This window comes from Rattus norvegicus, chromosome 17 (assembly GCF_021556685.1).
Source record: "Rattus norvegicus strain SHRSP/BbbUtx chromosome 17, alternate assembly SHRSP_T2T, whole genome shotgun sequence".
Taxonomy (NCBI): Eukaryota; Metazoa; Chordata; class Mammalia; order Rodentia; family Muridae; genus Rattus; species Rattus norvegicus.
The window spans coordinates 15,175,032-15,277,500 of NC_141550.1; the positions used below are offsets into that span (position 1 = coordinate 15,175,032).

The 102,469-nt window shown below is 48.6% G+C and overlaps 2 protein-coding genes, 2 long non-coding RNA genes and 1 pseudogene across 9 annotated transcripts in view; 2 read left to right on the plus strand and 3 right to left on the minus strand.

The window, feature by feature from the left end:
- Positions 1-500: 500 nt before the first annotated feature.
- Positions 501-9,819, minus strand: LOC148000027 (uncharacterized). Of its 2 annotated transcripts, none has more exons than XR_015641506.1 (3): positions 9,721-9,819; positions 4,633-4,800; positions 501-3,207 (listed from the first exon to the last, which is right to left on the minus strand). It is a non-coding gene; the product is annotated as an uncharacterized LOC148000027 (long non-coding RNA). The 2 variants fall into 2 exon arrangements; XR_015641505.1 differs by lacking the exon at positions 9,721-9,819 and adding an exon at positions 6,264-6,752 and having other exon boundaries at positions 1,496-3,207.
- A 2,853-nt stretch (positions 9,820-12,672) lies between these two features.
- On the plus strand, positions 12,673-13,193 carry Rps12l8 (ribosomal protein S12 like 8; annotated as a pseudogene). Its single transcript, XR_015641503.1, has one exon. The product of XR_015641503.1 is annotated as a ribosomal protein S12 like 8 (transcript).
- A 16,619-nt stretch (positions 13,194-29,812) lies between these two features.
- Bicd2 (BICD cargo adaptor 2) lies at positions 29,813-74,667 on the minus strand. Of its 4 annotated transcripts, XM_087590425.1 has the most exons (9): positions 74,591-74,667; positions 74,322-74,486; positions 48,458-48,670; positions 42,701-42,853; positions 38,434-38,895; positions 36,777-37,802; positions 35,995-36,146; positions 33,590-33,800; positions 29,813-31,854 (listed from the first exon to the last, which is right to left on the minus strand). In XM_087590425.1, exons 2-9 carry the CDS (start codon positions 74,337-74,339, stop codon positions 31,849-31,851), a joined length of 2,241 nt encoding a protein of 746 aa, XP_087446551.1. In that variant the 5' UTR covers positions 74,340-74,486; positions 74,591-74,667; the 3' UTR covers positions 29,813-31,848.
- Positions 74,668-93,720: 19,053 nt separating this feature from the next.
- LOC148000028 (uncharacterized) lies at positions 93,721-97,476 on the minus strand. Its single transcript, XR_015641511.1, has 2 exons — positions 97,094-97,476; positions 93,721-94,010 (listed from the first exon to the last, which is right to left on the minus strand). It is a non-coding gene; the product is annotated as an uncharacterized LOC148000028 (long non-coding RNA).
- Fgd3 (FYVE, RhoGEF and PH domain containing 3) overlaps positions 94,680-102,469 on the plus strand; it is a 62,621-nt gene continuing 54,831 nt past the window's right edge. The window contains exon 1 of the mRNA XM_087590992.1: positions 94,680-94,969. The gene's annotated coding sequence lies outside the window, so the exon portion shown is untranslated. The remainder of the gene's footprint in view (positions 94,970-102,469) is intronic.

Sequence of the window (102,469 nt, forward strand, 5' to 3'; positions counted from 1 at the left end):
TATGGGTGGTGTTCACACCGGGAAACGTGGCGAGGTCACCTCACCTGGGAGTTTTTGCCCCGAGACGTCTAGGAATGCTGATGGGGCAATAAACTCCCCCACAGAAAGCAATGGCCTCAGTTTATCCTTTTATGTGGGGAGAATGGCACTGCCTGATAGATCTTCCTTAAGGATTATATGAGGATCTTTTTGCTCTTAAAACTTTAGGTGAACATGATGATGCTCACCTCTAATCCCTGGATTCTGGATGTGAAAGCAAGAGATTTCTATGAGTTCGAGACCAGCCAGGGTTACTTAGTGAGATCCCATCTCAAACATAATTTTCATATTTGTGTTAAACTGGCTACATCACTGAATATTGCGTTAACTGGTGTATGTGAAGAAAATCCAGCTTAATGCAGGTATTATGGGTTTTGTGTTAATTCTTCCACTGGGCAAAAAACTGTTCACTCTAAATAGGACACCAACAACAGACCACAGAAATTAATATACCCAATTATAGCTTGGTGAACCAATGAATTTACAGGTCATGCTTAGGGGAGCATGGGTGAAGAGTTATTTATATTAGTGTGGAGGACCTCAAACCAGCTGCACTGCAAAAAGAAAAAGAAAAAAAAAAGTCACATCCTAGCACAGATCTATTCCTCTTCTAAAAGCTGAATGGCTTTCTCCGTCAGCTAGTCTGCCTTAGGTACCCCTGAACACCCATGCAGCTGAGGAGGCTGCTTTGATTAAGATGATAAAGGCTGTATTTTGCTCTGAAGATGGACACGCGGCACTCTGGTCTTTCTCAGGCTTGCTTTCCACCACCGCCCCTTCTGCTGCTGTACTCTCTGAGCACTGAAGGAAGTGATAAGAGATGTTTGGTTATTGTCTTTCCTTTTGGCTGAGCAGTGGCCCGCTATGCCATAGCAACGGCCACTTTATTCTCTGCAACTTGATGTGACGTCCACTCACGGGCAGTTAAAGGATTCTCTGGACAGGTGACACTAACAGCACAAGTCACCTGTGGGCATTCACATACATGTTCAGCAGAAAACCTGACAGGCGCATATCCACTTGACTACATTAGAAGTTCCACACAAGGGCCCTATGAGCTCCCCAGGTACAAGCTTTTAGCTTACAATACCAACATGAGACCCTTTCCTATGGAGGAATACTTGACGACAATCAGAAGACGAGTCGTATAGTTGTACATTAACACTGGTGTCCATAGATTAGCAGGACCATTTGTGATTATTCTCCCTGAGCGGCCTACACAGCACCTTCTGGAACTTCCAAACACCGGTCTGCAAGAAGGACACTTTCAGGTCAGTCCGTTTGAGGTCTGTGTGTCCTGGAGTCAGCATGTGAGGTCCTCAATAACAGCATTTTACCATCTAGTTCCTATGTGCAACCAGCAGCGCTGACCATAGCCTGCGTTGTTTTAGGGTGTTAGGGATCTCCCTGGCTAACAATCAAAGAAAAGTAGTTCACCCCTGTGACTTTTTTTTTTCAAATCCTATTTTTAATGGTGGTTCTTGGATGCTTTATCCTCCCTTGCAGCCCACCACCCACCAGAAGTAGTGAAAAAGAAAGGATACAGGGAGTGGATCTGGTTAGAAAGGTTCTTTGGAGCAACTCCCATCCCTGTTGCCTGGAAATCGGCAGTTCAGCAGCGGTTTGATCCAATCGCAAACACTTTGCACCTACACTAGCAGTCCAGTTCGGTAGAGTCGGGATAGCAAACACAAATGAGCAGCGGTGGCATGGCCTAGTAGAGACAGCCAGGCCTCAGCCTCAGCACAAGTCAGTAGGAGGGACCTGCTATTCCTCTCTCAGCAAATAGAAGATCAGCAAAGACAGGATACCAACAAGTGTTCAGCTATGGAAGCAAGCCACGCTCCCAGCCTCCGTCACCATCTGTTGAGTTCTGTTTATATTCCCTCTAAACATCACATGTCCTCTGTGTGTGCATCTGTCTCAGCTGACATTGCTCTGCATGTCGGTCTTGGAAGTCCTTGGAAGTGGCAGGAAGCCGCAGCACACCTCTTTATGGAGTCCTGACAAATGGAGCCAACTATGCAATGGAAGGCAGACCAACCAATACATGTGTGTCATTGACGAAGAATCCTTCATCGTGCACGTGCTTGCTTTAGCAGAACATCCTTTCACCTGTGTCTGCTTCAGGAAAACATTCCTTCGTTTGCCCCAGCAAAACACCATCCAACACAACTGACTTTCCAAAGAACCTTTAAGTTTCCACTTCACACCCCTGACACTGAGATTTTCATTCAGTAGCTTTATGGATTCTGGGAGTGTCTTTTTTCCATCCATACTGGCTAAAGAGGGGATAATTGTCAGCCGCTGAGCTGACTGGTTTTCAGGGATTACTGGTTTCATTTAGTCCTTCCTTTACCCCTTTGTGAACTATTACTCAGACTTAAAAGCCTCTGGAGACCACAAGCACTGAATTTAGCTATTTTTTTTCCCTCTAGAAACTCCCCTCATAAAGATCATGACCCATCATGGGGACTTACCCGTCCCAAGGCCGCTACTGAATTACCTCCCTTTCCTCACAAATCTGTTTTAAAGTTTACAGGTGCAGGCAGTTGTAGGATTTTCTTAATCACCATGCGGTGTATCTGCACGCCATTTGACCATAAAACTCAGAACTTCACAGCTGTAAATGGTCTTGCACCCTGTGCAGGTTGACGTCCCACTCTTGGTCCTTAAGTGCATGTGCGCACCCCTCCAGATGCTTTTCTAACCGTAAGGTAGTCAGAGGTGAGAGTTATCTAGTAAAAACCTTCTCATAGATGGCGGGTAGACCTCCGAAGAACCACTAAGAAAGTGCCAGCTGCCTTAGAACACAGCAGCTAAAGGAATACTTAGGAAAAGGGGGGCAGAGGAGGTAGTTCAGTAGGTGGAGTCCTAGTCTGGCATGCACAATCAGTAGCACCGTATAAGCCAGACGTGGTGGTACACTCCTGTATTTCCAGCACTCAGAAGCAGGAGGCAGAATGATCAAAGCTTCAAGGTCATCCTTGGCTAGTTAGAGGCCAGACTGGGATACATGGGGTCATGTCTCAAAACCAAAAATGTGCCGAGCAATTGGTGGAGCACTGCTTTAATCCCAGCACTCAGGAGGTAGAGGCAGATCTCTGTGAGCTCAAAGCCAGTCTGGTCTACAGGAAAGCTAGGAATGTTAAAACAGAGAAACCCTGCCTGGAGAAACCAAAAAGAAAAAAACAAAGGTTAGCAAGCAAGGTCCAACACGGAATGAGAGATCCCAACCATCTCTAGCCACTGTTTTCTTTTCTTTTTTTCGGAGCTGGGGACCAAGCCCAGGGCCTTGCGCTTCCTAGGCAAGCGCTCTACCACTGAGCTAAATCCCCAACCCCTAGCCACTGTTTTCAAAAGAACAGGTTGGACACAATGATGTGACTGCAAGGCACTACCTGTTTAGCTCTCTGTAATCCAGTTTTTATCTATGAGCCACCCTGTTTCCTCATCCTGGGGTGCTGCCAAAGGCCACTGTACTTCTTCTCACACCTAAGAGCTCAAAGGAGCCAGCTCACACTAATTGCCTTGGTCTGGCACCAAGGAGGAGTGGGCTATGCCTCATTTACTATGTCCACCAGCTCCCTGGGTCTGACAGGCTCTGGGCAGGCTGCTGCCTCTCCATTATCCATCCCTGGCTGCTGGAAGGGCATGGCTGGGCAAACAATCTCCACCCACACAACACCTTCAGGAAAGAAATGTGCACCAAGAGGGGATAATTGTCAGCCGCTGGGCTAACTGGTTTTCAGGGAAACTGCTTTCATTTAGTCCTTCCTTTACGCCTTTGTGAACTACTACTCAGACTTAAAAGCCTTTGAAGACCACAAGCAACAAATTTAGCTATTTTTTCCCCCTAGAAACTCCCCTCATAAAGATCATGACCCATCATGGGGCGCAAGGCCGCTGCTGAATTACCTCCCTTAAGCTCTCTGGTGAACATGGTCCTATCTGGTCTGGTGAACTGGGTAGGGGTCACCCGTCTCTGTCCTGTCCAGTTCCCTTGATATCCTTTCTACCACACCTCTCCCCATACCGATCACTACTCAACTCTTCCCACTGGGCTCCAACTGTGGGGTTCCTTCCAGAAGGAGCTAATTAGCAGATTTGGCTTACAGTCTCCTTTCCTTACATTCCCCCAGCTGTAAGAAACACATCCTCTCCTTTAGCCAATCTACCTACAAAAACAGAGGCTAACATGATGTCTTTTTGTCAGCGTCCGTTCTTCGTGCAGACACGTTTTCTGGGCATAGACTGAGCCTCAGTCACATGCCTTATCGCCTGTAGCCAGGGGAGCATAGCTTTGCCGTGGTTTCCTTAGAAAACATCCCATACACGCCACTCTGAAGATCTGAAACATGTTTCCTGTTTGCTAGTCACTTCTGAGATCTTGGAGACCCCTAATGGCCAACATGTCAAGAACATGTCAAGGACATAAGGCATTCAGGAAGGTGGCGCCACCAAGATTTGCCCCGTGAGCTGACTTTCCATCCTGGCTTTCCCTCTCGAAAGCCAGCCCAGCCTCCTTTGCTTGTCTTATTACCACAGTGGGAACAATGCAAATGCAACTGCACCAAGGAAACTATTCCTCACCTCATGGAGGGCAGCCACTGCGGCGACTTGCCCTGGGCAGGCAATGTGCCACTTCACACAGCTTCTCTTCAGTTGTCACCCTGCAGCAAGGCCTGTGTAACTGCTCCCCAAAGCTCACCCTTGGTTCTGTCCTATCTCTGTCTGTTGACCAAATGCTTCGGACTTTTTCTGAGGAAGACAAGAACAAACGTCCATTCATCCCAGATAGACCAGCAGCAACTGACCAAAGGATCCCTTTGGTGCTAAACATCTAGTACCGTGATTACTGGACTTGCAAGAGCCTGGGTGACTCTCACACAGATGCACCACTATAAAAGTTCCACCCCTGACATGGCTAGTGGCTTCCTAAAAGCTGCACGGATGGAGTCCAGCTCCCATTAACCTGTCCATATTCTCCCCAGACTATTTACAGCTAGAATTATAACGGAGTGGTATGCAGGAAGGAGTGGCTATAATCTCAGGGGAGGGTCTAATGGCCCTCCCCCATACCCTACTCCTATGAGTAAATGTCCACTGGCCCGGTCTTCTTACAGTCTCATGCAGGTAGTCAAACTGTTCTGATGAAGGTGTGAGCACCCACGTCATGCCAGGAGGGCTGTGTGCCACACATCGATTCATAAAAGAAAAAAGAACCCCAAGAATGGCTGGCCCGGGGGCTGGGGATTTAGCTCAGTGGTAGAGCGCTTGCCTAGGAAGCGCAAGGCCCTGGGTTCGGTCCCCAGCTCTGGAAAAAAAAAAAAAAAAAAAAAAAAGAATGGCTGGCCCAAAGACCCCTTTGCTACTGGCTGTTCTGAGGACAGCAGTGAGTCAGGAAACTGATTCTGAGCATCTCGTTCCAGAATACTAGGACCCCAGCCCACCCCCACCCCAGGGAAGGTGGCAGAAGGTTGCTCTGAAGAGTTGGGAAATGAAGGTAGAAAGACCCACTCCTACAAGTGAGCATTCCCCTAAAAGAGAAGAGGCATTCACAGGACATCGAGAAAATGGTTCACGGAGTCAAGGCTGCCCCATGACTGAGACTGAGTTCCCAGCTCCATGTAAAAGGAGCATGGTGTGTGTCAGAAGCAGTATTTTCTGTGTGCTGCCCTGAGACATTTCCCTGAAGAAACCTCACAGCTGAGAACACTGTCTTGATCCCTCCCCCCAGTGAGAATTATGACCAATAGGACTTAAAATTGCAGTGTATGCTTATGATAAAATCGGATTCTGTTTTCGTTGTGATAGCTTTTAAGGTCTCCATAGACAAAGCGTCTAGAGAAACCTTCTCCTCACCTTGATACATTACTGGATACAGGGCTAGAGACTCATGGAGAGAAATGTGGCGGGGTATGAGAGGGCCTCACAGAGTAGAACTGTCCTGAAGGGGCTGCGAGAAGGGCAGGCAAGGCTGAAGAGCAGCATATCAGCAAAGGCACAGAGTACAAAGTCATTTCCCATGGCCTGGCCATACCTTCTCCTCTCCCTCCCCTTCTCACTCCTCCTCTCCCTCCCCCTCCCACTCCTCCTCTCCCTCCCCCCTACTCCTCCTGACACTGACAATTTTGTATAGAGAAAGCACCCTTCCTCTCCTCAGCCTCTGGAGTCTGAATAGACCCCAGCCCTACTCTCGAGATGGATCTTATGATACTGACCAGAATAATCGAGAATTACATTCCTTGAGAGTAAACACAGCTGCCTCCCCCAACCCATTTGATTCAGGAGGCACTGGGCGGGGTGGAGGTGGTGGTCCAGGCTCATCTCCTGAAGCTCACTGCTGTAGCTTGCACTGAAGAAAGAAGCATTCAGTGAGGCAATAAGACACCGTGGGTCACAGGAGCAAAGGGGAAGCAGCTGTGGAATTGCAAGGATTCGTAGGCCATCACCAAGTTACTTACAGCTTCCTAGTGGGTGAGCACAGCGGTATAATCTATATAACCCCTGCATTTGAGAAGTGGAGGCAGGAAGATCCAGAGTTCAAGGCCAGCCTCGGCTATCCAGTGAGACCCTGTCTTGAACTGAGTTCTGCCTACTCACAAAAGACAAACTTCCTGAGTTCCAGTCACTGGCAGAGCATGTTGGGATGGGCTGGACCACCTCTCTCGGTGTGCTTGGTAGTGTCGGAGTTAAAAGTGTCCGTCATCAGAGGGGAGTAGCACAGACTGTTTTGCACCCCCACAATTCACATGTTGGGGCCCTTATATGTGATACTATTTGGCAAAGGGTCCTTTGGAAGTCATGAGGGTAGAGCCCTACAAGATGAGATTGTGTTCTTAAGAACATCCATCTCACTCTAGTACGTGAGGACACAGCAAGAAGGCAGCTGGCTCCGTAGAGCCCAGCCATTCAACGCCCTGATTACAGAATCAGCTGGAGGAAACACCCGGATAAGCCAGCAGGCCTGAGGTGCGGTATAGGCTGACTATATATGGTAGTATACACTGAGTATTGCACCACAAATAGCCATGTGGCTGGATTTGTTGACCTCTTCCCAATAAGCCCTGCTTGTATCCATAACACTGTTTAGCAGTATTCTCCATTTTTACCTTAAAAGAAATGGCAGAGGAGAGGGAGAAGGGAAGAGAAAAGTTAACAAGCACTGAGATCTTCCCAGGCACCCTGAAACACCATGAGGGGCAGGGCACAATGAATAGCAGAACTTCTGTGTACAAGTGAAAGGCCCCCGGGGTTGGATCCCAGCACTGCAAAACCAGAAGGGGCAGGAGGAGAAGAAAGAAGACACTGATAGGAAAAAAGAAAGATCTAGAGTTCAGCTAGCAGCAATGCACTAATGGAAGTTTTTAGTTTTGGCAACGTGGACCGTGGTTTTGAAATATTCTCTTTGGGGAAGCTGTGCGAGCATTTAGGAACTGCACGCGGTCTTTCTATTCATTTTTTCCCTGTATTTTTTACTTTTGGGAGAGGGGAGTACATAGATGCTGCAGTACATGTGTGCAAGTCAGAGGATTGGCTGTGAGTTTGTTCTCTCTCTGTACCCTGCAGGGCCCAGGGAGTCGGTCTCAGGCTTTGCCAGCAAATGCCTTCACCTGCTGAGCTGAGCCTCCTTGACAGCCCTACATTTTGGTAAATCTAAAATAATCCCAAAATAAAATTTTCATTTACAAAAACAAAGCATGAATTGTTCAGCTTCTTTCAGAGTCAATATTTTAACATTTAAAGTGGGGGCCACAGAGACGTCTCGGGGTCAATGAGCACTCACTGCTCCACAACAAGGAGGGCCACCCGCAGTTTCGCTTCCAACACCCAGGTAACAAGCCGGATGCTCTTGCAAATACCCATAACCGCGGCTGTAAGATGGTGGATCACTGGGGTTTTCCTGCTTTCTCAGAAGCTTAAATACGAGCCCCGGGGTTCAGAGAGAGCCTGCCTCAGAAAAACAGGCAGAGGGCGGAAGAACAGGGTGCAGGACACACGTACTTAGCTGGCACGTGCAAACATGATCCCCACAGACACGCGGGCACACACTTGACACAGAGTGAAGCATCTTTTCTAATATGTCAAGGTGGCAAAATAAAAACTTCTTTTCTTGCAGTGCTGACTGAGCCCAGGGCTTCACTCAGGATAGACAAGTACCCCTGTCATCAGCTCACAGCCCAGCCCATGAGAACAATCTTCCAAGGCTTTTTTGCCATACGTGGTAGACAGACACAGATAGCACACGTTCACATGCTCTGAATGAGGGAGGAGAATGGTACCCCTGGAGGCCATTTGGGAACTAAGACTGGAGAAGCTGGGGGTGGGGAGATGGCTCAGTGGTTAAGGACACTTCTTGCTCTTACAGAGGACCTGGGACCTGTTCCCAGCACCCCCGTCAGAAACACTCACAACCATTTGTAACTCTGGCTTTAATGCTGTGGCTCTCAACCTTCCTAATATGTCGAACCTTTAGTACAGTTCCTCATGTTGTGGTGACCCCCAGTCATAAAATTATTTTTGCTGCTACTTCCTGACTGTCATAACTATAACCACAAGGGGGTTGCTGCCCATAGGTTGAGAACCCTTATTCTAATGGATCTGCTGCCCCTTCTGGCCTCTGAGGGCACCTTGCACATAGGTGGTGCACAGACATGTACATATTACACTTTAAAATAGTGTGTTAACAAACTGATAACACTTAACAGACTTATCACTTCCTCGCCTAGAAATACAGCCTATGAAATTCTCAAATGCTCAGATATGAAATGAGTATTCAAACAAAAGCTGAGATGCTGCTGAGAGGACATGGCTCTCAGTCTGGGACACTTCCGTGCAGCATCAGGATGTCATTAGTTCACCCTAGTGTGAGACCTAGGGCAGGGACTGGCACTTAGTGTTCTTTCAAATTCACAGTGAGCATCACAGTCGCTCTTAAGAAAACCAAGTGAGGGTCTTAGGGTTACTATTGCTATGATGAAATACCATGACCAAAGACACTTGGGAGAGGGAGACTATTTGGATCGAATTCCACATCACAGTTCATCATCAAAGGAAGTCAGGACAGGAACTCAAGCAGGGAAGAAACCTGGAGGCAGGAGGGGATGAAGACGCCAGAGGGCAATGCTGCTTACCGGCTCCTCCTTACTTACTTACTGGCTTTCTTATGGAATCCAGGACCACCAAACCAGGGGTAACACACCCACAATGGGCTGAGTCCTCCCCCATTAATCACAGATGAATAAAAAATACCCTACAGGCTTGTAGGGTCTATGGAGACATTTTAATTGCGGATCCCTCCATACCAATGCGTCTAGCTGTGTCAAGGTGACATAAAACAAGCCAACACAGAGAGTGTTAAGCATTCTATTTGACCTGAAAAGTGCCAGACTCTATGGTTAAGTGAAACAAATATTTGAGAGAAAGTGTGACTTCAGGTATGTGTGCATGAGTGCACACAGCTAGAACTAGATAGGAAATTCAGTTTCCCTTATAGGCCCTCCTTCACAGAACACATGCGTGTACCTCCCCTTTCCATGTCCAGTGTTGAGGATCCACTCCAGTGCCTAACGTGGACTAGGCAGATGTTCTACCACTGAGTTATACCCACAGCCCTATGTACCATACCTGTAATAAAGCTTCATAGGTTGGGTGTGGTGGCCCGCATCTGTAACGTACCTTGGAGAAAGGAAGTAGGAGGATCCCGGATTCAGCGTCATTCTCAGTTTCCTGGTAACTTCGAGGTCAGTCTGGGCTGCAAGAGATATTTTCTCAAAACTGGGGGAAAAGAGGTAGAGAGAAGAGGGGTCTGCAGATGAAAGTTCTATGGCTATAATGTTTACTCCCTCCAAACTCATGTTCAAGTTTAGTAGCCATTGTAACTGGACCTTTAAGAAGTTATTAGGTACTGGGTGCTCTGAGGCCATTACAAAGAATAGAAAGATGGATGGGTCAGAAAGGGGAACTATCAGAAGTTCAAGTTCACTTTAACTATATAGCGAATTCAAAGCCAGCCTGAGACACATGAGCCCCTACTCCCACAAGAGAGAGAGAGAGAGAGAGAGAGAGAGAGAGAGAGAGAGAGAGAGAGAGAATGTGAACACTAGTCTAGGGTACTAACTGAATGCAACTACTTATATCAAAAATTATACCATAACACAAATAACCAAATATTTCTATATACTGTTATATTTCTGGAAAGGCCCCCAGTAAGTTGGGACAGTTTTACATCCTAGTAGTAAATGAGGTGTGTGATGGTTTGAATAGCTATGGCCCCCACAGACTTGTCGGAGTAGATGTGGCCTTGTTGGAGAAAGTGTATCACTGTGGAGGTGGGGCCTTGAGGTCTCCCATGCTTAAGCTATGCCCAGTGTGGCTCACAGTCTCTCCTGCTGCTGTCTGTGGATCAGGATGTAAAAGTCTTGGCTCCATCTCCAGCATTATGTCCGCCTGGATGCCGCCATGCTTCTTGTGGGGCAGGTGGACCACGCCATGAGCCAAAACAACTGGTAAGGTTGAAACAGTTTCAAATCCCCAGTAAATCTCGTAATGGAGAATGGTAGGTGTTAGAATCAGCTCCCGGCTACACTCTACCTGTGTTGAAGCATGTGACCCTGATACCCTGCTAAGAGGACCATGACAACTGGTCGCATAGCAAGAAAACCTAGAGTCCTCCATGCTAATGAGGTATCTAGATGGGCCCGAGTGAGCTTCCCTTCCTGAACATCTCGTCCTGCGAAAGGTATTTAATCCTTAATTCCCCCTGAGTAAGACGTTTACATTCACGACACATGAACAACACAGTTTGGACAAACAATAACTGTTTCCTTCATCAAGGATGGTTGGGAGAGGGGAGTGGGGAAGGGAAAGACTTCGACATAAAGAGCTGAGCCTGAATCTGCTGTAGAAGGCCTCTCTTCCAGTCCCTCCACACTTTTGGCACTCATTGGGAGCCAAGTCAGATTCTGCCCCGTCCCAGGCTCAATGGGGGCCCTCAAAGCCCCATTCTCAACTCCTCGCTGTCCCCAGTGGCATCTGGCTGCCCCTGGGATGTAGAAAGAAATCAGCACAGAGAACTATGCCAAGCCAGGACTAACACAGAGGTAGTGGGTGGGAAAGTCACCGAGCTGTAATCGACAGACTGTATGTCAGTGTGGATGCTGGCCGCTGAAAGACCTGGGGTTGGGCCAGGGGGTGACAGACGGACTGCTCCCCTTCTGTGGCTCACCTACTAGAGAAAGACTCCTGGCCCTGGACGGGGTGGAGAAGGAGCCATTATGAAAAGGGAAGCTGTGTTCTTCTGGAAGCCTTGCCTTCCAGGGGCTTCTTCAGAGCAACCCATCTGACTGGGAGGAGGCAAACTGCCTGGGTCCACTCTGTCTGAGTGGGGGGAGAACTGAAAAGTACAGCGAGAAGCTGGGAAGATAGCTCAGCAGTGTGAGTTCAACACTCACACCAAAGGGGGGCCGGGGAGAGACACTGGCCAGACTGGACGGTGTCTGGACAAAGACTCCAGAGCCCTGGGGGTACAGGAAAGACAGCTGCTAACTCCAGAACTCCAGAAGACCTCCCCTCCGAGACCCTTCGCACCCATAAGGGCCCCATCACTGAAATCCCGTTTACCTACTGTCATGACTGGATTTTAACAACAAATTATATATCGTGATAAAAGGCCAAACCCAGCTTTAAATCTTTTTTTTTCTTTTTTTCAGAGCTGGGAACCGAACCCAGGGCCTTGCGCTCACTAGGCAAGAGCTCTACCGCTGAGCTAAATCCCCAACCCCAGAGCTAAATCCCCAACCCCCAAACCCAGCTTTAAAGAAATAGCAAACATCAGACTCAAATATGGTCAGGATGTTGGACTTCCCAGACCAGGAGCTTGAACTATGAACAATCTTCTGGAGGTGTCGAAAGTTCTGGGCAGTGTAAGCAGAGAGAGGCACAAGTCCTTTGTGTCTTTGGTTGGTGTGGTTTGAGGTATAGTCTTCCTCTGTAGCCCAGGCTGGCCTGGAATCCAGTGATCCTCCTGCCTTACTCTCCTGCTTATAGAAATTACAGATATGAAGGACCAGGTCCAATGGACAAACCTCAGAAATTCTCCTTTATTTGTTAACACTTATTTATTCACCTTGTAGGGGAGAAGGGCACACACCACAGCCCATGGGTGGAGGTCAGGGGACAGTTTATGGGAGTTGGTCCTCTCCTTCTACCCCGTAGATTCTGAGGCTCGAACTGAAGTCGTCAGACTTGGTAACCAAATACCTTTACCTGATGAGCCTTCTCACTGCGCCAGCCTTTGTCCACACCCACCTTGCCTTTTTTAATTTCTTTGAAACAAAGTCTTACCATGTGTATCTCTGCTTGGCCTGGAGCTCTATCTGCAGACTCCAAGATCTGCCTGTCTCTGTGTCCTGAGTGCTGAGATCAAAGGTGTACACCACCACACCCAGCCCACAAATAACTTTTTTTTTAGTCTTTTTTTTTTTTTTTCGGAGCTGGGGACCGAACCCAGGGCCTTGCGCTTCCTAGGCAAGCGCTCTACCACTGAGCTAAATCCCCAACCCCCAAATAACTTTTTAAATAAGGCATCGATGGTACAATCTATGGAAGAGATCATTAGAAAGCTAGAGTTTTTCCCCTGCCGCCGCCAAGTTCCGCGGAGGCGGAAGCTCGGGTGCGTTCAAGATTCGGCGTCACCCGTAATCCACCGCCATGGCCGAGGAAGGCATAGCTGCTGGAGGTGTAATGGACGTCAACACTGCTCTACAAGAGGTGCTGAAGACCGCCCTCATCCACGATGGCCTAGCACGTGGCATACGCGAAGCTGCCAAAGCCTTAGACAAGCGCCAAGCCCATCTCTGCGTGCTTGCATCCAACTGTGATGAGCCCATATATGTCAAGCTGGTGGAGGCGCTCTGTGCCGAGCACCAGATCAACCTGATAAAGGTTGATGACAACAAGAAACTAGGGGAATGGGTAGGCCTCTGTAAAATCGATCGAGAGGGGAAGCCACGGAAAGTGGTTGGTTGCAGTTGCGTTGTAGTTAAGGACTATGGCAAAGAATCTCAGGCCAAGGATGTTATCGAGGAGTACTTCAAATGCAAGAAATGAATAAATAAAATTTTGGCTCAAAAAAAAAAAAAAGAAAGAAAGCTAGAGTTTAAATAGTTTGTCTTGCAGTGGACACTGTCAAAAGAACAAGAAAAACCACAGGAGGGGGGGGGGGACTCTATTTGTAAAAGACACATCTGATTCAGCTGCTATCTGAATTATACAAAGAACTCTTAAAACTTAGCAGTAAAACCACCAGAGACACAGAGAAGTTTCTTACAAAAGTATATGTGATCTCGCTACTTGACCAGTTACTATGCTTCTTGGTATTTAAAAAAATGACAGTGGTTCTCAACTTTCCTAACACAGTTAACACCCTTGAACACAGTTCCTCATGTTGTGGGACCCTCAACCATGATACTATTTTTGCTGCTAGTTCATAACTGGAATTTTGCCACAGTCATGAATTATAATGTAAATATGTTTTCTGGTGGTCTTAGGTGACTCATGTGAAAGGGTCCAGCAGAGGAGTCATGACCCACAGGTTGAGAACCACTGCTTTATGTCCTCAACTGGACATGTTGAGAGTATTCCTCTAGTCCCAGCATTTGGAGGGCAGAGACAGGTGGATTTCTGTGAGTTTGAGGCCGGCCTGGTCTACAGCGTGAGTTCCAGGATAGACTTTTACACAAAGAAACCCTGTCTCAAAAAACCAAGAACAAAACTCTGTCCTTTCAAAAACCTGCATATAGATATTAGTATCAGCTTCATCCATAACTGTCCCGAATTTGGAGGACATCAGTGTCCTTCAGTAGGGGAGCTCAGTATCAGATCTGGACACATCCATACAGAGCTGTCAGCTGGTGTGAAAAGAGTCAAGTGTCCCAAAGCCCAAGAAGACACAAAGGGGATGAGTTCAGAAACCAGCCTGAGAAGACAGTAAGTACATTGTGAGCTCAGTTCCACTACATGGGAAAAGGTAAAATTATGGACCCAATACAGAGATCAGGGACTAGGAGGGTGGAGGCAGGGCCTGCTGCATATTACAACAACAGACACATTGCACGATGCATTTTTTCCAAACCTATACACTATAAAATTTGACCTGGGGCTTTTGCCTCTACACTGTGTCCCTCCCACACCCGCTGACTCCCTCCAAACCCTTTGTCCTAACCCACACCTTTCTTTTGTGACTAGTTTAACCAGGGTTGTTTGTGTGACTGGAGCTTGGTGGAGTCACAAGTGGGCGTGAAATTTAAACAATGAGTCTCTCTGACCCCACCTGCAGGTGACAACAACGGTGGTCCTCCCTGACCCCACCAGCCTCCAACGGTCCTGTAGGACCACATGAGCCCCTTCCCTACCCGTGATTGACTCATGAGAACTGTCGTGGTTAGCTTGTCAACTTGACACAGCCTAATGGAAAGGAAATCTAAAAGAATGGCTGCCTAGATCAGGTTGGCTGGTTGTCAGGGATTGTCTTGCTAACTGATGTGGAAAGGTCCAGCCCACTGTGGGCCACTGTTCCCTGGGGTTGGCCCTGGACTGTGAATGGGAAAAGCTGAACACATACACCTATGTGTTCATTCTTTGTTCTGCTAAGACTACAATGTGACCAGCCCACCTCAACTTCCCCTCAGTGATTGACTACATCTGGAATTGTGAGCTAAACCAATCCATTTCTCTCCTAAGGCGCTTTTCATGAGGTTGTCAACTGGGAAGGAAAACTAGGGCAAAAAATGATCTGTCCTTTCTGTTGATAGTTGATACAACCCTAAAGCTTCCTTCCCCATCTGTCCCTTTGTATGTCTGTCCGTGTATGTGTATGGAGGCCAGAGATAGGTATCAAATGATTTCCTCTATCGGTTTCTACCTTTTATTTTTTGGGACAAGGTCTTTAACTGAACTTCTTTCACTTCATTATTCTGGCTAGATGGTGGGCAGAGATAGGAGAGTCCAAAGGCTGGCTAGCCTGGTGAACACAGCAGGCAACAAGAGATCCTGTCTCAAACCAGAAAGAAGGCAAACGCTGACATTTGAGGTGGTCCTCTGACCTCCCCACACAATCTGCGGCATTCGTATGCCCTGCTCACATACATGAACATACATGCACACATGCACAAGAGTGCTCGAAGATTAAAATAAATTAAATATTAATCAAGACAAGCAGAAGAATGCATTGCAATGGTGTCACCAGTTTTAACACTGAAAGGACAAACCCCATTTGTCTCTTGAGGACCAGGCCTGATTTCAAAAATGGTCCTAAGGCACCGGCTTTGGGAACAGACCATAAGTCCCAGAAGTAGGTCACAAGGCACCAGCTCCCAGAATAGACGATAAAATGCAGAACAAGATCATAAACCCCCCTCCCAAAGAAAAGCCTGGGGATATATCTCAGAACGGACCGTCTGCCCCGGACGGCCCTATTTCATCATATGAATGAATGTTCGTGACATAGGAATGTAGAACACTGATCACCTATGACCCCCCCCCCCCAGCACACACCAATGAAATTTTAGATTACCTAATCCTTCTAGAGAGTCCCCCTGGTTCCCTGTGAGAAGGCCTGAGTGAAATAAACACTCGTTTTTGTTTTTTTTTTTTTCATAATATCAGAGTCTGTGGTCTTCCGTGAGTTTTGGACCCTTATAACACATGTGCTTGATACTTTAGATGAAGAATCACAGAACGTAAGCTGACAGCAGAAAAGCTAACAAAACACTGGAGAACATTTCCACACTGGGATGGCCCCACTCACACTGGACTAACCCTGCAAACATCACATGTGATGTCCGTGGACATGAAGTCAGGGGAACTACACGGGGCCACTGATAAATTCACGACAGGGGAACAGATACACAGGGAACTTGGTTTCTATGGTTCCACATCTCAATATTAAAAACAAAAAATGACATCTAGGATGCCGCTCAGTGATAGGGTGCGTCCATCAAGCCCTGGGTCCCACATCCAGAACCACTACAAAACATAAACTACAAAAAACTGCAAAATGAATGGGGCGGGCGGCTGGGTGGATGGTAAACAGAAGAATGGATGGAGGAAGCTGAACTCTCACCTTGGGGCATGAATGCCTACACACATGCTTTGCTGGTGTCCAGAGGAGGATGGTCGTGTCCACATGGTCCTTCAGTCCTGGCTACAGCTGCTAACAGGACATTTAAGAGTGCTTATGTCTCAGCAAACAAAAAAGTGACACCTGACAGGAGGAATTCAGGAAGCAGGAACCCTGTCAGGGAAGACCAGTAGGGGACTGGGAGGTAGATGTCTACCAAGAATAGGACTCTGAAAGTCAGAAACAGAGGCCATTTTTAAAATACTTTATTTTTCTTTGTGTAATGCACATGCCCATAGAAACCAAAAACCAGAATGTCTGATTCTTGGTTTCTAATGTTTTACTTCTTACATATCAAAAGTTAAAAGCAGTTGTGAGCTACCCCACTTAGGTGCTGGGAAATCAAATTCTGGTCCTCTGGAGGAGCTGCAAGATACAGCGGCATCATGGGCTGGGGTGGGGTCGAGCCTTGAAGAGGATCCTGAGACACCGGGCAAATCCTTTCACTTGACTAAAAGGACCTTGTACCTCTCTTCCCCAGGGAACAGGAAGAGAGGGGAGGAAGCACAAGACTCCTGTTCAGGGAGGAACTTATGAAAGGCAGGTAGGTGTAGTCCAGCCACCTACACATGTGGATGAGGGAGGGGCCCAGTCTTTGGGACAATCGATGGGAACAGTGGCAACGAATCTCAACAGACCGGAAGTTCCCTGCGTCACTCAGTTATGCAAGTGCTGTGGGCAGAGTGACAAAGAGCAGGAGTATGCGGCAGGGCAGGCTTGGCCAGCACCAACCACACCCCTTTATACTTCAGAGAGGACCCAGGCATTTGTGAGAGTATCTGTGTTTGTGAGAGGATCCGCGTTTGTGAGAGGATCTGCGTGTGCAGAGGAATGGTGGCACCTACAACCCCCAGGCCACCGAGAAGTGGTTTTCAAACCCTAAAAACAGCTGCCCAAAGGTGGGCAGATAAGCAGGAGCCACTTTACAGCAAAGAACACAGGGCTACGAGATGCCTTCAGGCTGGGACTAAGGGGGACAAGGAGGCAAAAATATCTAGAGACTAGAATTGAGCCAACTGCCCCCAGGCACGTCTGGCTCCAGAAAGAGGATCCTTCTGCAGGACCAAACTAAGTCCCTCAGCACGGAAGATAAAGGCTGTGCAGAGGGAAGTTAGGAGGTGGCCAGGTTTAGGGCTGCTCAGGAGGGGGCCTCGCTATCCAGACTTTGAGGATGTCTAGGATCTGAGGAGATCCCATTCCCCATGGACAACTCAGGCCAGACACTAACCTCTGCCTCTCCCAGTGTGTTCACCTCAGGTTAGCAACACGTAGAGCCAGCAAAGCCACTTACAATGAACACTGATGACTCAGGGGCTTCAAGTTGACAGTCAGCAAACTATCAGAAAACTAATTAGGAAGCAATTAACCCATCTGGCATGGGGTTGCATCTGGCATGCTTGCAATCTCAGCTCTTGGGAGGTGTAGGCAGGCCAGCCTCAGCTGATAGCAAATTAAGGCTCCCTGGCCTACAGGACAGTCAGACTCAAGAAAAGGAAATGAGTATCAGTCCACTGTAGAGGGCGACATAGTTTTGGCTGATTGAAGACTCGATTATGTATCGCTTTGATAAGAAAAAAGCAAAGCATAAATAGTTCGCAATGAGTTTTAGTTATTTCTCCCAGCAAGCTGGGAGGAAGGTTTATTTAGCTCACAGTCTGAGGGACTACACTGCAGCACACAGGCGCTTGAGGCCAGATTGCATTTGTCGTCAGGAAGCAATGAGCAATGAATGCTGGCACTGGGCATGTTTGTGCTTTTTGTTCAGTTCTAGACCTTACCTCAGGGAATGGTGCCGTCCACGGTGGGTGGATCCTCCTCCCTCAACCTAGTCTAGACAATTCCTCACAGGCATGCTGAGAGAGTTGTCTCCAATGTTATTCTAGGTCATGTCAACTTGCAATCAACACAAAGCCATCCCGTGGTGAGAAAATACATTCTCTCACTGTTACTTTGTTTTACATTGTCTGAGACAGGATCCTGCTGAGTAGCCCTTGGCTAGCCTGGAACTGTCAGCAATCCTCCTGCCTCTGCTTCCCAAGAGTTGGGTTAACAGTCGTGGGCCACCATGGCCAGATCCCTCAGATACTGTAAAGAGGCAGTTCAATAGGGTAATCTTTCTGGGAGACAACATGGTAATATCTATTAAAGAGGGTGTGTGAGGAGTTTTGGGGTGTAGTTCAATAGTGGGGCTCTTGACCTATCTTGCTTACCATGTTCAAGGCACTGGGTTTGATCCCTACTATGATAAAAAATAAACCAATCAAGCAAGCAAATGCCTTTTCACACAATCTGTCCTGGACACACCTTTGAATTGAGATAAATCTTACCCCAACCTTAGGCCAGAGCTTCTCTGTCTCAATACTCCTGACGTTTGGACTAGAGACTTGTGGTTTCGTAGGATGGGGTGAGGGTTATTTTAATGTGTCACTTGACTAGGTTAGGAGGTGTCTATGAGGTACTTCTGGATGAGCTGGTGTCTAAACAGGCAATGACTTGTACTGTCTGTCCAGGCTGCTGTAACAAACAGTGCAGATTAGGGGCGGGGCTCATAAACAAAGTTGATTTCTCATAATTCAGGGGGCTGACGTCCAAGATTGAGGAAGATCTGCTGGACAGGGCTCCCCATAGACTGCACCTACTGTGTGCTCACACATGACCCAAAGGGTGAGTAGGATCCCTTATGTTTTCTTAAGGACGCTGGTTTGGTTGGGAGGCTCTCAGCCGACTACCTGATCCCTTCTCCACAGGTTCCCATTGTGGGGCAGGGCTTGACCACATACACATAGGAGGTACCAACATTCAGACTATAGATTCATAAAGCCACATGGAGGGGCTTCGACCATCAGTCAGTCTAAAGGCTGGAAAGGGACCTAAGTCTGAGAAAACGATTAGCACTGCCTTCTCAAAGCTTTCCTGCCCTAGGGCTTAAACGGAAATACCTCTCAGGAGCTCACAGCCTTTGGACTGGACACACCTTCAGGTTTCTCGCTGCTGTCGCCTCTGACCTGTCAGCCCCCACAGACACAACGAGCCACTTCCTGACAAGAAGCCTTATCCCCTATATACAGTACAAAGAACAGATGAGTGACAGATGTCCCTGGCATTCACCCACTAGATACCAGCAGCCACCCCCGTTCCAGTTGTGACAACTGAAATTGTATACCTCCTCTTCCAGCAAGGGAAATTCAATTCCCAGGGCACGTAGCAAAGAGCAGGGGCACAGTGCCCAGAGCAGGGAAGCCAAGGAGCTACAATGACAGTGAGGGTCAGAAGGACAGAGGCCAATGAGAAGAGATGAAGAAAAAGACTTTTGGTGAGGAGCAAACACAAAGGCCCTGAGGTAGGGATATTCTTGACCCCTAGAGCTGCACACAGGGCCATGGAAGGTCGGGAGGAGAGATGGGCACTTCAATGGGAAATGGTTGATGGGTTCTACAGAAGAATGTTTGTTCGTGAACATAGGGTGTGGGGCAGTGGGCCGTGCCAGGAAACTTGGTAAGGCCGAGTGGGTTCAGAAACCCTGGTACCCTCATACCTGAGGTACAGTAGGTGTGTCACATACTCCTGACCAGGTTCCTGTCCTGGAACACGTGAAGAACACTGGACAATCAGTCACATAGGGGGAGATGTCCCTCCACATGCAGATGAGGCATCCCTAACATCTCAGACCAAGCCGATAGGAAGCATCTGCTTTTAGACCCCTACCCACCCCAAAATGTGTGTAAGACCTTGTCCACGAGGAATAAAGCATGAGAGTGGCTTTATCAAAGATTGACAGGGAGCATCTGTCATGGAAGGACGGAAGAAAATCCTCTCCAGAAGCTGTCACCTGCATGGAGAGGTGTTTTGCCTGTGTGGATAGATGTACACCACCTGCAAGCCTCGGGAGGCCAGAGAGGACACTGGATCCCCAGATCTGGAATCACAGACTCGGTACTATGAACTGACCGACCTAGGCTCTGCTGGAGCTGCAGACGCTCTGAGCCACTGAGCCACCTCTTCTCCTTTCTCCTATTTGGCCTTTGTGGGCGTTTGCATGCTTGTGGAAGCTAAGCGTGTAGCATACACCCTTAATCCCAGCACTCAGGAAGCAGGGACAGGTGGATCTCCATGTGTTCAAGGCCAGCTTGGTCTACATAGTGAATTCCAGATCAGCCAAGGTTAGTGAAACTTTGTTTAAAAAAAAAAAGAATAAATAGGTGGGAAACGATTGAGAAAGCTAACCAATGTCTAACACACACACACACACACACACACACACACACACACACGCACACGCACAAACGCACACACTCCTGCCTCAGCCTCTTATTGTTGGGACAGTTTTGCACAGTTACCCTTCTTCAGAGCAGTCAGAAAGCCAGCTACGGCCTCACAGCCCCTCCTATTAGGAGACAGCACGCTGCCTTTCCTTTTTTAAGGCGTCTGAAAAACCAGAGAGGTGACTAACAGAGGCTTTCAGTGCTGTGTCATCTGGCGCCACTGGTCCTGAGTCAGACGCATGTCTCTATCTAGGAACAGAGCCCTCACCTCTGTGCTGGTCAGCTTCCCCTGCTGTGACGGGATCCCTGAGGCAGTCCCGTTTCTAGAGAGGAAAGGTTTTGCATCAGTTCGGTTCCTGCTCACTTGTTCTTGCTGCTCTGAGCCTGCAGACACAGCACATGCTGGTCGTACGAGGTGGTAAACTGTTTGCCTTGTGGCACCTAGAAGCAGAAGAGTCCGAACTCTACCGTCGCCCCAGAGAGATACCCTCAATGACCTCACTTCCTCTTACTAGGCCCTATGTATTTTATTTGAAAGTTTCCTACATCCAGGCTAGACTCAAACTCCCTGTATAGTTGAGGATTGCCCTGAATTTCTGATCCTCTTCCAACCCTTCCCCGGAGTGTGCACCACAGCATCCAGTTACTGTGGGCTGGAGATTGGACCCAGCTAGGCACACTAGGCATAGGAGTGTCATTTCTTGGCTGCAGCTACCACCCGTTAAAGGTTCCATCTCCCAATAAAGGCTATCTTATCAAACCTTTAATGTGGGCTTTGAGGGACATTCCAAATAGAAATGAGAAAGTTCAGACTTTTCAGTTAGGTCTCAGGGTACATAAAGCAGACCAGGCCTGCAGAGTGCCCTCTAGTCACAGTGAGGCAAAAGAATGATGTCTGACTTCAGGCCATCCCCCTGGCATCTCCACTGGCTCTCAATTCTGTGTCTTTTGTTTGAGTTATGATGAGCCTGAGAAAATTCACAATCTCCAGCCCCAGTAGGAATCCCTCACAAGGGGGAATACTTCTGTATGGGGCTGGGCAGTGGGGAGTCTTAGATTTTTTGGCCTCTTGGGACTTGAAACAGTCCACGTGCTGACACCTGCACGACTGGGGCACCTGGAGGAAATGGTGGGCTGGGAGCCCCTTCCACACGGGCTGCTGAAAACCCTAAGGAAGAAGCAGCATGGGCTTGTGCCGTTGTCTAAGACCAGCAGGTTAGTGGGGCCTTTCAAGCCTGGGGTCTATGATCCCAGGAGACCTGCAGGTTACAATCCTGCACATGGTGCTCGTACGAATGTGGTGCTCACAAACAATTCCGACGCTTCCCTGGGAGCCCACAAGACAGCACTCATCGTATCCCCCTGGATGTCATACCAGCTCATTAGCCTTAGCCAAACCAGAGTCTTTCTCCCCTGGCCATAACCCACACCACCGTGGCATTTTCTGAGAAGCTGACAAGGGATTGACAAAGTCCCTGGATGAGAGCAGCATTTTGTTTTATGGGTGGAGAGAAAGAGGCTTTCTGTCTTTGTGGATGGTGCGATGGGTCAAGGAGAGCCAGCGAGAGCTCCTGAAGCCAGGTCACAACCTCGGCTCTGAGGATGGAGCTACACGGAGAGGAGACAGAGGACAGAAGAGTAGGCTTGGTGGTGCTTATCTGTGCACGTAGCAGGTTGAGACGGGAGGACTGAGTTCCAGGCCAGCCTCGACTACCTAGCAAGATCCTATCTAAAAATGAAAAGTCATGTGATAGTGAGCTTTTGGTTAAAGTTACAAAATGTCTCAGGTAATTAAAAAGGGTTCAAGATTTTACAAGTTTTAGCTCATGTCTTGTGTCTTCTGCTTTTCTGTCTGCCGTGAGGTGGAACATCATGGCCAGAGCAGAGAGTGAGGTAAAACTGCTTACCTCATCAGTCAGGGAACAAAAAGCCAAGATGAAAGGACAGTGTTGTCATGGTCCCCTGCTTGTCGCCACAGTCACCGGTGGGGACATATCAGATGACTCAAAATCCACTCACAAGACCCCAGTTCACAAAGGCTCTACACCCTGTGACTTTGGGACACACACACACACACACACACACACACACACACACACACACAGCAGCCAAAGCCTGACCAAGCTCTTCTCGGTGCCTAGGTGCCTTCCCACAGTTCAGAAGCAACAGGAGTCATCATAGAAACCAGCTTCCAGCTGTTTACAAAAGCACTATAACCACCACAGAGGAACCCTCGTGCCTCCCCCTAATGTAAAACTAGCATTATCTGAATCAAGCTGTGGAAACCACTCAGTACTCCAGGTCAGAAGAAGACCAAGGAGGAAGCCAGATCCCAGGCAGCCCCCAGTGAGAAAGGCCAATAACCTGGACTTCTGAGGGGCCGGGGGAGGGGGGGCTTAGCACAGGAGGAAGACGTCCATTGTGATACTTTCTCAAAGCCCCCACTGTGGAGGGTCTGATCTGAGGGCCAGGATGTAGCGTTGGCCTGCAGTTGGAGCTGAAGGAGACTTCTAGCCTGTCTCCAGTTTCACAAGTTCCGACAAGCAAGCTTTGGGCTTCAGTAAGAAGCTCGTGGAACCAATGGGAACAGCTTGTTCTAGGGTCATTTTAAACTTCTAGCATTTCATCACAGAAGCGCACCCCAGTGAGCTTGCATGGTCACCGGCGAGCTCATAAGCAAGTAGATTTTCTTGTTAGAATAAATAATGGTCTAAGTCTTTGAGTAGATTTTCTCTTTTATTGCTTTTGAGTGGAATTCTGGGGGTAAGCTGGATTTGGAATGCACATCTTGTTTGTTATTCAAGACACAGAGGTAGATGGATTACTAAGAGTCCTAGGCCAGCCTGAGCTACATAAATAGCAGATTTGTATGTATCTCAAAGAAAGGAAGGAAGAAAGAAAAGAAGGAAGGAAGGAAAGGAGGGAGGGAGGGAGGGAGGGAGGGAGGGAGGGAGGAAAAGCCTAGCTGGTTGTGATGGTACATGCCTGTAATTTCAGCGCTGGGAAGACAGAAGCAGGAGAATCAGAAGTCCAAAGTCACCTTGGCTACATACTGAGCCCGAAGCCAGCCCGGGCTACTTTAGAACCTGTTTCAAAAAAAAAAAAAAATTATAGACATAGAAACTTCTGGGTCTTTTTTTTACTGTGTATGCATGACACATGCACTTGATGTGTTGGTGGACAGGTACTTTTCGGCAGTGCACCTAGGGGTCTAAAGACAACTTTGAGAGTGCATGCATGTGTCTGGCGTTTATATGTTTGGTATGTGTATATGTGTACCTGGTGACGGTGTGTGATGTGTGTATGCGGTGCACATGTGTGTGGTGGGTGTCTGTTTTGCTTTGATAATGTCATTTAGGTACTTATGTTTTGAATTGCATTTTCTTCCTGACAGATTTACTCAAGAATCTCACCCAACTTTAAATCGGGTTGTTTGTGAGATCCTGATCAACCAAATGGACAAGGTCCAGAAAGACCATCTATAAAAATGGAACTTTGACCCCACCCACAGCGACCTGAACAGGAAGGCAACCCTTATCTGTAGAAACCAGCCAAGGAGGGCAGCTGTGTGGGCAGCCTACAGGAAGCAGGACGCTATCTCTAGGGACTCCTGGGAAGCTAAATATTAACCTCTAGAACAATCAGTCCCAAACACCAGGACCTGATCAATAGCCTGCTTCCAACTTAGGACCAACCAGAAAGCCAAATACACTCCCGTCTCTAATCCAACCTCCCTAACCACAGCCTCCAAGCCATTGCCCTCCCACCAGCAAGCCTCCTCCTCTCCTTTGCCTTCCAGTCTTTGTTCAGTGCAAGGGCCCTCCCCCTGAGGGGAGGTTCTGAGCGGCAGTCTCTGCTCTTCACAGTCTGCAGTCTTCAACACCTTCATCTTACTGTTGACCTAGAGAGTCAAGATGGCTCTGCGGGGAAAGGCACTTGGTATCAAACCTGATGACCTGAGTTCAATTCCCAGGACCCCCAAAAGTTGTCCTCTGACCTCCACGTGCACACCGTGGGGGACTCACCCACTGTTTAGAAGTTCTGGGACTAGGCTGTGTATCTCAGTTGGTAGAATGCTTACGGTCCCCATCACTGCATAGAACACATGTGGTGGAGCATGCCTGTATTCCAGGACTTGGAAGGTGTAGCATGGGGATCAGGAGTTCTAGTTCCGGGACACACTGGGCTACGTGAGACTGTCTCAAAAAAAAAAAAAAAAAAAAAAAAAGGCGAAATAGAGAAATAATGCTTTATATATCTGGTTACTACTCATCTACGCACCTATCAGATATACAAAAAACAAACAAAACAAACAAAAAAAAACCTTTTTTCTCCTAGCAATTGCTTTGTCTTCAGCAATTGAGAGCACTGACTGCTCTTCCAGAGGTCCTGAGTTCAATTCCCAGTAACCACATGGCGGCTCACAACTTCTGCAATGGGATCTGGAGCCCTCTTCTGGTGTGTCTGAAGACAGCTATGGTGTAGTCATACAAATAAAACAAATAAATATATAAAAATAAATAAAGAACTCATTAAAAACTTTTAAACTTTTGAATTGTTCTTTTGTTTCCTGAGTGTCTGCCTGTGTGTGCGTCTGTGTGCCGTGTACATGCTTAGTGTCCCCAGAGGTCAGATCAGGCCATTGGATCCCCTGGATCTGGAGCTACTGATGGTTGTGAGCCACCGTGTGGGTGCTGGGAATCCTATCAGGTCCTCTGCAAGAGCAACAAGTGCTCGTGACCACAAAGCCATCTCTCCAGGCCTAGATTCCTTTTAAAAGATTTAATTATGGGGGTTGGGGATTTAGCTCAGTGGTAGAGCGCTTGCCTAGGAAGCGCAAGGCCCTGGGTTCGGTCCCCAGCTCCGAAAAAAAAAAAAAACAACAAAAAAAAAGATTTAATTATGTGCATATGTATATCTCTGTGTGGACACACATGTGCACGCACGCGCGCGCGCACACACACACACACACACACACACACACACACACACACACACACACCTGTGCAGTGACCATGGAGTCCAAGAGAGGGCAACAGATGCCCTGGAGCTGGAATTAGAGGTTACTGCACTGTAAGTTACCTGATGAGACTGCTGGGAATTGAACTGCAATTCTCTGGGAGGCTGCAAATGTTCTCAAGTGCTGAGCCATCTCCAGAGCCCTGAAGTGTCTGCCGAATCACATTCTTTAATTCTCATGAAGCTAGGTTGGTACCTTCTTTTATAGCTCATCATTTTAGAATGCTATCTAAAACAATGTAGACACCTGCTCCAGAGTTTTCTTTCTTTTTTTTTTTTTCTTTTTTCTTTTTCTTTTTTTTTTTTCAGAGCTGGGGACCGAACCCAGGGCCTTGCGCTTGCTAGGCAAGCACTCTACCACTGAGCTAAATCCCCAACCCCGCTCCAGAGTTTTCAATATACACTGACAACTAATCCAAGACCATTTTCTTGGATAACACTCTATTACATCACAGGCAGGGCCAAATACCCCACCTAAGTGATCCCAACACTTCAGAGGCTAAGGCAGGATGGCGAGTTTTAGGGAAGACTGTAAGATCCTGTCTGAAGCATTCTCAAACAATATAGCGTACTAAGTCCCCTTTCTCACCCTCAGTCCTTACTACATCCCCGTCCAATGGATGAGCTATAGTAATTAAGTGGGCCATTACTCTCATTTTGAGCATATTTCAATCCATTAAGAAAGGATGTTTGTTTGCTTGTTTTCAGGAGAGGGTCTATGTAGATCTGGCTCTCCTGGAACTTGCTCTGCAGACTAGCCTGGCCTTGAATGCATGGCACAGAGATCCACCTGCCTCTGTCTCAGTGCTGCCAAGGGCCACCACTGCCCACCAGGATTTTTTTTTTTTTTTTAACCATCATTTAAGGACTGGTAAGATGGCTCTGCAAGTAAGGCGCTTTACTGTAGACAAGCCCGACGAAATAGCTGAGCTTGACCCTTGGAACCCACATGGCAGAAGGGGAGTTATCCTCTGAGCTCACTGACACGTTCACACAACACAAATGTAAAAATTAACATAAAGCAAAAAATATAACCCCTTTCCTCATACAGTGCTTCCCTTTAACCATGTCTCAAATAAATATCTTTTAGCAATAAGATACTTTTTTAAAAAAGATTTTAAAAGGGGCCTGAGAGATGGCTCAGTGGATAACAACACAGATTGCTCTTACAGAAGGCCCAGGTTCATTTCTCAATAGCTATAAGACAGCTCATGACTGGAACTCCAGTTCCAGGGGATCTGGTGCCCTCTTCTGGCCTCAGTGGGAACTGCATGCACATGAGGCACAGACTTACATGCAAACAAAACGCCCACCATCGATGTAAAATGAAAGTGTTAGCAATATATTAAAGTAAAAAATGATTTCATAGAGGCTTAACTTGCATTACCTTTTCTTCTCGGTAGACTGTATTCCAAGGAATGGGTCCATTTCACCCATTACTGAACTTACAAAAATCTTTTCAAAGAACCAGCTTTTTTGGTCATTTCCTGTACCGATTTTCTATTTCCTATCTCGCTGACCTTTGGCTAATTTTTTCTCCTTTATGAATCCTTCAGCTACATTAACACAAAATGTGCTCACGTTGACCACCTTAATTCAGTTCAGTGCAATTCTGCATCTCTGTGGAGACTTGTTCTGTCCTTGTGCTCTGTAGAAGGCTGCTGTTTTTGTTTTTGTTTTCTTTTTTTTAAGATTTATTTGTTCATTACACTGTACACCGTAGCTGTCTTCAGACACACCAGAAGAGGGCATCAGATCTCATTACAGATGGTTGTGAGCCACCATGTGGTTGCTGGGAATTGAACTCAGGACCTCTGGAAGAGCAGTCAGTGCTCTTAACCACTGAGCCATCCCTCCAGCCCCCAGAAGGCTGCTGTTTTAATCTCCAAATATTTGGGTACTTTCCAGCTTTCCTTCTGTTAATGATTTCTAGCTGAACTCCATCGTGGGGTCAGAGTACCCATCATATAATTCTGTTCTTGCAGTTTACGGTGTGCCTTGGAGCTGGAACTGGGTGTCTTGAATGTACACTCTACATGATCTTCTGAAAAGTTTGAATGTAGTCGACTACCTCAGGTTGACTGGCAGTGCTGACTTTTTGCTCCTTTCCTGTGCACACCCCATCCACACCCCCCAGTGAGTCAAATTCAGAGCCCTACTAGTGCATGCTAGACAAGTACTCTTTTGCCTCAAAGCTTCATCCCTGGGTTTTCTGAGACAAGGTCTTGATACTGGCCTGAAACTCACTGTGTAGCTCAGAGGCCTAGAACTCAGAATCCTCCTGCCTCTGCCTTCTCTGTGCTGGGATTACCCTCTGGGTCTAGGATGCCCACATCTGGCCATTTCCTGCTCAGCAGTATAGAAGTGTCTGTGTGTGATAGTGGGTTCATCTACTTTTCCTTCAAAGGTCTAGGTTTGTGTTAGGTGTTCTATTGTGAAGTAGATGCATGCCAAGGATTGCTATCTTCTTACAGGAAGAGAACACCTGCTGTTTCTGAGACAGTCTCTACTTCAGTTGGTCAACTTCATCAAAGGGCTGTGGCCACGCCTTGGCCCCCTACCCCCCCCCCCCGCAGGCTTTCTCAGTTGTTCCAATGACAGTAGCTGAGGTTTCCCCAGATTTTAAAATTCCACCTCCCTTCTGACCTGTTCTTCCTGAATCTTCTCTCTCTTGTAGTACTGAATTTTTACAAGCACTTCGAAGAAACCTGCCCCATTAACACTTTACTTAAAATATGGGTCAAAGAGCGGCTTTTTGTTCAGTGTTTCGTTTCACCTTGTTGGACTGCGATGATGTCCTCCAAACTGCTTCTGTATCCAACTCCTGCTGGGATATTTCCATTACCAATTTAATTTCTTCTCAAATGCCTACTGCTTGTTTCTTAAAACAGGCTAACATGTGTCCATTTATCTTTTTTCTTGACCGCCCCCTTAAGGGAATTTTTGAGTCTGTTTTTGTATTTGTGTACTAGTCCATGCATGCACTCATCGAAGTGTATCTATGTATGTGTCTGTGGGTATCTGTGTGTGTATGTATCTGTGTGTGTCTGTGTGTCTATCTGTGTGTGTGTGTGTGTGTGTGTGTGTATCTGTGTGTGTCTGTGTGTATTTGTGTCTGTGTGTGTGTCTATGTGTGTGTGTGTGTCTGTGTGTGTGTATCTGTGTCTGTGTGTCTATCTCTCTGTGTGTGTTTGTCTGTGTGTATCTGTGTGTGTCTGTGTGTCTCTCTGTGTGTGTCTGTGTGTATTTGTGTCTGTGTGTTTGTGTCTGTGTGTGTGTGTTTGTCTGTGTGTGTGTGTGTGTGTGTGTTTGTCTGTGTGTACCTATGAATATGAATGCAAGTGTTCATAGAGACCATAGAGGATGTCAGATCTCTGGAGCTGGAGTCATAGAAGATTGTGAGCTTCCTGAGGTGGGTGCTGGGAACTGAACTAGGTCCTTTGTAAGCACAGCACATCCTCAAGTTCTTAGTCCTATCTCCAGCCTCGTCTCATTCTAACTTTTAAACAGTTCTTATTTTGGACTCAGAGAGTCAATATTTTTGGTGCATAATGGTCCACTATACATATGTATATATACACAGACAGACAGACAGATACACACACACACACACACGTATGTATGTATGTATGTATGTATGTATGTTATATATCCTTAATATTTCTGTAAAACCAGTAGTATATCTGCCTTCATTTCTTATTTTAGTAATTTGAGTCCCACCTCTGTCTTGGTTACCTACAGTACTGCCAGAGGAAGATGACTGCAGAGGGCCAGGGAAGGCTTCTGGAGAGACAGCCTGGGTAGACGAGGCTGCAAGAAGAGGAGATGGCCAGAGAATGAATGCCCTGGCATCTGCTGTCTAAGGAGTTAGACACTGCCCCAAGTTCTCACACCTACAAGCAGTTATTCCAAAGCACTGTGTATCTCTGTCCGTATTCCTACATTAAATACAGCCTGAGGTTGGCAAGTAAGGATCACCCCGTCCCCAAGATTTGTTCATCCCCAGGTCTGAAGCAAGACCTTGCCCAGCACAGGTGTCTATCCCTCTGAACTGCTGCTTCCTAGACAGGAGTTTGTGTCATGAATCCTGCAAACTGCAATGAGTTCTGACCTCCTTTCTGCCAGTCTTCATACTGAACAATGTGGGCAACTCTGGAGGCACATCTTGCCTCCCAAGAATAAATCCAGGTTGTTTCCGGCCCCCACCCTCAGTGACCAATAGGATTGGCTGTTTGGGGGCCCAGACTTACTGTACACACTGGAAGCAGTCACCTGGTACAGGAGTAAAAGCAATCACAGAGGGCAAGCATGTGCTTCAGTTGTTTTTATTATTCTTTATTGGTCCTACCAATGTGACTCTTTACCCAGGCCCACTTTTCCTATGTGTGCTGGCTGTGGAGACGGTCCGCCATCAACCGCCACCTAAGTCTCGGTTAGTCTCACCTTCCTATGCCTTCTCCTCACTTGGCCTCATTGTCTCAGAAACCGAAGGCATCTGTTCGTTACTGTTTCGGGTCTGTGTAAAGGTACCTTGGCAGGAGAACATGCATATGACTTTTAAAATAAAGACCAACATTCTGACACTAAGGTAACACACAGAAAAAATACAGTACTTAGACATCGTTGCAAATAAATACCCCGTACAGATGATGTTATCTTAAATGTAACAATGTTTTATGTGAATCAACACTGTAACAGAAGGCAAAGAGTCCCAACAAGTAGGAATAAGAAATGCTCATTCCAGGAAACAGAATTCTTCAATTTCTAACAATTTATATTATTGTAATTTGTCCCTTTTTAGGCCGGAGGACAACTTCTTTTCCTCCACTAGTACCAATTTGACCACACCCTGAACCTCACTTAGCAAGGGCTTACTAAGGAGTTTTACTGACTTCTGTTTCCTGAAATTAACAGTGATTAGTTACACCAAGCAAGAGAAGATATAATGTCTGACTTTCACATTTGCAAAGAATACTATGGCTAACCCTCTTCCCCTACTCACATGCCGACTGTGCCGGCTCTCCTGACGCCCTCAGCTCTTCACAAACGCCATGTCTGTATAGCTTGCTTAGCCTGTCCCAGGAAGTCCATTTGGTTCCCAAAGCACAGTCCAGGTTTGTGTTTGTTTTTGTTTCTAAGCCCCTGAATTTGCATGTGAAGTATCACTGACTAACAGAATTTTGCACAATCACTGTTCTCGCTCCCTCAATGAAGATGCCCAAGTACGAAGTGAGGCAGGTACCTCCTGGTCCACACTGGCCTTCAGCATTCCCAACTAGCTCTCCGCTGCCCATCCTAGAGACCTTACTTGGCTGGGACACCTCCCTGAACTGATGAAGGCACTACTGGCAATGGTTACTAACAAAAAGGTGTTGAAATAGAACACCTAAAAATCGACGGCTGTAGAATTTTCTAAGTGTACCACAATTTGGCACGACAACCAGAATAACAAAACAATTCCAATTTGGAATTTCACTGGTGCAGTTGTATAAAATTCTGTTAGTCAGTCATGCTTCACAATGTCCTAAAACCCAGAAAACTCTGGAATTTGTAGGTAATACTACTCATTCAATAATTTATGCTTTCAAGTGCCTATTACTGTTTTAACCAGAGCAAAGGTCAAGTTTTCTTCTTGTTACATTGAACTATTCCTAAGAATAATAATAATAATAATACAATATGAAAAAACCCCAGAATTGGAATACCCTGGATTTCTTAATGAACATGGCATTTAAAATCTGTAATTTCAAACATGAACCACAATGCCCTGTCCTCTAAAGGCTGCTGAACCACAGCGTGGACACACTAGCCGGCTCCTTGCCGGGTCGGAGCCTCACCCGCAGTCTAGCTACACACCATGGAGCTCAGCTCTACCTTGTGCTGACGCAGGTCAACACACCAGAGCTAGGACGGACAGCTACAGGACCACGCGCACAGACCACGGCACTGGAGACCGTCTCTATGCAAGGAATTAAGGAAGCAAATATAATATCAAAATATCAAAAGTGCACAGGTTGATCGGATTAAAAGGAGCATGTGTAATAAGGACCCCCAGCAGGCATTCCAGCTCCTAGAGCCTGGCCAAGGCTGCGGAAGGAAGGAAGCAGGTTCTTCGGCCAGAGACCTTTCCAAGCAGCAGCTTGCAGCATTCTCAAGAGTAAAGCTTTTTTTTTCCTCCCATTAAAAACTTGGGGGATGCTATTTTGAAAGAATTACAGTGGCATATCCAAACATTTCTAAGTGGACTTTAGGCTGCCCTTCCTTCCTCTGCATGGGCCACAGGAGGGGAGGGGGAGGGGCTGCAGTGTGACAGGGCCTGGTGGCCACGTCCTCCGGGCAGCTACTCTACAGCTGAAAACAGGAGAAAACAAGACAGCATTAGAAATGAGTCGAGTGCCACTCCCTGCTCACTTGACTGCTAAAGCTCCTGTTCTGGGTGTGAGTGAGCGATCACGTTAGTTGGCAGAAGGCCTGCTGCAAGTATGTTAGGGGTGGGGCTCCAAGTGCCCACAAAGCCCCATACGGTGTAAGAGAAGCTGCGTTCTGGCCCGAAGAGAAAGAAAGGCAGAAGGTGGGTGGGCATGCGGGCAGCCATTCCCAGGACGGACATGCAAGGGACACATGTGGTCTGTTCTATCCCCAGTGTAGACCCTGTGGTTGGTGCCTAGACTCTGGGCACACTGGGACACCCCAGGCACCAGAGGGAAGAAAGAGAAAACTGTCTCAGAGACTACAGGGCCCCATATTGGGTAGCGATTGTTCCACACCATGAAAGATGCCTTTCCGCAGGGAGGCAGCCAAGCAGCTGTCATGGGAGATGGGAGTCTTAGGACTGGATGCCCAGTGGGGGCTGGGAGAGAAATACTGAGCAGAGTCCTGCTTTACAGCTCACTAACGCAAACGCCTGGTGCCACAGCTCTGCACTGCCACAGCATCTGAAGAGGAGAGCCTCGGTGGCCTTTCTTCCTTCTGCAGCATCCCCATACTACACTGAACTGCAAAACTCTTACCTGCCGGTGCTGAACACCGCTCCAGGCCACAGAAAGCCGCCGCACACAGCTGGGCTCTACTGTGCCGTACAGTCTGACAGAGCACTAACAGTTCTCAGAACATTGCTTCTTTGGGTCTGACAACTTCTGGGTAAGGACCCAAGCACAAGCTGAGGATCTCAAAGGACCAAAGAGCAGGTTCTGTACCAAGGGCCAGGGTCTGACCAGGCACTTGGAACACTTTCTCATCAAAAAGGAAACCTAGGACCTCAGGCCCTGCCAATCTGTCTCCTCTCAGGGCAGAGCAGCATGCAGAGCTCAGAGATGAGACCCTAGAGCAGCCCAGCTCTGTCTTCCTGGGCTACGGTTATTGTGTCTGAGGTGTGGGGCTCACTGCAGAAGGCAGGCTTTCAGGGTCCATGCCCTCTGGGTCTGGGGAAGAAGTTCTGCATTTCTGTCCTGAATGTGGTTTGCAGTGAGATGCTGCACAAACTACAAGGAAGTCTTCATGAAACTACGCCAACCACAGAGAGCTAACCTAGGCTAGTCCTGTGATGCAGGCCAGAGCCTCACAGAACTGCTTTCAAGTGCTGACAGCAGACACATGCGAAGAACATGCAAGTTTCAACTCAGGTTCTGCCCCTGTGAGTGCCCAGGGAAGAACTCACCCTTGGGTTCGCCTAACAGTGCCTGGAGGCCCTGGAAAACATTTTCACCCCACTGTCTTCCACAAAGCTGTGCAGATCCACCCCTACCTTTGATACCAGCATCCCAAGACAGCAACTGACATGGGATATCCCGGGGGGTGCTGTGGAGTGAAAAGCAGCACAAAGCTCAAAGTGTCCTGGTGACAGACGTACCCCAATGCTGCCGCTCGCCCAGAATGCCGCCCTCTGTGCGTTAGTCACGTTAAGACTGGCCTAGCACTGCTGTCCCGCTGCTGCAGCTGGGTTAGTTGAGGTGAAGCGGACGTTAGCGGTATGCGGCGCCCCACGGCCCTAATCACAGTAAATGCTGTGCTTCTCGCTGCAGAACACCTGGTTGGCCAGCCCGGTGCCCTCCGCCCTCTCGCTGGCACAGGCGCAGGTGTGACTTACGCTCGGTGTGGCTGGCTTGGCCTTGGAGGTGGCCTTGTTACGGCCCCTGCGGGTCTGCTCATGGTCCAGCTCCAGCAGCTCCAGCCGCTGGGTGAGTGCCAGCTTCTGCTGGATGGCCATGCGCAGCAGGGAATTAAGAGTCTTCTTCTCATCCTCGGCAGCCGCCAGCTGCCGCTGCATCTCATCCAGCTGCGTGATGTACTCATCACACCTGTGGAGACCAAGCACAGCTGAGAGGCTGCACGAGGAGAACAGGCCCAGGTGTCCCACTTCAGGGCATCTCTCCTGTGGAGACTGAGTTGGGGTCAGGGCTGGTGAAGCCTGTTCTGGTTCCTACTGCAAAGGCTACTTCAGAAAAAGGCCATGACCAGGGTGAGAGAGGCAGTGCTCAAACAGACCAGTAAGGCTACCTTCAATTCAGTGTTATTGCACTGTTTCTTTGGGGAGAGGGAGGGCAGAAGGAGTGGGGTATGTGCCTAGTTCCTATGTTAACCTGACAGACTACAGTCATTTGGGAAGAGGGAATCTCAATTGAGAAAACACCCCTCCCAGAGCGGCCATTAGGTAAGCCAGTGATACACGATACACTTTCTTAATAGTGATGTGGGAAGGCCCAGTTCACCATGGTGGAGCCATCCCTGGGCCCTAGGTGCTATAAGAAAGCAAGCTGAGCAAGCCATGAGAGCAAGTCAGTAGGCAGCATTCCTTCTTGGCCTCTGCATCAGTTCCTGACCTAACTTCCCAAGGCTGATTAACTAGACGCTATCAGGTAAAATAAAAATGCCCCAAGTTGTTTCTGGGCCGTGTTATTTTATTACAGCAATAGAAACCCTAAGACGTGGGGGTGTTTTTTTGCAGGTTTGAAGTAGTTCTGATAAGCAAGGCTTGGCCCTCATCCGTTTGACTTTCTTCCAGTAAGATCTCTCCCACTTTAAGGACAAAAAGGTGTCTCAGATACTGAGACATCACCAGCTCCCAGAAGGCCTGCGCTTGACCCTACTAAACCATATGTGGTGGTTGGCAAGCACGTGCTGAGTGACAGTCAGAGCCAGGGAAGGCTGCAGCACCCGAGCCTCTACCTACTGTGACGCAGCACTCCACACCCCCAGTGTGTGGAGAAAGAGAGCCTGGCCAAGGTTCCCTGGGGGACACGGCACGCCTGTCCAGTCGGGGTCTAGGGGAAACTTAAGACATTGGGCAAGTCAACTCTCTAGAGGTGGTGGTGGGCACATGGGCTCTAAGCACTGCCCTTCTGCTACCCATGGCCCTGCCTTACCCATACCCAGTCTGAGAGCACCTCTCGAGAATACATACTGTCTTCCTCATGTTGGAAATCCTGGGTTCATCAGAAAAGTCAGGTCTTTAACCAGAACAAGCTTCAAAAGTTATGATTTGTACAAGATGCTGAGGAATTACAAGAATTCTTTCCTTATCCCACCAAGGGGGTGGGGTGAGGGTGGGTGTGGGCTGCAGAGGGAAGAAGGGCTCCATGAGTTCTAGGCCAGCCTGATCTACATAGCAAGTTCCGGGGCTACATAGTGAGACCCTGTCTCAAAACAGTTTTATTGATTATTTCCCCTAAGATCCCGTAGGATCTCTGCCTGTGCCTGAGGCACTGTCATTCCAACCTCCAGCAGCAGGTGGCACCACCTGTCTTTGGAGGGTGACAGGCAGGGGCCTTGTTTTCAGCCCTTAAGACTGTTCCTTCCTATAAACCCTTAAGAAGTCCCCAGGCCACACACAGAACCCCATGGGAAGGGAAGGGGAGCAAATACCTCCCAGGCCTAAAGCTCCTTTGCCCCTTCCCTAACAGGAAGGCTGGAAATGGACAGCAAACTGCTGAGTTGGAGCCCTGACAAAGTCCTGCTCCAGGGGAAGGCATAACAAACTAGTCTGGGTCTCATCCATCACCACTGGACTAGAATCAGACCTCACAATGTATTTCCCATCCCTAAAGCTAACTCCCTTAGCCCTTTGCTTCCAGGGCTCCTATGCTCAAAGCACAATAAACTGAGCCTCCAGGTCCATTAACAGTAAAGCCCTGTTTCTGGGGGCCACAGGAGCAGGGAAATGGATTCATACCTCTGTCAATGTCTGCTTAAATGGCACCTGTCAGAAGGCTGAGGCACAGCCACCTGAGGGCCCTGGTCCTGCACAACCCTTCTTCTCCCTTCCCTTGTTACCAGCCTGAGCCAGTCAAGCTGGGCCGCCCACATGCATGCTGGGACTTGGCTAGCGGCGGCCACTTCCAAACCTGGAGCTGTCCTGGGGTGTCTGACCGTTTAGAGTCAGGTGTTGAACCAACAGGCCTGCAGGACTCAGGACAGAGGCTGAAGGCTGTGGGTCAGGGTGACGTTAGCTCCAGGGGAGGCTGCAGAAGATAGTGTCACTGGTGGTGCAGTTACCTGGTGGCGAACATGGCACGCAGGGAGGAGAAGGTGGCTGCGTCCTCCTTGAGGGCCTTCAGCTCGTTCCGCAGCTTCATCATGGTCTCGGTCACCATGGCCTTCTCATTCTCATACTTGCTCTTCAGGTTGGCGAGGGCCACCTCTGCCGTCTGCGGACGGGGAAGTAAGCGGGGTGGTGAAGGGCATGAAGGGCATGAAGGGCATGAAGGGAAGCCCTGGATCCAAGGTGGAAGCCCTGGGCTCAAGGTGGTGCTGGTGACCATGAAAAAATTCTCTGAGAAAACAAAAGCTTCTCTCATGCAGCTGTAGGGACAAACTGACAGCCATGGTCCCGCAGGCCCGTTTGCCTCAGAAAGTCCCATTTTGACCCTGATCAGCAGGGAAGAATGATGTACCATAGACCCTGTCCTGGAGAATCCACAGGCACTTGAACCCCTGCTCTCTGTTACTTCAGCATAAGAAACTGTAAGGTGGACAGAAGCAGCAGTTCTTTTTTTTTTTTTTTTTTTCTTTCCGGGGCTGGGGATCGAACCCAGGACCTTGCGCTTCCTGAGCCAAATCCCCAACCCCTCAGAAGCAGCAGTTCTTAATGACTGAGGAGCTCTGGTTAAAGCACCCTCTAATCCCCACACTCCCTAAGGAAGGAGACAGCAGGAGACTAAACGAACAAGGTGGTGGCACAGGCCTGGGCACCCTGCAGCAAGCTGGGGATGGGGAAACACAGGGATGAGGCACCCTCCCAGGGGGCTCTGGTGGCAGTGCCCACCCACTCCTCTCACCTGCTTGTTAGCCTTGAGCACAGTACGAAGTGTGGTGATCTGTTCCCTCTTGGTACTCAGCAGTGACTTCAGCTTGAGGATCTCCTCCATGAGTGCTTCCTTGTCCTTATCCACAGCAGGGCCCAGCTCCTGTGAGGCAATCCGCTGCCGGGACAGCTCGGTTGTACGATCTACGGCTGCCTGCAGGTGCTTGATCTGGTCTCGGATGATGGCGATCAGGTTGTAGATGTTCATAGGTTCCCGGCGGGGGTCACTCAATGGTGATGGCAGTGAAGAGCTGGGTGAAGGGCTGTTGTCCCCAGTCCCACCATCTGCTCGGCCGATCTCTGTCGACAACAGCCCCTTGGGCAAAAGGACAGGCGAGCGGCGCCCGCGGCCTTCTGGGCTGGTGCGGCCAGCCTTGCCCTGCCCCTCACGGTAATAGTCCAGCATGACACGGTTGGGTGTCTCGTTGTTGCACATGCACACATGGTGGTAGAGATTGGCCAGCTCCTCGCTGAAGGTCACCAACTCATCCTGAGCCACATTCAGGCTGCCCTGGGTCTCACCAGCCACGTCACTCACCTTCCTCAGCTCCTTTTCCAGCTGGGCCAGCAGCTCTTGGTCCTGGTGGCTAGCCTTCTCCAGCAGTGACACCTTCTCAGTGAGAGCCTGGACCTCAGCCTCATAGCGGCCCTTTTCTTCTGCAAGCTGGGCTTCCCGAGCTTCATGTGTGCTGTGCAGGGCCTTGAGCTGCTCCCGGAGCTCGCCAGCCTCGGCCACAGCTACATGGTACTTGCAGGACAGGATCTCAGGCCCATTGATGTCAACCTCATAGTAGTCACCGTCTTCATGGCTATCTCGGTCCTTCTCGTTATCCAGGGAAGTCTGTCGCTCCTTGCCAGCCTGCAGGCGCCGGAGGGCACTAAGGTTCTCTGTGAGACGACTCACCTTCTCATGTTGCTCAGAGAGGGTTCCCCGAGCCTGCTCTAGCTGCTTCTGTGTGTCCTGTAATGTCGCCAGCAGACCCACCTTCTCCCGCTCCATCTGCAAAGGTAGACATAGCAGGAAAACAGGTCAACAGGCTTAGAAGACTCCAGGATGACGGAGCAACATCTCAGGCTAAGCCAAATGGACCGTGAGCTATGTAAATTTCCTGGTCATGCCACTAGTTGATAGCAGACTGGACAGAATTTAACACAAAGACCATGACTATCACCAACAACAAGTCTTCCATAAAGGTTCACTGTACATGTGCTGGAGGGCAGCTGGGCTTCAACTCTGCTCTCTGCCACTTTCCTTTCTCATGTTGTGGGGAACACTCAATCATAGATCAACGGTAAACCTTCAGATATGACGATGTATGGCCCTGCTAAGATTCCTGCTGTGGTATGTAGGTAGGTGTTACATGAGGGGCACAACACCTCACCCATACATGATTTGGGTAGCAAAGGGAGTAACATGGGTACCAAGGTACTAAACCTTACACAATAATCAAGAGCCTACTCCTCTGGGACACGACGCTTGCTTTACCAGTAAGACTTTTATATGTGGTATGAGGAAATTAAAGGCAGCCACATGTCACTAAAGCACTGCTTACACAAGGTGTGCAGTCCTGCCAGCATCGCAAAAGGCACAAGGAGAGGGAGGGACGGAGCATGAGGCCCGGCCCGCTCACCTGCACCAGCTGCTGCTTCAGCTTCTGGATCTCAGATATGTGGAGCTCACTGAGCAGGTCGGAAACAAGGCTGGGGGAGGGCGGAGCCAGGCCATCCTTTCTGGGTGTGGATGTCTTGTTGTCCAACGACGCTTTGACCAAGCCGCTGTGCTCAAAGCCATTGACCAGGGCTTCGGCGTCGTTGTTGGGCTCAGCAGTGACAGCATCATCACTGAACTTGAGGCCATCTAAGGATACCTGCAGGTGGCTGGTATAGAAGGAATCGTTGATGCTCATGTAGTGCGACAACTCCTTACGTAGGTTGTTCTTCTGCTCTCGCTCTGTCTTCAACGTCTCCAGCGCTTCCTCCAACTGCCGTTCAGAGATCTCCTTAAGCCGGATGGCATCCTCCAGCTGGCTGTTAAGGTACTCTGTCTCCTCCTCCAGACGCTTGATTTCATGCTTGAGGCCCTCAAATTCCACCTAGGGAAAAATTCAAATACTCCCACGTCAAGACAGTGTAGAGGCTCCACTCAGGTGATAAAGAAGGACAATGTCAGAACACCACCTCCCCAAGCACAAAGAACAAGGATACACACAGAATGAAATGCCATTCTGCAGAAGAGGGCAATGGCTGCAGTTAGGGCCACTTGCTACATGGAGCAAGACGGACGCTAAGGGGGGCCTCTAGAGCACTAGAAGCAACAGAAACTTCCAGCCCCACTGCCAGGGCCAGTGTGCCTGGAGTGTGCACATGAAACCTGCAATGCCACGGCTAAGCACTCACCATGGAGGCTGCCAGATTTCTTTTATGTTTCTGAAAATTAGTACCAGTATGCACTGATTCTATAGTACTCAGTTAACATTAACACCTATCCAAATCTCTATTAAATGTGTGTGCATGAAGTATGTGTGCATGAAGTATGTGTGCATGAAGTATGTGTGCATGAAGTATGTGTGCATGAAGTATGTGTGCATGATGTATGTGTGCCTGATGTATGTGTGCATGATGTATGTGTGCATGAACTATGTGTGCATGAACTATGTGTGCATGAACTATGTGTGCCTGTTGTATGTGTGCATGATGTATGTGTGCATGAAGTATGTGTGCAAGAAGTATGTGTGCATGAAGTATGTGTGCATGAAGTATGTGTGCATGATGTATGTGTGCATGAAGTATGTGTTCATGATGTATGTGTACATGATGTATGTGTGCATGATGTATATGTACATGATGTATGTGTGCATGATGTATGTGTGCATGAAGTATGTGTGCATGATGTATGTGTGCATGAAGTATGTGTGCATGATGTATGTATGCATGATGTATGTGTGCATGAAGTATGTGTGCATGATGTATGTGTGCATGATGTATGTGTGCAGGTACCCACATAACTGTGTGTAGGTGGAGGCTCTCTCCTTCCACTTTACGTATATGAGCTATGGGAACTGAGCTCAGGTCACTCGGCTCGCACTGCAAACGCCTTTCTTTACCCACTGAGCCACTTCACCAGACATAACCAGATATCTTTTTTTTTTTTTTTTTTGTTCTTTTTTTCGGAGCTGGGAACCAAACCCAGGGCCTTGCACTTCCTAGGCAAGCGCTCTACCACTGAGCTAAATCCCCAACCCATAACTAGATATCTTAAGGCACATAAAATATATCTTTCCTGTGCGCTATCACCACTATTTTGAGTCATATTTCAAAACAAGTAAACTGGACTTGCCCTTCGGGCTGAATGCCTCAGCACAATGCAGGCTTGGGAGACTTGCAAGGTGACATGTCTTGTTAATGTGACACAACTTAGGAGTGGATGAAGGAGGAGTAAATGGAGAGTTGGTGCTTAACATGAGGCTCGGGGTTTGTGGGCAGACAGTAAACATCTTACTCTAACAGTAAGGAAGCAATGAATGACTCTCTCCAGGTTTGGGGTGGGAAGGAAAACTTGATACAATATCATAAGTGTGCCCACATTCCAGTGCCTCAAATAGGGGTGAGGAATCTCAGCCTGGGAATGGCACCACTGTGAGGGTGGTCTCCTTGAGGGTCAGTTTTCTTCTCCTCAGGGCAATGTGGGCAGAAGCGCCAATCAATGCCCAATGGCACCTCATGCTTATGAGCTACAGGATGGAACTGTGAGTCCTGCTCCTGTGGTTTTCCAGTACCAGGATCCATCCCTTGACTGCTGTGCAAACATGAAAACTTTTACACAGACACGCATGGGCTTCCTCATGCATGGGTGGGATAAATACTGGGTCCCTGAAGGCGAGGCCTCAGCAGGAAGATGATGGAGTACTAGAGGGTTCTAACAAAAGCATCCATGGCACTTGAGGGTAGAGTCTGGAACTTCCTGAGAAGGAAGAAGTTCCCTGCTACCTGCAGACCTTAGGGTGTCTCTGAGCATGGGGCACATGTCCAGGTGCTGTGTGGTTCTTAGCCTTACCCATCCAGAAGGACTCCCTAACCCCTGCCACAGGCAGAGGGGACACCCTCCATCCCTACAACAGGCAGAGTCATGCAGTATTTCAGGCTTCATGGTAAGTCTCTGGGGGTTTTAGTTCACCCTGTTCATCTACCTGAGTTTCCCCCATACCTTAGTGATGTGGAACACTGAACTCCAGGCATGACATGGCCCTTGCTGTCTCGAAATCAGAGCAGCCATGATTACCCAGCTCGGAGACCCTCACAAGACCACGCCTACACATGTGCTCTCATAGAAGGAAGGGTAAAGTGCATTAGACCCTCACCCAAGATTCCAGCCATTCCCCCCTCCTGTATCCTCCCCCCAATCTTGCCCAAGGATCTCAGAGGCTGCTAGAGTAGACAGGAAACAGAAGGTTAAATGAAGAGAGAACTCCATCTAGCGACTGTTAGAGGTCATCACCCGTGACAAGATGGAAGTGTTCTTAGTGATGTAGTAACCCCTCACCCATGCCCCTGTAACCCCTCACCCATGCCCCTGTAACCCCTCACCCATGCCCCTGTAACCCCTCACCCATGCCCCTGTAACCCCTCACCCATGCCCCTGTAACCCCTCACCCATGCCCCTGTAACCCCTCACCCATGCCCCTGTAACCCCTCACCCATGCCCCTGTAACCCCTCACCCATGCCCCTGTAACCCCTCACCCATGCCCCTGTAACCCCTCACCCATGCCCCTTAACCCCTCACCCATGCCCCTGTAACCCCTCACCCATGCCCCTGTAACCCCTCACCCATGCCCCTGTAACCCCTCACCCATGCCCCTGTAACCCCTCACCCATGCCCCTGTAACCCCTCACCCATGCTCCTGTAACCCCTCACCTATACCCCTGTAACCCCTCACCCATGCCCCTGTAACCCCTCACCCATGCTCCTGTAACCCCTCACCCATGCCCCTGTAACCCCTCACCCATGCCCCTGTAACCCCTCACCCATGCCCCTGTAACCCCTCACCCATGCCCCTGTAACCCCTCACCCATGCCCCTGTAACCCCTCACCCATGCCCCTGTAACCCCTCACCCATGCCCCTGTAACCCCTCACCCATGCCCCTGTAACCCCTCACCCATGCCCCTGTAACCCCTCACCCATGCCCCTGTAACCCCTCACCCATGCCCCTGTAACCCCTCACCTATGCCCCTGTAGACCCTCACCTATACCCCTGTAACCCCTCACCCATGCCCCTGTAGACCCTCACCTATACCCCTGTAACCCCTCACCCATGCCCCTGTAACCCCTCACCCATGCTCCTGTAACCCCTCACCCATGCTCCTGTAACCCCTCACCCATGCTTCTGTAACCCCTCACCTATGCCCCTGTAGACCCTCGCCTATACCCCTGTAACCCCTTGCCTATGCCCCTGTAAACCCTCACCTGCCCCTGTAACCCCTCACCTATGCCCCTGTAACGCCTCACCTATGCCCCTATAACTCCTCACCTATGCCTCTGTGAGTAACCCTTCACCCATATTCCTATGATTTATCCTCAGTCATGCTCCTGTAAGTAAGCTCAATATTTTCACTGGTTCCCCAAGGTAGCTTTTCTGGTATGCCATCAGTACCCTATCTCTGCTGAGCAGAAACAGATTCCCCAGGAAGGCTACACTTGGCCTGGGAAATTGTCATACTAAAGTCACAGGCCTCTTTTCATGCTCTTGCAGTGCTAGGGGCTGTGTGTTTTATTCCCCTGTCTCCACTGTGGAACTACCACTGGTCCTGGCCTCAGATATGTGGACCGAGGTAGAGAAGGGGAAGGTGGGTGGATGAAAGGACTTAGATGCCTAGAGATAACCCTACTCTCGAGACTCGCCTGGTTCTGCCTGAGCACAGACACTTGTTTCTGCAGGCTAATGTTCTCCTCCTCCAGCTCAGAGTAGTCCTGAAGTAGACGGGCCTCCCGGAACTTGTACTCCTTGATGTCATCTCGCAGGCGACCACGCTGAATCTCCACATTCTGGTTGATCTGCAGGGCAGAGAAAAGAGCTGTGTGGGTTACTTCTATAGCTGGCTACCAATTGTATTTCCAAGTATCCCAGAGGGCTCAGCACAGCCTGGTACGCTGGGAGCCCTTTGGGCTACAATGTGGCTGCGTGGAGGAGAGAAGCCCAGGGCCATGGGGTCTGTGCAGAGCAGCAGACAATCCTCAGTCAGATCTCTTCTACTTCTCTTAGCTGCGGGACTTGAGGCAAATGACCCGACCTGCTCTAACCCTGCTGAGCTCACAGGCTTCAGGTGCTCACCCAGCTGAAGCAGTAAGGGAGAATGGGGAGACAGGGAGATGGGTTACAGTATACAGCTGAACAAGGAGGAGGGTTTAGCTAATCTAGGTAGGAGCAATCTGTGAGGGGAGCAGTCTTCAGGCCACACACATCAGGCAGAGACATTCTCTGCACATGGTCAGCAGTCACATTTGGACTAAAGGAAGACACTGCCATCCCTCTAAGCCTCACTAGGAAGGCTTTGCCATTCTCCTGGACCTGAGCAAGGCACTGGTGTCCCTAACACAGCCATGCCCACATCAAACATCAAACAATACACTTCACTCAGGACTTTGCTCACGCCCTTACTCTGACCCCTTTGATCTATCTGCAAGATGGGGCCATCTGAGTGGTAAACTGGTAAGTGGGGCAATACTGGGGCTCGTTTGCCTATGTTTACACCAGAGAATAAAGCACACCCACACAGAACCTTGCACATCAGTGTTCCCAGTGTTCCAGGTGGACACGGCCCAAGTATCCATTGGCAAAGGAATGGATAAACAAAACATGGTCTGTGAAAGCCACATTACGGAATGACGTCTTGACACTTGCTACAACACGAATGAGCGCAAAGACATTCTGCTAAGTCAAAGAAGCAGCAAAGAGCTGTGCACTGTATGATTGCATCTATAAGAAAGACCAGGGGTTGGGGATTTAGCTCAGTGGTAGAGCACTTGCCTAGCAAGCGCAGGGCCTTGGGTTCGGTCCCCAGCTCTGAAAGAAAAAAAAAGAAAGAAAGAAAGAAAGGAAGAAAGAAAGAAAGAAAGAAAGAAAGACAGACAGACAGACCGACCGACCAGGGGGTTGGGGATTTAGCTCAGTGGTAGAGCGCTTGCCTAGGAAGCGCAAGGCCCTGAGTTCGGTCCCCAGCTCTGAAAAAAAGAACCAAAAAAAAAAAAAAAAAAAAAAAAAAAAAGAAAGACCAGAACAGGAAAGTAGACTAGTGGGGCTAAAGAGGGGTTTGAGAGTAACTGCCAAACAGGCCTCATTCTGGAATGATGAAATACTCTAAGGCAGGGAGGGTGTATCAGCGGAGAGGGCTTGACCGGCACTGAATACAAGGCCCTGGGTTCAATCCTCAGCACCGCAAAAGATAAACAACCATAGAATGGTGCACACACCTATGACTATGGAGATGCTGAGGGGACAGAGCTAGGGAGGGCAGAGCAGTGAGACTGGGCTCGTTGCTCTGGGTTCTGGAGCAGGCATGCTGTTGGTCTGGGGAGGCCATGGAACATCAGGAACAGGGATGAGAAGCAAGACTGAAGTGCATTTTTAAGTGTGTTGGATGGGATGGTTACCCTCTCAATAAAGCTGCTGAGGGCTGGTTTCTGCCTCCAAGTCCTGTGTAAGGAGTTGGGAAGACTGTCACAGAGAGAGGCTAGTTCAGGGCCAAAAGGCTCACAACAAACCAGACTGTGGGAACTCTCACCCTGTCCTGCCTGCACTGAACGCAGGACCCAGGAGCCTCAGCCCTACACATTCAGAGCCACATCATCCTCCACTGTCACTGCTGTCCTAAATGTCGTAGGTTCAGCCAATTCCTGACCTCTGCTCGCTGGCTGCAGACCCTTCTCACACTGTGACAAGTGAAGATGTTTTCACACACCACCAACGCTCCCTAAAGTAAAATCCCCTAAAGAACCCCCAAATCCTCCCTGCTCCTAATGACTGGATGGCCTCCCCAGACACACCTGCCCAGGCCCACAGCTCTGTCCTCACTAGCACTGTCCCCTCAGCATCTACAGGAATTGCTCTGACCACATTTGTGTGTTCATCTGAAGGCCACAGGCCTCTTAAGATGCTGTGCAGGGGAAACAACGCCATAAAAATGGAGGAGGGTGGGAGAGAGGGAGGGAGGGACATGTAATGGTGCACATCTTTAGTCCCAGCACTCAGAAGGCAGAGGCAGGCAGAACTAAGTGGGTTCGAGGCCAGCCTGGTCTACAAAGTGAGTTCCAGGACAGCCAGGCTTCACAGAGAAACAGTCTCAAAAGTGGGGAGGGAGGAACACAACAGGAAATGGATCGGAAGAGAGTGACATGGGGCAGGCACTAATAAATGCTTAGCACTCAAAACCAAGACTTAGCTCATAATCCATGAAGACAGGCACAGCCTTCTCACTAAGTGACTACTAAAAGAGGCAACGGAACTAACAGAAGAAATGGATGTCACAGGAAAAGTAAGAGAAGGCCAAAGGATGATGGAGCATCACAAGGGAGAAGGTGAGGAAGACACACACACACAAGCTAAGACGAGAGAAACAGCCCCAGCACAGCTACAATGGGGCGAGACCACAGACAGACTCCTCCTGAAAGCCTGGGGTGGAAGCGCAGCCAGGCTCTCTACGGCACACCTGGATGGAGCCCAAGAAGGGTATGGGAGGAGCTGCTAAACGCTCTCTGGCAGGATGATCCCAATTTCTGCCCTCCCTCAGCCACCTTTAAAATGCTGTCAAGAAGAAAGTACTCAAGCAAGTACAAAGAGGGTTTGTGTGGCCACAGCCCTCAGGGCAAGGTCCGAGTCACACCATTGCCTCAGGGCTTACATGGTAGGAATTAGAGACTAGAAGGCAGTCCAAGGCACGAAATGGCAGTTTCCACATGGCGAGGGCAGAGTGCAGCTCATGTGGTTGAAGGAGGAGGCAGAAGTAGGGGCTTGAGTGCCCAGGTTCAGAGCTGCACGGGAGTGTTATCTCCTACAGCAGTGCCCGGATGGTCTGTGAGTCCTCAGCGCCTCTATAAACCTGACCCTCCTGAGGCTCTCTAGGAGTTCTATTCTTCTCCCACTGCTAGACCCAGGTCCAGGGCACAAGCCAAAAGGAGTTTCCCTTTGGTGGAGTGTATGAGCTTGCATGGACCTGTGGATGGGTATCCTTGTGGAAAGACAAGCAAAGAGAAATGTGCACGTAAGTCATGTGCTAGCAAGGTAACATCATGTGGCAGGTTAACTGCATCTTCTCTGCTGACTGTACAGCACTCAGACATACACTTTCTTTCTATGGAGACAACTTCCAACCCCAGTCACCAGGCTTAGCAGAGATGTTCAGCTGGCCTGCTGCCTGCCACCTCCACCCATCACATGCCCAGTTCCTGAGAGCTCCAGCAGGCTCCAACTAGCCACAGGGGTTTAGTTTTCTCTCAGAAAAGCATCTCCTCCCAGGGTGCAGGGTACAGGCTCTGCTCTGTGCAGATGACCAGCCCAGATATAAGCAGTGGGCATATGGACTCAGAGCCACCACCTGAGGTCCTAGCCACCTGCTTTCCTTCACCTGGACCCCTGACTTCAAGCTGTTCGCCAGCACGAAGGGTGTGACAACCACCTGTCTCAGGAGGCCACTGTGTTAGGGGACTGTCAATCCTTTTCTTGGTCTCTTGAGCTCCCAATCCTTCCCACACAGGACACTTATCCATTAATCACGTAGGGGAGCACTCTTGTCCTCTACTGGGACCAGTGGGACTCCAGTAATTCATCTGAGAAACAGTGTCCTGTCTGCAACAAGACATTCCTCAAATGCCCATCTACCTACCAGGAATAATGCCAATAAGACGAAAACTGACTGAGTTATCTACTACTGGTTCTTCACTCAGCACAGAGATCACAATCAGGACCTAGAATTATTCCACCACAATGTAAGCCTCAGTTTCCCCATGTGACCAAACCCGGAGAGGGCCATTAGAATGAAAGGGTCTAGACATCAGAACTATCTGACACAGGTAAGTTGCCTGGTGCTGTAAAGTTGACCCTGGCTTTAGCCATCAGTCCGGCAAAGCACAGGCCACAAGGGTGTGCTGGAGTCAAGCCTCTACATGGTTGGCCCAAGAACTCTGACCCAAGTGCCATCAACAGCAGGGAGTAGTCACTTCCCCTCGTGTGGGGTCCTTGAGGTCTTGAGCTCAGTCTGAATGGGGGTGGGGAAAGGCAGCTTCCACTCCTGGAGCCCAGTGCATGATCTCATTTCCTCCCACAGTGTGGCTCTGGTGAGGGTGGAGGAGGGGCTGTCACTGAGGAAGAGAAACAGCCCCACTGACAATCCATCTGTCTACCCCTCCTTCCTGAAAGGCCAGTGCACGACTGTCTCCCACATTCAGCCCCTAGGCAACCTAGGCTGGATGGCCGTTCAGGGCCGGAAATGAAGTCAGTGGATTGAAGACAGCAGGTCTGGGGTGGAGGAGAGATCCCTGTTGTTCCTGTTTATGCTTTAGAAGGAAATCCTGAGTCTCCCTACACACCCTTAGCTGCCTTTGCTTTTAAGTGTCCCCCTCTCTGCAGCCCAGCCACAGGCAGCCCGCCAGCCCTCACCACCTACACACCTGTCTAGGGAGAGGTCTGCTCTCACCACCGTTGACACTGTTCTTAGATCTGTTTTGTCCTTTGCTGTTGTCTCCTGGCCTAGCATGACTGTCCCCTAATTGCCCAACACTGGCCCCTCTGGGTTGGATTTGGTCTCGCAGGTATGTGGGGATTCCTTACGACCTTTCCTACCACCTTCCTCCTAACAGCCTCTCCCATTTTCCCTCCCCTGTGACTTCCTGCTTGGGACACAGCTGCCTCCAGGGCCCTGACGACAGCACACCCTCATGCCTGCATCCTGCTGACTTCTGTCAGAACATATGCTGCAGAGGGTAGGCTTCCACAGCTAGAAATGGGCAGGGAGAGCTTGGAAGATGTGTAGTGAAGGAGCACAGTGTCTCCTACAAAGGGTTTCAGAGACTGGAGACAAGGCTTTGTCTAAGCCTCTAGAGCAATGAGGGCTAAAGTCAGTGTTATCCCAAGCCTGAAGGATCCTGAGCCTAACTCCCAATACCATGGACAGGTAGGCAGACCTCAGCCAGGAATCTAGCACGTGGAGACTTCTAGTAATGGGTCCTCAACCTCTTTCCTCAAAGTTCCACAGTGTCTCCATGGCTTTTGGCTGATCTCTGTCTGTGACTACCAAATCACAAGTTGGGCCACTCATTATTCAGACTGCACTACTAGACCTTGACATTCCTCCTTGCACATGGTGTGGCCTACCACTCACTCATGCACAGCCAAGCCCTGTGTGACAAAAACCAAACAGACAAAAAAACCAAAAACCATTCTTCAAACAAAAGTCAACCAATGACAAAGCATCCTGTGGACACTAGGTCTAACCCCATGAGGGGCCGATCATCATGCTAGTCAGGGCCTGCCAGAGGGCTCATGACACCACTGAGGAGGGCACAGTTCAGGCACAGAACTGTTTGTGTGTTAACTGAGAGACCACAGGAGCAAGATGCAGCCTCAGTGAGCCTGCTTCAGTGAGAGACGTTGCCCCATCCACTTACCTCTTTCAGCTCCTGGGCCACAGACGTGAGGCGCTCATTCTCAGACTGAGTGTTGATAAGGACATTGCGCAGCTGTTTCAGCTCTGTCTGCAGCTCCAGCACCTTCCGCACATAGTACTGCTCCTTAGAGGCGGACTCCTGGATCAGGCTCTCCTCCCGGCTCTCTCCATCAGCAGCCACCTTCTTGTGGTTTGTGTGTGCCTGGCCAAATGCCTGCGTGGAGAAACAAGACATTTTATGAGATGGGTGTCCTGGGGCTGCAAAGCAATGGAGACCCAAGACCACAAGGAACGCGAAGGCCCTTGACCTGGGAAGCACTTCTTTTTTTTTTTTTTTTTTTTTTTGGTTCTTTTTTTCGGAGCTGGGGACCGAACCCAGGGCCTTGCGCTTCCTAGGCAAGCGCTCTACCACTGAGCTAAATCCCCAGCCCCTGGAAAGCACTTCTATGTTGTGCATGTGTTAAAACACACACTGCGATGCACGTGCCAGGCACGCTTCATTACAGTGAAACTATACTAGTCTCGGGGGCACCATGTGGTGGGACAGGAAGGAGCATGAAAGATGTAAGGCTGCAAACACACATGGGACTCCATAAAGAACTAAGTTTGAGGCCCGAGGGTGCGTCCCAGCTGGAAAGTAACCAGGACAAGGAAATGGCTGGTCTATACTTTGAGCCTAGACAAGCTAGCAGGGACCAACCCCAGAGCACACCCAAAGGTGAGCAGCTGGCCCATCCTGCTACCTGAGGTCAAATCATCATTTGTTCTGGGACAGACGGGGGCTGGGCACCCGGGCCCCCAGCCCTAAGGGCAGGGCACAGTAGCAATTAGCTAACCTGGTCACCTAAGGGTGTGTGAGATGCACATACCTGCGTGTTTCATACATAGGCGAGGAGCGAGTGTGTCAGGCCCTGGGATGCGGGAAGAAAACCTATCAAGTACAGCAGCTAGCAAGAAGTGCTGGCCTCGCCCACCACAGCATGGCAGTCCCAGCATGGGCAGCAGCTATGCTGTGTCTAGACCCTGAGCCCCTGGGAGCCTGGCCCCCATCACATGACCTCTGAGGGCTGCCCCACCTCCTGGGCCTTCCTTCCCTGACTCTTTGTAGGACCCGTGGCTCGTGACAAATATAAGAGAAGAGCTCCTGAAGAACAAGAAAATGATGGCTTTTACTATTTTTAAAAGTAAAACAGAATTTTTTTCACTTATTACTTCACAAATCTAGGATTTCAGACCAAGAAAACAATGAGCAAAACATACAAAGCCACATTGTACAGGGATGTCACAGAGCTGAGACGTTTCTAATACTAACACATGAAAATTCAGAAAGCAATTCCTTTTTATTCTGTCAGGGAACTGGCAGAATGGAGTAGGGCCTGATCTGAGGCAATATGCTGTGTCCCAAGAGACTACAGGAAGGCCTCACAACAGGCCAGAGGACAACACAGTCCAGGAGCTCCAGGGCTGGCACTGGAGCGTGTGTGGAGGGGTGACCTGGGGCTCACAGTGCAACACTGCTGCAGCAGACTGTGGATATCCAAGTCACCTGCGAGGTGGCCGGGTCTGCTCATTTGCTTTCAGTCCCCAACACTCCATCTACTCTGCCCAAATCACAGCAGCTCAGCTTTTGTGACTTCTGGTCTGTTTGCCTTTACCCCGATCCTATGGAAGGATCAAGCCACAACTTGAACCTGCACAGCAGCTGGCCCACGCTGCCTGTCCACCACTATGAGACACAAAGGAAATCAAGTCCCAAGCTGGCCCCAACCTAGGGCTCTGGGAACTGTACTGAAGAGTCCAGCACCTGTGGCTCCTTGAGACACACCCGTCAACTTAGGAGTTGGGACAAGGACAACTCAGAAGTTTTCCCAAAGTGTGATGGCTAAGCACTATGACACAATATTCAAGCCTAGGCCTGCCAACCTGGGCCCTGACTTCCTCCACCCAAGCTACCAGCCTGGGGCACAGGAGCAGCCCCAGCAGCTTTTCAAACGTACTGTGATGGAGACATCTACCTCCAACTGAGAAGATAGTCACAGGGACAGACACTACTTCCTGTGTGAGAAACTACAATCTGGAAAGTACAGGAGCAAGATGATGGAACAGGATGGTGAGGCAAGAGCCTCTGCCGTCATGCCTTACCCTCCTTACTATACACCTGTCCTGTGACGTCCAGTGTGCACCACAGCGTATGCATGCCAGGCACACACATTCACAAATAGTTTCAAATATGTACCGGGGAAAATGACAGGATGAGGGGAGTCCCCCAACAGCCTTCATGCCTTCAGAGGAACTTCAGGGCATGGCATACAACAGGACTGAGGCAGATGGCAGGGCCTGTGGAAGAAGACCACAGACAGGGCAGCAAGGGCAGCCAGAACTAAGGATCAGATGAGTCAGCGAAGGGTTAAGGAGGCCGTGGGAAAGTTCAAGCCCTGACACAAGTCTGAAAACAAGCTTGTCCCACCACCAAGGTGGACCCCGACTCACAGGCTCAGAGATCATGTCTGGAGAATCAGCCTGAATTACACGCTGCTGTGGTGCATCAGAGCAGAGTGTAAAGACAGACATGAAGGACTAATCCATGTCCTAGCCATTACACCCTACAACACGCTCAGACCACGCTCAGGAAAACAAGCCCGTCCGTCCAGCTGCCACAGGTAAGCTTCATGGGGAAGACCCAAGAAAGAACTGTTCCTCAGCAGACAGCACACAGCCCTGAGCAGAGGGCTGAGACTCGGGGACTAGAACCCTCAATCAGGAGCACAGAGCAAACGGAGGACACAAAAGATCCCAGTAGCACTTCTGTAGAGGAAAGCAGGGCCAACAGCAGGCACACTGCATCACAAAGGATTAACCAACCCTGAAAGGCAGCCAAAATGAGGGCCCAAATGAAAAAATAAAATAAGTCAAAGCCTAATAAACCAGAGAGAGCAAACATGGAGTGTGTACCAATTTCAAGGAGCCAATACATCACCTCATCACATTGCCAAAGTTCCAGCAACTTTTCATAGAAAATGACCAGTTCATTCTAAAGGTCATAGAACAATTTAAAGGACTCAGACAGACTAAATGACCTTGAAAGAGCAGGACCACCCCACCTGCTACCACGACCCAGAGGCACTTCACTGCTTAGAGGCCGGACTAAAGCTTTATGGGAAAGATAACCTTTGAACCAACAGCACACATGCAAGTAACTCACATAACACATAGACGATGGACAGACAGACAGAGACAGACAGAGACACACACACACACACACACACACACACACACACACACACACACACAGAGGACTTTAGAGTTGAGCACAGTAGTCAACAATGAACACTGAGCAGGGCCTGAGACCAACCAGAACAATGGAGAAGGTCCCATCTTGGCAGAAAACAACCATAAGGGAGGCTCGGTGGTTACAGTGCTGTCATGTAAGAATAAGGCCACTGTAATCCCAGCTCTCTATTATTTTAAGATATAGGGCCTGAGAAATTGCTCTACAGGTAAAAACCATTTGCCATTCATGTCTATTAACCTGAGTTCAGTCCTCAGAGTCCCTTAGGTGGAGTAAGAGTCAATTCTACAAAGCTGTCCTCTAACATGCTGTAACATGTGCACATGCAAATACACAGATGACGATTTAAAAACCACCTAAATGTAGTAATTCATATAATGAAGTACTACTCCCAATAAAAAAGAACTACTGATATATCAACATAGAAAGACACACCTCAAAATCACCTGAGTGGAAAGTCCAATGGGAAAAAATAGGTTGTTCAATCCCCTTTACATAAAACTCTAAAAATGCACACTAAAATGGAGGTGCGTTGGGGGTGTGATGAGGGGGACTCAGAGGGAACAGGAAAGACCAGAGACAAGCTCATTACCCTCTGATGGTCTCAGGAACATATGCTCACATGAAAACTTAGAGTGAACACCCCAACTCATGAAGCTCACTAAAGTTCTGAGGACACTGCATGGACGTTCCTGAAGGGCTGTACCCCTCACCTGCAGAGTGTGACCCTACAAGACACATCCCATCCCCGTGGCCACCATGTCCAGCTTCCAGGCTGTGAGGCTGGGGTCAGAGAGGTGGTGTACCTGTTTGGGCACTTTCCTTTTGACCTTTTCAGACACCACTGCATCCAATCCTATACAGCCTTTCAACTCCACCTTAAATCCACTGTGCCCAGGACCATCTTCCTGTTCTATGGTTTGTAGGCTCCCTTCTGTCCTCCCTTGAGTAAATGCTCCCTGGAAAGGTGTTCCTGACCTGCAGGTTGGCTGGGGGGACAGCTGTGGTTGTGTTTGTAGATTTCCCTGGCTCAGGCCTCTCAGGTGGTACCCCAGAATATGGGCGCCTCTATGTACCACCCTGCTATCAAGAACCAGCCCCTGAACAGCAGATGTGGCCTCTAACCTGCCTCTTCCACAAACTTTCACAGCTGACTCAAGGAAGGAAAAAGACAGGGAAGCAACTAGCTCTCCTCCAATCCTAACCGCAGGATGGTCGACGTCTGTGCTTTGAGGAGGAGCAATGCTCTGGTGATGTCCTCACAGGCTCCTAACCTACCTCCTGCCTACGGCTCTGAAGTTGCCCAGGTCCAGCAAGACCCAACAGGGCCAGGAAAGCTGGAGCATGAGGTCATGGCCAGTCAGGCGCCTACAAGAGGAACACGGCCCATGTTTGTTTGCTTCTGGCCAACACATAGCCCCCTGGGATGCTGGCTTCAAGGACAGCCACACCCATGTAGAGATGGTGCAATCATCTGCGCCTACAAGGAACCAGGCCAATCATGATTTCAGCAGCTGGATCATCTCTAGCTAGGATAGGAGAAGAGAAGCTCTGGGTAGGAAGAAAAACCATAGCAGCCCTAAGGGGCAACGTTCAAAACCAAGCATAGTATGAAAAGTGAGGGAACAGCATGAGCCTCATGTCTCCGACAAGAGCTCAATGCCTGCTATTCATGGAATCTCCCAGATGATGGCAGCCATAAACATTAGACCATTTCATGGTGCCATGGGGGAAGGGGGCCGCACAAGCACCTAGTTTGCACACAAAAACTGAGGCGAAACAGAGCTTTACCATAGGTACCTGGTCTGGTTGCACTGTGAGATGGTATAACACTGAGGGAGGGCTGATGGGACAGGGCTTTGGGGTCACATCTAAAGGATGTGATTTTATCCCTCCACTCCTGAGAGCCAGACAGCACAGCAAGGGAGAACAGACCCTGGGTACATGTGGGAGCACAGAAAGCGAGCTGTGCCTACTACCGCCACCTCAGGAAAGTACAACTAACATCATATGCTGCTCAGCTGACCCACCTCTGAAATACGTCACAACAGTGCGAACTGGAGATATCACACCGGGCACGGACTAGTGTCCCTCCGCTTCCTCTCCTATAACCTGGGCTAATAATACTCCAGCCTGAGGTCAGGCCTGAGTTAAGCAGACCTTTCAACCTAAGCCTGCTGCTGAGAGGATTTGGAGTCAAGGATACGCTCATCAGAGATGAAGCAACCTCAGCCCCTTGAACCCCACCCAGTCCCCAATAACAGAAGCCTTCAAAGGCAAATTCAGGGAATCACTCTGTTCTCTTCTGCCTTTCCTAGTGGCCCAGATGGAAACATTATGTTTGAATCAAAACAGAGCAAAGAACTTCTCAGACCACTTTCAGCATGCTGAGTGTTCCCCACTCCCAATCCCAACGATAAAGAATCAGGGCAGCACAGCGCAGACCGGAGTCCTCCTCAGATCACCCACGACAGTTGCTCAAGTTCTCAACACCAAGGGCAGAAGCTGACAGCCGGTGTCAGAAGCAGCAGAGACGGCCTGGCAGGCACTTCCTAGGATTTTAAACAGGATCTCTGTGGCCCTGACTGTGGGAGGCCTCCAGAAGTTTCAAGACACTGAAGCCCATCGAATGGGCTGACACAAATACAATGTTATTGTGACATGAGGTTGTTTCCAGAGAAAGGGTTTGCTGACACCCAGACTAGGCAGCCGTCCTATCCTCCCATAGCCAGGTCACCTGCAAAACCCTACTGTCACCTGGGTATACCAATTCTCAAGCGTTCCTTCCCATGATTTGTTGTAGATGATCTAAGTTTATCCAGACACGGATACATCCCCAATCCTAAGCTTGGTACAGAGTGGGAAACAGGCAGCTGGTCAGAACTCTGTGGCTATTTCTTGCTAAAACTGTTTGAAAACTGGGATACAAGACTAATTCCCAAGGCTGGGGGCTGGGTATGAGGACGTCCAGCCCTGTGTTGAGAGAACATGGGTACTAAGCCAAGGTTATCCACGACCAGCCTACTAATGAAAAGAACGAGAACTTAGAGGATCAGCCCAAATTAGTGCCTAGCCTTCTCCAGCTTTTGTCACCGCTGGCCAAGTTCTATGGAACCCACGAGGCTCCTACTCTGCAGTCACCCAGAAGGGCAGCTTGGCTCCCTGCCAATGCCTACTCAAAGTTTCCTGCCTACAAATGAAAGGCCCAATCACTCATCACTAGCCAGAGAGTAATGTGGACATCTCACTGTGAGAGCTACTCTTCTGTACAAGCAGTACAGACTGACTCTTCAAACCAGAGAACTCATGGAGGGCCTGAGAAGAGGCGTAACCAGAACTGAACTCAAGCCCTCTGCTCTGTCTGACACACTCTATCAGCAGGGCCTGGCTCCCTGGAGAAGGTCTATGCTAACAAGCCAGGGAAGAGTCCTCCAGGCAGGGCTATCCCAAAGAATCCTTCCTAAACCAGTTTGATCATATGATGCAGCAGGCACAGTGCTTGACAACCCAGGGGAGCCGGCCTCTACAATCTAATGAGACAAGGCTTGTTCCAGGAAGCAGATTCCACAATAAAGCCATGATCCTCCAACCCTTTGTCTGTGCTGATCCAGCACCGCCTACCCACAGACTGTGGGTTCCACACTTGTCCCAAAAGGGCCACCACGCCTGCATCAGGCTAGGCTTGGAATCCCAGGAATCCCTAAGCTGTACCAGCTGCCTACCCTGGCACGCTGCTGGGCAGGGCCCCTTCTACCACCTGCTGACCTGGGGACGCTGTTTGGTTCCTGGTGAGGGCTGCACAAGTGAAGAAGGTCTGCTTCTCACCTGTCCCAATCCCCACCCGAGAGAAGGGGACACAAGGACAGTCCCTCCACAGCACCCGTCTTTCTATCCAGGTTTGTTAAAAAGGCCTACAGGCTAGTACATGCACCCAGTCAGTCTTTACTAATGGCATTTTCCTAAATGCCTGCCTCTGGGTACCAACGGGTAAATGCTGTACAGTATGGGGATCCCCAGGACACAGCTGGTCACAGACACTGACAGACTGAAGGAATCTAATGTCTTAGAAGCCTGGAAAAAGCTGAGGTGGACGGGGAAAAAACACATGGGCCTGGGAGGTACCATTAGGATAGGCTTGTAAGCTCAATCCTGTACAGGTCTATGTGGCTGGTCACAGCCATGCATTACCAGGATTCCACACCAAATGGCATCAAATCTTATTAAATTCAAGATGGTGCTCTGGATAGTAAGCTGACAGAAATGCAAGCTTAACACCATTCATGTAGAGATAAAGAACTTAAAGCATTAAGAGATTAAATCTATAATCAAAGTTTGATTAAACCTATGCTGACTGGAAGAGGCTAGTATACACCATGTGAAATGGTTAAGTAGGTATAAGGATCGTCAGGGATCTCCCAGCACGATGGACACAATCTTCTTCCCAAACAGCTGTTTGTAAGGAAAACTCTCAGAAAGAGCTATCGTATACATAATATATATAATGGTGTAAGAGTGATCTGAAATAGGAAGACACTGCTAGCATGTTTGTGTGCCGCAGAAAACAAAATATAGTTATCATGTTTTTTATAATCTAAAACTTCTGAAAATAAATACAATAGAAAATGATGCCAGCATTTACCCTAACACAAAAAAATTGAAAAATAATCTCTTCAGTATGTATTAGGAAAGGCATACAGAACCAAACAACAGGAAACAGTAAATAAAAAATAGAAACATTTTATCAACACTCAGAATGGCTGGCTGTCCAGCAGGACTGTGCAGGGGAAGGGCTGCCACTAAAAATAAACACTGATGATAAAAAGAGCTGCTTCTTGACTCTGAACAAAGTAGCAAGCCAAAGCCTCACCCAGCAGAGATGGACACAGAAAACAAAACACAAAGCTGCCACGTTAGCTTAGTGTGTCTTTTTACCCAGTAATGACGACTGTGCAGTTAGTCTGACAAACGAGCTGAACACCGACTGCTCAGTGACCACTGCAGCCATGTCAAAGTTGAGTTCCCACATACATGGCTCCACCTGCCTTCCTTAGGTAAGCCACACAGTAGGACTTGGGCCCAGGAGTCAGACTCCCTGGGCTACACTCAAATGGGATACTGGCAGGATAGTAACAGATCTTCCCTTCTAAATAGCAGGTACTCAGAAACCAATCCCATGCTGATCACAGAAGTCACAACTCAGCAAACCCAATACACAGTCTGCTTTATGAATTATTCAACCCCAGAAGAGCATGCCCTGAACTCAAATGTGGGACAAGCAAAGTGTGAATTCTGTGTGTGCTAAGGAATAAGACAGGCCAAGAAGCCACACTTCAGAAGGAGGACTATCTACTGCCACGCATAAACTAATTACTTAAAGGAACTGAAAAGGGATTCCCCCAAATGAATTAAAAGATAAATAAAAAGAAATCTTCAAAGTAGATTGTTCAGTTAAGAATACATAATTTTAAAAATTACACTTATAACATTTACCTCAAAGCACACACTCACATTCCACAGAAGCCAGTTTCAGTAGAAATGACACATATTCAGTAAAAACTATAAACACAGTAACTAGAAAGGATAAATATTAGTAAAGAATGATTATCTCTCAATGTCATGCAAAGTTCTCTCCACATGGGCACCATAGGTACAGAGCCCTGGACACTTTGATTTCTTAAGATTGTGAAGAGATTTATCTAGAAAATTCTGCAAACACAAATTCTTCCTGTCCGTTATTTTTATTTATTTATTTTGTTTTGAGTCAGGGTCCCCTGTATCCCCAACTGGCCTTGAATTTACTACACCACCAATTAGGACTTTGGATTTCCTGATCTTCCTGTTCCCACCCCCTGGCTGCTGGGAGGTGCACACTAATCCTGACTGATGTGGTACTGTGGGTGGAACTAGGGCTTTGTGCACTAGAGAAACACTCTACCAACAGAGCTACATCCTCAGGAGCCACACATGCCACACATTTTAAAGACACAGCTTATCTGCAACCATCCCTCTTCTGGATTCAGTGACTTTTGGGGTATATTTACAACAGTTGTATGATAACTATCATTAACCTTTCACTAACACCCTCTGCAGAAAGAAACCCTGTTCCCATTACCTATAATTCTCCAAGTCCACTTTCCCAGAGTCAGACAATCAAAAAAAATCTATTTTCTGTTCCTATAAATTTGTCTATTTCTGGACATTTCATGTAGTTCATACACTATTGGTCTTAGTGTTCTTTTCACCCAGTACAACATATTTTTCCAGTTTATGTGTCTTATAAGCTTTAATCAATCCTCTATTAAAAAAAAAAAATTAGGGGCTGGGGATTTAGCTCAGTGCTAGAGCGCTTGCCTAGGAAGCGCAAGGCCCTGGGTTCTGTCCCCAGCTCCGAAAAAAAGAACCAAAAAAAAAAAAAAAATTAACAATGAACCTTGGTTTATAGACCAGGCTAGCCAGGGCTACACAGAGTGACCCTGTCTTAAAAAAACAAAGAACACCAGTACTGTGATCCTCCATTTAAAAGTCTTCTGAGACTCTCTAGTTTTGTTTGTTTGAGGTCTTTGCTTTTTAATGTGATCAGATGGGGGTCTTCTCTCTATGTAGCCTAGGCTGACCTGAACTTGCTATACAGCCCAGGCTTTGGTCTTCATTTGTAACTCTGCTGCCCCGTCTCTTAAGTGCAGGAATCACAGGCATGTGCCACCACCCCCGGCCTTCGTCTATAAATTTTTGTATGGATGTATATTTTTAAGTCTCTTGGGTACCTGTCATGATTCGTGAACTGCCCCACAGGGTCATTTTTTTGGCAAGATGTCCCTAGCTATCTGATGCTATCTGGAGAGGCTGTGGAACTGCTAGAAGGAAGCACTGACTGAAAGGAGGAAGCTCACTGCGGGGCTAGGACTTGGCTATTACTCAACTCTGCTTCAGGTCAGAAATCTCTGCGTCTCAATCTCCTATAATATAACTAGCTTTACCTATATTTCAATAAAGACAGCCTGGGCCCACGAGATGGGTCAGTGAGCGAGGGTACCAGCCACCAAACCTGACAACCTGAGTTTGACCATGATAGAAGAGCACAAATTGCCAACTTGTTCCCCAGCCTCCACACATATGCACATACATGTGTGTGCTCATGTGAGCAACACACACACACACACACACACACACACACACACACACACACACACACAGAACTGTAAAGAGAATTTTATAAATAAAAAGTGACCCAACAACAGAGACAAAGTATCTGAAGTGTTACTGGAACACACACCTGGCACACTAGGGCAAGGAGCCTAGGCCATCCAACTCCTGCATGTAAAAACAAAGGGAGTCAACACATACATGCATCTGGCTGGCTGTTCACTGTGGAATTATACTTTAAAGGTTGATAAAATTCAAAGCCAAATGTACCTAAAGTCTGAATCCACTTCATGGAGTTCAGTTACCAGTGATTACTGAAACAATGGCAAAACAGACAAGATGAAAGATCTCATTTCCATACATGTACTTTCAACAGGAGTCTGACATAAGAACGTAGACCTTGCGAGGCACAGTGGTGTGGGGCTTTAATCCCAGCACTTGAGACGCAGAAACAGGTAGATCTCTTGAGAGTCTGAAGCCAATCTGGTGGATACAGCAACAGGCCAGCCAGAGCTAAGAGTGAGACTAGATCTATCCTAAAAACAGCACAGAATCAGGCATGGTGGTGCACACCTATAATCTTAGCACTAGGGAGGCAGGACAGAATGGTTTCTAGTTCAAAGTCATTCAATGAAAGACCCTCATCTCAAGAAGAACAGACTGGACAGATAATGGTATCAAAACATGGACCGCAGGTTTACAGTACATGATGTACACCAACACACACCATAGCAGATGCATAGACAGTTCAAAGTATCAGCAGAATGAGTCTCAGGATAAACTCTATGTAGAACCAGATGGGGGCATGGAGTTTGAAGATAGAGCTCCTGACTATTCCATCTGGTAGCGACCTAGATCCAAGAGACAAAGGCCTAAGGCCTGTGGGAACGTCCAAGGCACACGGGGCACAAGTGGGCACAATTGTACACTGGGAGGCGGGACTCTCTAAACACATCAGGGGCAGACTCTGAGGCTTCTTTATTGGGTTTGCTATGTTGGTATTTCGCCCAACCTCCTGTTACATCAATGCCACCAGCCTTGGACTGCTTATATATAAAAACAACTCAGGCTATAAGCACAGGCTTGTTCCAGCTCTGACAGCCCAGAAGTGAATAACAATGGCTGATGAGGTAAGCAAGGATGATCCCAAAGAAGGAAAGCCATGACCTTCAGGGTCACTGTACTTCAGTTTGCCCTGACAGAAGCTTCCTAGCTTCTCACAGGAATATTATTTTCTTCTGGAACTAAGAAAACAACTCTGAGAACATGTGTCTCCAAACAAGATTCCCCAAGAGGGTCTGACAGAAAGAGAAAAAAAGTCTGAGACTTATGAGCCAGAAGCCACAGAGCCTGACCAACTCCGGCTTGTTTCACGGAATCATCTGGGGAATAGGAAACATCCATTCCCGGGGCAGGCACACCTGCTCTGTGGTATGATGTGGCTTGGATCCTGGGAAACTTGGACTTGGCAATGGGAAGGCCTATTTCAGATGAAGCAAAACAAGTCCCAAGTCTCACCCTACTTTCCACAGAAAATTAATTCCCTCTTGACACCTAGCCCTGCTTCCCTAGACACAGGGTAAGAGGTCGCAAAGCAGGAAGTAAAGGCACCTCCTCACTGGCAGCCTGTCCATGCATGTGTGAAGGGGGAAGATGGACTCATGCAAACAGCACTGAGAAGATGTGCCTGGTCCACAGGGCTGCTGCTCACTCCCTCCCAGCTTGCAGCACCAGGGGGCTGAGAGGAACCACACTGAGTGGTCTCTGGGCACTGCAGCAGGGCAGTAGGTGAGGGTGTGGACCTTCATGAGAGTGAGCTCTAGTTACTGTGTGTACCACCATGGGTTTCAATGTTAAAACTGAGAACTAGGGCTGGAGAGGTGGCTGAGCACCATGCACCCACATGACGCAGCTCTCACCTGTCTCTAACTGCAGCTCTAGAGGGTCCAGCACCCTCCTCTGGTCTCCAGGGGCACCTACGGTCACATGCACATAGCCAAACACAACATATGTGTGTGCGCATGCACACACACACGCGCACTCACACAATTTTTTCTTTCCTTTTTTCTTTCTTTTCTCTTTCTTTTTTCTTGTCTTTTTTTTTTTTTTTTTTTTTTTTTTTTTTGAGATAGGGTTTCTCTTCTCTGTGTATTTGCTCTGTAAACCAGGCTATCCTCGAACTCATAAAGACCTGCCTGCCTCTGACTTCTGGGTGCTGGGATTAAAGACACGTGCAACCACTGCCCAGCTAGATACACATAACTTTAAAATAAAATATTTTTAAGTTTTTTATTTATTTGATGTGTATATGTATTTGTTTGCATGTCTATCTGTGTATCACACATGTACCAATGACCTCAGAGGCCAGAAAAGGGCACCAGATCCCCTGGGACTGAAGTTATAAACTGTTGGGAGCTTCCATTTAGGTGAATTAAAACTGGAAATGCGGCCACGGCTCCTAACTACTATCTCTTCAGTAGCAATAAAATAAATCTTCATAAACAATGAAAACTATAGCAACCCACTATAGAACAGACATCCTTTGGGGTCAAAAACTGCCCTAAAAATACAGTCTTGGTTTAAAACAGAATTCAGGTGCTGGAGAGATGACTTAGAGGTTAAAAGCACTGACTGCTCTTCCAGGGGTCCTGAGTTCAGTTCCCAGCAACCACATGGTGGCTCATAACCATGCCCCTTCTGGGCTGCAGGTCTACATGTAGGAAGAATACTGTATACATAATAAATCTTTAAAAGAAATTAAAACAAAAGCAAGAAAGCAGAACTCAGTTCTCCCTCACAGTGATTCACGCTAATCCCAAATTCTAAGGAAGGTCCACCAAGTTCCCATACGAAGAAAGAGCTTTCTGGAGGGCCGCAAAGAGCCCTGTGTCTCCCTCCTGTATTTCAATCAGACCACATAGAGGTCCAAAAGGGACTTGATATAACTTCTCTCAATAGCAACGACCACCATCTTGGGCCAAGATGGAGAGTCAGGCAGTTCTGAAGGAAGTACTTAGCCTCAGACGCTCCTCCAGGGAAGTGGACTACACACTAGTACTCCCTTCCAAAGCCCCTGTCCTCTATCATCCGCTCAGGAACCTGTAGGTGAGGAGCTTCTGACTCGGTCAGGACAGAGGACTGGTCAGTCCTACAGTCAGCAGGGAGAGCTAGACCTGCTTATGCAGCGAGAGGAAGTCCAGCAGCAATCCCAGAACAACAGAATGTCCTCTAGACCAACACTACCCTCAACCACTGCAGGAAGCGAGGCAGGGCAGCTGACCTTGCAAGACAGGGCAATCCTCCTAGTGCACTACAATGGCCAGAAGTCTGTGCCTCCTCTCAGCAGGTGCAGAAAGGGAAGGGGTGCCTGTGTGTAACAGGCAGAAGACACTCAGAAAGGATACAGGTAACAAATCCGTGATAGACACGAGGACACAGCTTTGCGACAGATGGAGATGGCAAGTCTGAGATACATGAGATACAAAGTAGGACTGGGTAGGCTGGCCTTGGAAGAGAGGCACCCCCTCATTCCTACCCCCACCACTGACTGAGGAGTAGCTCCCAGGCTAGCCCTGTCCCAGGTATCCCTCATTTCTACCAGGCATGTCCCAGGCTCCTGCATACTCCAGAGAGGAGCACAAAGGGATGTTGGGTAGCCCCTGGTATCCGTGGACCAATCATATCAGTGGATAATGTGCGCAAGTTTCAGATGTAGGAAATGAGTTTCCACTTAGATCCCTAGGATTAGAAGCATCGTGCTAATGAGGATTTAATCACCTTGGGTGTGGTCTGAGCTTAGGAGTATTTAAAAGTCCCACATGATCTCGTATGTAGGCAGATCTGGGCAAACAGACCTGCCAACTCCATTAAAGGGTCCAGAGACATCAGAAGAGACCCTACCCCACACCAACTCCAGCCAGCTGCTTACATCCATTCTCGCTGAGTGAGAGGATTCTAAGCAGGACTTCTGATGGATTTCCATTATTTAAAGGACACTTCCTGAGGAGGCACAGTCAATGCAGGCTCCCAGAAACAGCAAGAGAGGAAAGGGGCTTTATCAGGTATTTTACACAAAAGGACCTTTACCTCTGCATCTTATAGGTAGGCAAACCAGGGCTCCAAAAGGCCAAGCAGTTCACCTCAGGGCATCACCAGGATGGGTTTTTGTTTTTTTTTTTTTAAACTATCAAAACCATCTCTGTCTTTGCAGCAAAGTCCTTGAGAGAACGAATGAGGGTTTCCAGGAAGGCAGGAGCAATGTGGGCACAATGACCACCTCTCTGCCCAGCCCCACAGCCTGGCAGGCCTCAGTCATCACACGGCAGGTGTTCAGGAGGCCCTCAAACCCAGGCCTCTCCAAAGACACATCATCAGCAAGAAGCTGAGGCAGCTACCACACAGCTTCCTTTCCCTACGGAGCCCTATGCTTACAACTGTAATGATCATTAAGACCAGGGCCCTGGAGGCACCTCAAAAGAGCATAAGGCTACGGTGGTTGTCCCTGGTCATTATCCTTGTCGGTCCCCCTCCCCTCCCTGTGGGGCCTGTGTCAATCCACATGGGCCATTCCACTGCCAACTGAGAACCCCAGCTGCTCTGGGCAGCGTCCAAATGTTAAGCTGCTTTTAGAAAACTGGGGATTCATCCCTGGGCAGAAGGGATTTAGCCAGAATTGGGCACCATTTAGAGAAGATTACACCCTAATTGCCCTGGTGTCAGCAGGCAAGCTCCTGCCAGCTGAGCCCTGGGACTGGGAGAGGTCCCTGGAGACCCCAGCTTCCCTATCCAAGGACACAGAGCCCAGCACTGGGGCCTGGGGACCAGTCATCATCTTCCACAGCAGCTGGCTCAACACAGGACTTCCATTTAGCAGCCTGTGGTCAGGACAGGAGGAAGGGCCTAGAGGCCCCATGGGCAGCATCCAGCTCACATCTGTTCTGGGCCAGAGGAAGACAAGTCAGCAAGCAGGCTGGCTCAGACCACAGGTGCGTGTGGCAGAAGTCCACTTTTCTTACTGTCTCTAGCCCTCACCACATTCTTTCACCTCAGTAAGCAAGAGAAATCAGTGAAGCTCATGGTCAGAAAATGACAGAAGAATCTCAAGTACAGGCCATTCCACCCAGACCTTAGAGGGTTTCTCACCACAGGACCAATAACAAAAGAGCCCAAGAGAGAATGAGAGACCATTACAGGCTCCATTTTCTAGTTCTGAAGGTTCTGAAAGATGGTTGAGCCTGTGGACAACACTGCGGCACTGCAGCCCTGTCTCAGGATGCAGTGGTGACACATACTCTGGGTGCACACCCAGCCCTGGTCCTCTACGGGCAAGTCTCCACCACAAGGGGCTTGCATACCTTGAAGTGATATCATTAGGCTCAGACTAAGGGATTCCAGGCCTATGTTTCCTAAAAGTTAGAGGAACCACAGATGTCTGATCTCCAATCCTTGTATTGTCTCATGCTTTGGCCTTGTCAAGTCACCCTGGGAGCCTTCCATTCCTTCTCATGCTGTCCCGTGACCCTCACACACTATCATCTGGATATTCTCTTTTAGACACTACCATGGGCTGCTTTACTATCCGACATGGTCTGCTTCAGCTTGACTAGTCTGTCCTCGCAATACGGCTTCTGGGAGGTAGGGTGTAACAGGAGACAAACATGACAGGAAGAGAGGCTTCATGAATGTGAGTGCCTTCTTGTGCAGCCACATACCTCTTTCCTCTCTGCTTTCACGTGAGTTGAGCAGAAGCCCTCAGCAGGCCAACAACAAGTACAGATGTTATGCTCTTAGCCTTTCCAGCCTCCAGAACTCAGATGAGCCCTTTCCTCCTGATGTGTTCTAGTAATAGGAATGGACTCAGATGCAGTAATGCAAACACAGCCATGGAAACTGCAGCTGCTATCTGGAAAAAGCAATCCTTACACTCCTCACCACGACCTTATAGTATGGGACTGTATGTGGAGTCCTTAAAGTAACAGTGCAGCAACCTCAAGTCACCAATGATGACTTCTTGGAGGGGTTGGAGAGAGGCAGTCCCCTGAGCCTCACTCATCCTTGGGATTTCTGGGAGTAGGATGGTCTTTCAGACTTCAGCTCTTACAGGAAAGAAAGGGAGAAAGGCAACCTATGGTGAAAACTGAGGCACCGCCCCAGGATGAGGAGACAGACGGACTAAGTCATAACATAAAAATAAATAAAGAGGGGCTGGGATGACAACCCAGCAGGTAGCAGCCCTTTGCCATCAAATCTGACGACCGAGTTGCATCCTTAGAAGGCATATTGTGGAAAGAAGACTGACTCCCATAAGGTGTGCTCTGGCCTCCAACCACAGGGCATGGGGAGGGTGTACAAAATTATACAGTAAAATGCATAAAGAGGAGATGGGTGCTTACCATGCGAGCTTAAAGTTCAAATCCACAAGTACTCACATAAAAAGCCAGGCATGGGGGCTGGGGATTTAGCTTAGTGGTAGAGCGCTTACCTAGGAAGCGCAAGGCCCTAGGTTCGGTCCCCAGCTCCGAAAAAAAGAACCAAAAAAAAAAAAAAAAAAAAAAAAAAAAAGCCAGGCATGACAATACACTCCTGTAACGCCACTCATGGCAAAGGTAGACAAAGGTAGAAGGGCCACTGGGGCCTGCTGGCCACCAGCCACGCTGCAGGTTCAGTGAGACCCTGTCTTAAAGGAGTAAGGTGAAATCAGGATACCCAAAGTCCCCCTCAGACCTCCATACAAGTGCAGGGTTGCATGTATATATGCCTTCCTCTCTCCCTTCTCTATCACACACATATAGGGACACATATATAAATTAATTTAAGAAGACAGAAGCCCAATAAGGTGGCTGGCTAATACACTGTTAAAACAGCATTGTACTAGCAAAAGAAAAATCACATAGCTCAATGGAACAAAACGGGGCACATAAAGAGAGCCACACAAATAATAATACTGAATGGTGTCTGACAGAGGAGCAAGGGCAACCAGCCACAGCAAACCAACCGCACACCCACACAGAATGGTCAGTCTCAAACTCCTCACAAAAGTTAATTCAAAATAGACCAGAGTCTCACATCAGAAGTGCAGAACCATCCAGGTAGCTAAAATAAAAGAAGTATTTACGTGACCCAGGGTTTGGTTTCGCAACACTAAAAACACGACCCACAGAAGCAAGAGTGGCATGAAGTAAAACACCTGCCTGTCAAAGCCCCGCTAAGGTGCTAAAAAGACCAGCATGGCCTGGGACTTAGCCCCAAGCAGCTAAGTGCTGGCTGTGGCTACACGTAGACTAAAACCAGCACTTACAATGGAATAATAAGAAAGCAAGCAACTGGATGGAAGATGTCCCCAAGATAGGAAAGATATCAAATCACACTAATGGCACAGGGGCAAAAGAAAAATGGCCTGGATTCCAACCTGAGCATGGCAAAATAATAGTGACAGACTGAAGGGTGAAAAGATGCCAGGGCCATGCGTCCTCGGGATCTGCAAACTGAACAGCAGCCGCAGCATCCCACTGTCCAGCAACAGCAGGGGCGGCCGGCACGAACGGGCCAGCGGGAGCCATCACTTGCTACTGATGGAAATGCCAAGTGGACCAGCCAGCTTGGAAGCAGTCTCGCTTCTTGTGTGTATTTATCCAGCAGATTAGAAAACTTATGTCTGCAGTGGGCTTATTCATAACTGGGAAAAGCGAAGTGACCCAACACCCATCAATGGATGAAGAGTTGGTGAGAAGAGATGAAGACGCTCTAGTCACATGGCATTCTGATAAAAATAAAATTAGAGAGATGGTAAAAAGATCAGTGATTGGCAGAGGCTTGGTGTGGTGAGGGTAAGTAGGTGAAAATTCTTCAAGTTAGAAGGATACTATACACTTGTCAAAGGCAGACAACACCCAAAAAGCAGTCAAAAATCTAAATATACTTAAATGTTTTTAAAATCTAGATCGAGGGTCCTAGGATGGAATGCATAATGTGGTCAAACAATTTAAATTACAAATGAAGGGTGCAAAGTATTACAATGGGATCAGTAACTGGAGAAAGTGAAATATGCAAAATTAAAGGGAAAAAGCTGGTGAAGTAGCCGACTGGGGCGCATATGTGAACCAGGACCAGTGAGTGACAGTGTGACAGATGGTGGGTGCCTAGTGTTTCACTGCTGGGGTAGGAGGTTCCAGATGAGCAGGTGGTGAGAAGGAAGCACGTGGTGATGGCGAAGTAACTGAATTCCTAGTTGCAGATACGTGTGTCCATGACTTAGCAGACACACAACTCGCCCTGTGGCTGAAAGGGCCTAGCATTAGCCACGCTTTGGTACAGTGAGCAACTAGATCTTGGTTTCTAATACCTCACTCATCAGAAGCAACTAGGGCTTCTTGGGAGAAATAGCTGGCTCCAGAACCAAACACAGAACGTCTCTAGTATCAGAAAGCTTAAAAAGGTACTTAGCAAGGGGCTTGGGAGATGGCTCAATCAATAAAGTCATTGCTGCTCAAGTGAGCTCAGAACAAAGGCACCTGTGTACAAGGCGTCTATAACCCCAGCACCACGGAGGCAGGACAAGAGAATGGTAGGGATGGGCCTTGCTGGCCAGCCAGTCTAGCCAAATCATGAAAACATGGTGGGGAGCAACTGAAAAAGATACCCAACCTCACGTCTAGCCTCCATACATATGTGCACCTGCACACTACCCACCCCCTGACACACACAGGATGCTTAATAACAAACAAGCAAACAACAGCAACAAATCACAATAGAGCTGTCGGGATCATAAGAGTCAAAGCTAGAAATTTAGTATTATTACAACCCAGTGAATGAAGTGAAATCCCAATGTGTCGGCACTGATGAAACAACAAAGGAGTGAGAGCAAAGGACAAAAAGTGTGAAGCTCACCCAGGCACTTTGCTGAGTTCCTTCCCAAGAGCAGCAAGTGAAACAGGGAGAGGGAGAGCGCTAATGTGGAGAAATCTGTGGAGACCGATGCGAGCCACTGTCTCAAAACCTTCACATTTTTGTTCCTGTTACCTGGCTTTGACAGGTGCACAGTATCATTTTCATCCCCTCAGTGCCATACAGAACTGTTTTACTCCCTCGAAAACCAATCCAAACACTGTACACCCTGCCCTTCACCATGAGTCTCAGTCAACCAAAGCCTGGTGAAGCACAGATCCCTAATATGTAAGAAGACAGGATTATGACTGTCCTCTTCTGAACCTGTCATTCCCAGACCCACTCAAAAAATACCAAATAACAAATGTCCCCATTAGTGAGTGTCTACCAAACACCCGACCTATCTTCCTTTAAACTGTCAAAATGGCCAAAAATAAGGAATGTCTGAGAAATCATCACAGGTCAAGTGCCTGAGAAGACACGGTAACCAGATGTAAGGTGGAATCACAGATGAGACCCTGGGTTAGAAGCAGCACACGAGGTAAAAGCAAAGACAAACTAGACAAAGTACAGGCTTTATGACACTCTCTGGTCCTGAGCGGTTCATGGGCTGTAACAAATGTATCACACTAAGGAACTGCTTGAATGAGATGGGCAAGGGTGCATGTCCACACCAAACCTCTACACTGTCTGAAATTCTATAAATCTAGAATGGTCCTAAAGTGATCTGCTTTTAAATTAATCATAAAAGGCAGCACAGTTTGACAGAGTCAATGGTTAAAAACAGAAACTCTGACACGATTCTTGGCTTTAACAGGGTGCTGAGGGGCTGGCGTGGATGTGGTGTCATAGGCTGGCAGTCCTGGGGCTTCTGTGAGGGAGTGAGGGGCAGGTTTTTCACTTGGTATAGGAAAATGTCCAATCCAACATACAAATGTGTTCTCTAGTGGCTGGGGCCAGTGTGCCCAGGGATCTGCATTCACTTGTGTTATTTCAGACAGGGTCTTCTGTCCTTTAGTTTGACCTTGACCATGAGGCTGAAGATAATCTTGACCTTCTGACCCTCCTGCCTCCACTTCACAAGGCTCGGGATTACAGGTGTGCATCATCTCCCCGTTTACGCAGCACTGAGGATCAAATCCAAGGACACGGGCGAGCTTGTGAAGCACTCTGTCAACTTAGATACAGTTCCAATCCCATTGGTGGTTTTTTATGAATGAAACGACACACAGGCAAAGGCAAAATTCGCATTATTTTCATAACTTTCCTCACATATCAATCACTTTCAGACAAATAACTCTAGCAATCTCACTTGAGCCAAGCTAGGGAAATTGAGGTGCTGCTCAGACAAGCAGATAACATTAAGGAATTGTTAGGTTTCAGGCTTGAAAACTCAATAGCTCTTGCTTTGTAGGAAAATACTCCTTATTTTCTCAACAAATCTACTGCTACAGAAGTAACAAACCAAGATGAACTGAGGCACAGAAGCAAGACCAGCCACAGTTAGAAACTGTCGATGTAGGCAAGAACATGGCTGGGTCCACTGAACCCTTCTCTCTACTTCTGCTTTGCTTAAAACTACAACTTGTTCAGCCTGATGTGGCTGCAGACGCCTCTGATTCCCAAAACTAAAACCCAAACCAAACCAAATGGAAATACAAAAACTCTACAACTTGTCTGCTTTTTGAAAACTGTGGCAGACGCACCATGGTCTCCCTGTCCTGTGTGGTATCTCTATCTGACACATACTCACGAGAAAAGGAACCAACAAGGAGAAATGCCCAGCGTTCCCACTTCTCCTCCCTGCACAGGTTCTACAACAGACATGGGTTGCTCTATGTTCTGAAGCTCCTAAAATGTACACATTTAAACAGTGATGTCTAAATACTGAAGAGGCTCTCCACTCCTGCCCTCTTCAATGCCATCATCCTCCTGCGCCTGGTGACCACTGGCTTTACGAACGAAAGTTGAGGGTGACTGGCTTCAGCCCTGGCCCTGGCCCTGAGGCTCTACCTAACTCTGTCCATCTCCAGGCTTGGTCTGGAGAGGACCACTCTTTTCGACTTCACTTTGAATACTGAACCAGAGGGGCCCGGGGCCCAACCCTCACCTAACTGAGCTTGCATTGTCATGAGTCACACACTGTTATCACAACACGGCAGGTAATCATGTGCAGAACAACGTGTCATCTAGTCCACATATGAAAAAGAAGGCCTGGCTAGACGGGGTGCCACCTCAGCTGGCAAGAACAAATCTGCTCGCTACTCTCGCAAATAAAGAGCTGGGTCCCTGAGTAGACTCAGCCGGAATCCCACATGACCTGGGCCAGGGCCGTTGCTGATGGTGGCTGCTCAGAACGAAGGGAAGGACAATGACCATCCGAGTGGTCTTAGTACGCCAGACTGTTGTGACAGGCACCATTATTAAGCCACCAAGGCTTAAACAAAAGAGTGGTTCATTTAAGGCCACACAATTCCTGAGAGCTCAGACAGGGTCCCAAAACACAACTCTGACAACACAGAAATGGGCACCACATACAATTAACCTCCTCTCTTGCTCAGGCAATGCCTGGCTTCTCTGAGGCCTGCTGGCTCCCCTGAGAGTGATAAGCTCCCAGTGCTGGGCTTGGGCCTCCCCCTGGTTCCAGCTGCTAAGCCTCAGAGTATGCTTGGCATCTCTGAAGACAAGCTCGCTCCATCACAGCTGTGCCAGCCCTTGCCCGGTGGAAGGTGGCCAAGGCCACACCTCCACATGCTGGCAGGGATGGCCTGGAGCAGCTATTCACATGGCTGGGGCAGATTCTCTGCCAGGTGTAAGTATCTGATTCCCATGCCCCTCAGAACAACACCAGAGTCTGTTACAGCAGCTAGACACATTATTAAAAGTAGAAGGGGACTATCAAATTCCTTTGTGACCCCCCTGTCCTCCATTTGATAGTTCGAAAGGCAGGCCAGAAGAAGGGAGGTCACCCATCAGAAGGGGGACCACAAGGCCACTGGCCAGATGCCTACAGCTGCCTCACAACTGCTTCAAGGATCTGCAAGACCCTCGAGTGGACCACCTTCCTACAAACAGTCCATTACTGACACCCCACATGACCCCACAAAACACTGTGATTCCCATGCCTCCCCCCCCCCCCCCCCCCCCCGAGATCTGTCTGCTCAGAAATGAGGATCCGCAGTCTGAGGCTGTCAGAGGATCAGGGGAATTAGACTAGGACTTTCCCCTGTCTGGAAGCAAATACTCCAGGAAGCTGGGCCTCAGGTTGGTAGGGCACCAATCTGTGTACCTTGAAGTGCACCCACTGCTAACCCCTTCATCACTCCTGCCTCCTCAAGAGGCGAAAGGGTTGAAGACAGTAGCTCAGGCAAGCCCAGAGTCAAAGGGCCTGCCAGAAATTGTTTAAGCTTGAGAGGTGAGCGGGACTTCCAGGAAGAAGGGAGACGCAAAGTGGCCCCACGAACTGGCAAGGCATGACACACAGGGCAGCCCTCAGAGGTGGCAACAGGAGATACTCAAGCACAGACAGACAGGTATAGGAGGTGCTGCAAGCACTACAGTAAGGAGCTCCAGGCCTGAATGAGGTGGAGCTCGGCTGACAAAGCATTTACTAGGTGCCAGGGTCTGGGCCCAGCCTGACGCTGGATTCCACCCACAAGGGTGATGCATACAGCTCAGCACCACCAGAAGTGACAGGGGACAGCAATGAGGGTGTGTTCCTGGACCAAGCCCAGGTGGAGGGAAACTGCTTCTGGGAATCTCTCACAACAGAGACGGGGAACCTGAGCTCAGCCCATTCTCCTACCACAACTGCTCTCCTCTGCCCACCCCGCACACCTATATACCCAAAGCTGCAGCGAAGGCCACAGCAAGCTGTGTCGTGACCACTCGGGACCAGGAACAGGCTGGCAAGAGTCCATCTAGTCCTCTTCCCCACCATGATGGATAAGCAGAAGAGGCGCAGAAAGACTTGGGACAGATGTGGCCCTTACTGAGTTAGACACACAATATCAGCAAAACAGGCTATGAGGCCTCCTCTCCACTTCTAGCCTCAGTCAACACCCGGGCCATGGTTGTAAGCAAGACATAGCCATTCTCCCAGAAATAAAGACAGCGGGGTCAACGCTCAGTTGGCTCACCAGCACAAGCTCTCCTGGGATCTGGTTGTAAACCCTTTCACCCAGGTCAGACGGCTTCCTCACCTCAAAGGCTTGCATGACTAAACTCGGGCAAGCACACAAGCAACTCGACGACAGCATAACTTAACTTGTTAGTAACTAAATCTACCACATTTAAAGGAGCAAACAACTTAAGACAGTTCACCTCTCTATGGGGAGAAAACTTCCTATATACGCTGTCTCCTTAAATCTTCATTTTTTTTTTTAAAGTAGAAGTTAGTATTTCAAATACAATACTGACCAAGATTAAAGAGTTTGACCAGAGCCTGCTTTGGCATGGGTGTGAGGAACAATCTGCTGACAAGAGGCAGATTGGCACAAACTTTTGGCAACACTCTCTGAAGCTGATGCATTCCTCTGGACTCCACCAGAAACTTCTGGAAGAAACCTTATCCCACCTCACAAATGGGAGAGGAGCAGCCTGTCCAAGCCTATACAGTGTGGGACTGGCATTAGACTAAGCAGATACCTAAAGGGCACCTAGAGAATAGATCGCACCCTCTTCCTCATCTTCTCAGAGGTTTCCCTCCAGATACAGAGAAGGCCACATGTATGCCACCATTGTTCTTCACTGAGTCATAAAATGATTCTGCCCATAAAACAATTGCAGGAGGCTGACCAACAGAAGTCACCCAAGTGAGGACCGACTAGATCACCAACAGCCAGTTTTCACAGCACATGCCCCTGAAAGAAACCTGCTAATTCAGAGGAGGAGAGTGGGCTTCCCAGGAGAGGTTCACAGGCATTCCACAGGAAGTGGGAAGGCAACCCATATGTATGTGCAGTGGGAGTGGTACTGTAATTAAAGGGTGCAGCTACCTGCCTGGAGCACTAAGGAGGGGGGAAGGGAAGCCCCAGACAGAAGACTAGATTTGGGAAGAGGATACACCCACTCCATATTTTCACAGTCCTGACCTTCATCTATCACCTTGACTGTCCCCTCCCCCTCCAGGGGGGGCTGCCCATCCCCCTCCTTTTGTCAACCCACTGCGGATGGAGCCAGGCTTGGGAAAGTAACTGATGTCCTCTGACAGACAACAGACTTGAGATTCTGTGGGAAGACTCAATTCCTACCTTCCCACAGAAGCAGCCACTTCTGGGACTCACCCAGCCCTGTTCTACCCAGACTTTAGGGATTCATTCCCCCCCAGAAAAGAAGAGAGGCTCTAAAGAGTTCAGGCACCCACCCAAAGCTGGCTGGGAGCAGAAGTATCCAAAGATGAGCCTGTGATTTTAACACCCGAGAGCAGAACTGAGTCTGACAGGGAAGGGAAACCATTTAGATAATCCAAAAAGCTACCTGTGTGGCCCACATCAGGCCTTTCTAAATGCAGAGCACTCAGAGCAATACTTGTGGGTTGGCAAAGCTGTATTCCTACTTTGCAGAGCTGGAAGCTAAGGTTTGAGGAGAGCTTGCCCATGGCTCACCCATAGCTCACCCATAAGCAATAAGGGGGGGTTGGTCCAAACTCAAGTGTGTCCCTCTTCCAGAAAGCATTTCCCCGACAGTCTCCAGAACACGGCTGGGGAGTCAAGACGGATGGGAGAGTCACTAACACTTAAATCATCCCAGAAAGCTTACCCAGGTCCCTCCTACTGCATCCCCCCCCCCTCAAGCTCTTAGCCAGCCTGGGGGGTCCAACCTCTCTCCCTACAGTGGGATGACACAAAGCACCAGGTTCCGACAGAAGGAACGCAGACTCCAGGGCGACAGGCAGGGCCTAGGAGACCGAGCAAGACAGGAAGCGGTCGATGGAAGCCATGCTTCCCAGTAGTGGGTGCACCATTAATGAGATGGGGGGGGGGGGGGGGGAAGCAGCTGACTGAGCCAGAGCTAAGTCACACTGATGCGATGGATACTGGGAAAGCCGGCCTGTCAAGGGTCATGGGCAATCAGGAGCTGCGACTCACTGTATCCATCCCTTCCCAGCCTCAGGCAGTCATGAAACCAGATGAACAGCACAGAAAGCAGCTGCTCCAAAAAGGGGGGCAGTGATTTGCTTGAAGATGACAGACTGTGGTCAACCAGCCCCAGGCTCAGCCTTACCAAGGGGGTCACTTTCACGGACAGCCTCAGCTGTAAGGGCATCGTCTGCTCCCCCGCCGCCTACACAGACACACCCAAGGCAGCAATAACCATAGCAGGACATCAGTCCTCAACGAAAGGACTATTAAGGCCTGCAGAGAAAACTAGCGGGTACGTGGAGCTGCAGGGAGCCTAGACCCCAGCAGCAGGGCACGGGGCCGAGCATGGTCACTCTCCGTCACTGCCTTGGACCACAACTCTAGGTCTTCTGCCCCACCCCTGGTACCTCCCACCACTGGGCAGGATGACCTCAGAGCCCCAGGCAGGGGTCGCAGCCGGCCACTACCTCTTTGAGCTGCTCCATCTCGCTGCGGATGGCCTCATAGTCCACCTCGAGCTCCTCGAACTGCAGCTTGAGCTGGTGCTTCTCCTCAAGCACCGCCAGTCCATACTCGGCCGCCTGGATCTTCTCACGCGTGGTTTCGGCCAGCTCGTGGGACAGTCGCTTCACCTCGGCGCGCAGCCACTCCGGCTGCGCCTCCATCACCAGACGCGCATACTCCTCCTCCTCCGACGGCGCGGACATGGTGGCCGCGCGCCGAGGCCCGCTCCCACCTTGGCTCCCACAAGCCGGGCCCTCTTAGCCGCCGCCGCCGCCGCCCAGCCCCGACGGCCGCCCGCGCCGCCGCACTGCTCCTCCCTGACGCGCGGGGAACACTGGGGGCTGCAGTCCCACTGAGCATGGACTACATAACCCGCAGTCCCTTGCGCCCACCTGGTCTGAGGCTGTGATTGGTCTAAATCTCAAGGGGGCATGAGCCTAAAGAGACGCAAAGCTACGTCTCCCTTAGCATTGTGGGAGATGTAGTCCTACTGTGCGCTCACTGCTTGGCCTGTTGTGTGCCGCGCCTGCCTGGCTTCAATCGGTGATTGGCCGGCGCCGCTGACGTGACAGCAGTAAGGGTGCCACCGACCCCAGCCCAAGGACCCCGCAGCCACCCGGAGAACCTCCAGCCTTGTGCTCCTATCCTTTCTAGAGTAAGGCGATCTGAGCTGTGGAGACTACGAATAAGATTCGCGTCCTACAACGTCAGAGCCTGGTTGGTGAGACTGTGTGGCGCGCGCTCTATGCGGGATTTGAATGACTTGTGGCGGGCCGCGGGCACTGCCAAAAGGATGCCAACAACCTGACGCTAGGGGCTCAGCGGAGCCCAAACCCGGATACTACTTCCTTCCTCTTGTCCCTTTGTCCGTTAGGATATTCTTTCATAGAAATGAAAGCACCTCCGTGAGCATAATGTCATAGGTGTGTTTAAATGTTGTCTGTCCCCGATTTTCGGCGGGACATGGCTGTACTCTTCACTGTATGTCTAAATAAAAGTTCCCTCCTCGCATGGTGATTTGGATATAACAAGCTTATTCCTCTTCTCACTGCACACCCTCCGCCCCCGCAACACCACACCCTACAGCTGCGGACCACCATAAAACATAGAGGTCAGCTGGAGAGAAGGCTCAGAGGATAAAGCTCTTGCTCAGCAAGAGCAAGGACCTATATTTGCACCCCCAGAGCCCACATAAAGCACAGTCTATAATCCCAATGTTCCCAAGGCAAGATGGGAGGTGGAGATTGGAGAATCCCCTGAAGTTAGACTAGTGCATGAAGTTGGGGGTGGGGGTGGGGAACTAAGATAACCGGCCTCAAACAAGATGCAAGACAAAGACTGACAACTAGATCTGGCCCTCTGATTCCCAGTGCACGTGGGGCCTGTGTGTACCCACAGGAATATGAACCCACTTCACCATACACACACACGCACACACACGATTAAAAGAAAATCTAGGGCCAACACAAGAATTGTGTAGTAAATAAACTTTGTGTGGTGGAGCACACCTTTAATCCCACCACTTGGGAGACAAAGGTAGAAGGATTTCAAGGCCAGCCTGATCTATATATGAAGTTCCAAGCCAGCCAGGACTAAATAGAGAGACCCTGTCTCAAAAACAAGAGAGAGTTGTATAAATACACGTGTTGTTACCTTTTCTCTTGAGCCAACCAGCTTAATTTGCTAGGAGAGTCCTGGCTCTACACTGAGGCCCATATATCAGGCCCACAAAGCTCTTCACACTAAGTGAGGGAGGATGTTTTGGAACAAACCTTGCTCCAACAAGGACAGAGCTCTTCAGTACCTGCACCTATCCTGGCTGCCTGGGAACCTCTCCACCCTGACCTGAACCTATGAGGCAGGTGTGAGTAGGGAGGGAGAGAGCCATGAGTTTCTACTGAGAACCTGACCAGGGAACTTTGAACTTGAAGATAAAGGTGATCCCAGGCACATTGGGGAGACAAATGGTGGGTCACAATCATTGTAGGCTTCCTTCAGCAGGGACAGTGCCAGCCAGCTAAGTTAGGGTTCCGAAGAAGGTTTCTAGGATCTCGTTGTCACTGGTAGAAGTGTGGCAACCAGGAAATACTTCTCTGAGGAGGTGACACCAGAGAGAGATCCAGAGGACTCCACATTCAAGGATGATGAGGGTGGACACCCCCCCTACACTTGAAGATGAGAGACCCCCTTTTTAGCGCTCCCTGCGTCAGTCTTTTTTTTTTAATATTTTTTTAAAGATTTATTCATTTATTATATATAAGTACACTGTAGCTGTCTTCAGATACACCAGAAGAGGGCATCGGATCTCTTTACAGATGGTTGTGAGCCACCATGTGGTTGCTGGGAATTGAACTCAGGACCTCTGGAAGAGCAGTTGGGTGCTCTTAACCACTGAGCCATCTCTCCAGCCCCCCTGTGTCAGTCTTTGACCTGCGCCAGCGCACTCAGCGCTCTCAGTATTCTGGTTCACACCATCGTTTTATGAATGAGGAAACTGAGGCCCATTACCAAGTCCTTGGTATGACTTCCCGCCCACCCCCTCATCCATTCATGATGCCCCCAAAGGCTGTCACCCTGCCTCTCAGCAAAGAGGCGTGAGTGTGACTGCATGAGAGTCACTTGCCTGTCTCAATGGCCCATCACCTCTGCCTGAATCATTGACACCTCCTCTTCCCCCTCCCCTCCCAAAACAAAGTTAAGATGTCGAAACCACTTCCAAGTCTGCATATGCTCATCCACTGGAGTGTTGATTGCTCTTCTGGGCTTTAGTTGCTTCCTTCCCTTGGGTGTGTGTATTCTTACATGGTGGGCGGGCCACCTTAGAATGTCAGCTCCAGGAGGGCGGGAACCTTGACAAGGCCCAGCATTTTCTAGCCCCTATCTAGGGCTCCAGCCAGGTTCCCAAGGGATTCCTCTCATAGTTTGGCCTAAGCCAGCACCACTTCCTGGAAATGTGTGCCCTCTGGTGATGAGGCAGAGGACGTAAATGAGGGTGGAGGCAGCCTGGTAGAGAAGAACGTGAAGCTGGTAGCCTACTACCAGCTGGTGGACTACTACTAGCCAGAGATGCAGTGTTCTTATCCACTGAGGCACTTAGGGGCAAAGAGGAGTAAATTTCTCCCCATCTACCTGCTGTACGATTATGAACAAAGGCTCCGGTGTGTCAGGCATCCCAGACAAAACTGGCCAATCCTGCACAAAGACACCGGCTAGGACTTACCAGTACAGAGCAGGACATCAGGCTCTATGTACTCACTGCTGCCTGGAGCACTGTCCTGGTCCATGTGACCACCCCCTTGATGGCCTGGGAGCAAAGTGCTCTCTCTTCTTCAGGCGGCAACCTGCTTGGGTATGCTTGACTGACCTAGAAGAATCATGCATGACATAGCATTCCTGAACATCCATGATGTAGGATGGCAACTGGTTATGGGCTTAAACCTAAATGCCACTCATTCAACAAACCCCTGTGTCAGGCCTTGGAGAGCTTGGACACATTCCTAATGGTAATACTGGAGACCTTAACATCCTTATGACTATTTATCCTGCTACGAGGCCTGGGCCTCAGAATTAAATTCTTGGGTTAGTGAGATGGTGGAGAGGTAAGGGGGTAAGGGTACTTGTTCCAAAACTGATGACCTGAATCCAATACACACACACACACACACACACACACACACACACACACACACACACACTTACTCCTGGCTGATGAGCAGATGGATACTTCTCTCCCTCGGGTATTCCTGCCCTGCCCTCCACATCTTTCCTCATGTATCTGGGGGCATGGGGTCCTGTGGCTTAAGCCAAGATAGCTCTGGATGAGACAGCCCGTTGGGACTATCATCCGACTGTTAGGCTGTCTGCCAATGCCTCTCTCGGCTTCACAGAGAACCTTTTGTCCTGTAAAGCTCTGACCTACTGCTTAACTCATGCACAGATTCAACATGGTCCCTATCAGAATCCCAGGTGGCTCTGTTTGTTTTCTAGAACTTTATCAATCAACGGGATAGAACTGAGAGCCTAGAAACTAACCCACGCCTTTATGGCGAGCGAGTGCTCTAGAAAAAATAAATATCAAAGAGCAAAGTGGGAACCACCTCGTGTCAGGTGCAAAATTAGCCCAACTAGGATTAAAGATTTAGCATTATATTACTCCAGAAGAAAACAGAGGGCTAGATTTTTGTGGCCTTGGATCAAGCAGTGGTTTCGTAGGTACGACATCTGAGCCTAAAGGGCAGTGGGGGGGGGGGGGGAGACAGAGAGAGAGAGAGAGAGAGAGAGAGACAGACAGACAGACAGACAGAGAGACAGAGAGAGAGAGACAGACAGACAGACAGAGAGAGAGACAGAGAGAGAGAGACAGAGACACAGAGAAACAGACACACACACATACACACACACACACACACACACACACACACACACACACACACACACAGAGATACATATACACACAGAATATGAATCACCAAACTTAAAATCTCTCCTTCAAAGGATGATTTTAAACAGTGGGAGAAATTCTGTGACTGGGGTTCAGCCCTTGAACACAGAGATGTCATTACAAGCTGCAACCTCAGAGCCCTGTGCAGGGTATCCTGGACCTCTGCAGGCCCTGTGTGTAGTGTGAGGACCCCAAGAAAGAGCTGGGAGTGAAGTTTCTTTTTCTTTTCTTTTCTTTTCTTTTCTTTCCTTTCCTTTCCTTTCCTTTCCTTTCCTTTTCTTCCCCCCCTCTCTTTCTTTTTCTCTTTTTTTAATCTTCATTTTTCTTTTTTCTCTTTTTTCTTTCCCTTTTCCTTTTTTCGGAGCTGGGGACCGAACCCAGGGCCTTGCGCTTGCTAGGCAAGCGCTCTACCACTGAGCTAAATCCCCAACCCCCCCCCCCTTTTTTTCTTTTTAATAGTCTCTCTAAATAGTTTGTCTCTGGAACCCACTCTGTAGTCCAGTCTGGCTTTGAACTCACAGAGCTCTGCCTGCCTCTGCCTCCCAAGGGCTGCCATAGTGAACACATGTTCATCCCAGGTGAGGGAGGAGGTGGTAGCATGAAGGGTTGAGGTGGGTGTAAAAAGAGGAGAGAAGGAGAAAAGCTCTCCTGTGCACCAACACTGTACTGTACTTTAATAATAACATGGGCACCACTGTGAGCATTTGTTTGCTCATGCCCATAATCACACCATAGACAGAGGGGTCCAAAAGGCAGAAATCTATTTTCTCACAGTCCTGTCTCACCCAGGTGCCAGCGTGACCCAAGATGATTTGTGAGGTCTTCCTTCCCAGTTCATAAACAGCATCTTTCTGAATCTGGACTTATTCTCATACAATAGAAACAGCTTTCTGTTATCCCCTTCAGTTTAAAAAGGGGATGATAACAGTGTGTCACACACACACACACGCACGCACACACGCAGTAGCCAGAAGAAAATATTAAGCATCCTTCTCTATCAACCTTCTAACCTGTTCCCTTGAGTCAGGGTCTCTCCTTGAAACCTGGATCTCACATTTTTCTAGGCTACATTAGAAGCTAGCCCCGGTAATTATCCTGTCTCTGCTTTCCTTCGAGCTGGGATTACAGATGCTCATGGAGCACCAGGGTTGTTACATGGGTGCTAGGACCAGAACTCTTGCCTCATGATTGTGCATCAAGTTCTTTTAACCACTAAGCTATCTCTCCAGGCCCCACCTTCTCTCCTTAGAGGGACATCAGTCCTCTTAGATCAGCCCCTCACCACACATGGGCTCATTTAATCTGTATTACCTCCTCATCGGCCTCATTAGGAATCAGAACTTCTACATGATTGCAGCAGGGGTACCCCAATCAAACCATAGCAAAAGAATAATAGTTATCAAATGATACTTGGGTAGGTATCTAACAATCTATGCACCTGTAGTGGGGCTATTCCTGGTTGTCAACTTGACCATATATGGAATGATCTATAGTTCAGAATTGGAAGGCTCACCTTTGATCCTGATCTTGAGGCTGGGAGACACAAGTTTCTGACCTGGATCTTGAGGCAAAGTGGCTATGAATCCCAGGAGCTTAAGGCAAGGAGATCTCTGAGTTCAAGGTCACTTAAGACAAAGCAAGACCCAGACCCAGGCATAACGGTACACACGTTTAGTCTGGGCCACACCTTCTGTTGGAGATTAACAAAAGGACACTGGAAGAACAAAGAGTCTCTCTTTCACCTGCCTGCCTGCCTTGTGGGACTGAGCCACTGCTAGATCCTTGGACTTCCATCCATAGCTGCTGCTGGTCATTGTTGGAGAGCTGGACTACAGACTAAGTCATCAACCAATTCTCTTATTATCCAGAGACTACCCATAAGTTCTGTGACTCTAGAGAACCCTGACTAAGACAGCACCCATTAAAAAGTAAAGTTCCAGGGGCTGGAGAGATGGCTCGGTGGTTAAGAGAACTTACTGCTCTTGCAGAAGAACTGGGTTTGTTTCCCAATACCCTCGTGGTGGCTCACAACCATCCATAACTTCAGAAGTAGTGATCGGACACCCTCTGACCTCCAAGGGCACCGGGCACACAGGCAGTGTATTCATATACATACAGGCAGATGCTTGCACACCTCAAAAATAAAGTAATAAAAAAGTCCCAATTTATACAATTTTATGATTCCTTTAAAGACTTCATCCCACGGCCAGTTTTAAGCTACCGGCATCAACTAAAATGAATAGTGTTTGAAAGGGACACACGGTGGTAACTATTGCCTGAGGCTCCCACTCAGATACCCAGACCAAGACGATCTCGAGAGGACGGATGGGAGCCAAAGGTAGCTCGGGAGTTAGAAAGCGATGGGAGCTTTTAGTGGAGTGTCAGCGGATGCACGCATAACTAAATCTTCCAATAGAAGCTGCCCAGCAAGGATGTTTCTGCAGATTTAACCGCCTGCTCCCTTTAAGTTCGGCACGGGCTGAGCCACAGAGTTCCAGCGGCACGCCAAAAGCTTCGCTACTGCTATTTTCTTTTACTGCTGTATTTATATATTTTAAGTTAGCCAAGCCAGCTCTTAAGATCTGTCTGCCTCTACCCCTGAGGACTAGGGTAATAGGTAAATAGGTTCAGGGGATTCAAGCTCAAGTGCTCATGCTTGCACAGGAAGCACTCTTACCCACTGAACCATCTCTCCAGCCCCAGCTGTGGATAGTTGTACTGAAAATACCAAAGCAGGCACGGGAGGCCGGTTTGGACTACTTAGTGAGTTACAGGCCAGCTGGGGTTAATAGCAAGCACTTTCCTTGCAAGTATGACGACTCTGACTTTAATTTTTAATGGGTGAGGAGATTGTTACTCACCTACCAACCATCACTTGATAGCTTTTATTCCTGTTGCTATGGACTGAATTGCATCCCCCTGCCACAATCATATAGACGCTCCAATTGCTAATGGGGTCTGTGAGGAAGCAATAAGGATGAAATGAGCTCCTATGTGTGCAGAGGGGGGCTGATGTAATAGGGTTAGCGTCTACATGGACATGCGTACTTGTGTAACACATCACGCATTCATGCACTAAAGTTACAAAAGAAAAAGTAATGTAGCTACAGTTTGTTGAGAATCTATTTTGTCTTAGCCACAAGCATTTAAAATAAGCATTTGTTAAATCTTTATTGGAGGGCTGGAGAGATGGCTCAGCGGTTAAGAGCACCCGACTGCTCTTCCAGAGGTCCTGAGTTCAATTCCCAGCAACCACATGGTGGCTCACAACCATCTGTAAAGAGATCCGATGCCCTCTTCTGGTGTGTCTGAAGACAGCTACAGTGTACTTATATATAATAAATAAATAAATCTTTAAAAAAAAAAATCTTTATTGGAGACTCCTGGGTGGGTCATCTTTCTATTGCTGTAACAAATAACCAGAGACACTCAGCTTAAGAAATGAAAGGGTTTCCTTTGGCTCACCTTTTTGGAGGTTTCAGACCATGACTGGTTGAGCCCTTTGCTTCTGGAGCCCGCAATGAAGCAACAATTCACATAGAATGAAACTGCTCACCTCATGAAATTAAGAAGAGACAGGAAGGGGCAGGGTCTCAGTCTTCCTTTCAATGGGCAGGCCTCCCAGTGCCTCAAAGACTTCCCACCTGGCTAAGTAACACACTCCTATCAAGTGTAATTGTGCAGTTCAGAAGTCAAAAATAATTCTTGGTGTCACAGACAGAGGAAGATTTAACACAGGGGTTAATTATGAAAGGACAAAGCCACAGAAGCGGGTATCGTAGCGGGATCTCAGTGCAGTGCTGAAACAGTGGTATCTCAACTCTGCAACAGGAAACCTACAGAGCACCATGTCCAAGGCCACGGCTGCCTGGATCCATGCAGCTGGGGGAGCGAATGCTAAGTGAGACAAGTCCCTGTGAGGTTTACGTCAGCCAGAGCCTGCACATCATAGACCACCAAGTAGTACCTTCTTCCTTCTCCCTACTGGGGGCCACATCTTACTGGTAGAATCCATAGCCATCATTCTAAAAGGAAAGGCCACTGGGAGACATAGCTTTCAGCCTGACAGCCCTTGCAACCCAGGGTACAGAGGGATAAGTAAGTGTTGTAGAAGTGGTTTATGAGTAAAAATAAGATCATTGTTTTAAAATTTATTTTTATTTATACGTATGTACGTGTGTGTGTGTGTGTGTGTGTGTGTGTGTGTGTGTATGCCATGTGTGTTGAGGTTTGACCATTGCTGTGTATTGTAATGCTAAATCCTGTACCGGACTGTCTAGGCCTATGAGTGAATTCTCACGTTTACCAGCTTCCTTATGTCATGCAAAACCTTGCTCCTTAATTTAAAACTACTGGTTAAATAAAAATGGCTACAGCTAATAACTGGAGGGGGTTAGAGGTAGGTGCTTTTTTTTTTTTTTTTTTTTTTTTTTTTGAGTAACCTGGTTGAGTGGAGCAGAGGAAAGAGAAAGGAGAACAAGGCGGGATGGAGGAGGAGGCGCCATGAGGGGAGATGGACCATGAGCGCATGGCCAGGAGAAAGATCGAGTAACTGGGGTACACGGCTAGGGAGATGGTCAGGCCTGCAGTTAGAAAAGTAGATTAGGGGTTACCCCCTAGTAATTGTCAAAGCCAAATAAAATAGCCATAGTCTGAGTCTCATTTATTTGTAAGCCAGCCAGGGATAAGCTAAGTTTGTACGACACATGTGTGTGCAGGTGCCCAAGGGGGGCCAGAAAATGCTGCCAGATCCCCCAGAGCTGGGGTTATAGATCGTTGCTGAACACCAAACTCAAGTCCTCAGGAAGGGTGGCAAACACTCTTAGCCACTGAGCCATCTCTCCAGTTACAGTAGAATAGAGTTTTTGCAATAAACATGTAATTTGGATCTAGATGTGGTGGTACATGCCCATAATTCATAGCACTTGGGAGGTTGAGGCAAGAGATGAAAAGATCAAGGCTTGCCTGGGCGACTGATATAGTTCAAGAACAGCCTGGGCAGCTCAGTGGGTCTCTGGCTTGAAAGTTAACAGAATGTGGGAGACACAGTATCGTGGTAAAAAGCTTCCTTACTGGGCATAAGGCTTTAGGTTTAACCCATAGTACTGCAAAAATAAGTAGATGGATTGATAAAATTACAAATAATGTTGTTTGCAGTCTTGTTCTGGGGGTACGTATGAGTGTGCTGTGTGCGTGTGTTCATGTGGAGGTGCGGGGCTATGAATGAAAGCCAGAGGTCAATATCGAGTGTCTCGTAACTTTAATTTTTTCAAATTTTATTTTTAATGATTGTTCTTAAACACTTCAACCTCCCTTATAGCCCACCACCCACCAGAGGTGACCTGCCTGTTTAGAAATGTTCTTTGGACCAGCTCCCATCCCTGTTGTCTGGAAATCAGCAGTGCAGCTCACAGGTTGACAGCGGCAGCTCGATCCACTGCAAACACTAAGCAGATGCACCAGCGGTCCAGTTCGGTAGAGCCCGGTTAGCAACAGCGGTGACACAACCTAGCAGAGTCAGCCAGGCCTCAGCCTTGGCTAGGATCAGTAGGAGGGACCCAGAGGGACACCAGAAGTTCGGCTGTGCCTCTCTCTCAGGGAAGGGAAGATCAATGAGGACTCAAGACCCACAAGTGTTGCACAAGCCAAGCTCTGTCTCCCTCACTCCGTGGAGTCCTGTTTATGCCCTCCAAACGTCACGTGTCCTCCATGTGCCTCGCCTCAGCACGTGCATCCAATCAGCCCGAGTCCTCAGAATCCGCAACAGACTGCAGCACAGCACCGGAAGTGTTTGGTGCGTTTCTCTCTATGGAGTCCCCACAAATGCAGCTCAATTATGCAATGTAAGGCGGACCAATTCATGCCTGTCATTAGTGAAGAATCCTTCATCACGTGTCCTTTCGAGTGCTTGCTTTAGCAGAGCATCCTCTCTCCTGTGTCTGCTTCAGGGAAACGTTCCTTCACGAGTCTGCCTTAGCTGTGACCACTTTAACAAAACATTCCTTCTCAAGTTTGCCCCAGCAAAACACCATCCAAACTGACTTTCCAAAGAACCCTTAAGTTTCCACTTCGGTGTCTCTCTCAAAAGCCCTCAGTTTTCTTTTCGGCTGTGAACCTGCAGTGCCTCAATTCATCGGGACTGGCTGTTCAGCCAGCCCCAGACACACTGGGGACCAGAACTCGGGTCCTCACATTTGCACAGCAAAGCTGCTTACTGACCCAGCCACCTCGCCAGCCCCATAATCATCAATTTTAATGCAATGCAGTTAGGAGATTAGTAAGTCTTTTCCCCCCAAAGAAAACTTGTGAGTCTGGAGAAAATAATCAAAGCAGTGAAACAAAACAAAATGCCATAGCCCTGTGCACTGAGTGCTTTGGAAATGCCCCAAAGACAGCAAAGCAAATATTTATGGAAATCGCTGATGCTGGCTACAGACAGTCTGTGCCGCTCTTGACTGGGAAAACTGCTATCCATCTCTGTTTCTTTTTGTTTTCAGACTGGTCGATTTTTATTGACCCATCTTTAAGTTGGCAATTGTTCGTCCTGCCTTCGGTGTCTTTAGGGAGCGCTCCTCTTCTGTCCTTAGGCTTTTCTCAATTCCCAAATTAGAATTTCCTCTTGGTTCTTCTGCATAATCTGTCATTGTTGAATTTCCCTATTCGTTGCATTGTTACTGTCATGCATATCTTTCAGCTACTCAACATTTCTCAAAACTCACTCTTTGAACTTCTTTAGAATAGCTGCCTTGAAGGTGTTGTCTGTTAACCCAGAGTCTAGGGACAATGGGACACAATTCCTCTGGCTTTCTTTTTTTTTTCTGTTTGTTAAATGCTTGGCAGTCGAAATATAGCATTGTATCAACTCAGAGAGTGTTTTTGTTTGTGTGTTCGTTCCCAAACTCTGTCTCCCTGATCATGTGTGGCTGTTTTTGTTTTATTTTTATGCCTAAGTCTTGCTTCCCGGGCTTTGGCCTCTGTGACTTCACAGTTTGAGCATTCAGCCAAAGACTTGCCAGCTTATCCTCGGAGCCAAGATGGCTTCTACCATGGCCACGATCTGCGTTTGAGCAGAAAATTGTGTTCCCACCATGACCACATTAAAGTCTTCTCCGGCTTCTATCCGAGGGTAGAAATGAGTCTCAATAAAATGACCACACAATTCAGAGTATTTCATCAAGACAGAAGGTTTTATTCTTGCAGAAGGGCGAGTACCTGAGCCAGATCAAGTATCAAGCACTCCCAGCATGGGTCCCACTGGGGTTTTAGTCCCAGTATGCGTCAGTCCTGTGCCTTGCTCTGAGTGGTCAGAGCTAGGCTTCATCCGTACATGACTGGTAAAGCACTGTGGCTGGTAAGCAGGATGGAAATCTCAGCCCTAAGTGCAACCTTGCACGAGTATTTTGATTTCAAAGAAAAGTTCTGACCCTGGAGGAATTTGAATTTCTGCCAAGTGGCTTCTTTACAATTTTTTAAAGCAGTTTTGTCTTATTTAATCTCTGCATAGAAAAGACAGCACAAAACAAGAAATAGAGAAGAAAAAACGAGTACATTTCTTTTACGTGTCCCACAGTCAGAAGAGGAAAAGGAGGTGGATAGAGAAGTGGGTAAGGAGGGGGGAGCAAGCTTTCAGGGAGTCCCTGACTGCAAGGCACTAATCCCATGATGGGAACCCCACCCTCAACCCCCTAAAGGTGCCACTTCCAAATACCTGCAAATGTGTACGTGAGGTTCCCAGGGGCTGGCATATTGGATGTGGGACGCCTATAAACTGTGATTGCAACATCCTGTTGGTGAAGTCCTGACCCCAGCTCCAGCTGGATGGAAAAGGTATGAGGAAGTCGTGGCTGCTGGTTGGGGAGACTGAGCTGGGAATGGGCAGGGATGTTTGAATGGACCTCTGCAAAGTGACTGCAGTTATCTCTGACCTTGTGTGGGGGGTGGGTGCTACATCAGATTAGAGACCTCCTCCCTCCCTGTTGTGAGGTGGCAAACATACAAGCTTGCTCTTCAGCCCATATTAACTGGCTATGCTTCAATGAGAATGTACAGAATTACATAACCCCATGGGCATCATCACATACCACTAATTTGAAACATTGTACAATGCCTGCCAGGCAGAAAGATGATCACACTAATTCATGAGAATATTAGACATCGCAATGTTACTATCAAAAAAAAATTCTCTTCAGAGCATCATGTGGTACACACCACACACACACACACACACACACACACACACACACACACACAAAGGTAGCCCTTAGATTGGGGTTGATGGTAGGAGTCCATGAGTGCCACCTAGTGGTGAGCACTGGAATTGGAATTTTGGACAAGGCCCTTGTCAGTTGCTATGTAATGATAATATTGTTAGAGACAAAATTTCCTGCTTGCAAGTGGACATTAACTGGAACTCCATGAAGCCTGAGACACCTAAAATAATCTTGAAATCTGAATCCCCATGACGCATGAGTGACAGCAAAGAGACACTCTAGGGAAGACAGGGCCAAGAAGAGCTCCACAATTCAAAGGCACATCCTGTGAGGGATGCAAGTGGGTGCTTGAGCACACCCACAGGATGACTAGAGGGTCATCTGGGGGTCTTCAAGCTCTATGGCCGTAGTGCTGATACCCCATGAGCAATCCCCACTGAGCGTTTAGAGATAGCTATTTTACAGTAAATGGCTAACATCTGATCCCAAAGCCATTGTACCATGACTACTAAGACAGGATGCCCACCGGGATGACTGCGGGCTGCTTTCCTTGCACTGGTGGAAGGATTGCACAATGCCAAGAGTCCTTGTTTTGGGATTTGGCTGATCTATAAGCGACGACCAGTGGCTTGGCTGTGGGCAGACAGCAGAGGGGAAGTGGGTTATTGACAGGACACCCAAGTAGGTGTGGCCCTATGTAACTCACTATTGGCACCTGAAGAACCCTTCCAAAACCAGTGACCAAGTGGATCTGGAGGCGTGTGCCCTAGGGGACTCAACTAGGAGCCCACCTGGGTTTGACAAAGGGGAGGACTTGGAGAACTTGGGTAGAGATGGGACACTTGTAAGACGGTTTCTGACACCTTCTGGTGTCTAAAATGCTCTTAATAATTTTCTCGTCAAGTCAGATATAACAGTGCATGCCTGTAAGCCCAGTGCTGGGGAGGTAGACAGGAGAATCCCTGGGGATTGTTCGTCTAGCCGAACTGGTTCAGTGAGAAGCCCATTTCAAAAATAAGGTGGGGCTGGAAGAACATTTGCCAAGCAAGTTCAAGGCCTTAGGGTCAATTCGTACCACCAAAATGATGACAATGATATGGAAAGTAATTGAGGAAGACATCCAACATCAATCTCACAAATGTGTTAAAAAATACCTGGTATTGCAGGATGTAAACACATAAAAGTCATCCTTAATGATTGTGTTAGTCAGGGTTTCTATTTCAGCACAAAACTTGAAGACCAAGAAGCAAGTTGGGGAGGAAAGGGTTTATTCAGCTTACACTTCCACATTGCTGTTAGTCACCACAGGAAGTCAGGACTGAGACTCAAACAAGTCAGGAGGCAGGAGCTGATGCAGAGGCCATGGAGGGATGTTACTGACTGACTTGCTTCCCCTGGCTTGCTCAGCTTGCTTTCTTATAGAACCCAAGACCACCAGCCCAGGGATGGCTCCACCCACAGTGAGCTGGGTCCTCCCCACTTGATCACTAATTGAGAAAATGCCTTACAGCTGGGTCTCATGGAGGCATTTCCTAAAGGGAGGCTCCTTTCTCTGTGATAACTCCAGCTTGTGCCAAGTTGACACACAGAACCAGCCAGTACAATGAATAAAACTTATTTTTTAAATGCATTTTTTGTTTTAAATTGTGTGCCCCTAACTGGACCACCCTGTCTAGTCTCAGTGGGAGAGGATACACCTAGTCCTGTGATGACTTGATAGGCCAGGGTGGGGCCTCCCACCTCTCAGAGGAGAAGAGGAGAGGGGCACGGGGAAGAGGCCATGGGAGGGGGAAATAGGAGGAGAGGGGCTGTGACCAGGATGTAAAGTAAATAAGTAAATAAATAAATGAATAAATGGGAAAATTGTGTGTATATGTGTGTATCTAGGTATGGATTTGTACACATGACTGCAATGCCCAAAGAGTCCAGAATATGGCCTTGGGTCCTCTGGAACTGGAGTTGCAGAATGCTGGGAACCAAACCTGTGAGCTCTGTAAGGGTAACAGGTGCTCGTAACTGCCAAGCCATCTCTCTAGCCCCCCACGTTCATCTTTACATTGCCTTCAAGTGATGTTAAATTGCAGATGAGAAGCAGCCCAAAGAGCTGAGAGACCTGGGGGAGGGGGTGCGGAGAGGAGCTTGAACGAGCCTCTTCTGCACACACAGCCTGGCCAGTATTCACATGTCACAGAGCCCAGCAGGCCACAGAAGTTGCCCTTAGCACCTGGCAGAGAAGGCCTCTGAAGGTCACTGATCCAGCTAATGGGACCTGGAGAACAGGTTTTATTTCAGCCATGTCTGAGAGCAGCTGGGCCCCTGGCCCCAGAACAGGATGCCTCCCTGATGTTGCCAGTAGGATCAGGGTGCAGCTGGCCTGGCTCAGGATCCCTATTGAATAGGAAAAGGAGAGGCCGATGGGGACACCTTCCTGAGTTTGACCAAGAAGGGTGTGAGGTTCTAGGAGAATGGTGTCGTCTCCAAAAACAACCCTTGTAGACACCAGATCTCTGGACTCATGGGCCAAGGCTCCAGAGCGCTGGCCACATGATGTTCCACCAGGAGCCAGGGAAAGACCTTTCTGTTTGTTTATAGTCTTCATCAAAGGGAAACTTAAGACAACAAAGAAAACAAAAAAGAAACAAAACCCACTATCCAGTTCTTACTGTGGGTAGACGTCTTCAGGAGAGAAAAGCCTGGAAACACAGAATACAGAAAAACACTCTATAATGGAAAATTTGGCGCCCGGGTTGGAAGTGTTTGTTCCCACAAACGACTGTGTCCTGATGAGTTTTCTGCTCAGTCTCTCTCTCTCTCTCGCTGTCTCGCTCTCTCGCTCTCTCTCTCTCTCCCCCCCTCAACACTGAGTCATTTTTATTGCAGGCTTTAAGAAGGATGTCACAGGTCCCTACAATGTACTCCCCGGGCCCCAGCCTCTCCTTTCTTCCTCAGAGAAAACCACCTCCTTCAATTTGCCTTCTCTGCAGTTCTTGCTTCCTTAATCCTCCAGCCGACGTGTGCATGCGTTGGTTTCTACGTTGGTTTCTACGTTGGCACGAGTGCTCTCTCTACCACAAGGAGTTTGTACTGTAGACTGTGCTACCACACCTAGCTTTTTGCGTGGGTTCTGGGGATCCGAACTCAACTCATCGGGCTTGTGCATTAAGTATTTTCACTCATTAAGCTATCTGCCTGAATTTATTTTTTTTTAAGATTTATTTATTATATATAACTACACTGTAGCTATCTCCAGATACACCAGAGACAGGTATCAGATCTCATCACAGATGGTTGTGAGCCACCATGTGGTTGCTGGGATTTGAACTCAGGACCTCTGGAAGAGCAGTCAGTGCTCTTAACCGCTGACTCCAGCCCCAGAATTTCTTGCTCACTTCCTCTGACACAGACTGGCCTCAAACTCATGCAGCTGAGGGTGACCTTGAACTCCCGAGACTCTCTTCCCTCTACCTCCCCATAGCCAGGGTTACCTCTGTGCCTGGTTTACTTGGTGCCTTGGAACTCAGGGCTGGATAAGGACTCTGCCAAGACAAATGGGAACTTCAGGTTGCCTAACACACTCAGCTTGGGCCCTCATCCTTGGTCACCACCCATGGCTCTGGTTCAGAGGAGAAAGAGAATGGTGCCATTAACTCCTCCCAAGCTAATCTGTTGAGCTGGGAGCAACCTTCAGCACGGGGACACTACCCTGAGATATACAATGGATCAGACCCACCGAGGCTCACAGGTCAGAAGTGGCAGCCTACCTCCCAGCCATATCCTCAGTCTGTGCCGACACAAGATGGAATGAACGATATCCTGGAGAGGAAAACACTGCAAAACAGAACTTGGGAAGGCGTGATGGTGTATAGCTGGAATCTCATTACTCAAGAGGCTGAGGCAGGAGGAAACTGAGCTACATTTTAAAAAATCCAGAATTTGCATTCTGTATAAGGGAACAAAAGACAGAAACAAAATATATGTATATATTGAAAATCAGGGCTGGAGTCAGGGCTCAGTGGTTAAGAGCACTGACTGCTCTTCCAGAGGTCCTGAGTTCAAATCCCAGTAACCACATGGTGGCTCACAACCATCTGTAATGGGATCTGATGCCCTCTTCTGGTGTGCCTGAAGACAGCTACAGTGTACTCATATATAATAAATAGTCTTTAAAAAATCAAATAATTGCTTACTGGATCAATCACTGACTGAATACTTTGTGTACACCAGCTCCTCACATCTATAACCCTAGCACTCACTGGAGATGGAAGGCTAAGCTAGGAAAGTGGCCTGGAAACTCAAGGGCTGGCTATCCTGCACTTTACAACCCAGAAGTATAAAAGAGAGACCCTGTCTCAAACAAGGGGAAGGGTGAGAACTGACTCCCTAAAAGTTGTCCTCTGATCTCCGCGTGGACACTCTGGTGTGTGTGTGCCTGCTTGAACACACACACACACACACACACACACACACACACACACACACACACACACACGGAGAAATAGGGGAAGAAAAGGAAGAGGAGGAACAAGAAGAGGGAAGGAGAATAATAAGGAGGAAGAGGAGGAGAGAAAAGGGAAGGAAGGAAAGAGGCTGGGCCAGCCCCCTGTCCACAGGACTCTTTAGACTTCTTCCTTCTGTAGCAAAGAAGAAATGTCCCACTGGTGTGGCCCAGCTGCTGAGATCTCTTCAAACCCCGCAGATGAAGCTCGGAGTTAAGCTCGGAGTTAAAACATACCCCACATTTTTTCTGTGTGCACAGGGAAACCCACACTCCTTAAACCTCAAATTTAGATTTTGAACTAAAAGTCTACTATAGGCTTGGATCCCCTTGGGGTAGAGCGGGAAGTTCTGTGTGACATGTGGTTAGCACCGCTGGGGCTTCTCTTGGGGAGTAGAATTTGGAGTGAATCCTGAAAAGAGACCTTTGCTGCGTGGCCTATCCCACCCCTGTGTTTTAGGAATTGCAAAGCAGGCTTTTTCCTTAGTTTTGATACAGGGTCCCATGAAGGCCAGGCTAGCTTTCAACTCACGAGATAGCCAAGGATGACCTCAAACTTCTGATCCCGGCGTCTCCACCAAACACCAGGATAATGCAGTGTGTGCCGTTCTTGATGTGTATAGTACTGGAGTTCAAACCCAAGACTTTCTGCACGCCAGGCAAGCACTCTCCCAACTGAGCCACATCGAAGCAGCCATTTTTCTCCCCTTCCGGAAAGGCAGGTTAGTTTGGTGTCAAATGATGTGAATTTGGGCAGTTAAATGAAACCATTGATGAATAGGGCCTGTAACATTATGAATGTTCCAGAAACAAAGGAAATTCCCTTCCGTCCTGGTTTTTTTTCTTCTTTTTTTATTTACTGTTTGTCATCACAGCAGGAGGAAAAAGAGAGAGCGTTTCCCACCCCCACCCCCACGTGCTCTGCCTGCCCCACATTTCCAGAAATTGTTTTTTCTAAGTGCTAACCGCAGGTCTGCCATCCTGCCTATTTTAAGTGACTCCCTGTGTTACTGTGTCACCCTCTGGTTATTTGGGTGACCACATGATATGCAGTGCCTCAGCTCTTCGAAAGAAGGGCTCCTCAGGAGACAAAGACATTCATCCCAGACCTCAAGCCAGTGCTGTTATTTTCAGGGATTTTCCCGACATAGCTGAGGCCAGATGGGGACATGACAGCTTGGAAGCCAGAGCTGCCTCCAGGGGGGAAGGGTTGAGGGGGAAGTATTTTCAGGGGGCGAAGCACCTCCCTGATGCCTAACACTGCATGCAGGGTCACACCCAAGGAGACCCCACTACTTTGTGGGCAGCTACAGCTCTGCGATTGGGGTACAAGTCATCAGATCACTGTTTCCCCGCCCCTAACATGACACTCAAGAACAAATCAGAAACGTGGTCACAAAGAACAAGGGATCTGGGTCTGGATGTGAGGGTGTAGTCCAGTGTTTGCCTAGGACTTAGAGGTCCTTGAGTTGGTTCCCAGCACCGCATAAATGGATATTGTGGCACACGCCTATCATCCCAGTACTCGGACGGAGATGGAGGCAAAAGCATCAGAATTTAAGGTTGTCTACACAGCGAGATCATGTCTCAAACAAAAACAGTTAGCTAAATAAACCTTTAAACAAACAGAATGAGGTCTGGAGAGGCGTAGGTCTGTATGCTCTGGCGGTGTGAGGTATTTTAGGCTGGCAAAAAGTTCCCCATCCCTCTTTAAAAGAGCGTGGTCATGTAAAAATGAGTCATTACCTGTGGTCATCATCCTGGTTGCCAGCTAAGGCCGGGTGGGCCTGTGGTTCGGGGCTGGAGGAGAGAACCTGGCATCCTGGGGAAAAAGAAGTTCCTCATTACTGGTTTCTATCCATTCCCATGCATGGGGGGAAGGTGGAGAAGGCATAGGAAAGAACAGACCAGGAACCAGGAGGACTGGGTAGAAAGAGTCTTGCAGCAGTGGGAGCATAGGAATCAACAGCACAAAGACTGTCTACACGTGGGGTAGATCCTGGTTGAAGAATAAAAAGTGTATGCAGATAGAGTACCCACTGGAATGACAGGCAACAGCTGTGAGTTGAGCCCTGCATCAGAGACACAGGCTCCTCCAGCATCAAAGAAGGAGAACTCAGGTATCTCCACAGAGAGGAGGGACAAGAGCCAGCCCCCGTGATGCTCCCAGGCCCCCGAGATGCTCCTCGGAGGACAAACTTTGTCTTTAGAACGGCTTCTCTTCATTGCACTTAAATTTAATTTCACAAGTAGCATCTTAGATATACAAGTGTCTGATTTTCTGTCCTGTCACTGGCATTCAGGAACATCTGTGGGACTTTGGCCTTGTTCTAGTGAATTCCAGAGGTGTAATCAGACGGGGAGCGTACGAACAAATGAACAAAACCTGAGAAGCTCTGGACTTGGAGGCAAATGGTTGGATGGGACTGGCCACCTGGAGCTACTGTTTCATGACTTCTGGTCAGCTGGTGGGCGCTCAGGACTGTGAGATGCCTCGGGTTTATTCCTAAATCACAAAACACAACACCATAATACACACACTACATACCTACACCACAGATAGGTACATGTCACACACATGTCAAACACAGGCCTACATGAGATGTGTCCTACACAGCACACAGTGTGCACATCACCCACTCTTTATGCTACCCATGTGTATACATCCTGGCACAGCATCCAGATAAAGATCTCCTTAAGAAAATGTGCATTTTTCACTATAGCTTCCCTAAACACAGACTAAAGTGTCCCCAAGCCATGAAAAGGAGTTCTTTGTTATACTAAAAGTGTTTAAGGGGTTGGGGATTTAGCTTAGTGGTAGAGCGCTTGCCTAGCAAACGCAAGGCCCTGGGTTCGGTCCCCAGCTCTGAAAAAAAAAAAAAAAAAGAAAAAGAAAAAAAAAAGAGTGTTTAAAGATCCCTGCAGCCTCAGGACCCCCAGAGTCTGTCAGAAATGGTAGACAGATGACAGTGTCTAGACAAGAAGCCTTTCCTCCTGCGCCCTCCTGGAGCCCAAAGCCACGTGGATTCCTGCTCCCCCGCGACCAGTGGCCCCACTCACCACCAGCTCCGCACCACCAGCCTAGCTCCTTGCCGTGTTGCTATGGGGACCAGTCTGTGGCATCCCAGGCTGAGCCCCGCCTGCCTGCCTCCCCAGCTCTCCACGTGCTGGCTTTGTGAGGGTTCAGTCTCTGCAGCTGTGGCCAGCAGAAGACAAGGGCGCTGCCAAGGAGACAGGACCACCCACAGGACCCCAGGAGGGGCTGATCAGGACCTGGAAGCACAGCTCGCTCTTGACATCTCTGAGGAGACCCCCAGCTTCCTGCCCTCCGGGACCCAGCTGATCTCCTCCGGAAACTGACCCTCTGAAAGTGTGCCAGCCTCCAAGGTTGTCTACTCCGGGGCTACGGAAGGCATGAATTCCTCTTGTTTGTTTTAAAATGACTCTCATTCCCAAAGGAAGTCAGTAAGTACCCTGGATTTGAAGTGGCTTTGGGACCTGGGCTGGGGTCTGTGTGACTGACTTCCAAGGGGGTGGAACTGGCAAGACTTTTCTGAGGAAGAGAAGGGTGTGTAATTTGAAGAGGGATTTAGTCAATCCACTGCCCTCTCCGGAGTAAGCTTTTACGAGGCCACTGTGGCTGTCTACTGGGATGCTGGGGTCCCTAGCTCCTATGCAGAATTATCTGGGTGTTTATTGAACAATATATAGTAGGTTTTGATACAATTTCTCCGCCCTTGGCCCACTTTTTCTAATTTTGTTTTCAAATGGACAGGAAGGGAAAATGGTGTGCTTAAATAATACAGTGTTGCCTTTAAGAACCTCAGGACGGTGGGACCCCATGTCAGGTGACAAGTGTCTTTTCTTTTTGTCAGCGTTTCTAGTGCTATTCTGTCTGAAAGTCACTCTAATGAAAGTGAAAATAAACCAGGAGGCAAGGGGAGCCTTTGGATTTTCTGTGGGGAATTGGAGGAGCATTGAAAGAAACTTGCTTTTGAGGTGAATAAGGGGGAAACTTTATCAAAGGGCTATGCAGTATGAACCCTGGCTACTCCAGGGTGTTGTAGACACACTCACTTCCCTTCCCTTCCCGTCCCTCCCCTCCCCTCCCTTTCCTTTCCTCCCTAACCCTTCCTTCCACCTCTCCCTTCCTCCCTTCCTCTTCTCTTTCTCTTTTTTTAAATGAGACAAAGCAGTCTCTTGTAGCCAAGGCTAGCCTCACACTTATATGTGGTTAAGAGTTGGATTTCTTTTTTTTTTTTTTTTTTTTTGGTTCTTTTTTCCGGAGCTGGGGACCGAACCCAGGGCCTTGTGCTTCCTAGGCAAGCGCTCTACCACTGAGCTAAATCCCCAACCCCAAGAGTTGGATTTCTTAATCCTCTGCCTTCCAAGTGCTGGGATTACGGACACGTCCTACAGTATCCAGTTCAACTGTATGAGTTTTATGCACAAGATGCACCATTCTCAACCTGTGGGCTGAAACCCCTTGGAAGGGTTAAAGGACCCTTTCACAGGGGTTGCCTATCAGATGTTCCCTTCACGATTTATAACAGTAGCAAACTCACAGTTACGAAGTAGCAATGAAAATGATTTTAGGCTTGGAGGTCACTACAACGTGAGGAGCTGTATTAAGTGGTCACCGCATTAGGATGGTTGAGAGGCACTGTTCTGTGTCAGCCTGTAAATTAAGGCAGCTACAGAGTGCTCATTTTCCAGAACCACTGAAAACACAGGCATCGTAGGCTGAAATTAGCTCGAGGTGGAAACAATGTGTGTTTATCTGTGTGAGTAATGGGGCTGCGTGGAGGGGCAAGGGTTCAATGTGGTAAACTAAGGGTTTGAGCAGGTTGTTATGGGCTGTATCTTATACTCAGAAGCTCAGCAGTGGTGAACCCAGCCAGCTGATCTTAGCTACAACTTATGGCTTTTCCTTCCCTGACCTTGTGCTAGGATAGGGAAGGGGTGGTCCACTGAAGGTATCTGACTTTGAGGCCTGAAAAACAGGATTTTCCAGGCTTATCCAGGCTGGGCAACTGATTCTGAGTCTATCTGCTCCAGGGTCGAGCTGGGCCCCAAGGACATCTCATCATTCTTGGGCTCCTGGACTCAGGCTGGGGGAAGAGACCTTAGTTTCCTTGTCTGTGAGTGAGGGCTGGTCTCTCGGCCCTTGGTGAGATTCCCGGGGAGTCTCAGGACTCTTAGCCTGTTGTTGCTCTACACTGCTCCAGAAGAGTGGGTCACACATATGTGACCTGGGGTTTTCAGAGCAGCCACTGTAATAGGATCACCTACGGACAGCTTTCTGTGGAGAGGAAGAGCCAAGGGTACATTTGTGCCCTGAGCGGCTGGCAGCTGGTTCTGTGAAAAGCTCCCCAGCTCCAGGCCTTGGGGAGACCATACACATGGGTGTCCATTTAGTAAGTAGGTAGATTCATTGTCATTTTACACTTGGAGCTTCAGATCAACGTGAGGCCTTACGGTGTCTCCCAGGGACGGAGGTGACACTCAGACATTGATTGGGAATGTTGAGCTAAGTCAGGGGCCCCCCCGTATTGTGACCAACTGTCCAGTGAGAGGTAAGAAACTTACTTGCAGAGACGTGTTCCGAAAGAGGGAAGAGACTTATGCTGCCCTCTTCAGACCAGGACCTGGTGCCTATCGCAGCCGCCTGTGCCTGTCACAGTCCCATGTGGGCCAGTGAGGGTATGAGTAGCCATCCTTCCACCGCCTGCTGAGGAACTCCGTGTCGGTCTTGTGGCGTTTCGGCTGTTCTCAAACTTGCTTGTAGCCAACGATGACTTTGAATTCCTGATCCTCCTGTCTCCAGCTCTCAAGCACTGAGGTTTCACGTGCCTACAACCATGTCCTGTTTATACAGTGCTTAATGCATGTTGGGTAAACACTGTCTACCCACTGTACGGACTGAGCTACGTCCCCAGCCCAGCTGAGGAACTTTCAATCTTCCTATGTCCAAGGAACCCTGAGTCTGTATTGGGGGGCTTAACCAATTGCTGACCAGCTAGAGAACTAATAGAATCTATTCTCCCCTCCTTTCTTTCTCCTTCAGTCCCTCCCTCATCTCGCTCCTTCTGGATAGCTCGCACAGCACTGCTTTGGGCATCCTTAGCTACTGACAGCTCCTTTCTTCCCCGCTATTCACACTCCCAGCTTCCCAGCTCGAACTCATCCTGGTAAAAATCAACCCTTTAAGTACACACCTGCTATTGAACCCCGAGTACTTTTTGCTTATGGAGGAGCTGGGAGTAAGGACCAAGGAGTAAAGGTTAGGGCCAAATGGTGGTAAAAAAATAAATAAACAAACAAACAAACAAACAAATAAATAAATAAAATAGCCATCGGGCAGGACTTAATGTCTAGAGGATACTGAGAGCAGAGGCAGGTCCCGGAGTCAACTCAGGCTTTAGAGTATATTCCTGGCAGGCGCTGTGCAGCTGCACCAGAACAATGCCTGAATTATGGTCTATTCAAGGCCTGATGGAATAGGGGCGTGGCCACCGCTTTTATGCCTTAGGCATTATGGATCACTATTTATACATCAATGCCTTTTTTCTTATAGTGAATTGGGGGGGGGCACCAGTTGTACACTTCGCATGAAGGGCAGACGAATCAGAGCTTTTTGTTATAGGTAGGAAAAAAACAATTGCTTTCACTTTTCCACTTCGCGCTCAAATGTTATTGGAGTAACTGCCAGAGTCACCCTGTAATTATGCCCTGTGTCTGGGAAGCTCTCAAAATGCCACTTCGCTTGAGGCTCTGGGCTGGTATTGCCTCTCCAATTCACTGCTAAACGCTCTGTGGGCTAAGATGACTAAACTGTCAAGTATTTTTAAAAGCCCCTTTTTTTTTTTTAAGATCAAGAGGTAAAGAGAAGTCTGACTAATTAGCTGCTCTGTTGCCAGCATTTTGCATGTATGACCTAGTTGGAGGGAAGGATCCATCCAAGGTCAATGAGCTTGACTTCACACACGGACCTTTGCACACAGGTTTGAGCAGCCTTTGGTCACTTCCCAAGACAAGAGGGCAGCAGTGGTAAAATTATGTCAGTTTGGGAGACATTGTTCTCTCTTGACCTGAATCCCATTGTAGTATGACATGACCTAGAAAGCTTTCTGGGGGGGAAAATGTTTCCAAAGAAGAGACTCTCTCTCAGCATCTCCCCCTTCTTTCTCGGCTTGCATTTTTCCTTAGACAAGTTTAGGGGTGGTGGGGTGGGAATTAAAATTTCCATACATAAACAGACACCGAGACAACTGGCTCTCATTTCACAAGCGCTTTGGGGCTGGAAGTCTTGGATGAGCAGCCAGAAGTTTTGTGCTCTTACTTTTAAATGGATTCTCTCTTTTCTCTTGGTTACAAACACTGTGAACAGTCTCTGTAAAATGTATGAGCTATTGGGGAACTTTGGGAAGAAAACGAAAATGACTGAAAGCTCCTCACCCCAACACAGCCACAGAGAGCAGCCCCCTGAAGGCTTTGGTCTTCCTGGGGCTACACTGCCATTCTGTGGATCTTTAGTTGTTGGTCCCGGAAACTGACAAGGCTGGGAAGATAGCTCAGGCTGCAAAGTGCTTACCTTGCAAGTACAAGGACCTGAGTTCAGTCCTCAGATCTGGGGAGATAGCTTAGTGGGTAAAGTGCCTGTCTTTCAACCATGAGCCTAAGCTTAGACCCCTGACAGGCATGTAAAAGCCACATGTGGCCATGTGTGTCTGTAACTCCAGTGTTGGGGAAGGAGATCCCTGGAAGCTCCTCGGCCAGCCAGCTGATCAGCTCCAGGTTTAGTGAGTGACCTGGTCTCAGGAGAAAAAAAAAAGGCTGGGGCTAGATGTGGTTCAGTGGTTAAGAGCACTTGCTGCTCTTCTAGAGGATGAGGGTTGTGTCCCCAACATCCATGTGATGGCTCACAGGCATCCATAACTCCAGTTCTAGGAAGTCTAACACCTTCTTCTGGCCTCTGAAGGCACTGCATGCACAAGTGTGGTGCATGGGCATACATGCATACAGAGAACACTCACACACAGGAATTGAGGAACATACCTAATGCTGACTGTGACTTTTCCATGCATGCATGTGTGCCTGCACATACATACGCATGCACACACACACATACACACACACACACACACATACACACACACACACACACACACTCCTCTGTATATGTATATATACATACTGTGGTGGTTTGAATATGCTTGGCCCAGGGAGTGGCACTGTTATAACCTGTGCCCTTGTTGGAGGAAGTGTGTCACTGTGGGGATGGGCTTTGGGAGTCTCATCTAGCTGCTACCTGGGAGACAGTCCTCTTCTGGCTACAGTTGGATGTAGAACTCTCAGCTCCTTCTCCAGCACCACGTTTGCCTGGACACTGTCATGCTTCCCTCCATGATGGTAATGGGCTGAACCTCAGAAACCTGTAAGGCAGCCCCAATTACATGCTGTCCTCCGTAAGAGTTGCCTTGGTCATGGTAGCAGTAAAACCCTAAGACACGTACCACATACCACATAAACACATACAACACCACACACACACACACACACACACACACACACACACACACAACTGGACATGATGTCACCAGTTTATAATCCCAGTGATGGAGAAGTAAAGACTATTGGATCTTTGGGGTTCACTGAGCAGTCAGCTTAACCTACTCGACAAATTCTAAGCCAGTGAGAGACTATGTCAAAACAGAAAAGATGGTCTGGGCACAAACCTCTAGTCCCAGGACTCAGAGGGCTGGGGGCAGAAGTGCATGGATTTCTGTAAGTTCAAGGGTCTACATAGAGAGTTCCAGACCACTGTGGACTACACAGTGAGACTCTGTGTCAGAAAAAAAGAGGGGAGAAAGGGTGTTCAGCTCCTGAGGAATGACACTTGAGGTTGACCTCTGGCCTCCATATGCATATGCACATATTTGAATCCAAACACATATGGACATACACACACACATACACACACACACACACACACACACACACACACACACACACACACTCACTCACGAAGATGCTCCCTGTCCAACTCTATTGGGATTAACAGGAGGGTCTCTACCTTTTGCTTTGTTGCCTCCCTAAGTCATCACTAGCCTTCCTAGTGAGCAAGGCTGGGGAATCCCATAGGCAGAATAGGGGCCCAGGAAAGGAGATCTTTCTCCTGGGAGAGGCCTCCTGTGCTGTGAGCTGTATAAAAAAGAGGAAAACACCTCTGAGGGGCAGCCGAGGGAAGGCTGGAAGGCATGTAGCCTTCCTCCAGGAGCCTCTGACTGTGAAGTTATTCAGGGTCGCTGGGATTGAGTAGCATAAGCAGGCCTTTGTTTCCACAGTGTTATGGTTTGTTGAATCCCAGATATCACTCACAAGTTCATGTGTTTGTTTCAGTCTTTGAGACAGAGTCCCATGTAGCCCAGGCTGACCTCAAACTCAAAATGTAGCCAAGGATAGCCTTGAACTTGCCTTCCTTTCTTTCCTTCTATAGCAGGTGTGTCATCATGCCTGGCCCATTCGTGTTAAAATTCCTCTTTCATACCTGGTGGAGTTATTTGGGGAGACTGTAAACTTTTAGGAGGCGAGAGCTAGGAGGAGGAAGTAGGTGTCACTGGGAGCATCCCTTGGAGGTGTATTACCCTTGGTTCCCTACAGTCACACCCTCTCTGCTTCCTGCTCAGCCGCTATAAGAAGCATTCTGACACATTCCTACTGCTATCATGGACTGATGACTGTGTCCCTTGAAACCTTTGGCCCAGATAGATCCCCCTTCCCCTAAGTTATTTCTGGCAGGTACTCTGTCTCAGGGACACACAGCTAACACTTCGGGTTGTGGATCTGTCGGGCCATTGGTCTAATGTGCTCTAGGCTGAAATAATTAGAAAAGATGGACTACGGGCGTCTATCTTTTACTTCCCAGAGAACTCGTCTTCCTTAGGTCACCTCCTCGCCCTTTTCCTGATAACAATATTGTATAATGTATCTGCTGCTGACAGACAGACAAATCACTCAGAACTTAGTGGCTTAAAACAGTAGTAGGGGCTGGGAGCTGACTCAGTGGGTGGTTAGGGTCCCATATAAGAGCCAGTTTGGGTGGTTCACATCTGTAACCCCAGTGTGAGTCCCAGCGAGGGAAGGGGACAGCTGGATCCCTGAAGCTCACTGGCCAGCCAGTGGCCTTGGGATATTCTGTATGGTCTGGAAAATGATCTACACGGTAGGTGAGTATAGTACAAAGTAAAATAGCAAGAGACAGACAGACAGACAGATGGTAGGTAGGTAGGTAGATAGGCAGACAGACAGAGAGACAGACAGATGGTAGGTAGGAAGGTAGTTAGATTAGGCAGACAGATGATAGATAGATAGATAGATAGATAGACAGACAGACAGACAGACAGATAGGTGTTGAAAGCATTCAGCAGAAATCAGCTGGGAATAATGCCTCATGAGGAAGTCAGCTGACATTTACATAGACAGAGTTAGAACTGAATGTTGTCTGCTCAGGTGAGGCTTCCAAGCGAAGGAGTGAAGAGCTCTGAGCGATGGCGACATCAAATCCAGTGACCACGATAGCCAGCAGACACGGACTGGAAAGGTTGAGGCAGTCAGCTGGAGTTCCTGGCTGAGTTTCTCTCCATGGCTGAACTTCTGGTTTCCTCTTCCCACCATGGGCACTTTTACATCATGTGACAGACAGTAGTGACCTGCTGAGATCGCTCTGACTTCTGTCTTCAGGGACAAAATGTTTTCACACTCGGGCTGTTCCGCTGGCCTCTCTTCCTTGTCACGGAGTTTTAGGAGGCACCTCATCCCCCCCAAAAGAGAGCTTGAAGGACACTTGATAGAAACACACTGGGGTGTAAGTGGGGGCCACTTCCTCTCAAGACTGACAAGTCCTCTCTAGGACTCATATTGTAGAAGTAGTGAACCAACCTCCACAAGTTGTTTTCTGGCCTC

Excerpts from the sequence above, each read along its gene's own strand:
- Bicd2 (XM_087590424.1), bottom strand. Across the intron at positions 42,854-48,457 it reads TGGCCCAGGAGCTGAAAGAG|ATCAACCAGAATGTGGAGAT; the intron begins GTAAGTGGATGG and ends TCTGCCCTGCAG. Across the intron at positions 37,803-38,433 it reads TGAAGCAGCAGCTGGTGCAG|ATGGAGCGGGAGAAGGTGGG; the intron begins GTGAGCGGGCCG and ends CTACCTTTGCAG.